The sequence below is a fragment of the Manduca sexta genome, unplaced genomic scaffold, assembly GCF_014839805.1.
Source record: "Manduca sexta isolate Smith_Timp_Sample1 unplaced genomic scaffold, JHU_Msex_v1.0 HiC_scaffold_57, whole genome shotgun sequence".
In the NCBI taxonomy this organism is placed as follows: Eukaryota; Metazoa; Arthropoda; class Insecta; order Lepidoptera; family Sphingidae; genus Manduca; species Manduca sexta.
Window position 1 is genome coordinate 100,912 of NW_023595374.1, and position 121,896 is coordinate 222,807.

General features: G+C 35.9%; 6 protein-coding genes and 1 long non-coding RNA gene across 7 annotated transcripts in view; 3 read left to right on the forward strand and 4 right to left on the reverse strand.

The window, feature by feature from the left end:
• LOC115441520 (phospholipid-transporting ATPase ABCA1) overlaps window positions 1-3,329 on the reverse strand; it is a 21,197-nt gene extending 17,868 nt beyond the window's left edge. The window contains 3 exon segments of the mRNA XM_037447069.1: window positions 744-917; window positions 2,535-2,785; window positions 2,920-3,329. Of these exon segments, the coding sequence (XP_037302966.1) occupies window positions 744-917; window positions 2,535-2,785; window positions 2,920-3,128 (634 nt within the window). The 5' untranslated portion in view covers window positions 3,129-3,329.
• Window positions 3,330-6,001: 2,672 nt separating this feature from the next.
• Window positions 6,002-35,650, reverse strand: LOC119188432 (phospholipid-transporting ATPase ABCA1-like). The gene is made up of 31 exons (XM_037447077.1): window positions 35,287-35,650; window positions 34,993-35,211; window positions 34,423-34,642; window positions 33,834-34,087; window positions 33,473-33,646; window positions 32,714-32,958; window positions 31,560-31,670; window positions 31,271-31,412; window positions 30,340-30,519; window positions 28,833-29,039; window positions 27,563-27,675; window positions 26,883-27,015; window positions 24,205-24,600; window positions 23,882-24,115; window positions 22,230-22,371; window positions 22,034-22,143; window positions 21,533-21,921; window positions 19,371-19,580; window positions 18,164-18,268; window positions 17,508-17,679; window positions 15,181-15,306; window positions 14,746-14,869; window positions 14,468-14,586; window positions 14,265-14,389; window positions 13,995-14,181; window positions 13,752-13,913; window positions 13,517-13,674; window positions 13,346-13,442; window positions 10,019-10,210; window positions 9,843-9,945; window positions 6,002-9,109 (listed from the first exon to the last, which is right to left on the reverse strand). Exons 3-31 carry the CDS (start codon window positions 34,632-34,634, stop codon window positions 8,911-8,913), a joined length of 5,121 nt encoding a protein of 1,706 aa, XP_037302974.1. The 5' UTR covers window positions 34,635-34,642; window positions 34,993-35,211; window positions 35,287-35,650; the 3' UTR covers window positions 6,002-8,910.
• Window positions 35,651-36,750: 1,100 nt separating this feature from the next.
• LOC119193474 lies at window positions 36,751-38,080 on the forward strand. Its single transcript, XR_005113963.1, has 2 exons — window positions 36,751-36,880; window positions 37,811-38,080. It is a non-coding gene; the product is annotated as an uncharacterized LOC119193474 (long non-coding RNA).
• A 6,513-nt stretch (window positions 38,081-44,593) lies between these two features.
• On the reverse strand, window positions 44,594-64,545 carry LOC115441556 (phospholipid-transporting ATPase ABCA1). Its single transcript, XM_037447078.1, is given in 30 exon segments — window positions 44,594-46,061; window positions 46,198-46,300; window positions 46,386-46,577; window positions 47,522-47,618; window positions 47,693-47,850; window positions 47,929-48,090; window positions 48,172-48,355; window positions 48,438-48,562; window positions 48,900-49,018; window positions 49,388-49,511; window positions 49,638-49,763; window positions 50,000-50,171; window positions 50,659-50,763; window positions 51,176-51,385; window positions 51,987-52,375; window positions 52,453-52,562; window positions 52,711-52,852; window positions 52,999-53,232; window positions 53,322-53,366; window positions 53,369-53,716; window positions 54,401-54,533; window positions 54,708-54,811; window positions 55,619-55,831; window positions 56,124-56,303; window positions 56,628-56,769; window positions 57,671-57,781; window positions 58,933-59,177; window positions 61,821-61,994; window positions 63,957-64,213; window positions 64,334-64,545. Coding segments are annotated over 30 exon segments (5,103 nt in total). The 3' UTR covers window positions 44,594-45,874.
• Window positions 64,546-67,156: 2,611 nt separating this feature from the next.
• On the forward strand, window positions 67,157-75,810 carry LOC115441529 (ubiquitin carboxyl-terminal hydrolase 31). Its single transcript, XM_037447076.1, is given in 15 exon segments — window positions 67,157-67,608; window positions 67,865-68,056; window positions 68,371-68,505; window positions 68,712-68,846; window positions 69,515-69,618; window positions 70,757-70,877; window positions 71,200-71,347; window positions 71,435-71,581; window positions 71,753-71,937; window positions 72,111-72,217; window positions 72,403-72,576; window positions 72,660-72,755; window positions 72,827-73,704; window positions 73,707-73,856; window positions 73,941-75,810. Coding segments are annotated over 15 exon segments (2,946 nt in total). The 5' UTR covers window positions 67,157-67,272; the 3' UTR covers window positions 73,979-75,810.
• A 939-nt stretch (window positions 75,811-76,749) lies between these two features.
• Window positions 76,750-84,692, reverse strand: LOC115441511. Its single transcript, XM_030166324.2, has 5 exons — window positions 84,384-84,692; window positions 84,063-84,207; window positions 82,620-82,816; window positions 80,094-80,317; window positions 76,750-77,074 (listed from the first exon to the last, which is right to left on the reverse strand). Exons 1-5 carry the CDS (start codon window positions 84,608-84,610, stop codon window positions 76,794-76,796), a joined length of 1,074 nt encoding a protein of 357 aa, XP_030022184.2. The 5' UTR covers window positions 84,611-84,692; the 3' UTR covers window positions 76,750-76,793.
• Window positions 84,693-85,934: 1,242 nt separating this feature from the next.
• On the forward strand, window positions 85,935-119,893 carry LOC115441510 (protein yellow). The gene is given in 9 exon segments (XM_030166323.2): window positions 85,935-86,085; window positions 101,096-101,374; window positions 107,038-107,235; window positions 112,697-112,738; window positions 112,740-112,845; window positions 113,756-113,942; window positions 116,157-116,351; window positions 117,000-117,132; window positions 117,397-119,893. Coding segments are annotated over 8 exon segments (1,239 nt in total). The 5' UTR covers window positions 85,935-86,085; window positions 101,096-101,101; the 3' UTR covers window positions 117,502-119,893.
• Window positions 119,894-121,896: the final 2,003 nt, after the last annotated feature.

A 121,896-nucleotide genomic window follows, 5' to 3' on the forward strand; every position in this document is an offset into this window, starting at 1 on the left:
GACTCACAATAACACGTGTAACTCCCGATAGCTTAGCAGTTCGAAGCTTTCTCATTATATTTGTCTACTCTTACGTTTATAACACTCTCAGTCATCCCTAATTAAAAAGTTAACATTATTAAATATTCCATAAAAAAGAATCATAGAAATCGGTATAGAAACACCAAAGTTATACATTAAATACGCTAATAATAAGCCATCATGCGTGAATACTGAATCATGCTAAAAGGATTATTTTTGTATATAGGTATATAAGGTCGCGAACGCACAGGCAGGCGGCTTGCTTGGCACCTAGAGGCTAGCGAATCACCTAGCGAGTAGCTTCTTAAAACGAACATTCTCGAACGTTCGCGACCGGCTCCATTTTTGAAGTCCGAAATCCACGCGGGCGAAGCTGCGGGCGGAAGCTAGTTCTAAATATATTAAAAAAACGTTCTTTAATGCGAGACAGCTTGAAACCATATATTCAACTTAGAGAATACATAGAGCTTTACTAGTACTGTAAGCATATTTAGAAAATTACATATATTTGTAAAGAAAATACCAGAAAATCATCTGTCATCATGCGTGTACGCAGTTGCTATCCAGATTTCTGTATTAACATTTAATAACCAGCTTACCTGAATATGGTTACGGGTAATCTCATGGCTCTTTTTTAAAATGTTTTTAACAAAGTTAAACTTCCGAACCTTTCCTAAAATATTTTATAATACTTACCTACTTAATAAATAAATTAACTATACCTGGAGATCGTCCTCCGTATATATCTTTTAGTTCCCTGGGTCCCGCTTGCGGAAACAGAGGGAATAATAGATTTGTTCTCCAACTAGACAGTAGTGGATGATCGAGTGATGGGTTGCGCATAGTGGCTGGGAACCTTAGAGTTATTTTAATGTCATTAGGCCAAGATGTGGCATCTGAAACATGTTAAAAATACATTTAGAGTCAAAAGTAAAATAAAAGATGCTGACGTAAAAGCTCGTTTGTTTTATTAAAAGTTATCGAATATATTCTTATATTTTATGCAAATAAATCTTATAAAATTGTATTTCATTTTTTTTTACTAATTTACATAATAAACTCCATAGAATATAGAACCAGTTTTATAGTACCTAACTTATGTCGCAGATATTATTTTCAGCCTTAATTAAAATATTAATTTGAACATGTATGTAACATATTATATTTATTAAATTTATAATTAAGACTACTATTGGTTCGCTGGCTCTTTTCAGTTTCAACACAACTTTCTCTTATTCCCCCTGGAGTAGTAAAGTAAAATCTATTTAAAGACTCTATCGTATATTCAACAAAAGAGTATATGTTTGTATTTCAATATTGGATTTCTGTGGGGCAAATAGTTAAAGAACCAAAATGACAATTAACCTTTTATTAGCAACGATTAAAGCTCTAAAAATAAGTTTATTTCGATGGTAAATTAATTGATATTTTCCCCACTGTAATTCCTTCTGGATTATATGAGTTAGGTATTTAATAACTTGTTTATCTTTTAGATTAGCTAATCTCGTTTAAGTTATTTATCTTATAAATTTGATAATCATTACATTTATTCACCTAGTTGAATTATTTTTCTTTTTTCCGTAGAATAATAACCGTTTTTTCTTTTGACTTACTAATAACTTCTCATGCTACGAATGATACGAATAATACACTTGTGTATAAATATACTTTTCAGTTATTGAAAGTAAAGTAACATTACAATCATCTATAGTATTATATAAAACTGGAGAGTGAGTTGTATAGACCATTTATCGTCGAAGGCAATATACTGTCTCGCTATGACCAATAGGACTATCAATAAAAATGCTGCAGAACGGGGGAAAATTTATTCGTTTTGAGAACTTCCGATGCATGCTCTTCACTTAAAGTTACGCAACAATCATGTATGACGAAATTGTTCCTCTTAAAAAGATCTAAAAAATCGATTATAATACAATGTCCTCCCCCGATCTGTTTGCCTTTCAGACCGTGATAAGTTCATAGGTACTAGCGGGACTTTTATCCTGAAAAACTCCTTTACGTAGGCGAAGCCGCAAGCAAAAGCTAGTTATGTAATAAAGTTTGTTGATTTCAATTTTTATAATTTGTCTTGTACCTACTATGTTTTGTGACATTTATCAGTTGGGTAAGACCTGAGTTGTAGCGGGGCGCTTGGGGCGGTATCCAAGGCGCCTTTCTATAATCGTAAAGCTAATGACAATAAGAAATAACGTATCTATGCGATAAGTCTGTCGCTAGGATATGACAATCCTATATTTTTGTTTTATATTTGCATAAACGATTGTGGAAAAGCGTCTTGGATTTACGAACTTAATCCGTGACAATTGTGATTCAAAATTTTACAGATTATTATTATTATTATTTATATTATAACAGACAAGAGGAATCCATCTTCGTGCATGATAGATAGGTCAAAGTTCCACGTAAACCTTTTTCTTAGTTATTAGTGCTAAATTGCATAATATTATAAAATATACTGTTTAAATTTGAAATTAATATTGTTATTTACTTACTAGTCATTTTGTCATCAAATTGAATTCCTACAAGAATTCGATTCATGACATGTGGTTTGGTCAGAGCTGCCTCCATATCTTTTGCGTTCTTAAATCCAATGGGTCTATGTTGAGAATTCATGTCAACAAAAATAGCAGCCAATATACCAAAATTATCGTCAGCTATAATCGAAAATGTATTTGCTACTGCTTTCCTTGTAAGAGAATTTTCAGGGGAAAAGGCTAATGTCATGTCAGACCTATACTCCCCACTACAAAACAATAAAATAAAATAATTATACTTCAATTTGCATCATTGGTAGGCAGTTTTATAAAAATAATATAAATATTTTTTATTACTAATATGTTGGACATAAATAGTGAAAATGTTAAAAATTTTACTTACTTTAGTTCAGAAATATTAAAGTAAGTTGGGGAAAAGGGTGGATAGCTTTGCATTGCTAAAGATTTAGGAGCCACTAGACATCTTATGCAAATTAAAAATATTGATAATATCACAGGAGACAATATTTCAAATAATGTTTGCCATTTATGCCTCTTCTGAACAACAAAATTCTTCCAAAGAAGAAGTTTTAACTTGTTAATAGATGACATTTTTTATTTCAACAAAATAATTTTAAATCACTACAAAACACAAACACAAACAACGATACAAATTACGAGATTTTTTACGAGATTTCGATACGAGATTTCAATGAAAAAATATGAATTTTGCAACATTGGTATTATTAGTAAAGAAAGTACACAGTATCAAAACACTATACAGTAATACTCCTAATAAGACTGACTTCACTTAGCTCAGGTTGAGTACTAAACGGTTAACAGAATGCTGGTCGAATCACTTGAGTCGCCAGTGAATGATATTTAAAAAATAAATTCATACAGAAAGAAACCGTCTGGCAAAATTCGTCATTAATTGACATCTTTATTTGTATAGATATACGGTTCAAATTAAATTAACTATGCTGAACGAATAATACGTTTGGGTCTCGACAAATCGCTGGCTTATTATTATAAGGTCCTATGACCATTTCGGAAAAATTGTATTTAAAATTTTCATGTTCGTAATAATTATTAAAGACATACTTAAAAATATGGCGAAAAATGCGTATAATAAAAACTTAAGAACATGTTTTCTACGTGTGTGTTCATTTGTTCTACAAGAATTTCTGCACTACGGTCATACACTTGGGAGCTGAATTAAAAGATGGCTGCAAAAATGGGGCGCGAAAAAAATTTTCGGCCGGGGCATCCAGATAACCTCTCGTCCATTGGGACATCCTCGGGTGGCAAAAACCCACTCTAAGGGGTTGCCTACCACTAAAAATGTACACAATTTATCTCTTAAACGCTAAAAGATCATATCACCAAGTTCACAAAAATCGTTTTATTATTACTATGTATACTTATTAAGTAGATTCCTAAGTCATGCAATATTTTAATTTATGCTTTATTTAAAATTATTTATTTTTAACAGACCTAATACATAGATGTTCGCGAAATTAATTATATATTTTGGCCTTGCTCATTTAAGTAGATGCAATCTTCTTCATGCCTGCATGACTGCCTGGATGCTCATCCATTGTAATTAAATGAATGCCTTGTGGAGAAGGAGCTATAATTTGTGAATGAGCACTAGTAGAGTAGTACTCGCACGCATCTCGCACTCATATGTATGTACGAAATCTATTAAAATTTCGTCGTCCTCGCTGCTCCAGTTGGAGCTGGAACTCATTTCGTTAGTCGTCCGGTCAAAACAATACAAAAATGGATTCACCGCTATCGAGAAAAACGTTCAAGAAACTATTCGACACCGACAAGACGACCGTCATGCAAATGGCGGTACCGCTTTTTGACGTTACGGTGTCAAATACCGTTCTCTAGGAAACCACGACATTTGGCTCAGAACATTTGGTTTATATGATCAACGTTCTAGTGACGTCATTCACCGCTGTATTTCTGCCGCTTTATGACCGTACCGCTGTTTTAGGAAACCAGAGCTTAAAACCCTACATGTCACTAATAAACTAATAGGTAATTAAAAATCAACCACAATGTCAAGATTGTGCCAATTATTATCATCATCATCTACATCAGCCCGTTGCAGTCCACTGCTTGACATAGACCTCTCTCAAGGTACGCCATAGAGCCCGGTCTGCTGCTCTTCTACTAATCTCTAAAAACAGTTTTGTATAATAATATTTCAGATCGATTGAGTTTTTAGGCACCATCTTGGATCTTCCCTCTTGAATTATTTTTATCGCCAACAGTTGCCCTTGTGGGTCGTTACATTAATTATTCGAGCACCACCAAACAATTTCTAATCTATACTAAGGTATTTAACATTAATATGGCTTCCATTATTTTTTTCAGGATTTTATGAATGAAATGTGAGAGTACGTGCGGAACACGTTTCCGTTGGATTTGTAGGGTAAGGCATAGATTTTGTATAATTTAGATTGATACGCACGTCTTAATATTTGTTTACCTCCTCAAAGTTTTATTATGTATATCCCAATATAGATGTCATAAAATTAATTAGTTTATGGGGCATAATTATTTTTGTAAGCAATAGACCCTGACGTTATTTATTCCATCAATAAAAAAGAATGGAAACTTATAATTATTACAGACAGGCCACTATATTCAAATAGTTTATTGACGAGATTGGCGAATGACGCATGAGATATCCCGATTTAAAATAAACACACGTTTCATTCATCGTTAACGACTAACACAAAAAAAGGATAGCTATTATTGAGCTTAAAACAACGCTATTGTTTAACGCTCTTTTTACAGTAAACATTATATTAGCAAAATAATTACAGAATACAATTTTAGACATTTTTCTTGACAACGTCCAACCAAAAAAAAAAAAAAATAATAGAATAGTCGCCGCGTGACATATCTTCTCCTCTGCCACCCTGCCCGCGCAGCCGAACATTTACGGAAACGCCCGATGTCATCGGCTAGGATAGCGGCGCGTTACACTATCTTTATCCATTTCAGTGTCACTTTTTGCGCTACACTAGCCCAAATCTTTAAATACAAATGTGACAACTCAATTATAATACTCTTATTTATCTCATACACTCACGTTTTTTATCTCCAAAGGGGTAGTCAGAGACAACTCGTGCGTATTTTATCTCATGATGTGTTTGGGGGCGAGCTTTTAACCATTTCAGGCACAAATTTCAGACTCCGGGCTGATAGTAAGTAGAAAAATAACATTGTCTGACCCGGGGATCGAACCCGAGACTTCAGCACTACAGTCGTATCGTAATACATTTACACCACCGAGGCAGTTAGTTGTTACAAATTGACCTGTCTTCATAAAGTGCAATAAGCGCCGCATGCGATGAATATGGCATGGCGCATACGAAGTTTTATCTTAAAATAGTAATTATAAATTATGTTAAAATTAAGTTTTAAGTTGGTAGTTTTAGGTTTTTAAATGATAGGCTAGCTCAGATAAAAATATGCGATTATATTATAAAAAGTAAACAAGTTTCACATAAGGTAAATTACATTCAACCATATATTAATCTTAAAAATAAATATTTATACCTACATGTACCAAGCATTTTTAATGGTCGTACAAAATTGTGTGTAATATATATAACACAATACATTATTCTAAGTGAGCCACTATACTTTTAATCTGGCATCAGCTCGATTATGGCCGTAATAAGACAATAAACTTTAGTGATTGATGATCTCATTTAATAGTCCTAAAAATAAGTAATTTAGTAAAAGGTCAAACATGATGTAGAGATGAGTATTAGATGTTTTTATCAGGAAAATAAAGAAATACATGTGTGGTAAAATATGGAACTAATTTCTTATATTGACAACGTTACTTTTAAGTGAAAAAGCAAAAGTGGCGCCATCAAAGCAGGTTTATTTTCCTGATCAAGTATTTTCCAACAGAGACCTTAAACAGCATAAATGTTGTAAATCTTAATTACAAAAAAAATATTTTTGGTTTTCATTAATATCACGCCTACCGCAAACCAAATAATCAATAAACAAGAATGGTTTTTGCGCTGAAGGCAAAATAGGTACATACAATTTTTATATGTTATATAATTACAACATTCTTAGCCTTCTTAAAAATGTAGAATTGAATACAATGATAAATAAGTATATTTTTCTGAACAATACTTCCAAAGGCACTTGTAGTATTAAACCAAGCTGCTATTATTTAAAATTCCTTGCGACACATTATATCTGTCGATAGATAAAATAGAAATAAACTATCAACATCCAACAATACACAACATCAACAAATATATTACGTATCTGTAAATAATATGTGTACCTAAATATCAATTTAAAAATACATACCTTTAAAATAATTCTTAAATGTAGAAATATTGGTAATTCATAGAATTTTGTGACATAAATGACGTTACTATTACGCTATGTACTTTATACACCTTACATTCCGCATTATCCTCTTGATAGCCTCTTTTATACACCGTAACGTCGGGATTTTGAAGACGTGTTTTCCCTTTTCTGAATCCAAAAACCTGTTGCTGAGGGCATGGCATGTGAAGGCTGCCATGCCGTCAGCACTGAGAAACAGACTTGTTATCACAGCTTTACTCCGTCCTTAGATAAAAAAAACGTCTATGAATAAGGGGGTTAATTTATTAAGATTGATCTGGAAGAATGTCATTAGCTAGCGTCTGCAAGCAAGTCTGGATTCAGATCCGGAATTCCATTTCATTGATTGTGATTTTTCATCAGATTATGTTAAAAGCGTTAGGAAATGTATTTACATTTCAGTATAACATAATTTTAAATTTTCAAAATAAATAATTCATTTAACTAGCAATAAGTTTTATATATTTTCTGCGTATTCATTCCATTCCTTATCCATATACTTTAAATTTACTTAGAGACCGTGAGTAATTTTAAGTAGATAAAATAAGTACAGACAACAATACATATAAGTACGATACATTTAAGTACGAATACAATATGTGCTGTTATTAAATATAATGTAGTAATTTGTGGTCATAGTAACTGAGCAAAATTTTAATAAGGATTGCTTTAACAACACGAACACTAACTTGGCCTACCTGAAATTAGTCATCGGAAGACGGGTGTTACATTTATAAGTTTGAAATAAATAAGTAAATTACAAAAGCTACTTGCACAAAACATTAACGAATGTACAAACAGCTTTATGGGCTGGTTACAGTAAAACATTTTTATTTTTAGCGATTTTTTTACCATTTGCGTACAACTTACGTACTTAAGTAACTTATGTAACTTACAAATGTGTATTCTTAACTTAAAATAAACTTTTCTTACCTGATTTAGCAGGCTAACCGCCATTTTCAGAAATTATCCTTATCGTTTTTTTTACCGTCGCGTTAATGGATCAAATAGAAAAAAATCACATGCTTACAAATAACTTTTTCCGATAGGTTCGTTCTCGGACTCGAATTAAAGATTGAGATTGGGATCATTTATTTTTTTAAACCGCTGATATGGAATACCTGCACTTTTACGACACTCTTAACTTACTACAGGTCTAGTCAAATTGCGGGTGTGGGTATAGTTTTTTATATTAGATGCATTTGGATATTTTTCAAACTAATAACATAATTATAATTAGTTTTTTAAGTAAATAATATAATTGTGTGTAATACCTACTAGATATAAATGCACATAATTAATATTTGTAAAGAAATGTATTTTTGAGATTGTTCATTAAAGCGTTTGCTATATTTTGAATATTTGTATCGAGTATTATATTTGCATATTATCCACGTGTTAAATGTCTGTGAGGTGTTTTTAATATCATGTTATAAAGCATTACCCCTATAAGTAAAAAACGTACGCTAAAGTTATTCTCTAAAGAAGCGATGTGTAGGAACTAAAACCATGACATGAAAATATAAATAAATTTAGTGAACTCTCTAAACATGTAATACTGAACGTCTATATATCAACGCTTAAAAGGCAATAATATCTAAGCGACATATATTTTCTGGGTCGTTTAATCTAGGATTTTTATTTATCTTTAGGACATTTTTTATATTATTCTTATTTATTTTTATAAATTAATAGTCTAGTTGTTATGAATTATTTATTAAAATCAAAACTTTAAATTGACGTTTACCGATTGTCGCTTAGATACGATTCTTTCAACCGTTATGATTACTCATCAATGTTATTGAGGCTAATTCTATAATACATTTCTGCACATGTCGATTTGTCTATAAGGAAATACTATATTGAATAAACTGCATACCCACCTATCACTCCGAGCGTAATAACAAATATATCAATTCATCTCACGTTCACATCATGACACAACTTACAGAATCACTTTGTAATAATAATGCCCAATCATAATGTGTTAACAATGTTGTTCAGATACTTTGCTTTCTATTTGCGAATTAGTAAACCTGAGGAATACTGGTTCCAATGTAGTTTGTGAGACGGAGTAGTCTTCGATGGGATACTCAGTCCTCGCCCTTTCCATTATAGAGAATACACGCCACCACGGCAGCCCCTTGCTGGCCAGCGAGTACGTGCTGATATCCAGATACGTTTCACTAAAATTTATAAAATATACGACGTCAATTTCTATTAGCTAAAAACAAGATACCTGTTGGGTGTATTGTAGTGAAAATACTAATATCTTTATGTAGCTTATACGTATTCGTAGTTTCTAAAGGCTACTTATAAAATTATAATATTTTAAATGGTAATTAAATAAATATGTGTGTAACCTTTCGTCGTTATATTCAAAATATTATATTTAACATATATAGGTTAATAGATTATAACCGAGTAAATATACCTTTAAAATCTATACTATTATATAAAGCTGAAGAGTTTGTTTGTTTGTTTGAACGCGTTAATCTCAGGTATAAGTTACATATCATCACGCTATGACCAATAGGAGCGGAGCAGTAATGAAACATGTTGCAAAAATGGGAAAAAAATATTAGTTTTGAGGGCTTCCGTTGCGTGCGCTGCGTAAGCGATTAAAGTTATGCAACAATGATTTATGACGGGATTATTCCTCTTAAGTTCTACAAAAATATGTTATAAAACAAAGTCCCCCGCTGCATCTGTCTCCCTGAATGTGTTAAACTCAAAAACTACTCAACATATTAAGATGAAATTTGGTATGGAGACAGTTTGAGACCCTGGGAAGAACGTAGGTTCTCGGGAAAATATATAGCGTGACTTTTATAACGGAAAACTTTAGCCCGAAAAACTTTATAACGCAGGCGGAGCCGCGGGCAAAAGCTAGTAATAATAATAAATTGCAATACTTACATAAGCTTAGCATCAGTGAAGTTTTCGGTGATGTATTTGTCTATGTTGATAATATTTTTATTCCTTTGCGGCCCCGACGAGCACTTTACTATCAATGTATACCCTGGAAACAAAATGTTAGATATTATGTAGGTGATGTCTCTTACAATGGTCCATGGAGTGTATAAAGAACGTACCCTGTGAGAACTTGGTCTTGAGATGCTGCAGCGGGCCGAGGCAGTAGAGCCGGCCGTTGACCATGATGGTGAGCCGCGAGCACAGCGCCTCGCACTCCTCCATGCTGTGTGACGTCAGCACCACGCTGCGGCCCGCCACCGCCGCCTCGTTCACGCACGCCCACACCAGCCGCTTGGACGCGGGGTCCATGCCTGCTCACACACGTACACCGTCACTGTCGACACACACACACGCACACACACACACCCACGCACGCCCACACCAGCCGCTTGGACGCGGGGTCCATGCCTGCTCACACACGTACACCGTCACTGTCGACACACACACACACACGCCCACACCAGCCGCTTGGACGCGGGGTCCATGCCTGCTCACACACGTACACCGTCACTGTCGACACACACACACACACGCACGCCCACACCAGCCGCTTGGACGCGGGGTCCATGCCTGCTCACACACGTACACCGTCACTGTCGACACACACACACACACACGCCCACACCAGCCGCTTGGACGCGGGGTCCATGCCTGCTCACACACGTACACCGTCACTGTCGACACACACACACACACGCACGCCCACACCAGCCGCTTGGACGCGGGGTCCATGCCTGCTCACACACGTACACCGTCACTGACGACACACACACACGCACGCCCACACCAGCCGCTTGGACGCGGGGTCCATGCCTGCTCACACACGTACACCGTCACTGTCGACACACACACACACACGCACGCCCACACCAGCCGCTTGGACGCGGGGTCCATGCCTGCTCACACACGTACACCGTCACTGTCGACACACACACACACACACGCCCACACCAGCCGCTTGGACGCGGGGTCCATGCCTGCTCACACACGTACACCGTCACTGTCGACACACACACACACACGCACGCCCACACCAGCCGCTTGGACGCGGGGTCCATGCCTGCTCACACACGTACACCGTCACTGACGACACACACACACGCACGCCCACACCAGCCGCTTGGACGCGGGGTCCATGCCTGCTCACACACGTACACCGTCACTGTCGACACACACACACACACACGCACGCCCACACCAGCCGCTTGGACGCGGGGTCCATGCCTGCTCACACACGTACACCGTCACTGTCGACACACACACACACACACGCCCACACCAGCCGCTTGGACGCGGGGTCCATGCCTGATCACAAACGTACACCGTCACTGTCGACACACACACACACACACACACACACACGCCCACACCAGCCGCTTGGACGCGGGGTCTATGCCTGATCACACACGTACACCGTCACTGTCGACACACACACACACACGCCCACACCAGCCGCTTGGACGCGGGGTCCATGCCTGATCACAAACGTACACCGTCACTGTCGACACACACACACACACGCCCACACCAGCCGCTTGGACGCGGGGTCCATGCCTGATCACACACGTACACCGTCACTGTCGACACACACACACACACGCCCACACCAGCCGCTTGGACGCGGGGTCCATGCCTGCTCACACACGTACACCGTCACTGTTGACACACACACACACACGCCCACACCAGCCGCTTGGACGCGGGGTCCATGCCTGATCACAAACGTACACCGTCACTGTCGACACACACACACACACACACACACACACACACACGCCCACACCAGCCGCTTGGACGCGGGGTCCATGCCTGATCACACACGTACACCGTCACTGTCGACACACCTACACGTACGCCCACACCAGCCGCTTGGACGCAGGGTCCATGCCTGCTCACACACGCACACCGTCACTGACGACACACACACACACACACACGCACGCCCACACCAGCCGCTTGGACGCAGGGTCCATGCCTGCTCACACACGCACACCGTCACTGACGACACACACACACACACACACGCACGCCCACACCAGCCGCTTGGACGCAGGGTCCATGCCTGCTCACACACGCACACCGTCACTGACGACACACACACACACACACGCACGCCCACACCAGCCGCTTGGACGCAGGGTCCATGCCTGCTCACACACGCACACCGTCACTGACGACACACACACACACACACACACACGCACGCCCACACCAGCCGCTTGGACGCGGGGTCCATGCCTGCTCACACACGTACACCGTCACTGTCGACACACACACACACGCCCACACCAGCCGCTTGGACGCGGGGTCCATGCCTGATCACACACGTACACCGTCACTGACGACACACACACACACACACGCACGCCCACACCAGCCGCTTGGACGCAGGGCCCATGCCTGCACACACACGCACACCGTCACTGTCGACACATACACACACGCACGCCCACACCAGCCGCTTGGACGCGGGGTCCATGCCTGCTCACACACGTACACCGTCACTGACGACACACACACGACACACACACACACACGCCCACACCAGCCGCTTGGACGCGGGGTCCATGCCTGCTCACACACGTACACCGTCACTGTCGACACACACACACGCACACACACACACACACGCACGCCCACACCAGCCGCTTGGACGCAGGGTCCATGCCTGCTCACACACGTACACCGTCACTGTCGACACACACACACGCACACACACACACACGCACGCCCACACCAGCCGCTTGGACGCGGGGTCCATGCCTGATCACACACGTACACCGTCACTGTCGACACACACACACGCACGCCCACACCAGCCGCTTGGACGCAGGGTCCATGCCTGCTCACACACGCACACCGTCACTGACGACACACACACACACACACACACACGCACGCCCACACCAGCCGCTTGGACGCAGGGTCCATGCCTGCTCACACACGCACACCGTCACTGACGACACACACACACACACACACGCACGCCCACACCAGCCGCTTGGACGCAGGGTCCATGCCTGCTCACACACGCACACCGTCACTGACGACACACACACACACACACACGCACGCCCACACCAGCCGCTTGGACGCGGGGTCCATGCCTGCTCACACACGTACACCGTCACTGACGACACACACACGACACACACACACACACACGCCCACACCAGCCGCTTGGACGCGGGGTCCATGCCTGCTCACACACGTACACCGTCACTGTCGACACACACACACGCACACACACACACACGCACGCCCACACCAGCCGCTTGGACGCAGGGTCCATGCCTGCTCACACACGTACACCGTCACTGTCGACACACACACACGCACACACACACACACGCACGCCCACACCAGCCGCTTGGACGCGGGGTCCGTGCCGGCTCACACACGTACACCGTTACTGTCGACACACACACACACACACACACACTTACCCGTCGTCGGCTCGTCCAGGAATATCAGCGGCGAGTCGCCGAGCAGCGCGACGGCCGTGCTGATCTTGCGCTTGGTTCCGCCGCTGCACTCGTGCACCTGTCGGACGCGAGGCAAGCGTTATCATTGCACACAGTGGGCACAGGGACACACTGGCACACGCACGACATTACCTTCTTGTCGTAGTGCTTGATGAAGCCCAGCGTGGTGGCGAGGTGCAGCGCCCTGGCTGCCCCCACCGCGGCGGGGATGCCTCGCAGCAGGCAGAAGATGCGCAGCGTCTCGCGGCCGGTCAGGTTGTCGAACAGCGCGTCGAACTGCGGGCAGTACCCTGCGGCAGTGGGCGCGTGATCAGTTAGTGAGTCGTACAGTGTACACTGTGGGTGCAGTGCAGTGCAGTGCACTCACCGATGAGCCGGTGAACGTCGCGTACGTGTCCGCGCAGAGAGTATCCGTGCACGAACGCGTCGCCGGCGGAGATGCGCGCGTCGCCGGTGAGCATGCGGAACGTGCTCGTCTTGCCGGCGCCGTTCACGCCCAGCAGCCCGAAGCACTCGCCCTTGCGCACCGCTGCGACACAACGCACAAGTCATGAGCCACCCGCCGTCCACACGCCAACACACGCCTCACACACACACCGCCACCACTCACCGAACGTGAGCCGGTTCACCGCCAGGAACTGCTTGTAGTACTTGGTGAGGTCCCTGCACACGAGGCTGTGGGTCGCTATCTCTGCAGCAGTAAGCTCGCTCGCCACTCGTCTCTCCGCGGCGACGTCATCGTCCTCATCGTCCACGGCGGCCGGCAGCTCCGGCCGGCGAGGAGCCATCCACATCAGCTGGACAACATGACAGTAACTGTAAATCCGTGCCGCTGCGAGTATAACCATATACAATAATAATATGATGTGAGAATTAATACCTTGTTCAATAGCTCGTATTCCTTTATCAGTAGGATGGAAAATGCTACGACACCGACTATCACCATCGTGACCAGGTACCGCGCGACTCCAGGCTCCTCCCATGTCAAAAACGGGTTGTCATCAACTGAAGAAGCAGAGACATAATTAATACAATGCTTTAAGATCACAACTGATACAATAAATATGGTCTGCAGTAGCTTACTACAACATATATCGAGGTTTAGTTTGTGGCACACCGTGAGCCGCGTGCAGTTCTTCAAGTCCAGCTGACTGCACAAACTGTCACACGCGTTCATCTTGATAGATGATACGATCATTTCTCTGAAATAAAGCATTCCAAATTTATGATTAAGTTGAGAAACACTTAAACAGATGTATAAAATGTATAAAAGTATCGAGTGTTTCATTTCTATCAATAATTATCAGCATCAAGGAGTCTTTTAAAAAATTGCATAATTTAAAATTAATTGATACTTTTACCTTATGCTTCTGCTTAGGCTGTATAAAGGTAAAACAGAGAAGATGTTATCAAATATAACAGCAATTGATTCGCTGCCAAGCTCTGGCATCCTTAATATTTCGGTTAACAGAAACGGCATTGATCCTGGAGACAGATACAACTTTCATTAAGACTACTCTGATAATTAATGAGAAAAAATATTACTTATTTATACTAAGTACATCCTGCTTGTAAGTTGTAAGTGTACTTTGAACATAAAAAAGTCATGTCGATAGTCTATGTCTACTGTTAACAAACAAAAACGTAATCAAATCAATTTTAAGTAGTATTATAGAAAAAAATACAATTTATTTGCACATTACAACGTTATTCCTGAAAATTGTTTGCTAGTTCTACTTTAAGACTCCAGTGAAAATTCCAATCAGTACTTTTTGTAAAAAAAAATTCTAACTTACCCGTAAAAATATTCACAAAAACCATTTTGCTAAAGCCGGTGGACGCTTCGTCGAAAAAGAATGAAACCAGATAATGTATGGGTATTATTGCGAAGGAAAACACTAAAAGCACCAAAAAAACGCGACCTGAAAATAAAAAACATATCTATTGTGAAATTCCGAGTAGATTTGAAATATCAACACCATTTTATAAAAAAAACTAGCTTTTGCCCGCAGCTCCGCCCGCGTTATAAAGTTTTTCGGGCTAAAGTTTTCCGTTATAAAAGTCACGCTATATATTTTTCCGGGAGCCTATGTTCTTCCCAGGGTCTCAAACTGTCTCGATACCAAATTTTATCCTAATACGTTGGGTAGTTTTGAGTTTAACACGTTCGGGTAGACCGATGCAGCGGGGACTTTGTTTTATGATATATTTTTGTAGAACTTGTTAAGAGGAACAATCCCGTCATACATTATTGTTGCATAACTTTAACCGTTTACGCAGCGCACGCAACAGAAGCTCTCAAAACTAATAAATTGTCCCCGTTTTTGCATCATGTTTCATTACTGCTCCACTCCTATTGGTCATAGCGTGACGATATATAACCTATAGCACTCCAGGAACAAAGGGCTATCTAACACAAAACTATTTTTTCAGTTTGGACCGGTAGTTCCTGAGATTAGCCATTACTGCTCCACTCCTATTGGGTATAGCGTGATGATATATAGCCTATAGCACTCCACAAACAAAGGGCTATCCAACGCAAAAAGAATTTTTCAGTTCGGACCGATAGTTCCTGAGATTAGGCATTACTGCTCCGCTCCTATTGGGTATAGCGTGATGATATATAGCCTATAGCACTCCACAAAGGGCTATCCATCGCAAAAAGAATTTTTCAGTTCGGACCGATAGTTCCTGAGATTAAGCATTACTGCTCCGCTCCTATTGGGTATAGCGTGATGATATATAGCCTATAGTACTCCACGAACATAGGGCTATCCAACGCAAAAGATTTTTCAGTTTGGACCGGTAGTTCCTGAGATTAGCCATTACTGCTCCGCTCCTATTGGGTATAACGTGATGATATATAGCCTATAGCACTCCACAAACAAAGGGCTATCCAACGCAAAAAGAATTTTTCAGTTCGGACCGATAGTTCCTGAGATTAGGCATTACTGCTCCGCTCCTATTGGGTATAGCGTGATGTTGGATAGCCCTTTGGTCGTGGAGTGCTATAGGCTATATATCATCACGCTATACCCAATGGGAGCGGAGCAGTTATAGCTAATCTCAGGAACTACCGGTTCAAATTGAAAAATTCTTTTTGTGTTGGATAGCCCTTGGTCGTGGAGTGCTATAGGCTATATATCATCACGCTATACCCAATGGGAGCGGAACAGTGGTAGCTAATCTCAGGAACTACCGGTTCGAACTGAAAAATATTTTGTGTTGAATAGCCCTTTATTTGTGGAGTGCTATAGGCTATATATCATCACGCTATGACTAATAGGAGCGGAGCAGTATTAATCTCAGGAACAACCGGTTTGAACTGAAAAATATTTTGTGTTGGATAGACCTTGTTCCTGGAGTGCTATAGGCTATATATCATCACGCTATGACCAATAGGAGCGTAGCAGTAATGAAACATGTTGCAAAAACGGGAAAATGTATTAATTAGTTTTAGAGCATCCGCTGCGTGCGCTGCGTAAACGGTTAAAGTAATTCAACATGAATGTATGACGTGATTGTTCCTCTTAAAAAGTTCTAAAAAATATATTATAAACCAAAGTCCCCGCTGCATCTGTCTGCCTGAACGTCTTAAACTCAAAAACTACCCAACGTATTAAGATGACATTTGGTATGGAGACAGTTTGAGACCCTGGGAAGAACATAGGCTCCCAGGAAATTATACAGCGTGACTTTTATAACGGAAAACTTTAGCCCGAAAAACTTTATAATGCGGGCGGAGCCGCGGGCAAAAGCTAGTTTAATTAATATACGAGCTTAGGCGGTGAGAGAGCTTCTCGCTAACAGTCGGTCTGACCGGCCGCATTAGATGTTTCACATCATCACATTACATCAATTGTTGAAATAAAAGTTATCACATGTACCTTAATGTCTACAGCCGATTTCGATAAACGATCCCAATCGATATTTAGGATGGATTACACAAAAAGACCAATAAGAATATTATTCGTGTAAGAATTTTTCTCTTATATTTTTTTCATCATGAATATGACTTCCTAGATCTTGGAAGCAGGTGATAGAGCCTAAGTACCATTTTTGAAGACTGGACAACCACAAATCACATAGATCGTAATTCAGAACCTTCCACAAAGTAGTTTACCGAGTTCATGAAAGGTGGAGAGAGATTTTTCCTGGTAGCCTGCAATGGTGGCGATGACACAGAGGTGTAATATCAACATCCAGAGCCAGTCCCAGGCGAGCGCCGCGCCCCACAGCACGGCGGGCCGCAGCCCCGACACACGCTGTAGAAGCTTCGCACCACTCGTGCGTTCCTGGAAAAAGGACACAGTTTTTGACTTTTTATGGCTGGCATGATGCAATGAACAAGGTTTAAAAACTTAACGCAAAAAAAGCATTTATCTTAGTAAATATATTAGTCGCAGGTTTGGCCTAGTTGTAATTAAATAACGAAATGGGGCCTTACTAATTTATTATAATCTCTGTTAACTCTTGGTCTCTCGTGAATCGCCGGCGAGCCAAGACAGCTACATGACATTTGCGTGTGTCACGGGATTATAACCTTATATACTACATATATACTACATAATAAGGTTATTTTTCCGTCACACGCGTAGCTGTCAATGTTTGCCGGCAAACATTCAGCTACCTCACGGGTTAACATGTATCTTAGTTATACAATGCTTTTTGCTCAAGTTTTTGCTTCTTCCTCTGACGTTGTATGTCACTGAATAGATCAGTTAAAATGAAAATAAGGCCATTACTAATGTTAAATATTATATCAAATAAAATGCCAACCTTGATGACAAAAAGTATGAGGAACGCGCTCAAGATGCCTACACAAAATCCGAGGCTGAACGACAACATAAAACCCAAACTTGCACCAGTTGCCATAATCTGGATCTGAAAATAAAACGCTAATTATATAAATTTGATAACCCGACGAAACTATATGTAAATTTTGCAGATTCCAAAAGACTCTATTAAAAGAAATGGATTGATATGTGGACTTCATGTTCTCACATATACGCTATCCATATTACATTTTTTTGCTGGAAGAGCTTAGCGGAATGCTGAACGACCTAGTTGGGTCCTCTCGGCGAGTCGCTCTCGGCATGAACTTGGACAAAACCAAGGTCACGTTCAATGAACATGTCGTGCCGGGACCGATATCTGTCGACGGCATCCCCTCGAGGTTGTGCAGGATTACGTCTACTTTGGCCATACTATCCAACTAAGCCGGCACAACTTTGAGTGGGAGGCTGATAGGAGGATTCGGTTGGGCTGGGCAGCATTAGGCAGGCTTCGTCAGGTATTTACGTCGGCAATTCCACAATGCTTGAAGACGAAAGTCTTCGAGCATTGCGTCCTACCGGTGATGACGTATGGTGCCGAGACGTGGACACCGACGGTAAGGCTAGTCCATAAATTTAAGGTCGCGCAGCGGGCGATGGAGCCAGCCATGCTAGGTGTCTCTCTCGCGGATAGAAACAGAAATGAGGTTATCCGTGAGAGAACCAAAGTAACGGACATAGCTCGGAGAATAAGCAAGCTGAAGTGGCAGTGGGCTGGCCATATCTGTCGTAGGACCGATGGCCGCTGGAGCAGACGAGTCCTAGAGTGGAGACCGCGTCTCGGTAAGCGTAGCGTAGGACGACCTCCGACCCGCTGGTCCGACGATATTCATAGGATCACCGGTGGACGCTGGATGAGGAGAGCGGAGGACCGAGCAGTGTGGCGCGCTTTAGGGGAGGCCTATGTTTAGCAGTGGATAGCTGTAGGCTGATGATGATAATGATGATGATTACATTTAAACCATCTAATGGACACCAAATTAACAAGTTTTCTATTCTTTAAATTAACTTGAAGTTGAATAGAATGAATAGATGCGAAGAATTTACCAAACGCATGCTCCTTAGTGCTTCTTACACGATCGGTCCCTCCGCATTTTTCGATGACTTAACGGTCGTATTTAAAGTGCAAAAGTAGTTTGACGTACACCTACCATGTTCTCAACAGAGTAAGGTAGTGGATAATTCACGATTCTTAAAGTGGTGCCAGGTGACAGAGCGGCCATTATTGCGTTATCGACGAGCGCAAGCGCAGTGGCGCAGTCGTGGTAGCCGTAGTTGCTGAACCACGCGGTGACGTTGTCGCGGCCGAACGTCGCGCCCACCAGCGTCTCGTAACGCACCCGAGATGGCTCCGTTTCGCTCTGCAATTATTTAATAATTAATACAGCAAAACTATAAATAGTCAAGCAAGTCTATCAAGTCATTAAACACAGGTATCCTTATTTCAAAACTCATATCCTACGATTAAAGGTTCATTTGCCTAGAAATTTCTACCCGGCCTTTATACACGCTATTATGATAAAAGGAAATTAATATTTAATCAACAACTAGAGTAACCTGGATGGGTTGACTAAATTAGCAATACATAATAACAAAATTATTGTAGAGGGGAACTGAAGAAGGTACGATAATGCGGGCAGAAACGGTGCTTTGGTAGAAAGGTATTAGACAAAAGAAAATTCTTATCGCATTAACTAATCCTGGCGATTGAAAATTTGTATCCACCCAGAAAGCGAACACGGCACATGAGGACACAAACCCACTATAATGGCTAAGTTAGTGAAGCGACAGTGTTCAAGACTCCTCTGGATTTGTGAGTTCATTAACGATATCACCACGAGTTGCACTTGCTCTATTGCTAAGTATAAATCAGTAGGCGAGTTTGACTACACCATATAGTATTTTGCTATCATACTGATTGAATCCATAATCTCCATGACCTAAGGTCGTGATAGTGTCACTTAACTAGATCTGTTATCCTTATCTAATGATATTGATTATTAGTATGTGATCGTGCTACTGAATGCCGTCGAGTAAGTACGTCGCTCGCCTGAGGTTGAACCCAGACAGTATTGCGCATGGCGCCCTTACACGTTGCGTGTTAAATGTTAATAATGTTCAGTAATTACAGTAACAATAATGACCTTCCACCCGGAATCAAAATGTTGTCGCGTGTGAGGCGGTTGGTTATAGAGATCTATTTTACTGACTTCTTAAGGTTTGTTACGCCGATTTATTACCTGAATAAATCGTGATCTTTTTTTATACTTCCAATTAGACCCTTTTTATACTTTCAATTTAACGGATAAACTCCGCATTCGCGGAGCGAAGTTCTTCGCTTTCGCATCTTCCTCCGCATCCGTTAAGGCCTTCGTTACAATCCTACTTAAAAACGGGATTATTAACGCTGAGGCATCACGTATGAGAATTAAATTATAATTCATAAAACTTTCTATGACGATTTGATACAATGTTTCCCTATCATTATCAAACCCTTGAAAAAAAAAATTGTACACATGCAGAAGATAAAATTGTACACTATTTAGATAAAATTTGTTTGTTACTCATAACGTATCGGGTAGTGATGGCGAATTCTTAGTTAGGCGATTATTTTATAACCAGTGATTACTAGTTTAGTGATTACTAGTCAAAGACATAAAAAATATATTGATATAAAAACCACATCGCTTGTACTACAAACACGTGTAGGCGGAGATATACATGCTTGTAAAACAGAACAGTAGCGTGCATACTAAGTCCCTCCCCCAAGCAAATGGTCTTAACCATTTGTTCCAAAATTTACGCCACACAAATGAATTTTAGATATTTTAGAACTCCTTACTAGTATTTGCTTGCTGCTCCGCCCGCGTGAAAGTTTTCCGTGATAAAAGTTCTGCTATAGAAAGCTACATTCCGGGAATAGAAAGCCTATGTCGCTCCTAGGGTCTCAAACTATCCGCATTCGTTGGGTAAATTTTGCGTTTATTGCGTTCACAGACGGACAGATGCGATGGGAGAATTTCTTTTATATTATTTATTTTTAGAACTTTTAAGAGGAACAATTACGTCATAAAAGATTGTTGCGTAACTTCTACCGTTTGCGCAGCGCACCCCTCTTAAAGGAATACTTTTTTCCCATTTTTGCAACATTTTTCAATAATACTCCGGTCCTATTTTTCCTAGTGTAATGTCAAACAGTTGGATAACCCATTTATGCTACCTCGATAAATGGGCTATCCAACACTAAAAAAGACATTACTTGTCTGCCTTCGTGAGAAAAATCAATTCAGATGGTCATCAATGTTGTACTCACCAATTTCAAATAGAATTTTTCAATATCCATCGCTCCTACATCCGTGAGAGTCATGCTCGGTATCGTCGACGTTTTGAAGTAATCTTTGTAAGCGATCAGTGCCCTTGCTGCGAGGCTGCCTTCCGTGAGATTATGTGCTTGGGATATTATTGTTTGCGTTTTCTGGTATCCCCTCTCCAAGCTAAGTTCTAAAGGCGGTAGATCGGCCAAAAATTTCCACGATGCCGATACTATCATAGAGAGTCCTATGTTTATAACAGGCCATAACAGTTGCGTAAAAGCTAGGCCTTTGTTTCTGATCGTGTTGTATGCGAGTTTAATAAATGTAGCCTTTATATGATTCCTTAGCAATTTGAAACCGCGAACTTTCTTTTCTTTAACAGCGATTGCTAAAGTGGGATAAAATATTTATTTTAATTGTACTCATTCCTGAGATTATTGCACTGAGCGGTCACTTATTTACCTTGCTGCAAATAAACATGTGGTACGTTATTAACTTACTGTCATCGATATCGAATGTGTGTATATTTCCATTCTGAGGAACAACAACATCGTGTTTCTCTCCATTTTTAAGAAGTTCTACGATATCCGAATTATCTTCTGCTCCGGCTCTAAAATAATTAGATGTGTGTCAATATCTTGTAGAAATTATACAACAGTTATATAAAATTAGGTAATAGCTACCAAAGTACTTTACTTCATAAACACTTCCTCAAGACTGGTTATAGACAGACCGTAGCTAGAAATACGGAAAACATTTCTTTTTTCCTCAAATTGTTGAAGCATTTCCGGAAATTGGTTAACATTTTCAAATGGAAAAATATAAGTCAGTTCAGATCCTGAAAAAAAATATAAATATATGAGAAAAAATATTTGGAACATTAAAAAAACAGTCCAATAATATAATAGAGTGGCAGTCGGATCTTGGTAAGTCGAATGCAACACACACAGAGATAGAGTATAATATTTTTGATATCTTGTAGATATGTCTTGGTGATGTACCAACATTGTATTTGAAAGTACCAGCATAGACGTTTTTAATAAATATGGTTTATTATTCATAAATATTGACATCATAAATTAGTCATAAATCATAATGTAATCTTCGTCCTCTAACTTTGTCTTGTACGTCTTTTTTCAAAAGAGTTTTAAGAAAGTGTTTTGCGATACGCAAACTTACTATCAGGTGGAATAATAGCTCGTCTGCTCACTATTGAAGAGTGAATGTTATATACAGGGTCATTTTGACATTGCGTTACTAAATGAAACCACATACTAGTCTTCACCTTTGCTGACATTGTGCTAAAAATCATTCATTAATAACTAATATTTTCACGTAAAATCCTGGTTTTAATTTCAGATTTTTTTATCATGTTGTAGTTTAATGGGAATATGGCATGTGTGTGGGTGTATTTCTGACTGTAAGTATGATGTTATCATTGCAACGAATTCTTTTAGACTAGTAGTAGTGGCTTTAGGGCGCGTAAAATTAAAATTACTTTTTATTAATATTTATTTTATTCAAAACTTACTCTTTATTATTTTACATCTACGGCTCAAACAACTTATTATAAGTGTTATTTCTAAGTAAATAAGTATGTGGTTTCATTTAGTAACGCGATGTTAAAATGACCCTGTATACAATAAAGTATTTAAGATCTTTGTTGATAAGACCTATGCTAGTATGTGTTATATTTAGATATAATTAATAAAATAAGTGATGGTTTTTCAGAGCCTTGTAAGTTGCTTTGGTTGCCCTTAAAGACGCAGAAGTATATATTATTTTGCTGCAAATACCTGCATTTCTATTAATATCTCACTTAGTGAGGCATCCAAAAAATATTCTAATAAAAAAGCTTGTATAATATATGTTAAATAACAAATGGAAAATATTTTCGTAAACTCGAAAAATCGAACAATCAGTCATTGATTAAAACAAGATAAAACTGAATCGAGAAGTCATAAATCAAAAAGCTTAAATGATTTACAAAACGAATAAACATTTATGATGGTATAATAAATTATGAAAGATAAAGATTTTAGGTATGTTCTACAATCGGGATCGTTATAAAGATTTCCAGTTATCGAGCGTTTTGACAATTAATTACGTTGCTACTAAAATGTAACGAAGATGATTTAATTTAAAAAACGCCTGAACGCTGGGTCTTAAGGCACGGTGACCCTTTATAACCGCTAAGTCGTCTTTGGTTTCAGCTTCGGCCAGAGAGGACACAGAATCGGGTATTAGATGCAGTGGACTTTAACGAAGCCGACGCTACTTGCATAAGCTAGTAAAAATAAAAGATTGCAATCCCTTTTTATGTCATTCATAATGCGATAGACACATACCTATGTTGGAATTTTTCTTAACTTTGGGTACGTGAGACTTGAAAAACCTGGTGACATCATCGACTGGGCAGCCGTCGTCCTTGACAACGGTGAGCTTGTAGCCGACCCCGTAGTGCCGCTTGAGGAAGTAGGGCGTGCCGACGCACTGCAGCCGGCCGCCCGCCATGATGGCGATGCGGTCCGCCAGCACGTCCGCCTCGTCCATGAAGTGCGTGGTGAGGATCATGGTGCGTCCTGCGGGCGTGGGCGCGTGTAGTGAGTGTACAGTGTGCGGGCAGTGTGCAGTGTGTGGCGCGTGTCGCGTGCGGAGTGCGGTACGGTACCTCTCTTCTCCTTCTGCAGCAGGTCCCAGAGCGCGCGGCGCGCGGCGGGGTCGAGCCCCGAGGTGGGCTCGTCCAGCAACACCACGCGCGACGCGCCGCACATGGCGCAGCCCACCGACAGCCGCCGCTTCTGCCCGCCCGACAGCGTCGACGACAACGCGTCTCGCTTCTCCTCTAACTCTAGCACCTTTATGAAGTGATCCACTTCAGCGCGGATCTTGTTCTGCGGCACGCCCTTGAGCTTCGCGTAGAACACGATGTGCTCGGCCACGGTGAGGTCCGGAAACAGCACGTTGTGTTGCGGACAGATGCCCACCGAGCGTCGCGCCAGCTCCATCTCACTCACTATGTTGTACCCGTTTATGGTCGCCGAGCCTGACGTCGGAGGTACCATGCCTGTTTATACAATAAATATTCATAAAAATAATAATATCTACTGTATTATATACTGTGCCACTGCTAGGTCTTGACCTCCTCTACTGCTGAGAGTGATCCAGATAGGCAGACTTCACGTACTGTCAAAATTGCTATAGAGTGCAAAATTGTTTCCTCACGATGACATGACATGACAAAGAATACACACATAACTTCAGAAAAGTCAGAGGTGCATGCCCTTGGGTTTTGAGTCTGTGGTCATCCGTCTCGATAGTCAGTTCTCCTCCCAACTAGTCTATCGCAACTTTTTAGAGAATCTCAGGGAGTCATCCGTGCCGATGAAACCTATCCTATTGTCATCATGATAAATATGTATTTAGAATATTTCCTCGGGCTTACACCAGCAAAATTTCAACTATATTTTGTGACATGCTGCAATGTCACACGCACGTCATGTCAGTGCAGGTCAGTATTTACTTTTTAGAGAGCTGAGCTAAATAAATTTAAAGAAATATATTAATAATAGTAAATAAATATACCGCCAGTGGTTAAGAAATTGTGTTATATTGACAAATCTGTGTATTTACTTAATTGCCAATATGTTAGAGGTAGTTACAAAAAAGCTTTAAAAGGTTATCGGACCGTCTCAGATTATTGATAAAGATGTATTAGTTAAATTTAGGTCTAAGTGCACCAACGTGTTAATTTTTTAGCTGCGTAAAGGCTGACGCCGCTGTAGAGGGACAGATGGTTAAGTACCTCTATGGAAGGGGAAGATTTCCAGTCAAGCAGATGTTGCGCCTGACCGGCCGCGACCCCTCCGACGGTTCTTATTCGGAGATATATATATGTAATATATATGCTGCGCGTCGCACGAATTCCGCTATCGTAAGCCAGTATCGTCTATCGCCATCTAGCGTGATTGCTATACGTTCACTGCGATTATGTCAATACTATATTGGTCTTCTCGCAGGTTCCGGTGATGTTGACGAGATGGCGGTGGATGCACTAATTGTACCACCACAATTTATTAGAAATACGTGATCCAAATACATATTCCCGATGAACAGGCGATTACCATTCGTAATAATATATTGTTTACGTACGTGAATAAATTAATTATTGTTTGGAGGCATACGTAAATAGGAATACTCACATATATTCGGGCGAACATACCATTTGAAATATGTATTTATATGAACAGACGAATGGAAAACGTTTTTATTTGTATTAAGTTACGTAAAAAAGATCAAAAACTTGTTTCACCATTCAACGACGACACGTGATATTATCAACGACAAAATTGCTTCATCATGCTACGTTATCATAATATCAGGGGATAAAAACACGGACATTGTCGCTTACATCATAACTATGTTGCTACGCAGCTTTAGGTAAATAGGCAATGTTTTTTGACTATTAAATCTCGATATCGTGCTGATAGTTTCTGTTAGCAACTTACTGGCGAGCCTTGCGAAGTTTAAATCGATTTCGACATTGGGAATGCCCGTGTATTCATCACTTGAATCATAAGTATTTAATAGGTATTCTCAATCTCATAATGTTTTGATAAATACGCGTTCTATTTTATTATTGGTGGGAGATATAAGTATTTACATTTTTTTTTACAAATAAACATTCCAATTTTGTTTATGTACTTATATTAATTATCATGATAAGTTCATGACGCAATAAAAAATAAAGTTAATTGAAGGTCGGCGCCGCGCCGCACTGTTACCTACATTAAGCCGCGATGCGATACCTATAGCGCACATCACCGATGTTCGAATAACTCAGATTCACGTAATTTTTAACTTCACATCTGTGGCATTACAACTCGGTGTTCATCCACCGAAGATATGTCACATAATTTACATACAATACATCTAAAACGTAGGTCTCTCATATGTGAGAGTTCGCCTGGGTAAGTACCACCACAATGTCTATTTCTGCAGCCAAGCAGTGTGTATTCACTGTTGTGTTCCGCTTTGAAGGACATTGTATGCAGTGTAACCACTGGACATAGTAAGACTAAACATCTATGTCTCAAGATGGCGAGCGCTGTGGAATACCAAACAATACTTTGTAATTCGAGGTGTTGGATGGTGTTTCTGCTGTTTATGGGCGGTCGTATCGCTTTCCATCGAGCGAAAGGCGGACTCGTCTCGTCATTCAAAGCAATAAAATAATATGATCGATATAAATACGTATGATCAGCGAGACTCTTTGTACACGGTAACATGTAGCGATGAGGCGAGAACTTTAGTCATCGAAGTCAATGTCCTGCTTACAACAAGTCTTACCTGTTAGCATTGATATTGTTGTCGTTTTTCCAGCTCCGTTGTGTCCCAGTAATACGGTAATCTCGTTTTCATACATACGTAGGTTTAGGTTGTCCACTGCCCTTTTGCGACCTTTGTATATTTTCGTAAGGTTCTGTGAATCGTTTAATTGTGAGATATTTATAACAGTTCCATATCGACGGTTGAAAAACTAATTGACTTAAGCGACATATTTTTTCAACATTTTAACTAGATTAAAAAAACATAGACAAAATGCTAATTTAAAAAAAACATAGACAAAATGCTAATTTTAGATATGTATGAAACTTAGTGTCGCAAAAAATGTCTCTTAAGGCGATACCTCAAGGTCCATTTTCATACATTTTGTTTAACCTTTAATCTGGGTAACTAAACAAGTATTGGCAAGTAAAGAATTTAAATTCACGTCTAGTTAGTGATTAGTTCTCGCAGTTGAAAGAAAAACGTAAAAATAATTAATAATCATGGATATTTCGGCCTTTAAAATTTAATATGACGAAATTTTAGTTACCCAGATTAAAGTTGAAACAAAATGTATGAAAATGGACCTTGAGGTATCGCCTTAAGTCAATTAGCCTTTCAACCGCCGATATATAAATAACGCAATAAAACAAAAGCATGACGGTTTTTGCAAATATGTAAATTCCCCCTGCTGCACTTACTTGCATGTTGACACCTATAGGCACACCCTTCGGTTCCTCGTCATGTACCACTTTTAAAAGCGCATCATTGTATTCTGAATCGGTGTCGACTACACATTTTTTTTCATTTACGTCTGAAAATTAATAAACATCTTCTACAATGTAACTGCGTAGATAAAACAATAGAATATCCTTCCTATATTAACCTACCAACGTAATGTTTCAAATATACAACTTATGATTACAAATTACTATCGCCATGGGCAATCATAAAAATCAATTCACAAAAATTAAATCCTGTATAATTTGGATTATAATATACACAAATATGATATAGGTTAAATTTATGTGAAACACATTAATCAAAACCATCACATTAAAACTACAATAAGACTAAGCCAGTTTCTCGCCCGATTGGAGGCGAGAAACTTATGCAATTATTTTAGCAATAATCACCCGAAGACTATCGTATCATAATGTGTACGATACAAGCGAAAAGTAAAAAATCGCATGCAATTATATCATATAAGAAACGACCGAGCAATTTTCTCGCCCGCTGCTACACGATGACATTTTTTCTTGAACGTGCGAGTATTATACAAATTATTTGGAATATGAGTAAAATGAAACTCGTATACAGTTATCATATTTAGGCCATGCGAGGCTCGCCTGTCAACGCGGGCGAGAATTGTTTGTGGGAAACATTTTGTTATGTCCTCTCAAGACTCGCACGTGCGAGACGTGAAAGTAGCATCGTCTGTATGTAGCTTTATTGATGCTTTAAGTACATTAACCAGAATAACCAGTTTATATAAACATGTATAACAAGTTAAGCATCATTATGTTATTAACCGTTTAATGGAGTGTTCTTGACCTTCGTTACACAAACTTATAATAAGTACGTGGTATGCCTATACTATGGAATTATCTAACTATAAGAAAAAAAATCCGCCTTACAATACGGATAAAAACATAAAATTTATGTTGTATTATTACATTTATTTTTGTATAATATCTGACGTAAGTGTTGCAATGAGTGGAAAAAAGTCTTGTTTTTTCTTGCTGCAAAGTGCAATGTCACGTTACGCAGGTTAATTTAATGTCAATTACATCCATCCATTCAATGTGCGCTTGATTCAAATAACGACAAGACTGGATATTCGAGTCTACGAGCTATAATACTCGTATGAGTGGTATAAAATACGAAATATGTCTTCAGATAAATTCATAGACATCCTATAATATCTATAATGAATGCTTGTACCGAATCTTCGAATTTGATTACACTTACCAACCATTTTTACCGGTGACCAGAAACTTTTAGTAAATGGAAAGTACCATGGTAAAGGAACACCGTAAATTCCAGGCTTTATCTTTTCAACATACGCAGCGATTGCCATATACAGCACGGTGTCGAATAACAGCATTAAAACTACATGACCCGGTAGGAATGGCTCGTGGTAAGATATCTGCTTGAAGAAATCAGCCCATTGCAAACCTGTACAGAAATAAGCAAATAAATTGATGGAAGAAGTAGTCTCATCAAGCATGGATCGACAGTCAAAGAAGGACACAGCTTTAATCCGTGAATGGTTGACTGGGAGAGAATGCCTTTAGCATTAAGTCCGCCGATATACATGTTATGTATGTGAAAAGCAAATAAATAAATAAAATGGGAAACTAATAGATATAAAGAATACGGATTTTCCTAAAAATTAAACAATTACAAACCCCACTATGGAGTATACATTTCTACAATAAGCGCAGACATTCGAGTTATTTGAAATCTAACTCTCTTAACAATTAAGTATATTGGACAAAAAATAAACTTCAGAAGATGACAATATATAATATGGTACTACTTTAACAATGTAAAATGTTCTCAGATATAGCGGTCAGTAAACTTACAGTTCACCTCTGCTCTCAGAACGTGATATCCCGAATACATAAAACTTAAATTTTAGAAAAGTCTTTTACATTTATAAAAACAACAGTTCCATTGAAACGAATATTTCTATAAATTTACTATAACAGGCGAAGATACCAAGGTTTTTCGAAAAATAAAATCGACCGCGACAATTTTACTTGTCAGATAAACTTATCACGTTAATAAAGAAAAAATGGCAAGTTAATGTCACCATTGAAACGTAAAGGTCATAAGCAGAAGTCGACATAATTATACTACACAGTGCGAAATACCATAAGGTGGGCATTTTCTCCATACAATAAAGAGACATACACGGAATAATTGTAATTTAAAGTTCGTAAACCAGATATTCATTAATTTCTTCAAGCATGTGAAAAATAACTAACAAGTGTTGATTTTGATTATTCGATATTCTAATAAATATGATGATATTGTGAAATATTACAATTATAATCTGTTTTGCGTTTTAATAACTCGTTTATCATTAAATAAATATGACACAATAACGGATTTTTTTAATGTAAATGTAGTGGAATATGTTAGAACTCTTTGTGTTGTTTTATTGTCTCTATAATAACAGGATTATATACATATAATGCTGACATTTATCTATTTCCTGGTCTGACGACCTCACTTATTGGTAGAAATGAAATACATGAAGTCACTCAAAGTAGAATATTGCGAAATAAATAAAACTTTGTCCGTAGCATTCTCAAGTTTTATAGTTCCAAAGTATATTTTAATGAGCTGTACAGCGTTTTAGTTATAGAATCAGCATTTCAAATCGCTTTGGAGAAGTCACCACTTAACCAATACGTCAGGTTCGAGAAAATAAGACCATGAACAAGACACGATGTAAAGAGTTACTTACCTTTAGAAGTTCCTTCTGCAATTATAACCATTTGGAAGGCATATCCTATAGCACTGTTCGAGAATAGGCAGAGAAGAAACTTTGTTCGATAACTGACATTCTCATGTATCAGTTGAGTGAACATAAATACGGAAAATGTTGCGAACCAAATCAGTGCCATTACGGACGCTGCTGTGTTAGCTGTAAACAAAACAATCATCTCAGTACTTTTAGACCCACCTACCATGGCTTGGCAAGCATATTTATCCTACAAAAATTTCATGTACGAAATATATTATTTTTCTACAAGTAGGTAAAATAACAATTGACTCATGAAACCCAGTTCAACATGGTCTAACAAATAACCATCATGAAGCGAGTTTCCTATATTGACACCTACATATATGTACTGAGTACCACTATCAAAGGCTTAAACCGCCTTTCCTTCCCTAAACCTTTTTTCTTTAAGGACGCCAGTGAATTCATAATTCTTCGGTTATTGTGGGTAGGTTGTGGAAGAAGGATCACTTAAAATCAACTAAATTTGACTATTTCCCTTTGCTACAATACTCAAACGTTACAAAGTTATGTCGCATGAGCTAGCTAAAATTACACGCCTTGCATAATGTAATACCTATACTAATCAAAGAGCACGCCACAAATGATGAGAACTCGAAGAGTTGGCTGGGTTAATAGCTTCTATTAAGATAATTAAGCACGTGTAACAGTTTAATTAAAATTAATTATCAATGTATTTTATTGATATATATTAATAGATAATATCAATGTAATGTTATGACTGTAATTATATGCGTCCATTTAATATTTATGCAAAACGCTGCATAAACTAGTTATTTATAAGTCATGACGGAATGATATTCGCCTTTGTGTCAGTTGGGTCACTATGTAATAATTAGGCATTATTTTACACAAATATTTCGTATGAACATACCTTTAGAGAAAAACACGCTTATCATAAAGGAAAATGCAAGTGACACGATTATAAATAGCACCATTAGGAACAAAAGAACCGTCCATGGTGTGTAAGTGAACACTGCAAACGCGTCACCAGTAGCTGTATGCTGGAACGGGATCTAAAAATTCATAATTCATTATAACATGATTTTTTAAGGAAAACACACATGTAATACATATATACTTATGCGATACTTTACGAAACACATTAAATATACTACGTGCAAGAATAATAGGCAAAATTGATAAAGGTTTTGTTAACTTACTTTGTACATAATTACTATTATAACAACCGTTACGAATAGGAATGAAAATTGTTTTATAAACCACGCTACCCAGTGCAACCACGAAGGAAGTCCCATTATAGCCATAGTTTCCTGAAAAAAAAAAATACCGGATATTATTCTAGATCTGAGATCGCGGTGGACAAAAATAATATGACTGTAAAATACCATTCAGATCTTATTAACTTTAGCACCCCTTTTAGGAGACTTTTTTTTTTAAGTCCCAACATTTTGGCATACATTACATTAGATAATATTGGCGTATAGTCGGGCCCGAATTATTTTGTCCTGTGCCATCCTTGTTCTCTGAATCAACGAAACCTACCTTAATACCTATGTCTTTAATATTTTCTTTTCATTATTGTACAAGGTTTCCTAAAGCGTCTCACATTACAGTTACTTTTAAATCGCCGGGTCAACATCTTGGAAACATTTCTCAACACAACAAAATGCATAACTTATGTGAACGTGTGAACTTATGTGTATAACGTCTTAGAATGCCTTGTTTTTAATTATTTATTTCCATGTATATGTTAATTGATACAAATATATGCATTTAAAGTAATTAACTTGTTTACATTAAGTAAGTTCTTATTGTACTTATATTCTCTTACCTACCCTACTAATGTTATAAATACGAAAATGAGTAATTATTATGTTTGGATATTTATTACACTTAAAACAAAAAATCTTCGGACCGCGCAAATTAATCAATCGGAATGAAGCTTGATTGACACGATGCAGCTGGCTTGATTAAACGTTGCTTTCAATAAATGATTTAAATGGCTTTTTCCGATCTATCACGAAAATGGACCAAAGTTAACAGTTTTTTTTACCTTATTAAATTACTTATTTTGATTGGTATTTCCATGGGGTCGGAGCGAAGATTAAGATTGTTTATTGGAATCGGCCGTAAGTAGTTTATTCTCGGTTATTCGATCGATTCGAAAATAGAACTATAGATTCGGAGAAAACTATTGGGAATTTGAGCAGTACCTGTACGCGTCACGCAAAATAGATAGCAACTTACTGTACATCATAAAATCGCATTCATTTACACAAGATCCAATCTATCAAAATTATTTAAGTAAAAAAAATATTTTTTCTTAAAGTCCTAATAAATATTTCTAAAATACCTTTAGTTGCAATTCTTTTTCTGTAGTCACAGCTCGCACAGTGTTTACGAATGTGTAAGCAAAGCCCAACATAAGCGTCATGGAGACAAATCTTTCCAGAATTGTTAAAAGCATATCTTCTCTTGATGCAAGTTGAGGTAATCGTTGGAGGTATACATCAGTATTTATGCTTTTTCCAGTTTTTTGTTTTATTATATTTTGTGAGATCGCATGCTGAATAGCAAGAAACATTTCTTGTGAATAGCCTAAAAATATTTTTAAATTATATTATAGAAGACAATAAAATAGTTCAATCTTTATCATTTGTAACAAAGGTCAATGCAATAGGGTAGATATCAATGTTTGATTTCGTACATTACTTAAAAAGTAACGCCAAATAAGAATAAAAATATTTCTGCCATATTATCTTCAAAATTGATTTAAAAATATTTGTGTATTTTGTTTATCTTGCCATCTCTTTCTTAGTATGTGCATCTCTTTTTAGTAATATGATTCTAATTTGCTCTTTTTATTTGAATTTCCAACAGACTTTGTAAATTTTTTCTGTGCTAGATTTTGGCTCATGTACATGCAATTTTTTACAACATAATATTAATAATAATGGGACATATACTTATAATATTGTTTTCTGTCTTATTTAAGCTGGAAAATCTAATATCAGAAATTAAGTCATGATTTTGATGATGATTTTAAAAAGATAAATAGATTTTAATTTTATTATTCTTCAGTAATAAGGTAAGTAATGTTACTCATTGAGACCTGGTGATCTTCCTCCAAATTTATCTTCAGGTTCTCTTGGCCCTGATTGAGGAAAGAGGGGGAATAGTAAATTTGTTCTCCACCCAGTCAAGAGTGGATGATCTAGTGACGGACTGCGCATAGTGGCCGGGAACCTTAATGTTACTTTAATGTTTTCAGGCCATGATGTAGCATCTGAAAGAATTCAATGTTTGTGTATATTGTATTATGAGATACAAATTAGTGGCATTTAACAAAATACTAATCAGAAGGTATACTAATATAAAAATATTAAAACTGTTAAAAAATATACATTTGGTATTTTATTTTGAGTCTTTTATTTTATTAAAAACATTTTGGTTAAGAGTAAAAAAAAACTTACTAGCCATATCATCATCATACTGAATGCCAGCTAGGATATGGTTCATAGCATGAGGCTGTGTAAGTACTGCTTCCAACTCTTTTGCATTTTTATATCCTATGGGTTCAGGAAGGGAACTAAGTCCAAATAGAAGAGATCCAAAAAATCCAAAATTATCATCAACTATAGTAGAAAATACACTTTTTGTTGCTACCCTTGTAAGTGCATTGTCTGGAGAATATGCTAGTGCCATGTTTGCAGATGTGAGATTCTCACTACAAAAATATAATTTTTTAGAGGTATTGATATACACATATTTTGATAATAAAAATCAAAGATGTGATAAAATTAATTAATAAAGGAATATTATGCAAAATAGGCGATATTATATAGATGAGAGTTAAAATGACATAACAATATAAAATATAAAGGTAGATTGGTACTGTAACTAAAAATCCATGTGTTTTTAGCTTAGAAAAATGTATTAATCACAGAAGGTACAGTATAGAATGGTTATGTTTTGTTTAATTCAAAATAACAAACAGTATAACTTTTGTTAAAACTAATGTTAGACCTTGAAAGGATGCCAATTTGAAAAGATTCTACTTACTGATTTTGTGATGATACATTGAAATAAGTAGGGAAGAATGGTGCATAGCTTGTCTTTGGAATCGATTTTGGAGCCAGAAGGCATCTTGTGGATATTAAAAAAATACAAAATATCACAGGTGATAATATTTCAAACAATGTTTGCCACTTGTGTCTTCTCTGAAGAAGAAAGTTCTTCCATACAAGAAGTCTTAATTTGTCAATTGATGACATTGTTAAATCTATAAATAAAAAAATAAATATACGCAGTTAAACCTATACTCATATGGAAACAAAATAGAATTATGTTTATACACAAGTATCCTTATTCCTTGCATAAAATTTCAATATATACATACTCGTAGCATATCCTGTGTATTGAAATGAATTTCATGATAAAGACGTAAACAAAATAGTGTTATATTTACCTACTCACTTTTCAATATCAATTACTACTGTTTACTTTAAATTTAGATTCTCCCTTTCTCGCATTGATGCAGATAGTCGTATTCATAAACTTTAAATGAAATAAGTTCGTAGTTCATAAAAAAAAGAAAAAGAAGTTGAAATATAATATTTTTAATTTGCTCACCTGATAAGTAAAAATCCTAAATTTAAATAAAAAAATCGCACATTTTTCTTTCACTTTAAACACTTATTAAAAATCTGTTCATTACCAGTTTAATAACCGACGTTTAATAATAATTATTGACGACTCTTTTTATAGATTACGAAGGTCACAACGTACACAACAGTTTACAGTACACAAACTCAACATGCACATGACAACGGAGTACAAACCAGGTACAAACTACAAATAAAAAAAAAATTATCAGTCAGTCAAAAGACAATGGATAATTGATTGATATAAAATTGATGTACCTACAAATTGCAGTTACTAGGGAAGTTCGAGGTACAGAGTCGAGATCTATCGATTGTTTCGACTGATCGAATATCTCGATGGTTCTTATCTTTCGCTCGTTCAGTGAAGTTGTCATATTATGATCACAACTTTTAAGCCGGGCTTATACATTCCGAATAGCACTCTCAATTCAGAAATGAAATTTAAAATCTGTATACGGAAAGTTCTGGATTCCATTCAATTTACAAACATCTGAATTTTTTAATTTCGGTCGTAAATTATTCTGAATTATTTCGATTGATCTAAAAGAATGATAAAGGCTAGAATTTTGAAATCAGGCCTGGAATTCATTGAGTTTCTATGAAATGCGCAACTGCGTGTAATTAATATTATACTTAATTATTATAGAATTAAAAAATATATTAGATGTACCTCTTTATCAAATATTACACAAGACCCGGAATACTATATATTCTGTCAATATATTCTGTTTATATTTCTATTTCGTCTTAAATTATTGTTTTCACTTATTTGTGTTTTCTTCATAATTTTCTTTCAAAGATTGATTGAAAGAACATTTTTTTATTGGTCAATTGAATAAAGTTTTGAAATAATTTGGCCTTTTTCGTAAGTTTTGTATTTTTAGGTATGTATTTCTGCTAACGTTGAGTTAACAAATAATAACACTGATCTCGATCAGTATATATAAGAAAGATATGATTTGTGAAGCTAATATCCGTTTTTCTGAATTTGAGTTCCGTTTCTGACTTCAGAAAGCCGTGCCGGATGTATAACTTCGGCCTTATTAGCAGTTTAAGGCGAAGCTCTTCTTACGTGAACGATAGACACATCCCTGTAATTGCGACGAACGCGATCAATATATCAATGGAAGACTTGGCTTGTATCTTATGATCCTATGCGAAGAGCATTGTAATATGTATGGCAAAATCCTATGTTACCTAATTATATTAAAGCAATATCCCAAAGAGAATACAAATACTACGTAAGACAATATCCGATGACGAGGCGCAACGTGACATAAGTCACAATTTTTTTAATATTAAATTATACAATAATCCGAAATGAGTTTAATTGTAAAAATATTCTAGTAACGATTGACTTATTTCTACGTCATATTTAAGTCTTTAGATTATATTTAAAGTGTGAACTTTTAATCAAAACAGTTCCAAATAATAAAAACCACGAAGGGCGAGTAAGTCCGTAGCACTGATCACGTTTTGTTAAAGGTCCACGTTCGAGACTAGCCGCAAACCGCAGGCTGCACGTGACACTATTGGTTTCTGTAAGTTTCTATGAAAATGATTCCGAGCAACGCGACATTGTAACATGTGACCGCGGAGCGCAGCTTCGACCGTCCGCATCACCGCCGCAAGACAAATACTAATACACAATACACGGTCACAATATCTGTGCACTTCTCTGGAATGCAGTGCCCCTCCCTATTTTCTTTTCACCTCCCCGCGCACGCCGTATCTTGTCTCTACTCTGGTCAGTACGGTTTGCATCTTCGTTGTCGATACGCATTTCGAGAATTGAGCTATTTGTATCTAACGATTGTTTTGTTTTGAAAATATATTGTTACGATTGGACTATTTTTGTAAGTTATTTTTTTTAAAAAAATATTCATTTATTAAATTATTTTATAAAAAGAAAAACATACATACACACACATACATTAAATGTATACATTTAGAAATAATACTTTTAAATTCAGTCAGTACAAAAAAAATACTATATTAGATATTTTCAGTGATGCTTGTTTTTTACACTGTACTTGAGTGTCGATGTAACGTCATCGAAGCGAGGTGCACAGATAATGTGACCGTGTCATATTTATAAATACCTTCTAAAATGAAAATAACAATTAACAATACATCTATCTTATTTTAAATAATGCAGCAAATATACGAGAATGAGTGAACATAAATAATTCATAGGTTTTATTTATCTCGAAAGGGTATTTAGATGAAATGTCAATTTTGAATTTATTAAATTACTTAATGCATCAAAATTAAAAAGATTCGAATTGTGAATGCCATTTTCCGAAATGTCTCATCAACTCAATTTAGTTGGATTACTAATCTGAATTAGTATCTGACGTCATCGATAATACCCTACATTAAACCAAAAACATTAACAGCTAAGATGTTAATGCTATGATCTGTCGTAATGGGAAAATCTAAGGGAACGAAGGGCAAAAAGAATACTTAATTATAATAGATATGTGGCAATGTGATAAACTAAGTATTTGAGCATTTTCTATTGTCTTAAAGATTGTGGCTCATGCTGTGATTGCTTATAACTAGGCTTACCATAATTACGAAGAGCCAAAGAGAGAGCTGGGACAGGGATCTCAAACCGGGATTATCCCGGTCAAACCGGGACGTATGGTAAGCCTACTTATAACCAGAGTTACAATTACGTAAGCGATTATAGCTATAAATATGTGTAGTTATTATAAGAATTATTGTAAACTCCGTTAGCAATCCTTATCCAATAAATAAATAAATAAATGTGCGACTTGCAGTCTATCTCGGAATAGAAGAGACCGCGGCTGCAAGCAAGAATGCGGTCGATCGCAACTGTAGTCACAGGCCTCATTGCACTGCGGGCTGCGGCTGCCGCCTGCGGGTCGTCTTTGACTTGTCTTTTATGTTCGTCGCTAATACAGACAGCGGGCACCATAATATGAAACTGCGAATTTACATTTAAAAAGGTTGCAAGTATGAAACAATGTTTTATTTCTGTTTTGGCAATTTTATAGAGACAGAACTATATGGATATAATTCCTAATATTATGATATTTTTTTTATTGACTAGCTTTTACTCGTGGTTCCGCCGCGTGAAAAGTTTTACCGGGATAAAAGCCTTTAACACTCACGAGTATTGAAGATTCTTATTAGTGAAAGAATTTTCAAAATCAGTTTAGTAGTTCCCGAGATTAGCCCCTACAAACTCACAAACTTCCTCTTTATAACATTAAGTACCATAGTTGTAGTAAGTGATTGATGTTTATGTAATTTCTTGATATAAGTACCTACTTAAATAAATACATTGTTTTATATAAGTCGTCGTATAAATACTATAAATTTTGTTTTATTAAAATACTTTGCATTTGTACTTATAATATTCATTAGGATTTTAAATAATATTATATAAGTAAGTATATAACCCTGGATCCTGGATGGTCTTCGCGCGAGGCATGGCAAGCGGGGGCAACCCGAGTGCTACCCATCCACACTTTCATTCTTTATTCTCATTTTATTCAGTTGGCCAGTACAGAATGAACTGGGTTGAAGTGACTATGATTGCTGCGTCGTATGTTTACTAATATTCAGTATATGTGCATATCAACTAAATGTAATAACAAATTTGTAAGTACGTATAAATTATATTTAAGTATGAGCATAAAAAGATAGTAGATAACAATATTTATACATAGCAACAGGATAAAATAGCACAATCGTGTTCTTTGACTCCGGTAAAAAAATCGACATTGAGCGGAGTGCGCACGAGGCGAAGAGAGGGCGCCTTAAACATTCTCGCACTCACGTCGCGTCGCTTCGCCTGGAGAGGTCCACACTGATTCAAGGTAATAGGTATGCTAAGTTTTGTTGCAAGGAATATAGGTAAGTATCTATTATGTGATGTTAGGCCGACCATACTTAGATCGTATCTATGTACCTAGAGATTAATTCGTCCCCACTCGTACATGTACGCAAGACATTTCCCAACGTTCATAGCATCTTTATAGTAGTCTGTGAGATTCCCAACGGTCGAGATACTATAGAAGCTCGTGGACTAGGCGAATGTAACACGTTTACACCCGTAGATGTAGTCGTATGAAGAATGTACTTATTACTGACGTCGAAAGATTTCGTCTATTTGCCTTATATTTCCTAGGATAAAATGAAGCCTTTATCGTAAATTAAAACTATAGGTCTAACTGGCTGGTGGTCTGGCTTCTGTTGCTCTAATAAAGTCCATCCACCATACTAGATTTTCTTCAATATTTACAACATGCAGACATCTGCCTGTTACAATTTTATTATATAAAAAATGTTCGTTATTACCCACATAAGTATGCTACATTTAGGGATTGATACATGCATTGTCTTTTTCTCATTTCAGTGGTGGCCCGCCATACAATCGTATTTCTATATAATTTACTAGCTTTTGCTCGCGGCTTCGCCCGCGTGAAGGAGTTTTCCGGGTTAAAAGTACCATATATTATACCATATATTTTCCCGGGATAGTAGCCTATAACCTTCCCAGGGTCTTATACTATCTCCATACCAAATTTTTCTTTCTAATACCACGTCTTATGTCACGTCCCGTTGCCGTGGGAACTGGAGAAAACGGGATAAATATCCTATGTCCGTCTCCTGGTTCTAAGCTACCTCTCCACCAATTTTCAGCCAAATCGGTTCATCCGTTCTTGAGTTATAAATAGTGTGACTAACACCACTTTCTTTGATATATATGTAGATTTATATACAGACTCTTATAATTATTATACTATGAGATCCCGACAATTACACTCTTGTTATTCGCGAGGGTAGTTTTCTTTCAATCGTATAGTATCTATTTTCTGTCTGTGACCAGCTGTTACAGAAAAATAAGAAAAAAAGGCTGAGGTGTAAAACACTCACATTTTGTCGACTGGTCTCATGTAATTATAAGGGGCGGATCTATTGTCACTTTGCCCAGTCCAGAATTTGTACCCGAGACCTCTGCTCTATAATCATGGGTACTCTACACCGCGCAGGCAATATAACAAAGCAACCGAGGTGTTCATATCTAAGCAGTCATATTGATTAATCCCATATCACCCACAAGTGGTTGATAAAAGTTGCGAAACACATATTTATTCGTTTGTTATTTGTTGTACGAATATTTACATTTACAAAGTTTAAATTATAGGTACACATACATCACGCTTTTATGTACGAAGTCGTAGGAAGAGGAGCAACTATGGCAGCTATTTTCGCTAGTGTATTCTGTCCTATGATGTGATAGTGGGGCGAGCTTATCGCCATATCGGGTAGAAATTCCAGACTCCAGGCTGATATTTAGTGAAAAAACCTGAACCTGGCATTCGAACCCAGGACCTCACAACGGTGTCCTACTACGCACGCAATACAACTGCCACCGCTGGAGTCTAGAAGAAATATCTAGGTATTTAATATTGTATTAAATTATTTAATATTCCATTTACCTCCCAAAGCTAATTTTATTCAAATTTATATAATCTCCAACGGTGACCTACAAGACTACTAAGTAAATTAAAATGTATAATGTCTATGTCGCTTTTTCGTTTTCTATACACTAATCTCTGAGCCGGTGTTTTGAGAACTATTTTTAAATATATATACGAGCTACATCCCATTGCACAAGATATTGATCAAATATAAGATCGATATACACAATCTATCTGAGTATTTAACTCTCGTAGGTATTTATTCGTCTTTTTTAGGGAAGGTAGGTAATTTAACAGGTTTATGTAAATGAAAGGTTCGGTAAAATTTTAGGTATTACTTTTTAAAAGTCTAAACACAGCACTTTACAAACACGTTATTAAAAATACAGACACATTGTAAGGTACATTAATATTACATTATTACTGGTACTATAATTCACTATTAACAGACCCTCAGTCCACACGAGTTACTTTCATTGAGTGCAACAGCAATAGTTTTCGGCATACGTTTAATTTCTTAGATTGTGGAAGGCTGTTCTGATACACCACGTCAGGCATGCCAAAACTAGGTCACTTACTTGGTACTAGGTAACCGTCATTTTCAATAAACAATCCATAACGCATTTTTCTATTTAAAAAATCAGAACAAAGTTTATTTTGACATGCTTCCAAATGACTTATTTTGATTGGTTCGTTCTAGGAATTGGATTGAAAAATGAGATTGAGATCGTTAATTGAAAAAGGCTGTAAGAGGCAGATTTTGCTACGAACATGAACTAGTCATTTTGACAATTTTTCTAGGTATATACAAAATGGTGATGTACATACGTAATTGGACCAAATTGTTCGAAATTTATAGGATTCGTTGATAGTAAACTATAATAACAATAGCTAAATAAGTACATTTTGTAGACATATTAAATACATTTGTATAAGCATTTAATTAATACTTAAATTAAATAGTAATAAATTTATTTCGAAGCTCAGTATACAGTGTTTATTATGCCGTATTCGTGGTCAAAATAATTTATCACAATATAAATTACCTATACAAATATTATACTAAAATTTCCTATGTTTGCTGAGCTGAGATTTTTTAAAACATAAAAGGCGGTTAACATAGACATTACAACAATGTTGATGCTAACTTAACCGTGACGTGCATAGATAAAGTTACATAATTAAACTCTGTTTTTTCGTATCAAAGGATACGATCAATGGTTACAATAAAAAAAATCACAATTCATATCACAATGAACTATAAATAATAATTATTATTAATTAGTTAGAATTGCGTACTTTAAAAGTAGCAACAAGGTACAAAAATACCACATTTGTGGTAAGTATGACACGTAGTGGTTTTTAAACATTTTTTATAGATACCCCGTTATAATGTAAAAAAAAAACCGCGACCCCTTCGCCCTTCACTTTATAGACTAAACCATCGCAATATAAACGGCAGGTATAACACTTCGATACTGTATTTGATGTGTAAGTATTAGATGGTTTCATATTTCGAGTGAATGTGACCACATTGAACGGCAGATAATATATATAGGGGTACAGCAACTATAGTCGGTATTGTAATTACAGAATACAAATATAGTAATGTCATTACAAAGTTCCCACGTATTAGATAATGTAATTATTAGCTTTGTTTATAAAGTTATTATATACTGAAATGCGTTTAACATTCCATGAAAATGACGTCGGACTTATTTACTTATAATATGGCAAACGATCATGATGGCATAAAAAGTTTGTATCAAAGGTTTTAACAAAGTGCTTGCTGTATAAAATATGCAACAAACAATTACAAGTAGTTTACACAGATCACATTTACATGTATAATTATGATTCATTACATATTGAAGTTTAAACATATACCTAATGTTTTCTTACAGATTCAGTCGGTTGTCAGAAATTATTAATACATTGACATAATTTTGCTAAAGCTCCATAGAAATAGTGGCTCTATACTAAATGGTTTTTATGAGATTCAGGAAACTACCCACCGAAGGTTATTATTTAGTAGTGATAAAGTAGATATTATTTAATAATATCATGTACTAATACTGTGTACAGAAACCTAACATAAATTATGACGTGTTTAATATGGTTTAAGTGAGATTTCTGGAGGCCCAAGCAACTTTTAAACTTTCCGTACAATACTCCTACCCTTAACGCCTCGATGTTGACGCGTTATTGCAGGTACCTAATGATCAATTCTTGCAAGTGACCGTTTGGGCCATTTAAGTGTTTTTTAGGTACAATACTGGGTAATGTTTCTATAAACTATAGCATTATAAACATAAATAGGAAAAATATATTGTAGACCTTGCGTTACTTAAGTGTATATGTAAAATATAACAACAAATATCTAAGTTTACTATATATTGATTTAATAGAAAACTAGACTTGACTTGTCAAGTCTAGTTTTCCATGCTCCATCCATGCCAAGTATGAACATTCTTTAATACCACACTATTATGATTAGAATACGGTGATAAAAAGCGAAGATTCATTACCTCTACGAGATTGTTCATCTTAGACTGTCGTATATTGTTTTTAAGTACAACGATAAATTAATGTAAGCATATATAACCAAATTTTTTCCCAAAAATAGAACATACCTTTTACCCGACTCGTAAATGCACTGAATAAACATAATACTCTCAAGTAACTGTCGCACATACCGTGGTTCAGCTAGCGTAATGAAGGCACGGTCAAGTACCTATTAATTATAGTACTTAAGTACTTCTATCACTGGTGAACACATTTCATTAGATACTAATGTGCATGTGAGTATTATAGCGTGTCCATAAAACGATTTATTTCACAAATAATAAAGTAATAACGTAAAGTTCAAGTTAACTTAAGTGAGGAACTGAGAATCAGATCTAATGTACAGCAGTAAAACGACGTTTCATAAATTAATAGTAAAAAAATAAAATTAATAGTTAGAAATATGATTTCTACGTTAGTTTCTACATAACATGTATTCCAGTGGTGTAACTAGGTAACCAAGGGCCCACATGCAAAAAATAAACGCGTCCCCCAGTCGAGTGTGTGTAACACAGTAAGAGACCCGGGCGGGAACAAAATGACCGCAATTAAACTTTTTAGTGGGCAAAAAGCTCTGTGATATACATAACATAGGTGTATGTGTACATATTTATGAAATTATCTACATTATTATTACTGAAATAAATTACATTTCATATTATTTGAAATAAATCACCTTGAAATGTCGACCTCATCCAATGTTAATAGATTTCTTTAATCTGTTAACCCAATGTGCTCTAGGCGGAATCACGTAGTAGTTCTGACAATTAGAGCCTTTGCAATTATTTGTATGTTTTTACTCATTGGATGAGCAAATTTACACGTCAGTTAAAAGACTTAATATATCAAAAATTAATCGACTCTACACATTCAACTATCACATATTTCATATTGCAATTAATCTATAGATGTGACCACTGCAAAAGGGTCATTTCGTGTACAAATAAATTCAATAAGTATTTAATAATCTATACTATTATATAAAGCTGAAGAGTTTGTTTGTTTGTTTGTTTGTTTGTTTGTTTGTTTGTTTGTTTGTTTGTTTGAACGCGCTAATCTCAGGAACTATCGGTCCAAACTGAAAAATTCTTTTTGCGTTGGATAGCCCTTTGTTTGTGGAGTGCTATAGGCTATATATCATCACGCTATACCCAATAGGAGCGGAGCAGTAATGGCTAATCTCAGGAACTACCGGTCCAAACTGAAAATTTTTTGCGTTGGATAGCCCTTTGTTTGTGGAGTGATATAGGCTATATATCATCACGCTATGACCAATAGGAGCGGAGCAGTAATGAAACATGTTGCAAAAACGGGGACAATTTATTAGTTATGAAAGCTTCCGTTGCGTGCGCTGCGTAAACGGTTAAAGTTATGCAACAATGATGTATGACGGGATTGTTCCTCTTAAAAGTTCTAAAAATATATTATAAAACAAAGTCCCCGCTGCATCTGTCTGCCTGAACGTGTTAAACTCAAAAACTACCCAACGTATTAAGAGGAAATTTGGTATGGAGACAGTTTGGGACCCTGGGAAGAACATAGGCTCCCGGGAAACTATTACTTTTATAACGGTAAACTTTAGCCTGAAAAACTTTATAACGCGAGCGGAGCCGCGGGCAAAAGCTAGTAATAAATAAAGTTAAATGGCTCCACCCGTATGTTCTATAATACTGTACAGAATTTAATTTATAAACGTTTGTGACGCGCGTATTGAGAGTTAAGCACTCCGGCCGTAACCGTGCGCATCCGTACGTATAGAAATGTATCGGCATCGGATCGGACGAGAAGCGATGTGACGCCACGCTCGCGGCGCGCGCCTGCGCCCGCTCGCGAGCCCCCCGCGCGCTCTCGTCGCAGTCGTGGCGCCGCGCCGGCACGATCGGATTCGGAAGCATACGCTGAGTCTCTCGAGTCCGCTCCCGTTGTATGCATATTAAATTGAAATAAATACTTACCTACTTATTACACTTTTTTATACTGGCTGTTGTCACTGAGCGAAACTTAATATTTAAATAGACCATTATACTAATAATATGATTTAAAAATTTGCAGTATTTTACATCTTGATTTATATGCCTAATGCACGCCAACAACGAATCGATGAATAGAAAGATTATAGGAAACCAAATATGGCAGTCACAATTTGTCCATCTAATATTTTCATAATATTATTGTCATAAAAATATAAAGTATAGGGATGTTGACTATTATTTAATTATAAACTGTGAAGTTCTAATGAATGCAAGAATATTATTATAATAATATCATGAATGTTATCTTCTAAGATGAAAAAGAGACGGCATTCGACAGCAGTGGCGAGAGTTACCGGTAAGGTTTTGCAAGAAAAAGACAAAACATTCACCACTAAATTGTTTGAAGTCTTGTACTTCTGATATATCTAGTTATGTTGTTATTTTTGACATTCTATTTATTAATTACTCGGTTATTACTGTATTGTATGTTATAATTAATTTCCATAATAGTTAACATACTAAGTAGTTAGAATAACAGTCAACATTCCTATTTTATAAATCCAATGATTTGCTAGCTACGCTACACGTGTAAACCCAATCGTCATAAACAGTGTAAACGTATGTAACAAATTGTACCATAAATAGCTGCATATACGTCGGCCGCGTGTAAAAATAGCAAACCAGACTCTTTACTTGCAAACATTACAACAACGAGTTTAGAAATATACAGTGCATTACGCCTTAAGTGCTAACACAAAATTATATTAACTACGCCGTTGAAAACAGATCACTTCCCCTAGATGTTGTTACTTGTTTCATACTGTACTGTACTGTATATTATATAATATAACCTTTAACTGTTTTCCGCACCTGTTTGGAATCTAGTGAACATTAGGAATACTTGTTCTAGTGTTGTTTGCGACACCGAGTAGTCTTCGATGGCGAACTGTTTGCGCGCCTCCTCCATCACGTGGAACACGCGCCACCACGGCAGCTCCGCGTCCTTCAGGTGGTATGTACTGATCCCCAGGTATGTTTCACTATAAACAGTTGAAAAAACTGTTCACATAATGTCATCAATCTCAGTCATAAAACAGGCCTTAGTATTAAATATCATTATATTGTTTATTAAAAAAACGTAACGTTATATATTTTACAAATTAAAGGCATACTTACGAAAGTTTTGCATTACTAAAATTTTCCATTATGTAGTTATTAATTTTAGATACTTCGGCATCTCTATCTGCACCAGATTTACATTTAACTACAACAGTATAACCTGGAAATAAAATGTTTCAATTATAATTTAATAATCAGTAGATGCTGATTATTCTTAAGATATATATTTTTTTGTTTTCCATTACCCTGTGAGAACTTGGTCTTGAGATGCTGCAGCGGGCCGAGGCAGTAGAGCCGGCCGTTGACCATGATGGTGAGCCGCGAGCACAGCGCCTCGCACTCCTCCATGCTGTGTGACGTCAGCACCACGCTGCGGCCCGCCACCGCCGCCTCGTTCACGCACGCCCACACCAGCCGCTTGGACGCGGGGTCCATGCCTGCTCACACACGTACACCGTCACTGACGACACACACACACGCACACGCACGCCCACACCAGCCGCTTGGACGCGGGGTCCATGCCTGCTCACACACGTACACCGTCATTGTCGACACACACACACACACGCCCACACCAGCCGCTTGGACGCGGGGTCCATGCCTGCTCACACACGTACACCGTCACTGTCGACACACACACACGCACACACACACACGCACACACACACGCACACACACACACACGCACGCCCACACCAGCCGCTTGGACGCGGGGTCCATGCCTGCTCACACACGTACACCGTCACTATCGACACACACACACGCACACACACGCACACGCACGCCCACACCAGCCGCTTGGACGCAGGGTCCATGCCTGCACACACACGCACACGCACGCCCACACCAGCCGCTTGGACGCAGGGTCCATGCCTGCACACACACGTACACCGTCACTGTCGACACACACACACACGCACGCCCACACCAGCCGCTTGGACGCGGGGTCCATGCCTGCTCACACACGTACACCGTCACTATCGACACACACACACGCACACACACGCACACGCACGCCCACACCAGCCGCTTGGACGCAGGGTCCATGCCTGCACACACACGCACACGCACGCCCACACCAGCCGCTTGGACGCAGGGTCCATGCCTGCACACACACGTACACCGTCACTGTCGACACACACACACACGCACGCCCACACCAGCCGCTTGGACGCAGGGTCCATGCCTGCTCACACACGTACACCGTCACTGTCGACACACACGTACACCGTCACTGTCGACACACACGTACACCGTCACTGTCGACACACACACACACACACACACACACACACACACACACACACGCGCGCACGCGCACACACACACGCACACGCACACGCACACGCACACGCACACACACACACACACACACACTTACCCGTCGTCGGCTCGTCCAGGAATATCAGCGGCGAGTCGCCGAGCAGCGCGACGGCCGTGCTGATCTTGCGCTTGGTACCGCCGCTGCACTCGTGCACCTGTCGCACGCGAGGCAAGCGTTATCATTTCACACAGTGGGCACAGGGACACACTGGCACACGCACGACATTACCTTCTTGTCGTAGTGCTTGATGAAGCCCAGCGTGGTGGCGAGGTGCAGCGCCCTGGCGGCCCCCACCGCGGCAGGGATGCCTCGCAGCAGGCAGAAGATGCGCAGCGTCTCGCGGCCGGTGAGGTTGTCGAACAGTGCGTCGAACTGCGGGCAGTACCCTGCGGCAGTGGGCGCGTGATCAGTCAGTAAGTCAGTACAGTGTACACTGTGGGTGCAGTGCAGTGCAGTGCACTCACCGATGAGCCGGTGCACGTCGCGTACGTGTCCGCGCAGAGAGTATCCGTGCACGAACGCGTCGCCGGCGGAGATGCGCGCGTCGCCGGTGAGCATGCGGAACGTGCTCGTCTTGCCGGCGCCGTTCACGCCCAGCAGCCCGAAGCACTCGCCCTTGCGCACCGCTGCGACACAACGCACAAGTCATGAGCCACCCGCCGTCCACACGCCACCACACGCCTCACACACACACCGCCACCACTCACCGAACGTGAGCCGGTTCACCGCCAAGAACTGCTTGTAGTACTTGGTGAGGTCCCTGCACACGAGGCTGTGAAGAGGCAGTTCAGCTAGTGTCAGTTGACGGACGTGCTGCCTCTCTGCAACAACATCACTGTCCTCATCCTCCGGAGCTGGAGGCGCTGGCTGGGGTTTTCGTGGATGTAGCGCCTGTTATAAATATTATTATCGCATGACATTGTTGACCTTTGACATAATTAAAAGTCTATTACATTGATAATTCAATTATTACCTTGTTTAAAAATCCGTATTCTTTGATAAGAAGTGCACTAAATGACACAATACCGACGACAAACATGATAAACAAATACCGACCGATGCCCGGTTCGCTCCATTTAAAATATGGGTCGTCCTCGACTGCAAAAATAGACGAGTCATGTTCATTATGATTAAGTTAATGGTTTATAACGTTAATTAATGTTTTGTATTTTTTCAGATATCAGTAATCATTCATTGGTGCATATTTTTAACAGACTAATTTATAACAGATTGGGAAAAAAACAGGGACTTTTATTGTTAATATAATGGCTGGATTTGAATATAATTATTTTAAAATTTATTACCTAAGGCTGATGACTTATTCGTATAATACTAGGTGATACTCATACGAGTCAACCTCTAAAAATCAAGGGAAATTTTGATTTCAATGTACAATAAAAGCATAGTTGATTTCCACACCCCAAGACTCACTTACTGCAACACACGGAGATGTTGAGCTTGTGGCATACGGTGTGCCGCGTGCAGTTGTCGATGTGTAATTGTTCGCACAAGCCGTCGCAAGCCAGCATAGAAAATGACGAGACGCTCATGTCCCTATAAATAATTATGAACAAAAAAAATTTATCCCCATGGCCCATTTCCATAATAACGGGCTGATCTTATTAGTCGCAAATCTGATGACCGGACTCGATTTTGCTACCGAGACGAAGCCGGGACGGGTCGCTAGTATAGTATAAATAAATAGTGACTAGATGCAAGAAAACATGATTTTTAGATACCTTTTGTAGCGCTTCTGGTGTAATAATAAATGATATTTATAATCAGAAGAAAGACAAGGAATCACGCAAAACTGGTCACGAAACTCTGAGCAAATTCAGATAGATACATAAAAATAATACGATCACACGAATTGAAAACATGCTACTTTTTTTTGCTAATCGGTTCTTTCACTAGTATACTTACCTAAAACACCTGCTAATGCAGTAAATAGGCAGTGGCGCGAATATCCAATCAAACAAATGTGCATAAAATGGACTACCGACTTCAGGCAGGCGCAAGACTTCGGTTATTAAAAATGGCATGCATCCTGAAACGACAAAACAAAAAAAAATAATTTAGTCTCTAGACGGTTCTCATTTTATGTAACAACACAACTAAACAAAAACAGAATTATTTAAAATGAGGACTGCATGAAAATTGAGTGATTCATTACCTGTAAATATGTTCATAAAACACATTTTTGAAAATCCTGTTGCAGCTGCTTCAAAACAGAATGATGCCAGATAATGTATAGGTATTGTGGCCAATGAGAATACCACCAAAACCAGTAGCACTCTGCCTGTAAAACAAGAAATATTCAAATCGCTGATATGGACAAATTCCTCAACTAAACCTCGTCCATTCCTGTATTCTTTAGCATCACTAAATGTTTCTTATATTATAATAATTAGAAGGTGGAGAAGCCGTCAAATATAATCGACTTCGAATATCAGTTTTTCTTAGTCAAAAGACACCGCCTTTTCAACGTGCCAATTGATATGACCTGAACTTTTCCAAGACTTGAAAGTAACGTACCTAATTCCTCTGGCGTGGCCAGAGTGCTCTCCTGAAAGCAGGCGAGCGTCAGTATAATGCACAGGTATACCAGGAACAACCACACCCAGTCCCACAGCAGGGCAGTGCCCCACATGATAGCCGGCCGGACGCCGGACACGCGTTGTAATAGCTTCGCACCGCTTATGCGCTCCTGGTAATTTACAGATACAAATTATAATGATGGCTCTTTTTAACCGATTGAAAAGGAGGAAAGGTTATTTATATGTGGTAAAACATTATTTTATGTTTTTCAGGCATCATTTTTTAACCCATGTTTCCATCAAAATTATTTAATTTCGTAAAGTTTCTGAAAGGATCTATTTTAATTTCATTGGCATACAACCAAGGTCTCAATTAGATGTGTTTTATAAGTAAAACATTTGAATAAAACTCAGCCGACTCAAAAACCTTTACAATTGAAAAAAAAATATCGAACTTTATATATGGGTTAATAAGAAATACTTTTTTGAGTCGATGCCTAATTTAAACTACTAGCTAAACTAAGTAAATAAATATTTAATTTAATTTTTTTTAGATACATTACACTATACTTGATCATTAGATATAGGAGTACTTTACTTGTTGACAAACATTAGAAAAAACTGGCTCGAAACTAGTATATAATATATAAAGCATACCTTGATAACAAACAGTACTAGAAATGATGTTACGAAGGCCAAGCAAAAACCAATGTTAAACGCGAACTGGAAACCCATACTGCTACCGGTCGCCATAACTCGAACCTGCAATGTGAAGACTAAGATGAGAAAATGAAATGATACATTGAAAGAAAGCAACAAAGAAAAAGGGTCAGTTGGGATAGATGGCAACGTAATGTCTACTTCTACCATAAAACAGTATTGCACATGCTCTATTGTTTCGGTCGGACATCGTCATTGGTGAGTATCGGACTTAATATCTTATGTACTAAGATGACGATTGCCGAGGGCAGTGAAATACCAACGAGTGCTTCGAAAAGTTCTGAAGGGTATTATTATTGTTAAGGGCGGTTGTATCACTAATTATCAGGCGAGAGAAGCGTTTGTCTAATCATAAGTTGTATGAAAAAAAATAATTAAAAAGGTAATTTTCCAATTAAGAATTTTCGTGAGACATCACAATTACGAGATTTTAAATGAAATTAAAATAATTTACCAAATTCTCTATAGAGTATGGCAGTGGATGATTGACAATTTTGAGAGTGCTGCCGGGGGAGACAGCTTGCAACATAGCGTTGTTGACGAGCGCCAGCGATATGGCGGAGTCGTGGTAGCCGTAGTTGCTGAACCACGCCGTGATGTTGTGTTGGCCGAACGTGGCCCCGGTCAGCACTTCATATCGAACACGTGGTAAGTCTTTTTCGCTCTAAAAATGCACACAACATAATTTAGTTATGTGTTAATTGTTTTATAATTCTTCCACTTTTAGAAACAAATTAATCTGATATTGCGCATGATTTATTAATTTTATATACTGCAGGTAAAGTTAAACGAGGGATGTATTTATAAATAACAATAATGAGTAAAAGAGAAAACACTAATGGAATTTTCATAGTTTCACAATTATCTGAGAACAGCCTGTAGATTAACAGAACAAGAAGTAGATAAACTGAAGAATAATTTTGCACGATCTGGTCCGAATAGTATTATTTTAGTAGTATTTTATTGAAGTCGAACACGTTATATTATGTTTTATGAATATTTCTGATGATAATGAAATACTGTAAGTGTAGAAGGGTTCACTAATTCCCTCGTTTAATATTACATACTGTGTATTTGCACTCAACCAAAAATTCATTAATGTACAATCAATTATTACTTCCAAAAGCAAATGATCCGAAAAAAAAATTATTATGTTGGCACCAGGTGGTTATGTATTTTAAATGAATAAGTCTCAAATTAAGATACACATAGTAAAGCAAACAATAAGCATTATTTCACAGCAAAGGAATGTAAAATGTCCAAACCAGTTTCAAATAAAATTTCCCCAGGTCCATTGTGCCGACATCCGTGATGGTCATTCCGGGGTACTGCGAAGATTTAAAATAATCTTTGTATGCTAGCATAGTTTTTGCTTCTAATGTGCCGTCTGCAAAATTATTTGCGTGGGCCATAATTGTTTGTGTAGTCTTGAAACCGCTTTCCAAACTGAGCGTCAGCGCGGGTAGTTGCGACATGAACTTCCATGATCTTGATATTATGACGGACAGGATAATGTTGATAACCGGACTCGCAAACTGTATGAATGCTATTAGTTTATTCCTCATCGTGTTATATGCCAACTTTAAAAACATAGCTTTTATGTGATTTTTAAGGAGTTTGAAACCCCGCACTTTTTCTATAGGCTCGCTGTCCACTGGAATTGATTAAGAAACCATGTTTAATTACACAATTATACGAAAAATCTAGTTTGTGATACTGATGGGATCATACTTGATTCGTGAAACTCTCCATCCATCGGTACAACAGCACTCTCATTGTAAGTTACTATGTGATTGTTCCTGACTGCTGAAGAATTCTCTGTGCAGTCTTCGGCACCAGCCCTGCAAGACAAAGTTATTTCTCAAACAGGATATATCTAGATTGTTTAGAATTACGATCGAAAATCTTTTAACTGTAATCTTGATATAGGATCATAACTTAAACAGCCATATTTTTCGTTACTTCCAAGCCTAATAGGTTTTTACTTACTTCATAAATACTTCCTCTAGACTGGTGACTGAGAGGCCGTAGCTTGATATATGTAACGAATCTTTTTTGTCTTCCAATTCTTTTAACAAATCAGGAAATTTACTGACATAATCGTTCGGTAAAATGTAAGTTAATTCGGACCCTGAAAATTTTAAAATATTTTAGTAATTATGCAAATATTTTTTTTGAGTGTCATGTTAATTAACATTGTAAAATTGCTTTTTATCAAATATTTCCACATCATTTAAGTCAAAAGAACATACGAATAAAAAATCACTGCATAAATACCTATATTCGTATTTTCGGAAAGATCAGGCACGTGAGATTTGAAAAACCTGGTGACGTCATCAACGACACAGCCTTCGTCCTTGACAACGGTGAGCTTGTAGCCGACCCCGTAGTGCCGCTTGAGGAAGTAGGGCGTGCCGACGCACTGCAGCCGGCCGCCCGCCATGATGGCGATGCGGTCCGCCAGCACGTCCGCCTCGTCCATGAAGTGCGTGGTGAGGATCATGGTGCGTCCTGCGGGCGTGGGCGCGTATAGTGAGTGTACAGTGTGCGGGCAGTGTGCAGTGTGTGGCGCGTGTCGCGTGCGGAGTGCGGTACGGTACCTCTCTTCTCCTTCTGCAGCAGGTCCCAGAGCGCGCGGCGCGCGGCGGGTCGAGCCCCGAGGTGGGCTCGTCCAGCAACACCACGCGCGACGCGCCGCACATGGCGCAGCCCACCGACAGCCGCCGCTTCTGCCCGCCCGACAGCGTCGACGACAACGCGTCTCGCTTCTCCTCTAACTCTAGCACCTTTATGAAGTGATCCACTTCCTTTTTTAAGTTATTTTGGGACACGCCTTTTAATCTAGAATAGAATATAATATGTTCCGCAATCGTGAGGTCCGGGAAGAGGACATTGTGTTGCGGACAAATACCGAGTGATTTTCGTGCTAGTTCAGTCTCTGTTACTATATTATACCCGTTTATTGTGGCCGAACCAGATGTCGGTGGCACCATACCTAAAATCATTCGAAAATAATTACCTTATTTAATCATGTTACTATATAAATAAATTGGTATAAATGCCCTAAAGGAATAGGTTCCTCAATAATGAATAACTTCTAACTTAATATTTAGAAACACTTATCAACAAGTATAATGCCATAATATTAGGACAACATTATGCGCTTCCGTGTCAGAGCGTCCAAGTTAGCAGAAAGTATTACTTATTATAGAATTTTGTAAATGTCGATTTGGGGATTACGGATCATGAAGATTTTATTAATCTCGTATTCATTGTTCTATGAAGTGTAATTTAATATTTTTTAATAGTCTAATGTTATTACTAGTATCTCTAGAGTAAATATTTTCTAATATGGAAAACACCATAGCTTCTTTAAAAAAAGAAAGGTTTGATGATGGATACATAAATATAAATTAGAGGTATATTCTATTTACCGGTTTTAAAGTTCAAGGACGAATCTCAATTTTCATTCTTATTGTTAATTGAAATCGTCTTAACATCATAATCAGATTTCAAAACTTCGAGCATCTATTCCACTTCTATTCTAATAAATTTAATTTACATACATATTTGAAACTATGTAGGCACTACTTACTTAAACGAAATGTGATTTGATTGGTTATTATATAAATGTAACTTATAAAGAATATACTCGTGTTCGCGTTAGTACATTACATACCCGTAAGCATTGATATTGTTGTGGTTTTTCCAGCTCCGTTGTGACCCAGCAGTACTGTGATTTCATTTTCGTATATTCTTAAGTTTAAGTTATCGACAGCTTTTTTGCGGCCTTTATAAATTTTGTTTAAGTTCTAAAAGACAAAACAACGCCCAAACAATAATTTACCACGAGGGAGAAAAAAATGTTACATCAATTAATTATAGTGTAAATTTAGAAACATTAATGTCAACAGCAAAAATACAAATCAAGTCTGTCCGATCTGGTGCCGCATATATAATAATTTACACAACAGAAATGATCTTACTTGAATGTTGACGCCCATGGAGACCCCCTTTGGCTCCTCATCGTGTACCACCTTCAGCAGAGCGTCATTATATGCCGTGTCACTCACTTCTTTTCTTCTCGACACTATGGAATACCAACAATATTATTTCTTACTAATATTACAAATGCGAAAGGGTTTGAAAATGTTTGGATCTAAAGAAATTGGATGTTTGTATGTTCTTTAAAAGTAAACGCATTTGAATGAACTTTTGCACACGTATACTATGTCTTAGATTACCACATATGTTACTTTTTATTCCGGTAATTTACTCCCAATGGGAAATAATAAAAATTTATAATTTTTTATTTTAAATAGTTGGCGCTGACGCCGGTCAGTATTTCACGGACGTTTATAGCTGGAAAGCATTTTCACGCGGGCGTAGCCGCGAGTAATACCTAGTCATAAAGTTTTTTTATACGAAATTAAACAGGTATTTCTACGACATATAGATTTTTATTGCGTCCGAAGAGTAGCTTTCCTAGAGTAAATTTAAATGTTTTTTCCAAGATACAGGCACTTGCGCACCCCGCGACCTTCAATATTAAGGAAAGAGTCGAATGGCAGGGTTTTAGTGGGAAAGACGGCTTATACCGGCGAATCCGGCAGAAATCCGTAGAAGGATTTACTCGTGTTAAAAAAAGATTTTTATTTAAGACTAAGGCTTATTATTTTATTACGAATGTATCATAAAAAGTTGTGAACTTTGCCCAAGGTAAATTATTCGTAGAAAAAACAAACCAGTTTGCGATCATTGCTATTAAGATTTATATTAAGTATATTGTCAGTTGATAATATTAACTTGTTTTTATTTTATTTATAAAATAATTATTTCCCACGTTTTACATTATAATGGGGTTACTAACATTAAAACAGATATACTAAAAACTTACCATCAATTCTGGATCTATTCGGCATCCAAAAACGCTTTGTGAAAGGAAAATACCATGGTAAAGGCACTCCGTACAAGCCAGGTCGTATTTTCTCCACGTACATGGCGATCAACATGTACAAAATAGTATCTAGTATCAACATGAGTACTACGTGGCCCGGCTGGAACTGATCGTGGTACGATATTGGCGTGAACAGCTGGCTCCATTGCAACCCTGACAAAATGCATCATTTTAGATCATCATTTTATTTTAGATGTTCATTTTAAATTTTGATTTTTTACCTTTTTACTACTAAGTTTTATATGTATTAGTTCGTCTCGCATATTTATACACGTATATTGCCAAATTTTTCATATTAATTTTAATTATAACTAAGATGTCGTGTGAATACCATACTGTTAATTATTTTGATTTAAATATAATATATGCCTATACATACGGGACGTAATATTTTGTTTGCATATAATTCATTGTATATGTAACTTTTAATGTTTTTTTTTATTACCTTTGGACGTCCCTTCACAAATGATGATCATTTGAAACGCATAGCCCATGGCCGTGTTTGATATGAGACTGAGGGCCAGCTTTGTAGACAGACTGATGTCTTCATACAGAGATTGTGTTAGCATAAATACGGCGTAAGTCGAGAACCACGCTAGTCCCATAAACGATGCTGCGGTATTGGCTGCAATCACCACATATAGATATACTTAACTGTGTCAAGACTGCCAGGTTCATAGTGTGAAATAAATCATATTTTTTCCTCAAGAATTTTCCTTTACAACTTGATATCAAATCAAATAGGTAAATTGTACAAAGTAACGTACTTAAACATTTTATTAGTCACCAAGCTGAAGCGATCATTGTAGTTAATGTCCAATGTACAAATTGAGATTATAATAGAACAGAACTTTACATAGTCTTTTTCATTATTGTTTTAAATTTTTCACTATCACATGGTTTCTAGCCAAGGCTGGGGTATACTGAATTAATTTTCAAGAAAACTTACCCCTCGTAAAGAAAACGCTAACCATAAAAGCGAACGCTAACGATGCTATCACATACAGCAGCATAAAGAACAGAAGCACCGACCAAGGTATGAACGTGAGCACGGCGTAGCCCTCGCCGTCCTTAGTGCGGTTAAACGGTATCTAAAACATCATTATATCAGTGCATGTACTAGTAGGTACACCAGGGTATAGCGCTCTAGAACATGCTTAGGGGCCGTTCACGTATTACGTAACACAATTTTTGAAGATTTTTTAACCCCCCACCCCGCCATGTAACGCGCCGTAACGTTTTCGTGTACGCCAATACCCCCCCCCAAAGTTAGGTAATAAGTACTTGAACGGCCCCATATCTCAATTACTCATTGCTGGTGGTAGGATATATTTTATATCCGCTCAGATAGCGACCACCGTATACAAGGTGTTAAAAACCCGCCATAGTGGCCCACGTTAGTGTGTCGCGTTTCAGAATCAGCCTGTGTGTATGCGGTTCCAACAGGCCGGTATAATTCTGTCGACTGGCGAGGAGTAATCAACTCTCGTCATTCGACATACTATTGGACTCCACTTCACTTGCCATCAGGTGCATTCGTGTCAATTAGCCGTGTACGTAAATCCGCCAATTATCATCAATTCACTAGCAAACTATTATCTATGTTCGCTTATATGATCAATTAAGTATATACTATTAATTTATTTATCTATAATCGATAGAGTATTGATTTCTATATACTATACGTCCTTAAAAATGTGACCGTTTCCAGGTATTCTCGCATTAGTGTCGAGGCATATTCTTATCTTTAAAAAAAGGCGATCTCAATTTTTTTTAAACAAACTCTTAGTACTGTCTGTTAGGTACAGTAGGACATCCTTCTATAATGTAAATGCTCTTCCGTAAACACTCCACTAATCTGCACATTTAGTACACCTCAAAGAAGTATTTGCACTTCGCAAAACTATTATGAAGGATACGATAAACTATTTACTAAATATTGGTAACTGAAAGAAAGTACAATAAGTATATTTTATAGAGATGAAGAAGTACCTTTAACAAGATGACTATAAGTATGACAGAGATGAGAAGGAATGAGAACTGCTTGATGAACCACGCCAGCCAATGAAGCCACGACGGAAGGCCCATTATAGTCATTGTTTCCTGTTGATAAAAAATATATATATATAAATAGACGCGCCTGTAAGATTGCTGAGGAGCAAATTTTTTACTGAAAGTCTATGGAAGCAATTAACGAGTTTCCAATTACAGTAAATTCTACTAACATAAGAATTATTATTATTAGGGACAAACAGTAAATTTCAATTAGTAGTAAACCGCAAAGATACATGGTATTGAGTACCACAGTCTTCGACAATTTTACTAAATCATAAAAGATGTAATATAATTAAACCGGTATAACGCGATTTTCTGGTTTTCAAAATGTCCGTATTAATGTAATGTAACACGATTCTGCAGTTTCTTAAACGCCCGTTTGACCTAATTAGGTAATGCATTAATAAATTTCAATTAGATTCCCCGCGGATAGATATGGACAAAGCTAATTAGGCTCTATGAAAAATATACAAGCTCTTATAAATCCATATAAAAGCATACAATTCACAAAATTATAATTAAGTAACTCCGAAGTTGTTCTTTTAATTAAATTACGTTCAAAGCTCTAAATAGTAATCGCCTTTGAATTGTTACAGCCGTTGTAATAATATGGCCCTATGAGCCTAATGAATATCTCGACAAACTTGAAATGCATCCTTTAAAATTCGTAAGCTCAGAAAAATTAAAAGAAAAAAAAGAAAGAAGAAAACGCGTTATCGCTACCATCACTTAGGAGGTGATTGGAACGGTTATGATGGTTTCACCGGTCTTATAGCCCAATGTCAACAGTCGGGAGTATAGCATCATCCGAGCGAGCATTAGACCGAGTCCCTAACCCTGTACACCCCACACCGGCATACCAATCAAAACCCGCGGTGGCCTTTTTCAGCGCATACGGGACGGTTCCGGGGTATCAATCATAAATAACCTTGGTCTCGAACTTTGAGATACGAAACAATTCAAACGTTGCTAGAGCATTCCGATGACTTGTTTTACTCTATATTAAATACCTATCCATTTGGATGTCAATTTTAATTTTAATAATACTCAAATAATTCTTATTAAAAAAAATGGTATTTTAAAGCTGTTCCTCTTACTAGTTTTTCTTAAATTCTATTATTAGATGTAAATATTAAAACTAATACAAAACGTGTTTCATATTTAATAATAAGAAAATCAGAGACGAAGTAATAATTTACCTTGAGTTGCAATTCCTTTTCGGCTGTGACGACTCTGACAGTATTGACGAATGTATAAGCGAAACACAACATGATTATCATAGACACAAATCGCTCTAGTGCGATCAGCAGTTGGTCGTCCCTGTATGCGAGTTGGGGCAGACGCTGGAGGTACACCCTAGTATTGATGGGCTTGCCTGATTTGTGCTTTATTATCTCTTGTGATATCGCATGTTGAACAGCCAAGAACATTTCTGGCGAGTAACCTGAGAATTAACATATTTTTGAGTCGTTACAGATAATGAGGAGTTCTTACAGATGGGACACTGATAACACACACCCACTGTCGTTGCTCTGTAATGGCTCTGGAGAAGGAACAAGAGAAGATAGGAAGTTTCTTACGATGGAAGAAAATGTGTATGGTGACCCTTTTCTTTCATCTTAGGAACTATTCCTACTTTAGGACTCGATGTGTGGGTTGCTACCAAGGTGTATACGTAATTGCATATTATGTTTCTCAAATTGATATTAACATCTTCAATAACATCATAAATTGAAACTAGAAACGGAAAATAACACTACCTGCCCAGGCGCAAATTAGCAGTTATATAAATGTTATAATTTATGCATTATAAAATGCCTATCGATCGTGGTACAGACGGGAACAAAGGTCAAACTATTATAATATTACGTTATGTATATGCTGAAAAGTAATGTTTCTCGATAACTAATATTAACCCATCGCCCTAATTGGTTATAGCTTGCACGAAGCGCATCTCATTGTTCATAAGAGCGCCCGATCATATTAGTATACACATACACACACATATTGAATGCCCTAATTAATGTTCTCATTTAGTAAATTGTTGCATGAACATTTTAATAGTACGATTCATTCATAGTATATCTAGTCCACGCAATGTCAAATAGCATAACACAATATAAATTTATAGAGCAGCAACCTATCTATGTATATATTTATTTGGTTCTAGAAATTATAACACGACACTATCCATATTATATTATTAATAAAAAAATGTGACTTCATGATAAATAAATATATTATACAGCATACAGCTTAAATCTACACCACTCCTTGAAGTCATACATATTTACAATGCTTGTCTATATATTTCAGACTACTATCTCTTAATGACAGACGTAAGATGTTCGATATATTTATTATTCGTTTACAAAATTTTCACCAATAGAATAGACTGTTCCGAATTCTTGGAACGTATAAATATCTCGACTCCAAGTAGGTTGCCACGCTCGCATGTCTACAACTGTTGTACGTTACCATTAATTCGCCGTTTATCAAAATGACCAACTACATAATTAGGTGTCTAGATCTTCAAAAATAGATAGGTATATTCAGTGGCAATCTATTCAGTTTTAAAAATAAAATATGTCAGTTTTATGAATCCAGACTTACATAATTCTTTATAATGATACTGTTGGTTTAAATTTGTTAACAACTCATGTTGGCTATTTCTTTTCTCACGAGTTTTTGTTTTTCATTGTTTTTGTATCACCTTTAGTTTTGGCATACTTAAATCAAATTGTATACACCTTTAGTGTAGATTATGTCCGATGTAATATGTTATATAAGTCTTGGTTGCCTGTAACTGTGTAGTGTGATTTGGAGGTTTGTTTTTATTTTGTTATATTTAGTTCTTAATGTAACACCCACTGGCGATCCAATAAATAAAATTAAAATAATGATATTGCTCGTCACACTACTAAAATAGTAATAAATTAGTTGCAATTAAAGAAGCCCGTTGTTCCGTAGGCCGCGTAAAAGACACAGTCTCTTGAACAGGTTCTGTTTGAAATTATTATTATGAAATCCTGTATCGTAAGTATAAGAAGTGGGTACTTTCGGTCCAACGTCAGAACTGAATAATGATTTTGGAGGCTCTATCAAAATCTGTACGGTTGGGGAAATTACTATGGTGGTAGGTCCACTATGTGAGAGCCCCTGTCAATGACAAAAAAATTAGCAGCGTTGCCATATCCCGTAGCGAGGAGATATCGAATGATGAATACATGAATTTATCGGCATCTCATATAAGTACTAAGCGCACACAGTTGTAGTTTATACTTGGATGTACAAATACAACAGCAGTTTGCCCACGCGGGACGAGCTCAAACGGTATGAAAATTTCTAGGAAATAATCACAACACGGTATATAAACATCGCAATACTATAATTAGTGAAGGAAAACTAAACGTAAACGTTAGTTGAGCCATGTTACGTAGATAATACCTATGCCAGACGTAATGAATCATCGTGACGTCACACATTAAATTAGTGTGTAGTGTTTTTTTACTTTCTGGCGCTTTAACATTACAACTCATATTTTTAGAACATTCAATATCATAGTAAGTATAACTCATTTAGATATATTTCGCTTCGTCTGCTACTCGACGCGAATAGAAGAGAAAAAAAAGAAAGCAGTTTACACATCCACTATGCTCTTCCACGTAATGTAACAAATCAAAATGAGAGTTAAACAAGAAATAAAATCAGCTATGATAGAAGACAAACTATTACGATTCTTTTGTGGGTAGTTGTTACCAACACAAGTAGTGTAACATCAGAACTTTATGTGCATAACCTTTCAGCGTAGCTTTATCAATATAAAATTAAACATATGTATTGAGCAGTCATCCATGCGCAACAATTAATCCTTCTGTTCTGGTAATTATATTTATCTAGCTCCTACTCCCTTCCCCCTTCACCCTGTCTTATCCTTTCATTCCTTTTGTATTATGTGCATGCTCTGACGACTCGTAATTGAAACAATGTTTAGCTTTTTGTTTGAAACTTTGTATTGTTTTTAGAGTTGTTCCCTTTTAATAAATAAATAAATAACAATACTCCTTGAGTAGTCAGGTGTACTTACCAGGTGTTTTGCCTCCGTACATGTCTTCGGCATCACGCGGCCCGGGCCGAGGAAATAGTGGAAACAATAAATTAGTTCTCCAACTAGCTCTTATAGGATGTTCCACCATGGGAGTCCTCATCACAGCTGGAAACCTTAACGTGACGGTTATATTGTCCGGCCATTCGGTTGCATCTGAAAATATATGCACCTATAGTATATTGTGCAATAACATAGTACGCATTCATTATTAACGTAGATACGAAGGACGTACGTTGATACTTTTCATACGGTACACTTCAGTCTGAATATCAAAGCAACACTCAAAGGCATCAATGCACAGTTAATTTTGTTACCTGGGTACGCTAATGGTCCCAAAATAGTCAGATAGCTAGATACTTTACTAAATGAGATTATAATAATAACTGCATGATACTGTTAATATATCTCGATTTTTGCGGTATAACACTTAACTTTGCCCTTCGCCAAAAATTACTTAAACTAATACCTATTGTATCATTGATTGTTGCATACATTACTGAAGTACGGCAATAGACTATTGATTGAAACACAACGCATAATAAAATAATCGATATCCATCGGTAACGTGACAGTTTTAGTTTTCTTTGATATTTACAAGGTCTTGTCTTGCCGGAGACAGCACAATGTAAACCATAATAAAAATATCTCGAACGTGTGTTATGACCTTGGGCGTGTGAGTATTGGAAAAATAACTCACACGGAAGAAATCGAGCTACATGCCTACTAAATAATCATATGTTGAACTTTTGACGACATGTTTACCGTTCTCGACAGGAATTAATGAATAAATACATTTTTCTAACAGTCACATGCATAAATCTTGTGTCTAATGCCTTCTGTGGCGCAGGCATCGGAAATTACGTGGGACTTTCAGGCCCACAACATTCACAATTAAAATAAATACTTGTGGGTCTCACAAGCCATTTATCGTTCCGGGGCTGAACCCTCAGTTACACGCTACATATTGGATTAAGCCCCTACTACGCCATGTAATCTATCAATGATATTTCTGATATTCAAATATTTTTAAGTGTTCGGAAACATAACGTTTGGTTTCATGTCATGTTATGCATAGGTAAGGCTAGTGTTAAACTTCTCTGATTAGAATAGAATAGTTGTATTCGTCTGCTATAATTTACTAAATAATGTATAGCATTGCGTCGAGCCGCATCAACACGCGTACGAAATAAGTGCGATTCGATGCGGCGCGCCTCGACTTTACTCTAGTCGTCGCACCTTATGTGTGAGATTAATAAGTCAAACGAATTAAAAATCGATGGTCTCATAGTTAATTTGAGGAGAATGTATAGTTACCTACCCTTAACCTCATTATCGCTGATTATATCATCTAGTTAGTACCCTAATAATGGTTATCACCAGTATTAAATGATTTTGCGTTACCGCATCAATACGAAAGTATTAAGTGGATTCGAAGTTAAGATTCGTTCGATTTATTCACATACAGTCCTACAAAGTTGATAAAAAGCGGAGTTTAGGAACTCATAAAAACTTTTTCTGCCAGTATCATGAAGTTACGAAGTTACGAGCGAAGCTAATGAAGTGTCGTAACAATAGCAAAAACTCGCGCAACTATAAAAATTGCCGCTCTAGATCTGATTCCCTATATTTTGCATATATCATGACTGTGAGATTCTTAAATTTTTTAGGTTTTCATTATTATGTAAATACAAAAATATATTAAAGTACATTGTTATAAAACATCAGTGACTTTAGCATCTTTCTTTCAGGTTGCTATGGTTTCGATAGAATCCCATCCTTATTGATTTCTGAATATATTAAAGTAAATGATTCATAATGTTTAAAAAAGTGTAATTGATGTGATTAACATTGAAATTTTATACTTTTTCTACTTTTACAAGGCCTATAGAATAGTTAGACAATAGGTAAAATGATAATTTAATTTTCAATTATTAAACAACTTGCCTGTAGCACAATAAAAGAATCCACAATATTAAAAGCATACAATTTTTTTTTATATATTTTTGTTAATATCATTTGGTGTATGTAATTATTCTACGATTTAGAGTGTGATTTCAGTATATTCTAGATGTATTTATATATGAATGTATAATTTAATATAAAATAACTACTTACTCGCCATTGCATCATCAAATTGGATTCCAACTAGTATTTTGTTCATAGCATTGGGTTGTGTGAGAGCCAGCTCCATATCATTTGCATTTTTATAGCCTTTAGGTTGAGGTAGCACATTAGAATCAAATAAGAATGAAAATAGAAAGCTGAAATTATCATCAGCCACCATAGCAATTGCATCCCTAGTAACATTTCTAGTTAAAGGATTCTCAGGTGAAAATGCCAATGTTCCTGTTTTAGCTGTAGTGAGATTTCCCCTAAAAAAATATCATATTATATATGTTGATCACAAATATAATTTCCAATAAGAAATTTACTTCATTATTTTTTTAGGCTTTCACAAAATTTTAAATTATATTATGGTAGAAATTACTTACAGATTTCTTCCACTTATATTAAAGTATGTAGGTTGAAAAGACTGATAAGATATTGCTGGTTTTGATTGAGGATTCACAAGGCATCTTGTTAATATTAAAAACAATGAGAATATCACTGGTGATGCTATTTCAAAAATTGTTTGCCATTTGTGTCGTTTTTGAAGTAGGATGTTTTTCCATATAAGTAATTTCAGTTTCTCTAATGCAGACATAGTGTTATGATTTGGATATCTAAAAAAGATGCTTATTACATATTTATTATACAAACTTTTAAATAGCTATGATTTCTTCTACTATTGTTGTATGTTAATAAATAAAATACAGGTCTATAGCACTATATTATTAGTTATGCTAAAATAATTTATATTCTTAATAATGAGTTTACCTGGAAAGGCAAAAAAAATCCTTGTAACAAAATCTCTACAAATTTGCAAATGTTATAATTATTTGAACTGATAATTTTCTAGAGACAATTATATTGTTTATAAAAAAAATATATTTTAACTTTATTACAATCTAATTTTTTTATGCAAGTTATAAAGGGTTTCTGAGTTGCTTGTGTATTTTTTATGGGTAGATCGATTAACAAAAATTATGTATTTTTAAATGTTGTCGATTATAAGAGTGTATATAACATTAAAATAAATATTGAGTCATATAACAAGTCGGTACAAGCTACTCTATTTAACACGTAAATCAATGAAATCTCTTAAATTAAAATATGTTCAAAGCAGTATGGGTATTACCTGTGTAGGCATATTCAACAGAAAACACAGTATTTTCAGTGAAAATAACGTTGGCCAGATAAAATGTTCTACATATTTAACACTAAAATATTTATTATTTATTATTCCATCTTAGCAGTAATTTAAATGTACTCAATCAGATGTCACTGAAAGAAAAACTGAAAATTATTATTGGTCAACCGTCAGTAGTCCGGTTTCTAACATAGAGTAAGTAATATACTACGTAAGAAGAGGCGGCACTTAGTACATTGAATTTGAGCTCACGCACACATACGTGAGCCCAGTAGAATTACATTTTGTACCAACATTACGCAGAAAAAATGATACGCAAGGCTGCCAACTTACTATAAATCTGCTCGTTTCTAGGAACGTTCCTTATTTAATCGATATTATCGATAATTTTGTATCGACAGCTTTATATCGATAAAAATTGCTGACCATAAATCTTACACTGGTATAAATTATGATTGAATTTAGAATATTAAAAATAAAACGTCCACAATTTTTAATAATTCCCTTTATTTAATTAGAAAATACACAATATTATCACGTAAATTTCTTATGTATAAATTGTATAATGTTTAGGTCTCCTACTTAAAAATTCATAACACTCCAGTTTTCCGTTATTTATTTCCAATTTTATATGGAAATTTAAAAATTTTATACCTTACAGATATGATCTTTTTCCGTCTAATCAACAATTACTATGATACAATTATTGCAAGGGCAAATTCATAGATTTCACACGTGCCTTTTTTGATTAGGTTACTAAGCATAGAATTGAAACTCCATAATCTAGAATATTCTCTTCAACGACTACCTGAGGTTGTAAATTTGAATTAAATATACATCACTTTTATGTAATGTTTTAAATCATAATATAAATTTTCTGTTACCGGTGTAGATCAAGTGGATACTTAGCCATAAATATGTTTGACTTTGGGTACTTTTGTATGCCACAAACCTCACATTTTTATACACATTAATTCTTTTCCCCATTCTCGCACACAAAATCAATAAACTACACAAATGTAAACAGAATTAGAGTCAATATCTCGGAATAATAAGAATCACTATCTCGTAACACACACTACACAAATTCCTTCAAGAAGAAATATACACGAAACGGAAAAGCTGGCTCAACTCAACGTATTCGGCATAAAACATAACTTATTATTGAACATAATCGCAATAATACAATTTTTTGCAAATAAACTTCAACAATGACAAATCTACCGTCAATAATGGCGGCAAATTATCAACTATCATGGTAGCCAACATACTTTCAAAATTTATTGGATTATTATGTTGGTACAAGATGTTACGATGAGACATCCTTTTGTCAACCAAAACTAAACTCTATGTAACGGCATTAAGATATATAATCATTCATCATTACACAAAATGTTCTAAGTGTCCACCCCCTGGTTTCTAAAATCTACATTTCCGTATGATTTTAATGCTCTATGGTCTTCACGGCCGAAAGTCATTTGGACTGAAATTATCTTCAAGCCAAATTGACATTTGCAGTGTTGCAACTTTAAAATAATGAATAAAGAAGTATATAAAATAAACATTATGTCATACCATAAGGCTAAGCTAATACATCCGGAATTGCGTTTTGAAAAAGAAAAGATCTTACAAGGCGCGTATAATAGTTGTCCTAATTTCCACCTATCTTAAATTCAGAAGTATTGCTACTTTCTCACCTAACATTATAAAGAAAACTGGGCCACCTTAGAACAGGAAATTTTATGAAAGAACTTAATAATTATAAAAAAAATACACTTACAATTAAATAATTTCATTGATTTTGATTTGAATGATTTAATGATTACAAAAATTTACAAAGTGATTGAATCGGAATATAATCCGATATTGAATTCAGAACGCTTCCCAATGTTATTCATTTCAATCTAAGAAAAAGTTATTCACATATTGAAAAATTCAACACGTGAGTGAGGAATTATATGGGATCCGGAGTAATTTGAATTCAGATTGAATTGTTTCTGAATTCACAATACAATTCCGGATGTATCAGTCTGACCATAAGGGGCTAATGGCATAGATAATTTAAAAAATATAATCAAAATGGCGTTTACTTCAGTGACATATCAATGTTTTCTATTTTATTTCTTTGTTGAAAAAAAGTTTTAATTATTTTTAGTATATTTCACAGTGCTATGTTCTACTATGTCTACTAACAATCTGTCGTCAGTATTTAAGTCCTGTTCAGAAAGTGAACTAATTAATGAGGTGTCCGAGACGAATATGGCACAAAAGCAAGTGGAGGGGTCCCGGTTGAAGCGCACTTTTACATTACCTCGGAATCCTTTTGGAAGCAACAAAGCTAGTTCCAGTAAGAATAAACTTCCTGACAATGATAGCAAAACAACAAACGCAGCGTCAAACCTTTTGGAAGTTCAGAAAGAGGAAAACGGAATGGAGAGGAAGTTGTTCAGAAGGCCTTCATGGAAACGATTTTTGAATAAGATAGCCCAACACATGAGTACTGTACACGTATCTGGAGTAAGTATACGTTGAACTTCTAGATGGCATAAGCAACAAGTTAGAGTAATACTATGAATATGTACTGTGTGGTTTCAGATTTAATATGCTTGACAGAATAGGTAGAAAGTTTTCTTGTATAATTAAAATTTGTCGTACCTTTGTTACTATAATATTTACCACCTATGTTTTTCCTCTTGTTTATTTCTAAAAACTATATTAATATTAAATGTGATTTCCAAGTAACTCAATACATATTTTGACTTTTTAAAAGCAGGTTAAGTCAGCACCAGTTTTAGTAAATGGAGATAGGATACCATGTGGTGGCGATCCACCATGGCCCCCTGGTGCAATGCCAGCTGCTACCGGCATTAAAAATCATGGCAATACCTGCTACATGAATGCAGTTCTACAGTGCCTCTCTCACACAGATGTTATAGCTGAGTACTTTGTATTGGATCATTATAAGGTCAGTATATCAGTAGTTCAGATCACTTTAATAATCATATTAGGACATGATTCATGCACTAATATAGAAACATTACTCATGAATCATTGATTTATTTGTTGGAGAGATATTTGATAATACTTAGTAAAAGTCTAACTTAGCCATCCTCTCTATAATAATGTTATGAGAGTGTAATGATACATATTTGTTTACATAATTTTGGCCACTTAATCACCATCTTTACACTCCCTGTCTTACTGTTAACCAGTTATGTAATGCTTTAAAAACTTTTCTGATAAAAGCAAAACCATTTAAAAGTTATATTTACTGATCAGGTGGATTTACAAAAAAGGAACAAAATAAATTCAAAAAAATATGGCACTCGAGGTGAAGTCACGGAGCAGCTGGCCACATTGCTGAAGGCATTATGGTCATGTCACTACACACCAGACATGAGTACAGCTTTCAAGGTGAATAGACCACAACTTATCTCTATGTTTATGATGGATGCTTCATTACCATAAAGTACTCCATTATCTTAATAGCTATTTTTAGATCATTTGTATATAAATAAACATAGATGATATTTGTGTAACTTATTTATTGCTGCCAAATGAATGGATTGTCAAACTTTTAATTTTTCATAACAACATTATGATCAGTATATTATTTTCAGAGAGCAGTTGAAAGGCATGGTACACAATATAGAGGGAATAGTCAACATGATGCACAAGAATTTCTATTTTGGCTGCTTGATAAGGTTCATGAAGATTTAAATACAGCTACGAAGAAGAAGTACAAAACAATTAAGGTATGTTATTAATATTTTATTCAAATATAATTTAAATGAATTGTGCTATATTTAGGGTAGAGGAAAACCTACTGTAAACTAATATGTACATTTCAATTATCTATTTTGTAGCCACTATAAGTGACAGATCAAAATCATTATTAAAAAGCTTTATGATATTCAAGGAAGGAACATACTAAAGCTCTTATTAAACAGCAGTCAGGATGGCTATGCAATGTGTTCAACTACATAAAGTTAAACACCGAGCGCAAAGGCTCTTTGTGACAAATTCTATATTAACAAGTATATTACAATTGTTTATGGCCAGCGTTTCAATGCTTAACCAAAGCTTCTATGTAAACAAGTAATTTCATCTTTTCAAGTATTGCTTTTGTTTAGATCTGTTCAGTTACACCAAATCAGAGTTATTAAAAAGTATTTGGATATTTGTTTATGTAGGTGTTAGACATAGAAATAAAAATTGTATTGATACATCAGGAGAAAATTATAATATTAAAAAGTGCAACAAAATCCAGAAAATACTTTTTTAATAGATATTTATTTGCATATATTTTCTCATTTTCCTAAATAAGGTACAATTTTGAGTCTTTCTTGTTTTTTTTTAATAAAGAATGCTTTAGCACCTAAACAGTATGACTAATATGGTTTTGGTATTTTTCATGTTGTAGAATACATGCGGTAAACCAGATGAGGTGGTTGCAGCAGAAACCTTGGCAAACCATGCTAGGAGGAACAGCTCATTTGTGCAGGCTGTTTTCCAGGCACAATACAGGTATAATGAATACATTTCACTATAGTGGTGTGGTGACATACTTAGGCTATGTTGTGTGATCTACTGCAAAATTTATGGTGTTGCATTTTAATATGAAGATCTGTAAGATTTGCCTATGACTAGATTCTTGTTTTATGTGGTGTAAGATTACACCCTGTCACATTTATATGAGACAGAAATATTTTTAAGAGAGTGCAAGTCCATTTGTTTGACTTCTTAGTATATCTGTAATTAATTTTTATAGTAAAAATTATGTAATTTTAGTAAATATTTGTATCTAACATACTGGTACTTAGTAGATAGGCCAGAGGTCTTATCTAGAGAAGATTCACTTGCCAGAATACTTGGTGGCTGGCGCCAACACGCCGCACGCGGCTTCTACGTTATTTTATAGGAACAGTCACTGATCAGAATTCTGGCTAGGCAACCATAAGCATGTTTATACACACTCATGTGAAATATACATGTTATCTAATTAATTCATCCCTCCATTTGTAGATAAAATATTAACAACATACCTACTTGCTAAATAAATTAAAATAGTTTTTGTTTATGTTGTTTGTAATTTAATATTATGAATAATAAATTGATATTTTTGCTGTTACATTCCTACTGCCTAGTGACACATATTATTAATACAAATAATATGATGAAACTGTGTATAATAAAAAGTGATACATAATGATGTCATACACCATATTTATTAATACCACTAATCTATTGTATGTTTGTATCTTGTATGCGAGTCTGGCTGCATAGTTATTACAGCAATGTCCAGTTCTGTTGATATGGACTGTAATGCTCTGGTTTGAAGGACTTTTAATCAAACAAATTTCTCGGCATTATCATTTATGTGTTATTTCTTGTTAATTATCATTGACATTAACCTTGAAGGAAAACAATGTGAGGTAACTTACATACCTAAGAATTCTCCATAACAATTTCGGCAATGCATATTATGTGAAGTCTGTCAAATCAAACTAGGGCAGCATGTTTGACTAAGACTCAAACTCCCTTGGTAGTGTAGAAGACCGATGCCCAGCTGTGGAACAGTACATAATGCAGGGCTGGTATTATTTATTATATATGAGAGAATAAAGTTTTAGTAGTTGCTTCATCAAATTTGTTTCTACTACAGGTCTGCACTGACATGTGCGAAATGTGAGCGCACGTCGTGCACGTTTGATCCATTCCACTGCGTGAGCGTGCAGCTTCCGTCGAGGCTGGCGGCTGCACAGCCATCCCCACTACCTGTAAATGTATGTATGAAAAACTGCTAAACTGAAAACCTCTTGTATAAAATTGTACAATAGAATCAATGTTTCTGTAGTATAAATGACTGATACTTCCTTCTACTGATACTTTTATATTTATAAGTTGAACTGAAGTTAATCATCTTTATGTTGTGACCATATTGCGATGGGCACACCTTTCATTAATAAATCATTGTCTTGCAACATGATAGTGGTGATGTAAAACAACATGGTGTGATAGTTTGTAATTACTGTTTTTTATCAGAACTAATCAAAACCAATGTGTCTCGATTTCACCATGTTAAACTGAAGAACTTTTTTATTTCAGGTCGTGTATGTGAACCAACAGCCGAGGCAAGTTCGTATCGGCGTGGAACTAACTCCTAACGCGACGATGGAAGATTTACGTACAACATTGCACAGCGACACCGGCATTGATAGGGATCATATTATCTTGGCTGAAATCAACGAAATGGGTATGTATAAGATTATAATTTAGAGAAGGTAGTAATAAGATCCGTGATAGAATATTGTATAATCGACTAATGTATATTGATTTGTAGGTTGGTGCAATGCGAGGGCGGGTTGGGAGGTGGCTGGAATTGATTTCGGCGCGCTCTACTGTATAGAGTCGCCTCCGCTGCTGCAGACTCCCACCACGCCGTACCTACTAGTGCTATGGGTGAATCTTTTGGACGGAGAGAGATTTGGTAAAATCATATATACTACTTATTTCTAACTAGCATTTATTTGTACTGACTGCAGTACATGAAAGTACCTTACGATATACATATGTCGCTTAAATTATAGTCCTTAATCGGTTCATAGCCAAAAAATCTCGTATATTCTAACAATGTTCAATTTTAATTGTTAATGAACAGGGTCACCGTACGCTATGCAAGTGCCCCGTGAGATTTCGTACGAAGACCTCCAGAAGTTGATGTTGAAGGAGATGTGTCAGGTGGTAGCCGAGCGAGTGTTGGAGAACGCGCAGGGCACGGACATATTCCGCGCTAGGATAGCCGAGGCGCATCGACCGAGGGACCCGGCCTATTTGCAACCAGAGGTCACTATTAATAAATTAGTACTTGCTTTCCTCATTCAAAATACGATGGCAAAATTGATGTCTTAATGTACCCATCTTTATGTTTCAATTTCGGAGAGAATCATTGTTCCCGCTTATAAAAATTACCAAATCTCAGTGATCACGCTTAATTATATCGAAAAATCTATTTTTAGCTTCCTCATCCGTTATTTGCCCTCGATGTGGAGCAGGCGTTATGTTCGCACGACAAACACCCTCACCTCCGATTAGAGCTTCTCTGGGATCCAGCACACAGAGACAGGTAGCTTTATAAACACAATTTGTATGCTAGGAGAGTTTTAACTTATGTGTATCTCTAAAGATTGTCAGGTGGTTGTATTGGGTTGTGATTTTAGACTAGAAAATGTTGAATATCGTTTTTATCGTAGTCGTAGTTAAGTTTATTTATATAGTAGTTTTTGTTACATTGTTGAATAATCCCTGCAGCATAATCCGCGAAGCAGGCGAGGCGTGCGAGGTGCACGTGTCGGCGGGCGCGGGCGCGGGCGCGGGCGCGGGCGCGGGCGCGGGCGCAGGCGCGGGCGCGGCGCCGCTGACGCTGCACGCCTGCCTCGCGCACTACACGCGCGCCGAACATCTCGCGCAGGAGGACGCATGGAGGTCACTAATAGCCACTATTCATTATGTCGGTCGTTTAAATAATGCTGTATATTATAAATTATTATATTTTGTTGTATTTACAGATGCCCTCAGTGTCAAAGATACATGCCTGTTGTAAAAACGCTTGGACTGTGGTCCCTTCCTGATATATTGGTGATACATTTGAAGAGATTTCGACAGTGAGTTTTGTTTATAACTTTTGTTTGTTTTATTTTTATTTGGCATGAAATAATAAATAATGTATTTTTAGGCAAGCAAAAGGCCGTACAAGTACGAAGTTAACGACGATGGTCGAATTTCCCTTGAATGACTTCGACATGTCGCCGCACCTCGCGCGGCGGAGTGTGCAGGCGTCGGACTCGCCCGGCCACTCGCGTTCGCCGCGGCGCCGCCTCTCCAAAACTCCCAGTAACACACCGCACGACAACATGTATGACCTGTACGCCATCTGTTATCACCACGGAGACGACTTAGAGACTGGACATTATACGGCCGCCTGCAAAAACCCCTACGACGGCCACTGGTATAAATTTGACGATTCGAGAGTGACGTGTGTTGACGACGAAAACGCATACAGTGAATTAGTGAACAATACGGCATACATGCTGTTCTATAGGCGCCGACGGCCGCATGTGACGCACACGTGCTCCACCGATGAGCACAGCGGACACTGGGCGCTTCGTATGCCGAAGCATGTGAAGAGACCAAGCGAGAGCTTCAACGAACTGATCGAAGTGAAGGAAGAGCCCGTGGAGGATTCCAAGAAACTGCTAGAAAATAAAGAACACGATTCAGAGTCCGATGTCACCGCGTTAACTCACAGTCCCACACTCTCCAGGAGCGTGGACAGTCTTCCCGACGACCATGTGACAGAGTCGACATCCCCTGTCAAACAAAATACCAACGTAATACACAACGCGACGATCGTACAGTCGCCGACGCTGCAGAGGCCGCTGATAGTGGAGGTGACCGGCAGCAGCGGGCGGGACGAGGCTCGCGCGCCGGAGGGCGAGAGCGTCGTGCCGTACATCCACAAGGACGTGCACGTCAACCCGCGCATGACGCCGGTGGACGCGCGCCGGCCGCGCCCCGGCGAGTGCGCGCGCGCCGCCACGCTGCCGCCGCCGCGCCGCACGCGCCGCACGCGCCGCTCGTCGCCACCATCAACGGACTGGAGTACCACCCCACCACTGAGCACCTGATGCTATCCATGTTTCAGGACTCTAAGTTTATCGTCCCGAGGCACGCGGCGCATATTACCGGAGAATCTCATAGGACAGGTCAGTACGAAACTCACATACACTTGCGTGCCTTACAAAATGTCTGTGAATAAAGTTTGTTTAATGCGCGCACACTTTTCGCAGGAGAAAAGCCTGTATGGACTACTCGAATATCTACGTGAGAGAAACTGATTGTGCTGCAGAGATGTTGTACTTCACAAAACTTATACTTTTCACGCCAATACTTAGATCTGAGATTTTTATTTAGTTGACGAATGATTTTTACTTAGGCACGGTGGAATTATGTACCATCTTCGAATTACGTCAATCGAACGAACAGAGGCTTACATAATAGCTTGTGATGTTAATTTATTATTGTATGTATACTGATGCAAATCTTTGTGTTGGATATATTCATTTGGACTTGTAGAGCTGTTTGCGTGTTGTATAGGTTTTCCTCTGTCTCGTACTTTACCAAAGATTGGTTTTTAACACAATACTCGCGAAACTTGGAAGGTACGTGTCAATCGGAACATGAATAGTTATTTTCTCAGTAATAATATCCAAAGGAACGACGGTAACGGAGTCCGTTTGCCTTCCTCACCAAATAAAAACGTTATGATACAAACCGTATAGGTACGTAATATAAATAAATATATTATAAGGATACTATATAATAATATATTTGTCAAAATGTAAATGTAGCTAGCGGGCGTGACAATGTTTTAATAAGACGTATGTGCCTTGGCCCTAGACATGTTGTGATTTTATGAAGTAAAATACTAAATACATTTTTCTCCATACGTTGCTAGTATGATAAAGATATTTGTACAGCGATTTTGACGTATCTTTACGCATTCAAGTATTTCCTAGTTCTCTGACATATTTAAACTTTTGTAATATTTGTTTTATTCAACATCATATTTTATTTCAGGCAATAACAATATTATAACCTTTATAACTGTCTCACGCTGTATAAGTTTATTCTATCTTTAATGGGTTAATGTTATATAAAAACCCATTTTAGCGAACATAGTTTTTCTAAGTTAGAATATTCATCACCAAAACCATGATGAGCATTATACATGTTTGACAAAATGAATACAAGTAAAGGTTTACAATGTTTGTTATTGTCACAATACAGTACGCCATATTGTTTTAAATATTGTGTGTGTGTGTGTGTGTTTTCATGTATATTTCGAGGTATTTGTGTTTTATATGATTATTTATAAATCTATTGTCTATATATTATGTGGATTTTTACAAGTGGAAATTTACCTTATGAAATGATATTCGGTTTTGGAATTGTTTTATGTAAATATATTGTTTGTTACAAGTGCAGGAATCTAGATTATGTTCTGCACTTGGATGTGATTCTCTATTTTTTCTTAAAAGACAATTATTTTTAATGTAATAGCAGTGAATATTATAATTGCTACGTTATGAATTGGCCTAACTTATGTCTTCAAGATTATTTTCTATTCGGTGTATATTAAGATCTCGTGAATTCGATTTGACATGAAACAGTAAGCAGGCCTTTCTAAGGCGCAAATATTTGAATTGTGTCGCAAATATATTTATTAATATAACTCCAACCTCGACAATGAAAATAAAAAGTTACTTAAATAACTTTAAACATCATTGTACTCCACGACACAAAACTGTTCTGATGTGAAGCGAAAAGTAGAAAACGTTCAAATCTTATTCCTTAATTATCTGTAAGTTTAAATGGCAGGCTCTCAATTTCATGTTGGTTATTTACTTATTTAAATTTAGATCATGTAGAGGAGTAACGACTGTGGGTATAAATATATGTTCAATATAAATTCAAAATAATAATATGGACCATAAATTAGCAATTACGATAATTATAATGAATTATTTCCCGTTGTTTATCCGACGGGATGTATGAAATATACGAAACTTCAGGATTTCCGTGTCTAACGAGTAAACGCAACAAAACGAGTTATGATAGAAATGACAAGTAGGCGTGGTTAACGTGCGAACTGCGAAGTAATACGGAATTTTCACATAACACGTTGTTAAAGACCAAGCGATGTACACTCGATGTGGGTGTAGTATTAAAACTGTTTAGAAATATATTCAGACAACACGTGCAATCCTAATTAAGTTTAACCCAACCAAATATAGAGCCATTAGTTATCTTTTATTAAAAGTTTATGATGAAATAGAAACTATGGCTGACATGAAATGTAGTTAATTTTTATATTTAAAGACATCTGCGAATGAGTCACAGTGCATAGTTACTATTTACGCACTTAACGATAGCTGTTAAACTGATTGCATCGCTATTGAAGAGACAAGCACTTCACGGTTTTGATTGTAGTTGTAAACATAAATTAATGTTTTGTAGCGGACATTTGATTATAGTTAATCTATATTTGGGAAAGTGATTTTGTTCAATATATAACACTAATTTAATCATATTAACTTTGTATGTAATTATTTGGTTATACCAGATTATAAGGTTCTCCCATGGTTCGGAGTATATATGCACAGTACTAACTTGCCTCCATCAGAAACATCGATACCGCAGTCGTTACGTCTCGCTTCGTATTATGTTCGTTGTTTTAATTTAAAAATGTTTATTTTAATTTCACCACGTTATGTTAAAATATAAGTGTTATATCCACATTACATTGTGTATCATTTACTCGTCTAATGCGTATACTATTAATTTAGTTTTATAACAATTACTCCAATTAACTGACAGTTTGGAAAGGTGAACACCTTGAAGTGGCTACAAATGCTGATTATGTAAATTGCAATAAAGGCCTAGATACATTTGGCTGCCGGGGGAGCAACTGCAGGTCGCGGCATTCAACCGATCTACTTTGATTGGTTATTACTTCATAGTCAAGGTGAAAAAATCGGAAGGCACGTGTAACCTATTGTTCTAGTTTAAATTTAGGCTTGAGTATAATAATTAACAAAATACAAGTCGCACACTTATATTTAAAAATTAGGACAATAATTCTATTGTTCTATAAAAGATATTTTATGATAGGTGGGTAGGTGCCCATTGACGGTGTCTGCATAATTTGAATCTAATACTAAAAGTATTGGTCTCAGAGGATGTGCAGCGACGGATGTCGGTGTTAGTCTTGGTCCGGCTGAATGTATATTTGCCAAACGGGAAGAATTGTACGCGTGCCTCGTGTCCCAAGACAACACGTCCGAACATTCGACATGACGCAGGTAAATGTGGTGGGCATCTGATCCTAGCAGGAGCACGGCCTTTGTGTGGTCGCCATATACTGCAATAATAGAAAAAAATATCTTACTGACATTTTAATGTGAAAGTTTGTAAAAATGTTTGAATGTGTATGAGAAGTAAACACAGAAACTGGTGAACGGATGAAATTTGAAACACAAATAGACCATGGCCTGTATATATGGGTACCTCATTCCTGATATTTTGTTCCCGTTTGAAATATTTGGATTTCTTCGAGGCATTTTTTATTCAGGTTTTTTAAATAGATGGCGCTGACGTACAGATGTCGCTATGGATCGGTACAGTGATTCATGCAGGTGAAGTCGCGAGTAACAACCTGCCTATGTTTTATAATAATTATCAATCTTTTAATAACGAATGGGCTTTTGATCGTGACTGTCACATTTTTTAGTATACAAGTTGATCCGACAGACGTTGTGCCGTCTTAACTATGAATTTGCAATGAGCATTCTGTCAATCGCTGATAGTTATATCAGACAATTGACAGTTATATAAAATTAATATTTTCGTTATATTTTCTAATTTTCAAAATGTTAAATCTTTGCAGCCGTTCACGCTTGATGGCGTGACCAAGGGAAATAGGGATTAATTGTTATAAACACGAAATTAGTTTGTCGAGAATCAGTACCACGATCCATTGCACAAATGTTCAACATAATATGTTATATTTTATCCCAAAAATATTACAATTTCGTTAAGCTGGTTACCTTTTGTAATAATAAAAATTCGGCCCATGTCGATCGCTCCCTGATACCTACTACTACAAGCAACCGTTACAAGCACACCCTTCCCCACCCCGCGGTCCCGCACACGTCCCGCTCGTTGCATGCGGCGGCGCGGGCCGTGTGCCTAATCTATCAATTCCGAGTGAGTTTTCAATGTTATTATTATTTTTGTATTTTTATGTGATTGTTTACTCCAAAATCTAATTTGGGTGTTTCGGCTTTATGGTACTTATACACTTTTTTCTTGTATATCAGATGCACGGTAAAAGTATTTTGACATTACTCATCAATATCTGCCAGAGAAAATGCAGCCCCATCGCTGTATTAAGAGAAGGAATGAGGATCGGGAATTGGACGATTTCTTGCAGCTAGTTCCGGTAATCTTTGGTACTCATCGTACAGAACGCCAAACCTAATCTAACTCAAATTTGTGTTTTTTTGTCCGACAGTGCGTTCACCCTTATCTATTCTTAGTCACTCTAAAGACATTCCCATTCATACCAATGTTTAAATCGTTTGGATGCGAGAATGCTTTCTTCAGAAAATCATTCATAGCTATCCCTGATCCATTATTTTCCAATGACTGCCAAGTGAAAACGTATACGTGAAACGGTATACTTAATTCTTCTTAGAGTTCGTCTCTACACACCTTGTTTAGTTCTGGTTTTGCCCCTTATTTGTCATTTTTGATGCTCTACCTTAGTTGCTACCTTACGAATCATAATATCTTATGGATATGCAAAAGATGTCACGACCGTCATAAAGGGTCATATCCTTTTTTCTTGTAAATTAATCAATTTTGTAAAATCTGTAGGTACATGTAGGTCAAAATATTTTGAATAATCTTTTCTTGTGGATACGTTTTCGAATATTAAGCGTTTTTACCAAAAAAAATGGTCAAAGCTACACGAGGATGATAATATGCATAATGCGTAGCTCGGTTCCAAAGATATTAACTATACATAGTTTAATGTTAGTTAGTTATAGATCGGAAAATGTTTGCTCCAAAAGCTACCAAATTACCAATTGGTTATAAGTCGCTGTTTTATTTGAAATGTCCGTATGGCAAGATGTCATAACATCCTTAGATAAGTATTATTACAAAATTAGTATACCTACTTACAGAAAATATGTGTGTAATATTTGCATTAAGAACGTGCAAATCATGAAATAGATTATGGTTTTGCTATTTTACGGTACATTGAGTAACCATAACATAAGCGCAAAATTTTTGTATGACAATCTTCCCAATGTCCGCTCTATAAAATGTTAAAACTATTTGCTAGGTTCTCAAACGGTGTCACCTGTTTCGGCAGCTTTTACAGCAAAGCTGCGCTACGCTAGATTGCGGATATTAACTGATATTATTGGTAGATTTTTCCTGCGTACCTTTTGGCTCCATTGGCCATCCCTTTAAAATTTAATGCACCTTTACGAAAGTACCTACTTATCAAATCAAATGTTCTGCATCAATCTCATCGGTCTGACCATAGCTTTACGTACATGTTCCTAGTTGTGATCCTTATCAATTTGGAAGTTAGGAGGATCCGTTTGAATCCGATTCCTAGTATGTGCAATCTCAAGATAAATAGGTAAGTATATAAAATAAATAACTTTTTGTCGGCGATTAATTATTCCAAACTGAAGACTTGACTAACCTTAATAAATAATCTGCTGCAAGATATAATTTAATCGCGCGGCTAACTGTAATATAAAATATCTTATTATAAGTTGCACTTATTTCATAACGTGTAGATTTTGTCTTCTATTTATGTATTAGGTGCTTATCTAGCGTAACAACAAGAAAGTCGACACGTGTAAACTTTTGAGGTCACCCACTTTTTGCCGACGTTTTGATCTAGACATGATAAATGGCAGTCCTATTGGATACCGGACACAATAGTTGCAATTACAAATTCAATGCCACGTGGGTTTCCTCACTCATATTGCCGATTTATTTTTGTAATACATTTTGTTCCGCCGTGTCCTGGGTCTAGTGGCAGCATATATGCATTATTGGCTGTGGACCGAAAAGTCATGGCTTCAATTTCCGGCTCATATAAAACTTTGTATGAGTTTTCAATACGATTTGCTCGGGATACGAGCCCTTGGATAAGATAAGATCAAGCTCGCGACCGGTCGTAAAAATGAAGTCGTATCGTTTTTGCGACAGACGTGAAAAGATGCTTTGCGTTAAACCCACATAACATAAAACGTAGAAATTCAGGCACAAATGTTTCAAACAATCTTAATGGGTATTGGTACATTTGTGAAATAAAGCTAATGAACCTTAACTTCTTCAATCGGTTTACATACCTCGAATCGGAGAGATGGAATTTCTCCTTCGTAGCGCTGAAGTGTCTAGCTCAAAGAGCCCTTGTTGATGAAGAATGACAATTATAAGAATATTGTGCGCCGGAGCACGTTTAATCATTGCAATTTGAAGTCCAACAGAAGGAGCGCATGCTATTACTGCCCAACCTGTCTCCGAGGAAACTTCGTAAACTAACACCGCTCCACGTGATGCATCCGATATGTATCTGTAAATGTATTATAAGGATTCAGGAGTGATAATATACAGGATGTCCTATAACAAGTGTTAAGAGGTAATGCTGAGATAGAGAACCTAATATGAAGCTAGCCTGTACGAAATAAAGATGTCCCAGAAATTTGTGCGTAAACGGCGAATGTAGAATAATGTAGCAACTTGTTTTAGTTAGTTGCATCTGTAAATTTAGCTAGAGATATGCCTCTTGCTTTTTAATAAAAAGTAGAATGCATATAACGAAAAAAAATATGCATATTTAACACATTAGTTACAACGCTATTAAATTAAAACACAAACATTCACTTTACTCAATACATAAAACAAAAAAATAAAAGCTTGATAAAATCTTCGCATTTTAGAATCACAATTTGAAATTTATGAAATTCGCTTTCCTTGAAAGACGCTAAGGCCAATTCTAAATCCTGTCTATCGGCTAGCACGCACCGATGCGGGAGAGTGCAATACTATCCTAATATGGCGTTAGACTTATCAACGCTTGTTTTTAAATATGTTGTATAAGGATCTAGGGTGTCTACCATAATTCTTGTATTATTAATTTAATCTGTGGTGGCCTTATGCTACATCCAGAAATCATAAACTCCGAGCTGAGTCGAACCCTAACATCAGGAAATCGATAAAAATGCGTAATCACACTCTAAAGTTTGATTCTCAGAGTTGTGGTCGTACCGCGCATGCAATATATCTACAGGATTAATTCAGTCAAAGAATTCAGTTTTTATTTAATTAAGTATTGAAACATTCATAATGGACACTACACATCTATGATACAGAAACCACACCATACGTACATATGATATATTGTTATTAGATCTAATGACATATTATTGAAAAAGGCTTTATTATTTAAGTATGTACAACTGACAAAAAAACGTGTGGGTTGGATATTCGGACAGACGTTCATTATCTGAACTACTACTACCATTAAACCCATGTCGGAATGGCGAACTGATCATGAAAACACACATTTGCATAGTTGCAATGTGGATGTCCCCCGACTACGAACTGCAACCGAAATCTATTTGGAATAGATCGGCTCATGACGCGTGACATTCTGGCGAACCGAAAAGATATCACCGTCCACACTAGGCATAACTTAACTCAATGTTTGGTTGTTTGGGTGTTATGTCTACACGCAATGTTAGCCGGCGCGGGGCCCATGGCGGTAACAAATAAAATTGTTCCCGATTTCGAAAAGTTCATAGGTTACACGTGTCGTTTAAGGAAGTTTGAACGTGTAAATATGTTAAATTGCACAATTTTATTACCACTAGTTACAAATGCAACCTAGTTTAGAAAACATTAAAATGAGCAAAAAGGACAGGAAATTAAATTACCGAACATAAAAATGTCACAAAGTTGTTTTTAATTAAAAATAACATTTTTAAAGGTAAAGATAATTATGTATAAATACTGTGTACAATTTACATATTACATCGGTAAACAAAATTAACAAAATACATGAACAAACATTTTCAAAATAGCTGTGTTGGTTGATTCACTTTTGTTTTCAAACTGCAAAGTACAATTAATAAATAAATGAACACAAACAACCTTACTGAAACACGTGTGCTGTGTTACCTGATTAAATTGGATCAAGCATAATAGACTACCTTCATTTTCTTGCGCAAATGATTGACATTTTTAATTGCCTGATTAGTATAATATTTATAAATCAAATAACTACAAGCATGACTTTCGGATTAAACTTGTCTTTGTATAATTCCTAATCTACATATTATTGCATAAAGTTGTTAATGCCAGTGTCTTATTTTTGAAGCAAGATATTTTGAAATGATTTACTACATAGGTTTTGTAATAAAATTACCGCTACTATATAGTTTAAGTTCCGGAGAATAACCAGTTTTTTTTTATTTACAGTATTTTATAATGACATGCTATTTCCATTATATCAGATAAAAGTAATAATAACGATATAGCTACGATATTAATTATATTTTGAATAGCTGTAAATACAATGAATAAATATCTACAATAATTGTTTAAAGAGAATGCTTACTTTGAAACTTACAATAGTTTAGGCACATAGATTATAGAGCTAGTTAAAGTTAGCTCCAAAATATATCTAATGCAATGTCCATTTTTGGTAAATAGTAAATGCGTAGGATATGACTTAGGATAACCACAAAGCTACTCAAAAGGCAAGGAGATATCGTAAGATAGAGCTGTAAATATATTTAGGAGTAGACGACTTCTTCATGCAACGACGTGACGCCACAGTTGATAGTGCGACTCGGCTAAACAATGGTACTTACATGAAGATTTTTCCTACATGTCCATACTCAACGACAATATTTTGCAGCAACGAGTTCGGTTCTGCCAGAACAGAAATGTCGATGCGTTTTGTTATTTTTCCCAAAAGAATGCTAATAACAGTAACTTTGGGCGGACAGGTGCATCGCGGGCTTTCCAGTGTATCAATAATCCCTGTGTCCAGAACCCATAAGTTTCCCTGTTAAAAAAATATTTATTTTATATTTATATCCTAATCCTATATTATATATATTTTTTTGTAACACATATATTTTTATTATTTGTTTACCAAATTACAACAGCCTTACAGACGTGAAACAAAAGTAACTGATAGCCAGTTAAAAGGGTTTGGTACAATTTATATGTTGCCTAACAGTAACAATCACAACTATGCTGATTAATGCAGTACAATACAGTAGGTACAGGGTTAAGCAATTATATGGCAATATATACCTTTGAGAGCGTTTGTGCTCATGAGGTCGCACCCACGCTATTCATTCGTGTATTTACTGTGATTCGATTGCGTAGCCGTAGTTCAATATAACATGAAAACCAGTGTGACAAATTTTCACACGTTTAGTTACGGAAACAGTTTTTAGTAGCATCGTCGTCACCAGACAAATTATTATTGGTGCGTAAAGTTTTTTAATTATTAGATTTTACCTCGAATATAATAAAAGATTTTTATTCACTCATAAATAAATTGCTACAAGTGTGAAATATCTAGGTATAGCGTGTTAGTTTTATCATCATAATGCAACAAACATAAAATGATAGCACAGGATTTCATTAATTTCCAAAACACGATGTAACTACAGCTACCTCATTCCCTTCTCTTTCTTGTTTGATAAAACACTAAAAGTTATAAATCTCATCCTTTTTTGTGTTGTTTTTACATAAAGGATATTTCCTCGTCATATTCTGTTGTACATAAAACAATTTGTCTGATTCAACTTATATACCAACATGTGAGAAATACTAAAAATGATTGAATGTTTTTTAAAGTAAACACATGAGCTGCTAAATACATATTAATGGGTATATTGAGAAACCAAGTCTTGGATTGTTAATTTTCATAATATATATCATTGAGAATTTGTTCTGGAAAAGAAGTATTGCACGAACAAAGCCGCGGGTAATGATCAGTATTCACACACCCGTGCATCTGCCTGTATCGTAAAGCATAAATGAATGGATCGATGCAATTGCAATTTATGTATTGGAAAGCTGATGCTATTATGTAATATTGCTGAATTAGAATACTACTATGTTGCTTTAATTTAAATTTATTTTTGATATTCCGATATGCGTAATATTATGCAACATCCCCAATACATATGCTAAGTAGAAAAGGATTTAGAAGTCGTAGGTGTCATTAAAATGTCAATAAGGAGAAATTAACACCATCGTTAAAATAAACAGAACCTACCTACTAAAATACTTACGAGATTATCCAAGTAGAAATCTACCGCGTTTTGTATTGCGCTGCAGTCACCGATGTTATGTGACCGTAAATCTGGGTACGGTTCAAGCTCTACTCTTTGTTCTCGAAGGATTAACCAAACAGTTGATAGTACTCCATGCTTCATTCTAAAGAAAGATATAATACCACAAGTTTTGTTTACTAATAATTCATTAGACGGGTAAACTACTATTTGCTATGCTCTAGTAGTTAAGTAATAATAATTATAACATTAATTGTTCTACTTACAGTCCATATAGTATTTGGTCCATAATATTATGTGACAAGATAAAAAGCTACACACCTGGGTGTTAAAAGGTATATATCATCCATATACATTAAGGCTTTTATAGCAATAACATTGTCTTTCAAATGTGGTTCGTTGTTCATCCAAAATGTCGACCCATGCTCGCATTTTAGTCGCGAAGGCCCTCCATTCCAAGCAAAATTTTTCGGGAATGCATTAGAAATCACTACACTTAAACATAACACAAATAAAACCGCATATACTTGATTGGTCTTCATCAACATCTTATTTTACAGTGGTTTTACCACCCGATTCGGTCGTATACAAACAAATATATGACTTCTGGATTTTGCAATTATGTATTGGTTGGACGAAGAAGCTTCTACGAATTAGTAAGCATTCCATAAAATTGCTTAACTGTCAGCGATGTAATGCATAACTGTATATACCTATAGTATATGTGGTATTTATGTGTGTCATTATACCATTACCTAAGCTTACTCGCAATGTAAACAGATAGGAACTAAATTCCGTTTCGCTCTAATTTTCCTAATAGATACACGATACAATTCTTCCGATATCGAGGATTGGGTTTAAATTTCCTCCAGTTACACGCACAAAAAGTGTGTTAGTATGCCGATTGAGGACAAAATCCAACTATTGTACAACGCGTGGGAATTACTATGTTCTGCTGCGGCATTTTGTTCTTAAGTCAGTAAACATTACGATCTGTTAAGTCTCTAACATGCAATCTACGTCGCAATCAGGAATTCGTGATTGTAAAACGAATAAACGCGGGTTCGAGTTCCAAAAATATCATAAGCTATATCAACATAAAATATCATAAACGCAATGGGCTTGAACGCATTAACACATATTGCAGGGCAAATGTACCTTGTACCCAATGGAACATACCCTTGTTAATCGGTATTCCTCCAAAAAATGGTGTAAAACAATAAGTTCACAGTGTAGACCACTTAAACCTTATTCTAGGCGTAGCATCGTCTGTGTAGAGACATTTCATAGACCGACGCTATCTTGATCATTTGATAAATGTTATTATTTCATGTATGAATCATGTTTGATGAGATTTAAGTATAGGTATTATTATAATACCCAATTTAGACAGCCACAATTATAATAATCAAAACAAAACATTTACCTACCTACTTTTTACCTTCTTTACTTCTTCCCTTTATACCGTAAAGTAAATCCTTTATAATTCAAATATAATTTTTTTCACTCCTCTTTCATAGCTGAATACATTTAGACTATTCATATTTATAGCATTAAAAAAGTGGTTTCATCCATCATGATCAATAAAATAATGCACCGCTTTCAATATTGCATTGGTAATGAAATAACATTTTATTTTGTTAATATATTGTGCAGATATATTATCAATATGAACCGACGTGACCTTGACATTTCAGTACCAAAAAAATAATAGTGTTACTAACACAGTTGGTAATCACGCACCTTGATAAGGTACGCAATACGCGAACGTAGGTGAGACAGAGTCACGGCTCTCGCCGCCACGCCTTCGGGATCAGGTACTTTTACTTTTAAGGTGTTATGTTATAGTGTAAGTAGAGTGTAGAGGGGCGAGATAATTCGTGCGTACGCGAAGGCTCTCGTTCAGTGTAACTGCAAGCGCCGCGCCGTGACACGGTCGCGCCTCCCTGCACCACTCGCGGATTAACACGTGCTCCATCTGCATCAACCGGTTGCCGGCATTCGCGGAATCTCCACATCTAAGGTACACTTGCTTTTTAGAGTAGTGTCGTTATACCTACATGTGTAAAAATACTAGTTCGTAATACACAAGAACGTAAGCACCAAAATAGCCTAACTGACATTATAAAAAAATGTTGTCAGTTTGAATGCAATTTAAAACATAATTCATTTAACTACTATATTTTATGAGTAATAGCACTAAATATTTTATGGAATGATATAATTATCATAAATAGAGCTATAATAAAATGTCAAAAAAATTAGACTACTAAAAAAAAACTTAAGTGGCTCGTTTTCTCGCGATATATTAACAAAGGAGTTTAAGAGATAACGACAAAATAACAAATCTTTCCTGCCGTGTTTTTGTTATAAAAATAGCATTAAAAACATTTGTTTCGCATCAACGTTTCGTACCCATGTATCTGTTAATAGCCTGAGCCAAGTACTTAAGTACACAAAAACAAACGAACGATTTTAGCGTAATAATTGGGTGATTGACTAAATAAAAGACCAGTACTAGAGATCACAGTTGAGTGATTCGATAAATTGACAACATTTTTACGGCAGGTTCAATTTATTTTTATATAGTTGTCGGCATTAGTCATCAACGCGGTCATTCTATTCAGAGATGTAAGCGCCATCAACAATTCAAATTTCTTGAATGGCTAGATGTAATGATAACAGATACAATAAACCGTATCATTTAAAATAATTAATAGAAAACAACTTACTAAAAAGCATTGTAATGTTAAGCATATTTAATTTGTAATCTATTTATCCAAGCGTGAACAAACATTAAACTCATTTTTTCGCAAACAGTTCGCATATTATTGCATTAAAAAATTTTTTAGGTAATTCCTTTGTAATTTAATTATTTTTATTCTTAATCGCACATGTATATCAAAGCTGAGGGAAAGCCCACGTGAAACATTCAAATAACGCATTAGTTGGCATATAAATGCATTTTAGACGAAAAGAAAAAGTGAAATTACAAAATCTCGTTCCCTCTGGCCCTTAGAAAGTTAGTTAGGATATGGGAATATTATAATGGTGGTCTTAGTGTTTTAGTTATTATTAAACAATTTCGCAACTTGATTATACATAAATCTGAAAACGCATGGATGTAGTTTTGACAATATCCTATGTCAGTATGTAAACAAGGGTTCATTGTCTGATAAATTGGTCATCCATTGTATTTACAAACAAGTAGAAACAATGAGTGGATGTCTATGGAATTGAGGAAGTTATTACATGCGATAAAACAACGTTTTAATTGTTTCGTATTGAATAATTACGAATTTAAATACAAGTCAACTTTTCCTATAGACATGTAACGTTTTTTAATTTTAGCGAATCCCTATTACTAAATTGTTTTATACGTACCAAATGTAGTTATAACTACAATTAAAAATAGACTGCAATATACATGTCATTTTGTTATTATTAATTACTTATATAAAAAACGCTGCAAACATTTTTTAAAGTTGTCAAATATGAGTTAAACATACGTTATATACGGACAGTAAAGCTATCAATGACGTTATAAATACCTTCCTCAAATTGCTCATATATTGTACAAAAATATTTATTATTCCAGAAAGGAATTTTAACAAATGCCTTAACATTTTGCATATTTTTTTCCACAGTTCAAAAAAATTATAGTGTAGTTTAGTTGTTTGTATTCTTCTTATTTTAACTTTTACGAAACAATTACATCCACAAACTTTCCCGTTAATTACGACGGATATTACATAACCTATTTATTGTTTCTATTTTACGAGACATCGACAGGATATTTTACCATTTTTAAATAAAAATTCAATTATTTTGTTTTAAATTTTCGCACGAAATAGGTAGTCGTCATGCTCCTCTGATTCGTGACTATAAGACAACAATATTTATGATAGGACTAGCTTTTGCCCGCGGCTCCGCCCGCGTTATAAAGTTTGTCGGGCTAAAGTTTTCCGTTATAAAAGTTACGCTATATATTTTCCCGGGAGCCTATGTTCTTCCCAGGGTCTCAAACTGTCTCCATACCAAATTTTATCCTAATACGTTGCGCAATAGCGCACGCAACAGAAGCTCTCAAAACTAATAAATTGTCCCCGTTTTTGCATCATGTTTCATTACTGCTCCGCTCCGATTGGTCATAGCGTGACGATATATAACCTATAGCACTCCAGGAACAAAGGGATATCCAACACAAAAATATTTTTTCAGTTCGAACCGGTAGTTCCTGAGATTAGCGATTACTGCTTCGCTCCTATTGGGCATAGCGTGATGATATAAGTATATAGCCTATAGCATTCCAGGAACAAAGGGCTATCCAACACAAAAAAAAAATATTCAGTTCAAACTCCTAGTTTCTGAGATTAGCCATTACTGCTTTGCTCCTATTGGTCATAGCGTGATGATATATAGCCTATAGCACTTCACGAACAAAGGGCTATCCAATACAAAATGATTTTTTTAGTTCGAACCGGTAGTTCCTGAGATTAGCCATTACTGCTCTGCTCCTATTGGGTATAGCGTGATGATATATAGCCTATAGCACTCCACGAATAAAAGGCTATCCAACGCAAAAAGAATTTTTCAGTTTGGACCGGTAGTTCCTGAGATTAACCATTACTGCTCCGCTCCTATCGGGTATAGCGTGATGATATATAGCCTATAGCACTCCACGAACATAGGGCTATCCAACGCAAAAAGAATTTTTCAGTTTGGACCGGTAGTTCCTGAGATTAGCGCGTTCAAACAAACAAACAAACAAACAAACAAACAAACAAACAAACAAACAAACAAACTCTTCAGCTTTATATAATAGTATAGATTTGTGATTTCCACTTTCACGAATTCATATTTCATTGCATGATATAATTTTATAAATAAAAGAATTTACAAGTTCGGTTATAAATATTTGAATAATCACTTATCACAACAAAAGAATGAATTAACTAAAATATAGTGACATCACGATAACGGCGACTTTCGTGTCGCGATTTAGTAAAACATAAGTATTAAAAAAATAAAAAAATAAATATCTTTTTTTATAAATTGAAATATTTGATGTATTAAGTTGACAAGTCCATTAATTATACATTTTTAGATATTTTGGTAGACATTTTTTATTGCTTTAAATGTCAAGACGAGCTTGCGGTTCGCCTGCTAAGTTAATGTTAAGCGACAATACCGCTCATAAATAGTAGAAACACCATCCAACACCTTGAATTACAAGTATTGTTTGGTATTCCACTGCGCTTGTCATTCTGTGACATGGGATTATTATGTCCAGTCTTATTATGTCTAGTAGTTACACTGGCTACAATGTAAAATATGAAATATGAATACTTACAGATGCTGTCATCTTTAGGGTAGGTCTGATGTTTATAGTAGCTCTCTACATCTACGGAGGCACTGTAAATCTTTATTCGCTGGAAATAATAATTGCCACAAACTTCCTAACTCGGCTATATAGTTTAATGATGCCTAACTGTATATTATAATTGTTCGCTATGCCCTCCATATTGGTTAGGAACTTGTAAAATTTTCTGGATTAAACCATTAACTTGTGCCAAAACTATTGCATTTCAATACAGTAAATGATACGCTGCACTCAGCATGTTAACGTTATAGTTTTAATAGAAGTTGCGGTTTTATCCGTTTGAGTGATCTTAATCAGTATTTTAAATTACAAATTATCTAGGTTAAAAACTAGGCTGTTTATTCAGGATGTGTTAGATTAGATGTTCTTAGATCTGTATAGCGAATTAAATCTTAATCCATTTAGCGGTTACAACGTTAACTAACAAATATTTAAACGTCCTTTCTACATATTTTAAATTCTCTGGACCTGGGAATAGAGAAAGACCAAAAATGAAAAATCTCATTGTTGATAATGAGGCCAACCAACTAGGCCCTAGTTGCTTCACGCTTGTTAGAAATTAACATTACATGTTTTTTTTTAATAATAGGTGATACTGACAAACATCCTACAAACGGAGTTGTATGACATGGGTTCCTTGTGCCAACCATCAAGGTACACTTTCGTTCCTTGCTGGTTGATATTTTCCGTGGGATTTTTTCCGTTATAATTACCACTACTTGGGGGGTGAGTGGAACGATTATTTCGGTTTTACCGGCCTTACAATCTAGTGTAGACATTAGAGAGTATAGATTCATACGAGCTACCATTGGATCGAATCCCTAACCTTATATCCCCCTTACACTGGCATACCAACCAAATCTCGCGGTGGCCTTCTTCGGCGCATATAAGTCGACCCCGGGATATCTTGGTGCATTAAAATAGCTGCGCGACGCAGCATTGCGGCTCTCTCTGTACGGGGGGATCAAGATGTCTCCGAACTCAAAATTACACTTTTTGCCTTTACGACGGTGGGAGACGGACCACATGCACTGTTGACATCCTCGGAGTGGCTCAATAGGGGGGCAAGCAGCCCCCAACTGCTTGCTCCGCGACTCCCTCCAAATCCCATTTAGTCGCCTCTTCAGACAGGCAAGGAGTTCCGTGGCGGAAGTCTCTATATGCCCTTGGAGCACAGGGCACGCACTGCATTAAACATCAGGTGAATTGGTCACTTTGACAAGATCTTAATTAAAATAAAAAAACTATTAAAGCAAGAGAAACATCAGATTCAATTAGAATTAATGATAAAAAATGCATTGTATAAAACAGAGAGCAACATGTCCTTCTAGTTGGGATATAAGACAGGTTTAGGTTGTAGTTATGTCTGCGCTATATAAATTACCTTCGTCACTTCGTGTGAAAGGATAAGTTGTGTGAACTTAACATGTTCAATCCATCATTTCCACATAATGTACGCACATGTTTACCTCGATGAGCAGATCTCATTACTTTTTTAGTCAAATTATCTTACCGACTACTTTGGCCTCTCGTTATCTCACACTGGCCATTACTTTAAGAATTCCCAGACATTCCCATTTTACGCCTCGGTGGCGTAATTCCGTCACTAGCGCAGTACAACATTGCTTTAGGTTCTCTGTTTGGATCCTGGGTCGCGCAAAGGGATATTGGGATTTTTCACTTAGCACCAGACCAGAATTCAGAATTTATGCCTGATATGGCGAAAGGTTTACCCTCTATCACATCTTGAGACAGGACACATGGCGAAAAATGGGTGCACTGGTTGCAACTCCGCCTAAATGTTCCGTAGATATATTGTTGTCGTGACCTTTTAATGTAATGAACGCAGTGATTATGATATCCAATACTCCGAAGGTGCGTGCATTGTGTGTGTTACATTTAGATTGTTAATGGGTCCATGGTCATTTTCTAAGGTTTGGCCTTCAAAACAATTCATTAAGGAAGTTATGTTGTTGTTTGTTAGATTAATCAATTTAGGCTGGCCATTGTCAATAAAAAATACTCAATTAAAGAGGCCTGTTATTGCATTTTAAGCATTGATTGATTGAATGCTTCCTTCCTAGCCGAATTTCGGCAACAGCTGCCAATCTCAAGGGATATTAGCCAAATACGCAGAAGATTATATAATGCACAAAGGTGTGCGCAATACGCATGTGCACTATCTGTTCCTTCACTCTCATAGTGCGATGAAATAGTAATCCGACATGACCGGAGAGAGATCAGGCGCAGAACCAACGGCTTTACGTGCACTCCAAGTCACGAGGATATCACACCACTAACTTCCTGACTGAGCTGCAACTTCGTAAAGTTATAAGTGCATTCTTTATGAATTATTGCTTGCTTTAATGGAGAAGGAATACGTCGTGAGAAAACCTGCATACCTGAGAAGCTTTCTATAAAAAAATGTAAGAGTATCTGCCAATCTACAAGGCCAGCGTGGTTGAATAAGCCCTAATCACTCAATAGTGGAGGAGGTACGTGTCCAGCAATGGGGCGGCATATAATACAAGGCTAATTTAATATATTGGCTGTTATTATGTATTGCATACTTCGTTCTTTAAATAAAAAGAAGAGAATAATATTTCGCCTTGCATTTTTGTAATCTATTGAAATTTTAGCGTTCAATAGATATAAATAATTGGTATAAATGGATTGAATTATTACGTTGATTTTACTTTAAATTAACTTTCCAACTCTAGTTAACACGATACTCCGAATCGTCTGTTTGTTATTGATGTGTTACGCCTTCCTAAACATTATCGATGGAATTCTCATCGTCTACCTACCAGGCCATTGTTTCCAGCTAGGTAATAGCTGTTACTAAACACTGCTTGTTTCAATGCTTGATTTACTATCTTTGCTAATATTTATATACACGGATAAGCACTTTCAATATTAAAGGTTTACTAAAGTACTTTTTGATTATGAAACATAAAATGTTTGTTCAATAACGAATAGGACTATGAAAATATTTTCTACGATATCAAGATCCTTTATACATTCAATAATATTGAATCACTACGCCTGTACTTAAACACGCAAAGTTGCATGGGCGGAGTCGTCTCGATAGTGTTGCATATCATTTCAGTTCCAAATGCTAATACAAGAACTCGAGACGCAAAGCGATGATTCTTGATTTTCTATCTTTTTAATTTTCATATAAAATGTCTTTTGGATTCTTCAGCCTATATAAATATTATATCTACGTACTACAACCTACAAACTATACGAGCTGCGCCAGCACCTCTATTATTGTAAGTACTTCTATTCGTTTTTGCTTCCTCTACCTTAGCGTGTCTTCGTATTTTTTATTGTCTTCCCTTATTCTAATTTTGCTTAGCATAATATGAAACATATGTTAAAATCCATTGTTCACTTTTTACGTGTTGCACGAACTATTTTCAGGCTCGGTGTAAAAATAATAGGAGCATAAAATACATGCATAGATATACAAATTGATAAAGATAAAATAACAATGGCCTTTATAATATGCTATTTCTGAGAAAAGCTTTTATTCAGTAGGCCATTGTTAAATAGCATGGTTGGAAGTGAAACACATATCCTTGAAAACGGCAACGCAATACGATCTAATGGCACGATATGACAAAACTGATTGTGGTTCTTGATTACGCTTCCCGACACCGAAGCTGTTACAATTACTCGACTATGTCACAGTCATAACCTTTGGTCCACAAAAAACCGGATTTGCTTAGACGTCTGATATGTAATTGTGGTTGGAGCGCTCTGAATTAAATTGTCCGTAACGACCATAACGATATTATGTTTGACGTTCAGTAATTTAGTTATTCGTGTTGTTTATGCAAGTGATAAAGCCGCGATGTAGGCAGATTTTTGTAAACATTTCACCGAGGTACTGACCATCAAAGTATATTTATATTATTATAGTACGTTAAGAAAGAGAGAGAGAGAAGTTTATAAAATACCTCCCCTGTCAGTTGTACTTTCTTTTCAGGAATATCGGTTGTTGAATTATAACTACTTTGATATAGAAATTCTCGAATCGGTCGACTCTATGTACAACCCGACTGAATGGACGGCCTTATACATTCCTTTTTCCGTTTCTATGTTATAGATTCTGTTAAAATTGGTCTTATATCACACATGCTAAATTATTCCGAAGGTGAATAATAATTATTAATGATTTTTAATTTTGACGTAGGCGAGCGTTGTGGACTCAGATCCGGAACCCTAATAGGTAAATTTATATGTCACTTTTAATGACAAAGTACTCAATAGTCTTAATTTATTTTAGTCTGCACTTTAAGTAATTAACTAGTATAAGGGCGCAATGTTTAGGAATACAATCTCGTTTTTATGCTTGTTTATTTTTTATTAGCTTTAATTTTTATAGTAATCTGTTTTGCGTCTTAATTTTATTAAATAAAATAAAAATGGATTTAAGGTAATGTAAACGTATTTTTTATTGAATATTTCATTTTTGGAATTTACTAAGTTCATATTTTGACTTTGATATATTTTGTTGTTTTGAATTATATGAATAGTATTATCTTTCCTATATATTTTAGTTATTTTCAAATATTGAGCGGACATGTCGCTAGGAAAAGTTTCTTTTAATTAATTAATTATCTTACTTATCTTTTTTTTCCTAAATTTTGCTTTTCCAAGGTTTTCATTATTAAGTCGAGTTGGAAAATGACAACATTTCTGAATTTAAGAAAGATCTGGGGCAAGCATCCGGTTTTCAGATTCTAAATTTTGTTTCTGGATTTATGCTGCAAATCCGAATGAATAAGCCCGGCCAATAAATAGGCCAATAAAACTAAATATAAAATTAATAATAATATATATTACTTTTAACAACTTTTAACATCATTAACTTTAAGTAATTATGCACGAAGTAATCTCTAAAAATGTATTAAATTGACCGATAGTTATAAATATATATATAACAAAAACCTATAATGTCTACAATATCTATTGACAAATAATTATATTTAACGATCATGGATATGATGTAACCAATTATAGCTATCGCTTTTACTCACATTTTAAGCTATTACACTTAGGTAACCGAAGTTTCTTTAAATACAAAATTTTACTAACATTACGTCATGGCCAATTTCGAAAAAAAAATATCCATTATAATAGAACTATGCTTAACCACCATTTATAGTGAAATACACAAGGTGGTGTGGTGGGTTTATAACTTAAAGGTATATGTTTCCAATATATAAACTAATTAAAACATATCTCCAAAATACATCATGAAATTGTAAGTCTTGGAAGTATTTTGACAACATATACAAGATGACCTTCAATGATTCTTTATTTTATGTATTTATTTTTAAATAAAATAAGAAACAAACAAGTGATTCGTTTCTATGTCAATGTTACATTCTTACGATAAAATATTCGCCAGTTGCATGTAAATATGAAACTTTTGCCCAATTTTTGCATTTCATATTCAATTTTTGGCCATGTTTGACCACAAGTTAAAAAAATACATAGATAGATATCAAATAAATTATTATTAAACTATTAATTATAGCACGAAAAAGGTAAAACAAATTAATTAGGAGACCATGTTACGCACTATACTTGTCACGACAAATATAATATAGATTAATGTAGGTATTCTATTTGCGCACACTAGTATTGCAAAGAGGGACCTAACTTAGAATTCTAATGTAGTAAAAACGCAGCTACCGACAAATTTATATTCGATCAACGTTTTTAAACTAGGGAAACACGCGACGCTATGTGCGTAAGTAAAAGTTTAAAGGCATTTTAAACTGGTTTCACTTACATCTACGACCTTGTTGCGCACCGCTACAGATAAACATAGCTATAGTGATCATAATCACTTCGCAGTTCACGAAAAATCGCGTATGACTGAGCAAAACTTTGTGTTAAATTTGGAGATTTTACCCAAAAGCATTCATTACGTAATATGTCAGCGGTTTATTATGCATAAATCTGTATATATCAGCAATATTTGAGGATAGCGTGATTTGCATCGTTCATGACTATTTTAACTAATATTTATAAACTGAGAAAAAAGCGTGAACAATATTATCAATAAATTTTCAAAAGAATAATCTTTCTAGCATTCAATTTCATTTAATGTCAGCATGATTTATTCTTTACCCGATATCATGCTTTTGTTTGGGCAATTTGCATAATGACTCTAAATTTTGAATTCATAATATTGTTTGATGTAATATTAATTATTTGCTCGTGTTTTATTTTACACATGAGTATTAAGACTGACTGCGAACTTAAAGGATAGACTTACGAACTAGATTTTGCTCGCGGCTATGGATATGTAATTTCTCGTTTCAGAATACATGTCTTTTAGTACAATGGTAGCCTAGTGATTATTTTAATCCAAGACTTATAAACCAAGTTCTATATCTAAGGTATCTACCTGCTACATAAATAAGAGACTTATGAATCATATTCTAAACACACTGACATAAATAACACATAAATTATCATTATTCATATGACATACAAAGTAAGTAAGTTATTACCGTAACTCCGTATGACTGACTTATTTTCAAGACTAGCATAAAAATATTTTAGTTTTATGCGAGACTTGAAATTGGTAACCGATTTTAATTTGTAGATCTATCAAATACTATAAATAGTTACCGAAAGAATAAAAAAGGCTTCTCGCAACATAACATAAATCGTATCTATAACAATTTCGTATTAGTCATCACTATAATTTTCATAATCTAACTTCTTCTATAATTATAATAAATCTGTAGAGAGGTCAATTCTGTACATGAAATATATTTCCAAAATAACTATTAGGGGGTGATTAGGGATCGATACTGATGCCAAAAATGCAATTAGTAAAATTTTTGTCTGTCTGTCTGTCTGTCTGTATAACCGTTATAGAAACAAAAACTACTCGACGGATTTTAACAAAACTTGGTACAATTATTTGTCATACTCCTGTGCTGGTTATAGTATACTTTTCATCACGCTACAATTAATAGGAGCAGAGCAGTGAAGGGCAATGTTGGGAAAACGGGAGAAGTTACTCCATTTTTTAAGCTTCCGTCGCGTGTGCAACCTTAATGGTTAAAGCTACACAGAAATCATGGATGACGGAAATATTCTCCTTAAAATTATGTAAAAAATATCCTACGACAGCATATGTCTATCTTTTATGGTTGACTCACAATAACACGTGTAACTCCCGATAGCTTAGCAGTTCGAAGCTTTCTCATTATATTTGTCTACTCTTACGTTTATAACACTCTCAGTCATCCCTAATTTAAAAAGTTAACATTATTAATTAAATATTCCATAAAAAAGAATCATGGAAATCGGTATAGAAACACCAAAGTTATACATGAAATACGCTAATAATAAGCCATCACGTGTGAATACTGAATCATGCTATATGCTTCCTTCGATTTCACCAGGATCCCATCATCAGACCCTGACCGGACAATCGGACCACCTGCATACCACCATACATTAAAAAAACATCCCGACAAATTGAGCACCTCCTCCATTTTTTAAGTCCGAAATCCACGCGGGCGAAGCTACGGGCGGAAGCTAGTATCCAATATTACGCGACTACTTGTGTGCGTTGAAATCTTTCGTTTCAAGTATTCATTCATAAACGCAATATTAATGCCTGTGCAGTGATATCCAAATTGGATTCTTAATTGCATCGTAATAATCACATGCTTTTAGCATAATATATATACATTCTAATTCATTAGCTCATATTAATTATAGAGACTTCAAACAAAATAAAACAAATTACGAATACTTAAATTAACTGGTAATTTAGTAACTAATTTTATCTGTACATAACTAAATTAATGAGTAAACGTAAAAAATACAAGCTTGGATTGATACATAAATAAACATAGTTTATAAATATACGCTTATTACTTTTACTTCCTATGATTTGCGTTCTACATTACATGTATACAATTGTAACAAACTACCAGTAAAAATATTGAAAGAAAAACTGTTTATATACATCTGATTAATAAGTTCACTAAATAGGTTAACTAATTAAAAACATACTCGAAATATGCTTTCAAGTTTTAAATAGGCACTGTTATAGTATTATTATTCTTTAAGATTTACGACGCACGACTCCGTTTCGTTTATGATCTTAGTTAAGGTCCAAGGCCTTATCCTACTAGATAAGTATCTACTAAATAAGTAATATTTGTTACGGAACTATTTTCGTTGTCGATGTTAAGGCCGTCAACAATCTTTACTATCATTCAATGCCAACGTTTAAAAGTAATGGATTAACAATTGTACGTACCTTCCATGTTTTTTACTACCTTAACTTACATCCGGCACATGTTCACGAAACCCCTGAACAACCTCTCACTAACAAATCATAATAAGTAGTGCGTAGAGTAGTAAACACAAAAATAACATTCCAAATGCTCTTGTAGAGAGTCCATCGAGGACGAAAAAGGAATGCCGTGAATTTCCACCTCGTTGGATATTGCGGTCAGCTGTAATCAAACGGTAATTATTTTTTCACGTTAGCTCATAACCTATGGTATGCTTTGAGGAGGAGCGGCTTTGATATACGGCCGTATTCTACGCAATGAAAATTGTTCCGTAGTTAGCGACCAATAACTTCATTGAATATTATTTACAAGGCAACGTGGCCATTCACCGAGCTCCTAACGTTTAGATACACGGCGGGTAGAGAGTTATTATTAGACTGTTCTATATGTGTTGTAATTGTAATGTATTTTATCGGCATCGAATTTTGGACGTGTGTTTTTTGTTTGAATCCTAAAGCCCACTTACTTCCCTGTGCGACCAGTGAATGCGATTCAACCTTGGTACCATATAATTATTTAATATAGTGTAGTCCAAAGCGTATTTAGTCAATTAGATCTACTTTAACATTTGGTGTCATATTAACACTTTGTGGTTATTGATTACTATATTATTTACACACACTTGATGTAATCAGCGAGCCTCGGCACTGTTTATCAACTTGTCAAATGTGTGGCGCAAGACTGTTTTATAATACCAACTAGCTTCCTAAAATTGTATTCGGCACTTTAAGTTGATATATATATTCGTATCTAGTAATTTTAAAACTAGAAAAAAATATGCTTATAAAACAACATGAGATCTCAGCGTAATGATAATTAAATAAAATTAATATAATAACCAATAGTAATGGCTAAAATACGCAATATATACGCGTTGTAAGACTGACAGCATAAGGGGCATTGTTCAGCTCTCAGATACAATTGTTTCGAACAGGTGACGACATATAAAACAACACAAATACAGATATACACAAATACGCAGGCGACATGGCAGCTTGAATGACAACGCTGACATGTAAATTGTACTTTATTACGTTATTGTTATTATTAATGTCTGCTTTGCTGAATTCCAAGGATATAACCATGGGTCGCTGTCGATGTACATTGGACAATGGCCATCGGGAGATTAATTGGATAACAACTAGAAATCATACAAAACCTAATCAATGTGGTTTACTTGTTGAAAACGACCTCTAATATTGTTTTGGGCTATGATTAAGAATTATAAAAGTGGGTATTTTACACCAGTATTTTAAAGAATACTCTATATCAATAACTAGCATCAGATAGTACCGTATGTACCTAAAATATTAATGCGTGAGGGTATATCGTTCACATTGTTTTTAAAGTAATCTTTAATACAATTTTAATAATACAAAAAATAACAGTTCAAGTGACATCACACTAATAATGTTGAGGTCAATGTAAAGAGCGGAATGTATCTCCTTATTATCTTGATTTTATCCGATCATTAAAACAAAGATTTTATCGGATGATGACCAATACAATGGAATAATCTAGAAAGCTGTTGAGCCGCTCTCTTACCAATTGACTTGTACGCAACACGTATGAGCCGACTAGACTGGTATTTTCTCAAATAAAATCATTGTAAAATGTCGGTCATATTTTTTTTTATTGTAAAATTATTGCAGATCCATATGCATTTTCGTTTATTTCTTGAAAGGACGAATATAACAAATGATTTGTTTCGCACGTTCATAAAAAGTGGTGTACCTCATAAGTAAGTGACCCAATTGCTCGTTTGTTACTTTAGGCTTTAAAATATTATGTTAACGTATTTATGTACTCGATGGTATACATTAGAGATAGAAAAAGATAATTACAGCGAAGTTTTAATCGCATGACGCCAAAAGTCTTTCCGAATTTTAATTAAATTCGTGAAAAATTTACCGTTTACCGCGCACCGACTTGAGTTTGTTAACTAATACTTTAATCCATAATCGGTTATTAATTCACATATTACCTAAATAATAATAGCTGTATACGTTGTAACTTTTTGCCTTACAAATATGTTTGTATTAATGATTTGCAATTAATAATGATGTAATCATTTACAATGATTGATGAGGCTAATAACATAATTTGGATATTATAGTCCAGGTTTTTAATTAATTGAGCGCAGTCGAACAAATAACTAAATCAGCCACTTCAATTGCATACTAGCAAACGTAATGTATATTACCTGACAAGATGTGAAATATTACTTGCTGTCAAATAAAATGATTTCTAAAGGTATGTTGATAAATGTAGCTATTAAAATCTTTTAGAGGTACCGGTGCCAATTACCATGCATTATATAATCAAAACACTGCACTCATGCTCGTTACCAATGGTAATGGCAGCGAAGCAGTAATGATGATCTACAGTCTACGTAACAACTATTCAGTTTGTCGGTGATGTCCTTGAACGTCAGTAAAAGTCGGTCATGAGAGTAGCGTCAGGTCATTGCCGCGCATTTTTTTTCTGAATTATGTCAGACATCAACATACACTGAGATAATTTTTCGCGTCAATGTGTGCAACATCCACGCCTTCTGGTTATTATTAGCTCAGTCCGAGTAGTAAATATTTAATTCAAATTGTTGTATTAATTTGTTTTGAAAATATAGGTGTGGTGTATACGCATACACCGCTTGCTAACTAAACTAACCACATGGCAATACAGGGCAGATCGTTTAGGGAGAAAATAAGTCACGATCAAACATTTAAATGGGCGATATAGGTATTGTGTTTAGATTCGTCATATTAAAATTTCATTAGAATTATACATGTAGATACTTACTATTTTTGTGCTAATTATAAATGTGAAAATATGTACAGATATGTGCATATTTGTTAGAAATTATCGCTCAAACTGGATTAGATAAAATTAGATAAAGAAACCTGAAGTAAAATACTTATGGGACGTTTTGAACTCGGAGAAGGAAAAACGGTAGCACTTTTATTCTCAGAAAAGGAGTTCGCGCGTGAGTAGTTGCTAGCAAAAGCTTAGATGTTATTAAAGTAGAGATTATTGAATAAGGACGATAGCTGTGGTTACCATCTTTTATCTATGCACTCAAAATATATATATCTTGTTATTTCAATATAGGAAATCTCAAAAGAAGGTCATTTGAGTTAAATAATAAAAGAGCGGGAAGCATTTGAGATGGCAAACTAATGTATGAATCCTATGATATTCATTCTACCTTCTGGCACAACTACTGTATTTTTTATACTGTATTGATAAATTTGCCAATAATTTGTAACACACTAACAACGGATGTTTTTCATTATTTGCAGGAAGTCATGATGAGGTGTCTTACTATAGTGCTATGCGCTTACCTTGCATCAGCGAGTGCGTCACTCGAAGTAGTGAATCAATGGAACGTGCTCCAATTCGACTTCCCGCCGGACCCCGTGCTGTTGGAGAAGTTTCAACCGGAGAACACTGTGCCAACGGGCTTAGAGATTGGCTGGGACCGAATCTACTTAGGAATCCCACGGCTTAGGGCCGGCGTGCCGGCCACGCTAGCCTGGGTGCCACGCAGCCTGCCGCCAGGCGTCAGTCCAGTGCTCCAGGTATGCACTTTACTATGCACTAAATACTAAACAGATAAAATTTTAAACCTTTCTTTAAACTGCGACGAGTTGTAGATTGTCTGAAGAATTTAGAATAGTCAAGGGCACACAATTATAGCGACAAATACGTAACATTCTACGCGGTTATTTTATCTCCATGCGATTGTTTAGTGACGGACTAGATTTTGATCTGTGGTGAGCTCTTAACAATCATGTACACTGGTTGAGATTTTTACGACATCTTTGTTTATTGCCATTGCCTTTATCTTGCCCCAACATTTCTCGTTAAGTAACGATTTTCGCACGTTACTCTCGTTATTTATAGATGCTAATTGTTATTTGACTTAATTAATATGTCAAAGCTGTGATAACGTTTCTCGTGAATTGCCTTTGGTTTATGATTTGATTATTAACTTGTGACAGACATTCTACAATGATACTGAGATTAGTCGTATTCTTTATTCTGGTAAATTAGTTGCTAGACTAATAGGACGAAAAAAATAAAACCGTAATTTTCGATTAATACACATAACAAAATACCGAATATTTATTTTAACTTTATGTTACATTAATTTGTCGTGACGAAGCTAAGTTATCCTTTATTCTATTTAATTTTGGTGTTGCTTAAGAAACCGGAACGATTATCTATCAATCGAGTTTATTGCCTTGTGCCTTGGGCGTGGTATTTATTTGTGAATAACCACCATTCTAAATGTGTTGGTATTAAATCAACACTGTTTACTTATCTATTTGAATTATATCAACTTATCAAGCGATTTAAGAATTACGTGTACACTGAAGTTTCCTTTTGTGTTTTACTCCATAATTAAATACAATTTTACACTCGAGTAGTGCCCTTGTAGTTCTCTTATGGACTTATATGTATAGTAGATTGTAGCTTCCGAAGTCCATACCATTTATTATTCTTAATATATTCTTTTTCATGGTTTGACAACAAATTTCTATTGATAATTAAGAATACGATTTGAGTGACCTAAGATAGCATAATATTATGTATTTACGATATAATATTATGTACAAAGAGTTATAACGGGCTTCGAAAGGCAGATTGTTAATGTCACAAGATGTAATTACATATGATGCAAAAGAAGCAAAAAAATTGACCGCTTAAAATTTTCACACACAATTTAGGTCATAATAATTGCATTGTTAAGTAAGTAAACATATTCCGAAATGGCAAAATTAAATAATAAAATGAAAAGGTTAGTAATTTATTACAGGGATAGTAAATAACAAATAATAAGTTAATCATTAGCCGTTACACTGAAGCGACGCTTTTTTTCAAGTAGGTAGATAGTAGAGACCGTCATTTTGAATTTAAGTACATAGTAACCTATTATATCGGTACACTGGGGACGTAGTTTTTAATTATTATATATATTTTTACTATTAAATATATTTTTGTATAACTGAATAGCGAGACAAGTAATTCTCCCGCCGGATGCTCAGCGTCACGTACAATGTGACAATTATTCACTAGCATCATTAGTGTTCTTAACTCTTTTTAACTGAACACTTAATAAATGTTTCTTTAAACCACTAAAAATCACTAAAGACTGATTTTCTGGCGTCCGTGTTTTTAGAGCACACTAATAAAAAAATACCATATTTTTTGCGAATTTTTGTGTGACGCAGTAGTATAATTACGTTTTCGGTGATCTTACACTGCTATTTAAGCCAACTATAGGCATTTATGAGACAAAATTTGTATAATTCTTTAGTGGATTTAAGCCCATATCTCACTAACTGTTGGTAATTCACTAACAAAAATCACCAGCCTCTAAAACCAATATTTCTTCGCTGAATGAGAGTCTTAGCCATATTTTTAGTGGTAAATCCAGTATGTTAGCAACCCTAACTCGAGCATAGCAACAATGGCTAACATCACCCTGAACTGTGTTCATAATCCTCAGACATAGGATATTAAATCTTATAATGTCCCGTAATTACGCTGGCTACAATGTCCATTAAACCAGAACATTATAATGCTCGTATACAGCTGCATAGCAGCTGAAATAGATGGGGGATTTGGTAATATTTACCTAGAACTCTTGCATATAAGACAAAGAAAAGGCTAACAAACTTTAAAGGACACTTATTTCGTTATATGTGAGTTACTGAACCACCTAAATGCTTAAGATTATTTTCTTTACAAGAAATTCATTCATTCTGACCGATTTTTCAACAGCAGATACGATATAAGGTACTTATTTAATGAAACAACAAAGTTTTTGTATGCTTGCTACGTATAATAATATAAGTAAATTGCTGACCAGTTGTATGGTTTCAATTGTATAATGTGAGAATAAATCATGTAGAGACTCTTTTAGTACTGACTTTGAAAGTAACCGCCCCGGACAGCATAAAAAAGGGTTTGTTCAGCGTTTAGTAGTACAAGTACAGACGCATGTCAGAAATATGAAATGTAACAATCGCAGTACGATCAATGAAATTTACCACAGTTATTACTCAATAATGTTATTTTTTTTACGACCAAGGTAGAGTGACGCTACTGCACCTGATGACAAATGAAGTGGGTGGTCTAATAAAATGTCGACTAACGAGAGATGATTACCTCTCGATAGTCGACACAATTTTGTCGGCTTGTTGGAACCGGATATACACATTACACATGCTGATCCCGAAACGCTACACAGTCACGTAGGCCACTACGGCGGGCTAAAGTACTTTGTGTATGGTGGACTCTATCTGGGCGGATATAAAATATATCCTACCACTAGCAGATATGCCAAAATAATAAAGTTATACAACAAAAAATACACTTAAGTCTGGCAGTCATCAATGTTACATTATATCAATATTATCATTTCGGAATAATTAATGCAATGATACTGTCTAATAGTGTCCGCGTGCTATTACGAAAAGGATCTAGATCTAAGCTGTATAAGCGCAGTAAAGACACGCGCTATTGCGCAAGCAGAGCCGGTGCAGCTCTCAAAAACACCATTTGTATATTCAACGGATTATACAGTGCTATTTCACATTGTGCATAATAAAGCCTTTTATAGAAAATCTAAAGACAGATTGCGATCTTTCTAGATATCGTATTAGGAATAAGATTAATAAAACATTAAAATGCACTTTCAATCGGTATTTTTACCAAGTTTGAATATTAATGAGTTTTAAGTCAAGTGTTACTTTGTATTCATGGAAGATATTTTTTATTAGGAAGTAAAATAGGCTTAGCATTTTAGTTTGCGTAATTTTTTAAAATTAAATCCATTTGGCATGCACAATGGCACATTAACTTTCTTTTTTTGTTGTGTAGATATTCACAGATTCCACAATGACGTAAAGTGCCTACTGTTTATTATTGTATCATTAAGGCTAAGAACATATGGTTGGCAGTTCAGATTGGTGCAATAAAAACCAATTTCAATTCCTAGTAACTGCACAGCTCTGCGCGGCGCACTGTAATTTTACCTTCAACCTATAGGCATTATAGCCACATATATGCCTAAGGATAAAGTTAGCTAATATTTATCCTTCACATCAAGAACTGTTATTAATTCTATCCGCCATTTGGTGCTTAAATGTCAACTCATTGTAAATAATTTAAGTAAATTGCAGTAATGTAAACAACATTATTTCCCCTTTGTAATTTTCTTACCTTAGTAGGATTAGGTAATCAGATATGACTTATTCTGCGGTTATAATATTCCATAAGTTCTCAGACATTCTGTGTAGGTACACAATACACATATAAGTCTCATTTAAATGCGTTTTTGAATGAGCCCAAAATAATATGCATCAATGGTCCAATAATTATTATTAATTATATTAACACAAGGCCGGCCTCACTGACCTACCGGCTCTCCTTCCGTGAAATAGCAAACTTGTACCAACTACCAACATATTGACTTTCCAACTGAATCCGATTTATATAAATACCTTTAGGTTACCTTAGTATTGAAAAATTAAATGTGTAATACAATAACTGTAACAGACCTTTAAACTTACAATAAAATAATAACGTAAAGAACTAAGCGACGTGATTATGTTGGATAATTGTTTTATAAATAACATTCATCATTAATTTAAATAAAAATAATAAGAATGAATGTTGTATTATAAAATGTATCTTATCAAGCGTATATTCCATTGAATTCAACAATATATCGGATCATTTTAATAATGCTTTACTAAATTAAACCACGTACTTGTCTCTTGTATGCAACACTTTACAATAAATTAATCTATCCGTAGATGTAATAAGTGAAATTTTCGAACAAAATAGATATCAGAAAAACATATTAATTTTACACGCCCTAATTCCGTAAATAGTTCCCTAAGAGATTTAGTTGGCGAGGCAACATTATAGTTTAATCAGAAAATAAACTGATGCTACACAATAGATAGGTACCAAATATGCAATAACCCACAAAGTGATAAAAAAATCCAAACACTAAAATTACGACTTTTGGCAAAAATATTTATATTAACGCATAATTTTTGGCACGATGTTAGCAGAGGTAAAGACGAGTATGTGATTTCATTTACAACTTGACGTAATGTCAAATGAACCTACCTGTATACATTCTTTTTTTATCCTTATGATAGCACAAAATCCTAAGTTAAGTTTTAAAAGAAAAAAAGAAGTAAACAAAAATATTTTTATGTTTTTTTTTTATCCTTAAATACTGTAGATCCTTCATTCGTATGATATCAATTATAAAGTTTTTATCTGTTAATGTTATACTTGATTGCAGTTCCTTTCAGCTATGCTTAACTCTTAGCGAATTTAGTAACATGTATGAATGTAATGGGTAACGTCGACAAAATCACTTACTTATCTTATTTTTCAAACTGCTAATCAACATAGCGCCGTTGTTGTCATAACTTCGAATATAATTATAATTATATTGTACCACAATATCCGTTGTAATAACCTCGCCGCCTCCTTTACAATTCTACACATACGTATCTAGAGTAACAAAAATCACGACCAAGATCTCAATTTAGATATGCATGTTTGAAACAAAGGCGTGTTAGTCATTTGGTAAGGATTATTTCAACTTTTAAGCACATGCTCTGATTTCCAATGTGGTAATATTTTACCTCGAACTAAATGTTCTATTTACCATTTTAAATCATTTAATTTCCGTGCATGTAGTGAATTGCTAGTGCGCTGTAGGTAATAGTGCCTCGTCCTTTGTCCTTAGACCTATTTGTATGCGGTGATCGGAAGAATGTAGGGACGATGAATGATTTATTGTCAACTTAAGTAACGTGATTATGCGAAGGGAGTTGCACGACAAGACCTTAAAGGAATTTTGATGTTAATGTTATAGTTGTGGGTTATTTTAAATATTTGCTATTCAGTTCAGGTATACATGAGTATAAGATGTATACTGATTCGGATGTACAATGTAGGTAACATACAATAATATGAAACATATTGTAACGACCCAGAACCAGTACAATGAATTATAGTGCAAGGGGAAATTCAATACAATTACCAATAGATATAGGAAGAGGTATAGTCTACAGCTTTGCCCTATCTAAATGATGAAAGGTCGCTACGCAAGAAATATAATAGGTTTTAATACTGGTTACCCATTCTAATAACATCTATGTTGAGTATGTATGTCTCCGGTTATAACAAAAATATTTAATTCCAGGCGTATCCCGACTGGTCATGGCACACTGCAGGACGCGGCGACATTAACTGCACCGGCCTCATCTCGGTGTACAGGGTGCGCGCCGACCGGTGCAACCGACTCTGGGTGCTAGACGCCGGCGTTATCACCAGCATTGACGACTTCCGACGCGTCTGCCCACCCAAGATACTCATCTTCGACATGGCCACTGATCGATTGGTAAGTCAATAACCTAACGCTAGTTTGTTGTGTTGTTTCAAGGATTTCGTGCAATTAATGTCAGAAACGAACAACTTTCATGTTATGATCGTGCCGCATTGTGGTCGCATTCGTGCGACGTATAATTTATTTTTTATTCATTCATCAATAGTTTACTGAGACATATTTGTGTTAAGGAAAACAGTATTTCGGCCTTGACTATGTTTTTAGAACTATTAGTGATAAATTCACATAAACATCAATCTTTTATTCCTAAAGGGGAAGGCAAAGGTGCAGCTAGGGAACCCACTTTATGTATCTTATTTCTCGTTGTGGGTTAGGGTGCGAGTCTATCGCCATATAAAGCACAGGTTCATAACTCCAAGTTAACACTGAGTAGCCCGACCCGAGATTCCAACTCAGGACCTTGGGTGGTGTAGCACCGCGCACGCAATATGAGGTGGTTATTAATAAATTAAGTTAAGATTTCAATTATGTTTAAGTGGATTTTTAAACAAATAAAAGTTTTTGCTCACTCTTTAATCGCTCTTCCTAACGTTAAATAATTATTAGGCAGTTAAAAAGAACAGTTAATAAATTAATAATGTTAAAGTTATTAGTGATTAGGTTTTTTTAAATTACTTTATGAAATATCTATCAAATAAAAAAAAGTCGTTTATTTAATTAAATTATAATATATCTATGGGAATCTAATCTAATTCACTTGAACTTTGAAATTACTTAATGCGACGGGGACATGTTAATTGGTTACATACACAAGATTAATTGACCACGCAAATCACACACTCGTTAACCTTCTTACATAAAATTTAAATCAAGTACTTACATCAATGTTTTTGGTTATTAATTTATATAGGAATCTCTAGTTTTTTATTTTAAATTATGTATGCTTTTATATAACATTCTATTTATCTATTCATATTTGTATATACTCGAGCTAGACCAACACAATATTTTGTTTTTGCGAGAGCCACACTGCTACAGATTGCATAATATACTTATGCAGATCGTTCGAATTGCGAAAGATTCCATTCATATTTCTCCTTTCTGTCGAGAAAATATCATCGAAGCCAGCTACTGTTAAGTAAGTGGATCCGTGTTGAAAAATTTAAGCTTGCATGAGCTTTAAAAGTAGCGTCATGCCGCAATTGTTTGAGTTGTTAGATGCGGTTCTTTCACATCGCGTTCAAGATCACAGCGTGATCTTGTGACGATCACGGCCATAATATTTATTTCATCGTTTCCGCAACAATATTATAAACTTTTTGGCATTTATTAGTTTATATCGTTTATCTGCTCACCTTAAAGATATTATTGTGATATTGATTGATTGGATTTAATCGTACTTGTCTTATGTAATGAATATTTATATCAGTTGTGAAAGATAGTAAGTATATTTTTAGTTATGAGTTGACAGTTGCATCATTCATTTGACAAATCGTCAATTTTATATTTGGAACAGTATATTAATTACAGTGGGTCTGAGAGTATCCCAATGAATTCAAATAAGGCTGTTTATCGAGAAGTGAAAGGCGGCGGCTGCGAGATTCCTGTTTCGACAATAAGTTGTTCTAAGTCTAAACGCGTACTTGTGACACAAACGTAACAGGAACCGGAACTGGTTGTTTATTTTAACACACGCGGTTATGTCACTAGAAAGGACACTGCGATAGGATATGTAAAATTTAAAAATAAATTTCGTGTTAGGAGATGATTACCATAAAAAGATTTGCATCCAATTAAGTACTTACAGCTTAAATATACTTATTAGATTAGTAAATGAAGTCATTGAGAGTGGCCTCACAAGTTGGTGGTTTTGATAAGAATTGTCTAACGATTAGGATTTTATTGTGCTAATGTATGCAACTAGAACGTAATTCACGACTTAGTGATTGTGAAAGGAAAAAATATAAGTATATTTTAGACCTTCACGTTGTTATATGTTGGTAAAATTTACGAACAATTTGACTGTTTAAATATAATGTTCGATATTTTTTTTAATACTTACTTACTATTACTATGCTTATTTTAAAATACTTTTTGAAGCACATAATATGTAAAATGCAAGTAGACTTTCACGGTAAGTGATCCCCAACCTTGGACACGCATACTGCGAAAAAAATTTTTTTTTGCTTGGCCAATAATATCAGCTCAATTATTATTACATAAAAAAAAACAATAATATACTGTTTATTATTCTGCTAATAAAAAACGTCCCATGTTTGTAAGGCATCTGCTCAAATACTATACATTTAAAAATCTATTGAACAGAAATGAAATTATAATTTGTAATTGTTTGGATTTATTTAGATTGTAATAATTGATTCCTTCCTTAATATAATTTAGTGGAGAATTAGAGGATTATAGTAGTTTCATAATTCTAATTGTTTTAAGTTTCTTACATAAAATATAAGAAGTTCATTATTTTTATTTTTGGCATTTGGTTGAAGCAAATATCAGTTGCAAAATCAACTGTTGACTAGTTAAGGTGCGCATTAGTTGAAGCGACCGTCAACTAATCAAGTGTTGATTAGTATCGCAATTTATTACAGTTTTATAACAAGAAGCATTTGCATACCATGCCATTTTAGTTCGTCTATCTGTTGCAACAAGTTAGCATTTTTTAACTAAGTGGTTATGTTATAATACATAGAACATACAAATTATTGTTTTATGTACAGTCAGACGCGTTAATAGCTGAACAAATCCAAAACATTAAACACACACTATGTACACTTTTATGTTCTAAGCAATTTTTTTTGCTTCACTAAAATAAAATAAAAGGACTTTGTTTTACGCCGCACAAATAAGAACAACCGCATCAATTAAACTTAATGTGTATAGACGATTTGAAGTTTTCAATTTTGTCGGCTAGTAACATTTTTTCACCAATGGCATACCTACGTTTGTTAGCCTGCCAAGGGTCGACTACTCGAAATACTTGAGACTTTCGGTAAGTACTTTAGGCGCTCGGAACCTTTTAACTAGTAATATTGGTAACTGTACGTATATTTATTCTTTTCGTTAGTTTCAATTACCGGAATAATGCGTTTGAAACATTGTTCTTAGTATTATATAAATCAAAATCGTAGCTTGCGGTTTGTAGACGTGTTTGGAATAGAACCTTTGCAATATTCTCTGGAAGGAGCGAATGGCTACAAGAAGCAGAACGAGATTTCCTCACAGTCTCCGGCGTGTGTTGCGGCGCCTGTTCACGTCTATTAATGTCGTTTTACGGTAATTGTCGCCGGAACTGCGTGAATAAATATTAAATATCTTACGTAACGACGTGTCGTGACTCGTGAGAACTAAATACGTAATGATAATTTAATTAATTGATCACTTAATTAAATGATCTTATTAATTATTATTAATATATTTTTAGATTTAGTATGTGACTAAAATGATTATATCATCTCGCTACCAATAGAGATTCTAAATTACGCCGTAAATTCTTATAATTAATAAAATTTATTTGAATATACATATACGATCTTATGTAGTTCTAAACTTCAATCCTGTTTGATGATGTAGAGTTTTTTTCGTATTCAATCTCGTATTCATCTAGGGTATACATTCATGTTCTGATCCATCTATATTGACGAACGGGCTGAAGACACCTCTGAGTCGATTTTCGAATAAAAAAATATCATTTAATATTTTTTGTAGCCATACAAATTTGATGGTGTAACAGCAATACTAAAAATTACTAGACCAAATATCATTAATTACGCTTCTTCAAAAATACAGGCGTGGCGAATTACGCGTGTCGTCATTACGCTTATCGTTAAATGCATTGCTGTCAGCAATTAATGCTATTAACACATTCAGTTTCATTATCCAGAATTGCCCACACCTCACGGAATCGGTTTTATACCAATTAGTCAAGTAATTAATTACGGATGCCAAATCATTCATTGGGTGCGTTAGTATTTTATTGTGCTGCCGATATTTGTTAGTCCGAGGTCATTCTCTTTATTTGAAAGGGTGTGGCATACTCTATTGTCCGTGACTGTTGCAATTGCTCGTATAATTCAATTCGATCTGAAATAGTTAATAAAAAAATGTCTGTTATTTGATCACGTATTGCATATAATTATCATGTCTATTAGATGAAAGTATTTTATCTAGTCGTTCTATGACAAATGGTTTCGTGCTGCTTGCATGGAAAACTATAAATAATTTATGTATTCATTTTAATTTGAGTCTCGTTATTTTTTATGACAGTGTTGTGTAACATAAGTGTACAGCTGCGCAATGATCACAATTTGTACCGCAACAAAAAATACTTCAGAAATTAGCATTTTTATTACTACGCCAATGATATTTATATTTAAAATTATATATGCAATGTGCTATTTTAAATCTAATAAAAACGCAATAGATTTTAGGCGGTTTGGTATTAATATTATAATTTGACTATGCACTGACGAATTAAATTCACAGTTTCTTTTAGTACAATTGAATGACGAGACGAGTACACCGCCGGACGGGAAGCAGTACGACCCCCGCCATAACCAGTAGCACCATCATTAGGAACTTTGAATTACAAAGTACTGGCACTCCACTGCCCTAGTCACCCTGACATAAGATTTTAAGTCTCATAAAGGCCAGTAAATACTCTGGCTCCAATGTCCTTCAAACCCAAACACAACAGTGCTTGCACACTGTTGCTTGGCCGTAGTACTAAACATTGCGGTGGTATTGCGGCCCAGATGACCTCTCACTTACAAGAGACCTGCTACCAGTAATTAATGTAGGGTAAAGAAAGCGATAAGGGTTAAATAATTAATATTAACACCTTCAGAAAATACTTACGTGATTCCTTAAATATATAATATGTTATAATAATATTAACAAGGGTGTGCCGCACTGTAAAGACATATTCCAGTTAATAAAATACAGTTAGGCTCATTGCTCAACCCCTTGTAGCTCTCATGATGTCAGCTGAAAAGTATGCACGTAGGTATACATATTATTCTGGTAATATTTACTTAATACATACTACCGGTAGTTAAATTCCAAGAACAAAAATACCTCGCTTGCAGCAATTGCGTGATCACAAACGACATTCTGCCAATAAAATAGTTTTTATGTAGCATTTATATTACTTATATCAACCTTTTTTTCTTTACGATTAACATTTAATAGTCACGAGTGTAAAATTCGCAACCATCATACAGCCTTTTTCCGCAACGCTCACTTTTAGCAATCCTTTTATCCTGTTGCCAGCTCCTTAAAAACCCATAACGTTTTTAATAGTACCATTATATTCAAATATCTAAATAATTATAAATTCATATGCGTAATTATACATTATGTGCACCATTATCTTTAATGACTATGCTTATGGTACTTTTAGTTATACGATAAACACGTATGTATGAGATATATTAAATAACGTTAGTAACGTAACTATTTAGGCGTGTAATGCGTGTTAATTATTCATGTATTTTTGCAGGTAAGGAGTGTGTATTTCCCACGTGAACTGCTGCGGCTGGCTTTCTCTACTCACCAACCTGGTGCTGGACGATTCCCGCTCTTCATCTGGTCATCATGCCGGCTCCTGCGACAATATCTTTGCTTACATCAGCGACACCGTCGCACCAGGTACGTTGATGGAACTAACAATCGACTTTATAGATTTGTTTCACTTCATTGCAGGAGTGCGCAATTTGTACTTATTGTATCGATCTATTTCCCACGGTAGGCGAATGACATTCATTCGTAATTGTATTGTACATAAATACGTATTTTTAGAAGATAGGTACAATAGAGAAAAAAGTTTACTACTTAAATTTAAAGTCTTTCTTTTATTTTTGGACATCCTAAATTAAAAATCCAATTAAAATTTTAATCATTGGTCTTGTTACCTACTTGTTTCAATATTACCTAAATACCGACATAACGATTTTGACATTTGATAAATTCTCGATATAAATATTCGGATATATAATACGTATGAAATAAAATAAGCAATATAGTAAGCAATAATTCATTTTTACGTACTGGTTGAATGCAACGTCGGATGCAATTAAATAATTACATCGCTTGTCGGTTCGGACATAAATGAAGACAGGCATGAAGTTCGGTGATATTACCGGCCTTTACAATCGGTCCATAACATATTCACGGGTTAATAATAGGTGTTTAGCGTTTTACTATTTAGGTATCGCTGTTTAGTGGCCAACGATGCGTGGACCCACGACCAAAACGGGGCTTTCTCTGAACGTGTGATGCAACGCTGCCTTGCCGAGTAATGCTAATTAAATTGACCCACCAATGTTCAACTGATTGTTCCGTATAATTACGTCTAAATGCTAGATTTTTTAAATGTAAGTTTTATGTAATAATTTAACGGAAACATAAACATGAGTTCAATTATGTTATAGACGTACAACATGCAGTGCGTTATTCCAAATAAAGTACACTATAATTGATACGAAATGACCAAAAGAAATCTTGAACCGCTTCTACGATTTGGGCAAAGGTGCTGTAAAAGTGTTGTTGTTGTTTACAGGTATCATAGTGTACGACGGTGCGCGCGACAATGCTTGGCGTGTGACCCACGCCTCCATGTACCCTGACCCTGACATGGGCGAGTACGACATCGGCGGTGAACGCTTCACCCTCATGGACGGTGTCGTCGGCCTGGCCCACTCCCCCGCACAAGGACTGCTCTACTACCAACCTCTTGCAACCGATAGGTAAATATTATATGTACTTACTTCCCTACAGCTATCTGTTTGATGAAAATGTAAAAATATCTTAGAAAATACTAATTAACTAATCTTAGACACATATACATAGTCTAAAGGGATCGTTAAATACGCTTAGATTGTTGTATCGTGATAGCACATTGTTGTATCGTAATAAAACATTATGAATGAATGCGCGTGTCGTTGGGTTATATATTTTTAATGCCTGGTGATATTATATGAGCATGTGCAAAAAGAAGACCAACATTACAAGCCCTGGTAAATTGAGGCAAAACAATATAATTATGAATTAATCTTATTTACTTACTTTACCCAACTTGAAGATGGATGCAAGCTATTTACCGCTGTGAATTTTTTCATTGCATGCGCACATAGTTGGTAAATTTACTTATTTTTTACGCAAGGGTACCAGTCGTTACAAACAGAAATAAAACAGTCGAGATAGTTTATGTTTTATGTTAGTGACATTTAATATGATATAAGTAAGTTACTGTTTGAATTAAATTTTGAATGGCTAATCATAATTAGTTATATTTCAGTCATTTTCACAACTTCGAATACGCGACAATATTTCTCAATGAAATATTTTGCCATAAAGCTTTCTTCATACCATAATTAATTTTAATTAATAAAATAAATTACTAAAAAATGTTTTTTTAATAATCAAGAGGTAGAGTTCGCAAGTTTATAATTTACAACATTTAATAAAAAAAAATGAACTATTATTATTAAGGAAGCACCTAATTGTGGTACATGAAACTATGTGCACCAGATTTATTTTACACACAATAGTTGTGTTGCGCCGCACTGGCGTAGAGAGAGTAAGCCGAACCGAAACCAAGAGCCGAACGCTAGTGCGGGAAAACTCAACCCGTGCGTAATCGCCGCATAGGTGCATATTTCGTTGTTTATTATCTCATAAGTTATTTATTAACACAAAACGAAATATGCGTAGAAAATGCAAATTAATGATTACAAACTAAATACAGGACGTAATACGTCATGATTTTACTTGATTAACGCTGTCGGATAATCAAAGGAACATCGCGGCGGTTTCGGTGGCTTAGTTTGAATAAACATTGAGCCAGGTTATTAATCTCATAAATCGCGGCGTATAATAACAGCCTTCCGTTGGTACGTAAGCCGATGCTAAACCGGCAATGCGGTTAATTAGTGCTTACAGGTTTTTCATGCTATTATTTCCGCGCGATGAATCTTGTCATAATATAATCGCTCTGGCGTTATTTGGTTACGAATTATGAAGGATATCCATCATTACGATTGTATTGCTAATACACTACGCTAGTTAAACATGGCAATATCTCTCAAACATACATAATTGCAATTATTTCTATACTTGTAAACTTCTGTCCTACAATTTGATTCATTTGGAAATATATCAAGAATAAGTAATCATATTTCATTTATAAATAGAAATCTACTATAATAACTACAGAATTAAATGTTTTTAACTTAAAAAATCATGAACTTATTCCACGTTAAATATGTTTTGATAGAAATATAACGTAAGTACGTTCCTATATAATAAAAATATTTTATTATATGTGAATTGTGATATAGGTACCCCATAAAGTCAAAATCACTAGAACTTTTGATATTATACAGGCTATATGATTTTTTTTAGCGTGGCGTATAGCGTTCTTTAGATAATATAAAAAGGCACGTAGCAAATGATTATTTTACAGCAAATTGTTTTGCTATTCTATTTTTAGAAGGCACATAAAGATTTTTAGGAAAAATTGGAATGAATACTAAAATGTGCTCATACAGGCCGAAAAAAGATAATTATTGGGTTAAACTACACTTGGTACATGAACTTTTTTGTTGCATACGATGGTAGATGAGCTAACGTTCCACCTGATAATATGTACACCGCCGCCAATGAAAGTCGGCAGTACCAGGGGCACGGCTAACCTGCTGCCTACAGTAAAATACTTTTTTAAGCTTGTTTGAAGAAGCATAGTTATGTCATAACTCAGAGGAATTATCGAGTAGAATGCACACGTGCGTGGTAAAAATGATCGCTGGACACGAATAATGCCGGAAATAGACATTTCCAGGTGGAATGAATGAAACTCAGCGCGATAGTTGTACCGTTCACGATTTACAACTATGTCACCAGCCTGCTTGCCTAAAATATCTACAATATGTAAAATAATTTTCACCTATTGTATTTTTCAGATTGTTCAGCGTTTCCACGGCGGTGTTAGCGTCGGGTCCCCCGGCTGAAGGCGCCGACTTGCCTGTGAACCTCGTCGGCCGCAAATCTTCCCAGGGCCTCGGCGTGGCCGTCGACCCGCGCGATGACACCATCATCTTCAGTCCTATCTCCGAAACTGCCATTGCAGCTTGGAACCCCATTACTAACTCACACAAGTAAGTTTTGAGACAATAGTGGTTATGCTGACCTACGCAATCGGCAACGTATTGTGCGGCGGTAGGAATGCAGTCATATTATAGAAGAATTTTCCCGTAATCAATTCCACAATGAGTAGGTAATTTATATCGCCGGATGTTTATGTGAAAATCCATGTGCGTATGAACTTTATGAAGAAAAAAAAAGACACAAGGATATGGTTACAAACATAATACTCTTTACATCCTCATTACAAGTATGGAAATAGTTCACTTTTGACCCTTGCGGCTCGTGTCATGACAATACCTACCTATAGTTGTTGAATCATCATAGATGCATGTTTCCTCCATTTACAATTATTACTAATAATGGAAAATCCATACAATTTAAAATCTGATGACGAATGCGTTACGACCCGCCCATAAGGCACGCTTTAATATCTTATAGGTACCCATTACGGAGGTTAAAATAATCTATTTATGATATGGAATAAAAATATAAATCTATGCCGGTATACCAGAACTGGCTTCTTCCCACTGCTACTCCTGCGTATTATTATTATATTCAATATCTTGGAAAGTGTTCAGTTAGTTTATTTAAAAATTTGTAACATGTGAGGACTGTAAGTTTCCTAAATTATAATTATTTCTTTCAATTGTGATCCCTAGGGTTTTGGCTCAAGACCCAGAGAAGCTCCAGTTCTGCGCCGAAGTAAGGTGGGCGGAACGTGACAATGGCGCCATCTGGGTTCTCTCCACGCGCTTCCACAAATATTTCCGCAGAGCCGTCTCTAAACATGAAGTATGTTGTGATTTTCTCTATTTATACTTTTTTAAATTAAGTTCCTAAGTATTTGTAATGTAAACACATTCTGAAATTGCTAGTAATATGCAACTTTAATAAAATGTGTCACTATTATAAATTATGTCCATAACAAATCATAAAAAAAGATCAACCCCCTTGCTAAGATTTTTAAAGATGCTTGAATATTTTAAATACCACGTTTATTTATTTTTTTAGGTGTCTGTGTAATTCTGTAGTTTTAAGATTGTGGTTTGTTTATAGATACATGTACGTATACTGCGCGTGGTGGAGGGTCCATCTTACGTGTCGCTGCAGCCGCATGTTCTGCGCCGAGCTGCCTGGCAAGCCAACTCTACTCTATTCTGAAGGGTCGTTTTAGATTAAATCGCGTATCTAATATCTTTGCCTATATTATTATATAAAGTATTTATAAACATCACATTCTAAGTATAATATAGTTTCTATGAATTTTATATTGTCATTACCGCAAATTTTACACATAACTAGAACATTTACAATATTATATACACTAAAATACACATTGAGTTCTGAATTGAGGCGTGATGAATGTTAAAAAAGACATTCATAATATTAAAGTTGCTTCGATCAAATAAAAAGATATGGACTTCAACCTTATACAACATAAGGTCAAAAGCCCAATAGCTAGCGCCGCTTGCCGCCGAGATAATATATTTTTTTTGCGATTTTTGATCCCTATTTTAAGTGATCAATTAAATAACAATAGACGCTACGTAATATAAAATAGAAGTAAAAAATATTAAAAAAAACAATGCACCCTGTTTACAAGCAATTCTCGGCACGCTATTGTTGCAAATTATATCTATAGAGATTTTATCTCATTAATAAATACCTACCTACTTACTTTTTTGTATACGTATACACGAAAATTACTTATTTTACAACGTTTACTACATCTTATCTAAATTTTTCATAAAATCATTGTGCAATACCTTCATCTACTATTAAACATATTTTAAGGAAACTGTAATAACCTAATTTTCATATAAGTTACAGATAATATATTTCTCCAACTAATACAATCGTAAAAATCAACCAGGTAACTAGAAAATACATTTAATAGATATTTAAAGTACATAATATTTATTAACTTCAATATTTATATACTGAGCCTTATTTACATTGTGTTAGACTTTACAAGTTTTCATTTGTTTTATTAAGCACTCTTTAATACTTGTAATATTTTCGAAAGTGTGAATTTTATATCAAAATAGAGACAGAAGAGGAATTATAAAATCTAGTCTAGATTTAAATATTACTAACGCATTGTAATATTTATATTACCGTATTATAGTTCACAATGGATTAGGCTCAAAGTCTAGAGTTACCACGACAATATCTGTATGACAGTCATTTATTTTTATAATTTATGTGTGGTTAGTGTGATTGTGCGTTATTCTTACAAAACAACACTCATATATAAAATGTACTAAAAAAGAAATCACCACCAGTTCTTTACATTACGGTACAACCTACCCATATTCAACAACTACCTATAGTTATGTTACTTTTGTTTCTGACAATCTAATTACATCCATTACACATAAGTAAAAAAGTTTAAAAAACAAAAATAAAAAAAAAGGTACATTAAATTAAATAATAGCGTTTATACTTCATTGATATGAGTATAAAATACAAAAACGTGGTCAGTCTAGGTTACGGTATTATAACAAACCAATATAGCTACCTTCGTGTATTTTAAATAATTTAACTAAAAGTAAATTACAGGTAGTCGAATATTATGATTAATAACTTATAAGACAGCAAACCTAATCTAGGATACTAAAAGTTTTACTGTTAATGTCAACATTCTTTGCTTAAGGTTTGTAAATGTTAAAACAATATTTACTACCCATTACCAACCTGTGGGTCGATGCTTTTAAAATTACGTAACATATCGAAAGTAAAAGCGGGTGAGTACCTTTCATTACAGGACAGTTGTAATAACGTATCGGTTTTTAAATAATTTGACTCAATCTTACGCATTTCTGAGGAATATATGTTAAAAACAAGAATCCGAAATAGTCAATATACAAAGTTTTTGGCTAGTTGATACAGCAAATAAGCTAATATTTACATATAGGCAACTAATGAAACATCTACGATAGGTATGAGAAGTTGGGAAAAGGCTATTTACCGAAAACAAACTGTTTCTCAAATGATACATCATTGTTACATGCAATACAAAGAAACAGTCAAAAATATTGTGATACCCCGATCACCGTGTTTTAACATAATACTTATGAAATACAATAATAGTAAGTTGCCAAGCCCGATGAGAATGCATGAAGATTGAACTTCGTAGATTGTTATGTTCGTAAATATGTTACGCACTGCGTTGTACAAAGCATATCTTTGTAAAATATTTCGACGGTCTCTCCCTTTTTAAATAAATTACTGAATATTGTTGTTACTTTAAATTCTGATAAAGTGTATCACTTATATTGATTGTTTTAATAGGTTATAATGTTAAATCGCCTGTCAACGCGAACTTAAAAAATATTAATTAATAGAAACATATGAAGCTATTTGAGTATACTGACGGTACCACACTCATCCTGGTGGTCGCCATTGTGAAGGTGCCGCCCTAAGAGGCTGTCGTTTTATTATTTGCTTCCTGCCACTGTAAAATAAGCTTTTCGCTAAAACATCGTAAATATGCAATAAGGATCTATTGTAATTTTGTACATTTTTATTAAAATAAAAAATCTTTAATTAATTAGTTTTTTTCTTTTTTCTACTCTCTGTAATAACCTTTTTTGTCTTCAGTCTTGATATTAATGATTGAAAATACTCGGGCTTTTTTCCAAACCTTTTTATACTTAGGTCTAATGATGCCCTTAACACAAGGGTATATATCTTTATGCCCTTGTTTTTCAATCGCCGCACAGTGGATTATAAGCGGATTTTTTTTTTTTAAGATGATCCATCGCCATATTTGTGTTTTTCTCTATTTAACTTTCAATGACGAGACGAGCTTTCCGTTCGCCTGATGGTAAGCGATACGACCGCCCATAAACAGAAAAAAAACACCGAAAACCTTGAATTACAAAGTATTATTTGGTGTTCCACTACACTCGCCATCCTGAGACATGAGATGTTAAGTCTTATTATGTCCAGTAGTTATACTGGCTACAATGTCCATCAAACCGAAACACAACCAGTGACTACACACTGTTGCTTGGCGGCAGAAATAGACATTGCGGTGGTACCTACCCAGGAGGACTGTCAGACATATGAGAGACCTACCAAGTACCACCAGTAAAAAATAAATAAATTGTTTCTTAAATCTTTAGAAGATCACATGTGGAACTTTATTCTAGAGGAATTTTGCCTTTAGTATATTCTTTATAAGGAACTAATAATGAGTATAAACAAGATGTTTATTTGCAGTGATGCAACGCTAATGCAGGCTCTATTTTATAACAATTCTTCATTCATTCAAAGAAGCTATATATTAAAGTATCTGAATAAGCTACAACGTTTATAAATTTTACGTTAATTTATGTATAAATAGTAAATATTTTCGGATATTCGTCGCAGTAGTTCGTTCTACACCAAACTAGGCTATCGTCGCTTAATGATGTATGGATAATAACCTATGGTATCGATTCCTGGTGCAATAATTTCCAAACTTTTTAATAGCTCTGTACAAGTCATGAACTGTTGGTTAAAAAAAGTTTCTGTAAAAATTGATAGGTATTGCCAGGAAACTGTTGAAATAAGTATACGTCAATTTGTACAATTGGTAATTTGCTATTCAAAAAACGTATATTAATTAAGTCAAATAATGGTATGACGTATATATTTTTATGTCAATTTATGTATGGTTTGGAGTGAAAAATAACATATTTTTAAAATAAAGAAACAAAATTGTTTATTCATCACGTAGGCAAACATAGTTACGCTTATGATACGTCAAGATACATGAGAATATTAAATTATTACTCAAATTAAGTCACTTATATAACTAAAGGCATATTATATTGCATTTTATATTGGACATTAAATAAATTAAACAAGTAAACCAAGAAGCTAGCTTGGGCTGGCAGGAAAGCAGAAATAGAAAAGGTGTAAAGGGAGGAACCCGTCGCGATCCTTGCCTATGGGGACGATAAAAGTCCTAACCTAGCTAATCTACCAGCCTTTCATTAGCTACTTAAGCGATAACTACCTGAAACAGAAAGGCAGAAAGAAACTCCGGGCTTTTATTTGTCATCAATTGTCCATTGAATATTTTGTATTTTATTTTCAAGTCTTTTGTATAAAAAGTCAGATTAGTTATATAAGCTCCAATTAATCGTCGAGAAAATGTAACCTAAAGGATTTAACAAATACTAAATTATTACCCGAAAAAACTAATAGTAGAACACTCTTAAATAACCCTGAAACGGTGTACGGAGTGCACACGCCTACATTTACAAACATAATTTTGTTTTATTTTTTCACATAGTTCTCAGTCACTATTTTCATTATATTATTAAAAATATTTCCTGCATTTTTATATGGTATAGGCATATCATTAATGTGCATCTTTCTGAGAACTAACACGATTATGCAAGAGTCAAATGCGGGTTCTAAATTTCAAGGGTTCCCCGTGGCTTTCCGCCGCTATCGTTCTCGATTTTACTGAAATACGTATATTTTATAAAAAGTATGTACTACTTTTTCTTGTGTAACATAGTAAAATATAAAAATTAAGTAAGCATTAAACAATTATGT

Bases quoted from the DNA above. Each gene is read 5' to 3' on its own strand.
- LOC119188432 (XM_037447077.1), bottom strand. From the start codon at position 34,634: ATGTCATCAATTGACAAATTAAGACTTCTTGTATGGAAGAACTTTCTT. The intron at 14,870-15,180 runs GTAAGTTAGAAT...ATCTGTCTCCAG, and splicing joins TTTTGTGAATATTTTTACGG to GATCAATGCCGTTTCTGTTA. The intron at 13,914-13,994 runs GTGAGTGGTGGC...GTTGTGTCGCAG, and splicing joins GGTGAACCGGCTCACGTTCG to CGGTGCGCAAGGGCGAGTGC.
- LOC115441511 (XM_030166324.2), bottom strand. From the start codon at position 84,610: ATGTTGATGAAGACCAATCAAGTATATGCGGTTTTATTTGTGTTATGT. The intron at 84,208-84,383 runs GTGTGTAGCTTT...ATCTTTCTTTAG, and splicing joins ATATACCTTTTAACACCCAG to AATGAAGCATGGAGTACTAT. The intron at 80,318-82,619 runs GTAAGTACCATT...ATACATTTACAG, and splicing joins CATGTAGGAAAAATCTTCAT to ATACATATCGGATGCATCAC.